This window comes from Gossypium arboreum, chromosome 12 (assembly GCF_025698485.1).
Source record: "Gossypium arboreum isolate Shixiya-1 chromosome 12, ASM2569848v2, whole genome shotgun sequence".
Lineage (NCBI taxonomy): Eukaryota > Viridiplantae > Streptophyta > Magnoliopsida > Malvales > Malvaceae > Gossypium > Gossypium arboreum.
Genome location: NC_069081.1, coordinates 114,508,349 through 114,652,527, shown reverse-complemented (window position 1 = coordinate 114,652,527; position 144,179 = coordinate 114,508,349). Strand labels below are relative to the sequence as shown.

At 31.2% G+C, this 144,179-nt stretch overlaps 8 protein-coding genes, 1 long non-coding RNA gene, 1 other non-coding gene and 1 pseudogene across 19 annotated transcripts in view; 5 read left to right on the top strand and 6 right to left on the bottom strand.

Annotated features, from left to right (window-relative positions):
- Nucleotides 1-1,322, bottom strand: part of LOC108479397 (uncharacterized) — a 5,449-nt gene extending 4,127 nt beyond the window's left edge. Inside the window, exon 1 of one of the 2 annotated variants that reach the window (XM_017781962.2) lies at nt 1-1,322. This exon is cut by the window's left edge and continues 672 nt beyond it. The gene's annotated coding sequence lies outside the window, so the exon portion shown is untranslated. The other variant, XM_017781964.2, reaches the window with a different exon arrangement.
- Nucleotides 1,323-6,794: 5,472 nt separating this feature from the next.
- On the bottom strand, nt 6,795-8,673 carry LOC108479396 (protein RGF1 INDUCIBLE TRANSCRIPTION FACTOR 1-like). The gene is made up of 5 exons (XM_017781961.2): nt 8,129-8,673; nt 7,833-8,009; nt 7,674-7,748; nt 7,458-7,598; nt 6,795-7,342 (listed from the first exon to the last, which is right to left on the bottom strand). The coding sequence occupies exons 1-5, from the start codon at nt 8,129-8,131 to the stop codon at nt 7,013-7,015; spliced, it is 726 nt and encodes a 241-aa protein (XP_017637450.1). The 5' UTR covers nt 8,132-8,673; the 3' UTR covers nt 6,795-7,012.
- Nucleotides 8,674-11,269: 2,596 nt separating this feature from the next.
- Nucleotides 11,270-12,306, top strand: LOC108477867 (L10-interacting MYB domain-containing protein-like). The gene is made up of 3 exons (XM_017780346.2): nt 11,270-11,447; nt 11,547-11,608; nt 11,698-12,306. The coding sequence occupies exons 1-3, from the start codon at nt 11,270-11,272 to the stop codon at nt 12,304-12,306; spliced, it is 849 nt and encodes a 282-aa protein (XP_017635835.2).
- Nucleotides 12,307-12,815: 509 nt separating this feature from the next.
- On the top strand, nt 12,816-14,044 carry LOC128285528 (uncharacterized). Its single transcript, XM_053022995.1, has 3 exons — nt 12,816-13,080; nt 13,209-13,430; nt 13,542-14,044. The coding sequence occupies exons 1-3, from the start codon at nt 12,816-12,818 to the stop codon at nt 14,042-14,044; spliced, it is 990 nt and encodes a 329-aa protein (XP_052878955.1).
- A 26,153-nt stretch (nt 14,045-40,197) lies between these two features.
- On the top strand, nt 40,198-44,913 carry LOC108476962 (probable trehalose-phosphate phosphatase F). The gene is made up of 13 exons (XM_017779349.2): nt 40,198-40,431; nt 42,084-42,180; nt 42,280-42,822; nt 42,919-43,059; nt 43,164-43,235; nt 43,364-43,489; nt 43,614-43,670; nt 43,757-43,858; nt 43,945-44,022; nt 44,172-44,241; nt 44,318-44,388; nt 44,484-44,576; nt 44,675-44,913. The coding sequence occupies exons 3-13, from the start codon at nt 42,523-42,525 to the stop codon at nt 44,726-44,728; spliced, it is 1,164 nt and encodes a 387-aa protein (XP_017634838.1). The 5' UTR covers nt 40,198-40,431; nt 42,084-42,180; nt 42,280-42,522; the 3' UTR covers nt 44,729-44,913.
- Nucleotides 44,914-51,761: 6,848 nt separating this feature from the next.
- On the top strand, nt 51,762-55,805 carry LOC108479892 (acid beta-fructofuranosidase-like). Of its 3 annotated transcripts, XM_017782735.2 has the most exons (7): nt 51,762-52,367; nt 52,832-52,840; nt 53,754-54,610; nt 54,696-54,857; nt 54,950-55,185; nt 55,260-55,347; nt 55,454-55,805. In XM_017782735.2, exons 1-7 carry the CDS (start codon nt 51,977-51,979, stop codon nt 55,658-55,660), a joined length of 1,950 nt encoding a protein of 649 aa, XP_017638224.1. In that variant the 5' UTR covers nt 51,762-51,976; the 3' UTR covers nt 55,661-55,805. The 3 variants fall into 3 exon arrangements, with proteins under 3 accessions (XP_017638224.1, XP_052879037.1, XP_052879038.1); XM_053023077.1 differs by lacking the exon at nt 52,832-52,840 and having other exon boundaries at nt 51,763-52,367; XM_053023078.1 differs by lacking the exons at nt 51,762-52,367; nt 52,832-52,840 and adding an exon at nt 53,501-53,627.
- A 10,175-nt stretch (nt 55,806-65,980) lies between these two features.
- Nucleotides 65,981-66,087, bottom strand: LOC128286286 (small nucleolar RNA R71). Its single transcript, XR_008276829.1, has one exon. It is a non-coding gene; the product is annotated as a small nucleolar RNA R71 (small nucleolar RNA).
- A 13,715-nt stretch (nt 66,088-79,802) lies between these two features.
- On the top strand, nt 79,803-86,518 carry LOC108477866 (monocopper oxidase-like protein SKU5; annotated as a pseudogene).
- A 9,578-nt stretch (nt 86,519-96,096) lies between these two features.
- On the bottom strand, nt 96,097-98,849 carry LOC108476967 (axial regulator YABBY 1-like). Of its 7 annotated transcripts, none has more exons than XM_017779355.2 (8): nt 98,509-98,849; nt 98,169-98,324; nt 97,961-98,078; nt 97,127-97,175; nt 96,940-97,015; nt 96,664-96,738; nt 96,498-96,569; nt 96,097-96,388 (listed from the first exon to the last, which is right to left on the bottom strand). In XM_017779355.2, the coding sequence occupies exons 1-7, from the start codon at nt 98,599-98,601 to the stop codon at nt 96,501-96,503; spliced, it is 636 nt and encodes a 211-aa protein (XP_017634844.1). In that variant the 5' UTR covers nt 98,602-98,849; the 3' UTR covers nt 96,097-96,388; nt 96,498-96,500. The 7 variants fall into 7 exon arrangements, with proteins under 7 accessions (XP_017634844.1, XP_017634845.1, XP_017634846.1 ...); XM_017779356.2 differs by having other exon boundaries at nt 96,097-96,383; XM_017779357.2 differs by having other exon boundaries at nt 96,676-96,738.
- Nucleotides 98,850-126,679: 27,830 nt separating this feature from the next.
- On the bottom strand, nt 126,680-127,736 carry LOC128285653 (uncharacterized). The gene is made up of 2 exons (XR_008276167.1): nt 127,342-127,736; nt 126,680-127,202 (listed from the first exon to the last, which is right to left on the bottom strand). It is a non-coding gene; the product is annotated as an uncharacterized LOC128285653 (long non-coding RNA).
- Nucleotides 127,737-138,423: 10,687 nt separating this feature from the next.
- LOC108478349 (NAC domain-containing protein 7-like) lies at nt 138,424-141,741 on the bottom strand. Its single transcript, XM_017780800.2, has 4 exons — nt 141,271-141,741; nt 139,830-140,008; nt 139,455-139,726; nt 138,424-139,353 (listed from the first exon to the last, which is right to left on the bottom strand). The coding sequence occupies exons 2-4, from the start codon at nt 139,987-139,989 to the stop codon at nt 138,733-138,735; spliced, it is 1,053 nt and encodes a 350-aa protein (XP_017636289.1). The 5' UTR covers nt 139,990-140,008; nt 141,271-141,741; the 3' UTR covers nt 138,424-138,732.
- Nucleotides 141,742-144,179: the final 2,438 nt, after the last annotated feature.

Sequence of the window (144,179 nt, the reverse complement as noted above, 5' to 3'; positions counted from 1 at the left end):
TAAAGAAGAAAACCAAAGTAGCCAATAGCAAGGACTCTGAAGAAATGGCGAAAATATCTATGTTATAAATGGAAGAATTACTGACTAACATCAGCATCATATATCAATGCATTTTCTTAGCTGTTTCCCACTGAAACAGTGCTATTTGTAGGATATTATGACACAATGGCATCCTTCAGAATTACAGATTTAATTCATATATAAACGTTGAAATAGCGTATTTCTAAAAGATAACTTAAAGGCTCAACTAAGCTTCATCCATAAGAAACTTTTCCCTATGATCCAACAATTACCAGCTGAGGAGAAAATTAGGTGGCTGAAACACACAGCGCCAGGAGAACATTGAAGTCATTTCTCACGATCACATACAACAATCTCATGAAACAAGCATGGACAAGTATGTGATTCAAAATAGATGCGGGTCTGTAGATATTTACCATAAAAAGGTCTTTTTTTTTTTTTTTGCTTCCATTCAGACATAACTAATGTAGTGACTAGTCCATTGTTGAAACATGCAGATGAATCTGGGTAAAATTTTAACCTATAAAACAAGCCATTGAAGCCACATTCTGCTTATATTTATACGCCTTTTAGAAAAAGAACAAGAAACTTGATTATGATTACCTCGAAACGGAATCTACCGAGAGGAACAGAACTTGATGTTAAATCCTAATAATTGGTGATTATATCAACGCTTAGTAAAACAAAAAGCCAACCTCATAAAAAGCAAAGACATGAAGCATTAAAGAAAGAAACAGAAAAACTAACAAGACATGAACACATAAACAATAAAGAGAAAAAAGCTTAAAATATGACCACGAAATCCCAGAAATATAGAGGGAGAAAGAACTCACCAGGAGACAAATAATCCACAAAAATAAATTTAAAAACATTCCGCCATGAGATAAAGAAAACCCTCTACTTTCCACTTTGGTTCTTCCCAGAAACAAGTGAACCAACTGTATTAACCAGATCACAATAAAGATGTTAAAAGAAAAAAAAAACAATTCCCAAGAATCTCAACTACTAAAAACTCAATGCAGTTAGACGAAAGAGATGATATGTTAAAAAAAAAAAAAATGAAAAGGAATCAGATCACGGGTTTGGGACCAAATAGAAAGAAACTAAAAGAGAAAGAAAGGAAAAGAAAATTGAAAGAGGGAGGAGAGAAGATAAAAAAAAATTCTCATTTTCTTTTTATATTTGTAAAGAGATTGTTGCAGCACATCATTGTTTCTTTTTATGCTGCTATTTATATTCACTTTCTGTCTCTCTCTCTCTCTCTCACATATTATATAATCTTTGGGACTCCACTGGGTTTCTTTTCTTTTTAGGGTTTTGACAATGTTTACTTTTTGTTTATCTTACAAAGATTAGTTCAAATTTTAATTAAACTCATTTTCTAATATTAAATACAAATTTAGTATTCAATTAGGAAAGGAAATGTAATACTAATTAAATATATTAAACTATACTTATAAACATTTGCTAGCTGCTACTAGTATTTTTATTTGTAAATAACACTATTACGAATATATGTTCAATAAATTATAATTTAAAATTCAATCAATAGATGAAAGCTCCGGGATGGTAAATTGTAATTAAATTGATTTTTATTTTATTTTACGTTTTATCCCTCCATTAATAGTTGCTTGTTTTAAAGTATAAACCATTTAATTTTGTAACCCCAGTTGGTCCACCGCCAGTGCCCATCCTTATTCCGAGATGCCCGATTTATATTATTCAGTTGAAATAGAAAACTTGGAAATTAATTCAGTCATTAATGTGGTAATTAAAGAATATTTATGACTTACCTTTTACTTGCATATGAACAAGTTGGTTAGACATGAATGCATACGATTTGTACGTGAAAGTGAGAGGTTAAGTGGGGACATTACATTATAATAATATTACGGTGGGACCATGCATTTCTTTACCCATCTTATTATAAAATTTAATAATTATTTTTTAATTTTAAATACAATCCATATATTAAAAATGATTGAAAACATTATTAATTTAAAATGTGCTCTTCATTTACTTTTAAATTAATCATTATTATTACCTTAAGTGAACACTCCGATTTCTACAAAAAAATTAATAAATTTATCTCAAATATTTATTTATTTTGTATTTATGTAAAAGTTTATCAGAATTCCATTTAAAAGTTAATCAGAATTAGAGGTATATAATAAGGAATAATACAAAATTTAATCATAAATTTTATTTGAGTGAAGGCTTTTTTGAGAAATGCGAAAACGGTCGGGGTGGAAGGATTTTTTTTTTTATTATATAACTATGAGGATAAACAGAAACCAACGATCAAATACAGCTAACGTACATCCATGCAGCAAGTTGCTTCAAATGGTAAGTCCAAACGCAGTAGCAGCGCGTATGATTACCCTTATTGACCCGACCCGGGTAGAATAGTGGAGCGAGGAGGTTTCCGGGTCAGAATGCAGTGTGATTGGGTTTGAAGGATTTGGGGGGAGGCAAAGTGATGAAAGTCTGAATTTTGGAGAAAGGGGAAATGGAAAAAGACAAGTCTTTTTCAATAACGAAAATAACGATACTCGCAACTATGATAATTTTTATAATATTATTATTTATTTAGGATAAACTATTAAAATAATTATTTTTATTTGTATCAAGTTATATTTTAGTAACACATATTTGAAGTATCATGTTTTTATTACTTATAATATTATTTTGTTACGAAATAGTTAGTCTATCTTTAAGATTTGTTACCTCTCAAATGACAATCTTACGCGACAGTTAAAATGACTTTTAAATGTCAACATAGATGTCTAAGCAAATAAATTAATTAATTTTTAATTAAATAAATTTAATTAATTAAATTTTCTAAATTAATTAAAGGAAAATGTTAATTTGATAATCAAAACTAATGCATCATATTATTCTTTGAAATAAAAAAAAAAAAACTTGGTCTCATTTTTTTTTAAATTTTTGTTTCCATTTTGAATTATTTGATTTTTTATTCAAAATGAAAGAATAAAGGATCGACTCAATAGAATGTTCAGTTATAAATAACAGTAGGTAATGAGTTTTTTTGTTCTTTACATGGGCTTTGAGTTCATATATTATGTATTTTTTTTTTGTAAAAAGGTGGTCCATCTTTTTATATTTTTCTATATATGTGACAGACAAAAAGGACACACTTCATATTTGTTTATTTGTGTATTGTGGGCAACCACAATAGTAATTAAGTATAGAGGTTGATGTGTCAATTTATTCATCTTCTTTGTCGTTTTGCTATTCTTTTCTCTAATTGTTACAAAAAGAATCCAATTGTTACTTCTTTTTAAATTGGAGAAAATTGAGTTTTAAGACTAAATTTTGTATTCTATTTCCATAAAAAAAAAATTAACTTTTCTCATCCCGACTGGACATCCATGTTGACATTTAAAATTAAATTTAATTGTCACATTGAACTGTCATTTGAGAAGTAACAGATCTTAAGGATAGAGTAACCATTTCATAACAAAACGATAACGCGGATAACTAGAACATAATATTTTAAATATAAATAATTAAAATATAACTTGAGCTAAATAAAAGTGACTATGTTAAAAATTTATGCTATTTATTTATGAAAATGAATAAAAATTGATGATAATATTTACGATTACGATGCTGTCCTTGTCTGGAGTAGACATTACAATGTCTACCGGGACTGCATTGCACTGCCGGAATTTCTTGGGAAAATGTTGAACCGTGTAAAATGTAATTTTCGTTTTCCTTTGGTTAAAACCAAAAATTCATTATGTAGGAATATTCCTGTACTTTATTTTTCTTTCTTCTATTTTTGGACATGAAGATGATCATGGTTTAGCTGTTAGTTTTTGGTTAACTTCAGATCAATGCCAAACAGAATATTTGGAGCATGGTTAAATAGCTTTTGCATAATAGTTAATATATAATTGTGTATTTTTAACCTTTTAAGTTCGAAGATGCAGCTGCTTCTCGGCGCTGGAGTTGGTAATTGATGGCTTGTTGTCACAGTGTTTTAAAACACAATGACGTGGTATTAAATGGTGGTGGGTTGGGATAAAGTACCGGAATCAAGTATCATTTACTTCATTTTATCCTTCAATCACAATATTGAAATTAGATTATCATTTTATGAGATTTGAGCATATTTCATAATTAATTGTTTATTTTATCAAATAGTGTTTATGGTAAACAAAATTAAATACTGTTACCTGCTATTAATACCCTAATTTTGGACAACAAAAAAATCAATTGCTGGTGTTTGCTACTTCGATAGGTGGAGTGTGGACAGATTTGGCAAGGATGGGAGGAAGTACATAACTTTGTTCATGCCAGACCAGAACACAATCAAAGCAGCTGTCAAATGAAAAAGAAGGCCAAAAATGATTACTCTTGTGCACCAGCCGAGAATCGAACCCGGGTCTGTACCGTGGTGCTGTCTGCTCACATTTTGATAAATGTAAATATATATTATTTTAATATTAAAGTTTCGGTCTCCATCATTGTTGCCTCTGATTTTGCAATCAGAATTCAAAAACGATATTTTATCTTTAAATATAATTGAATAAAAGTGTAATTAATAAAGTAATAATTATATTATTTTGTAATTATAAATAATTGTAATTTTTAGTCGTATTTAGCTGACAGAATATGATTTCTTCTGTCATGTTTGATAATGAAAATTATAATTATACAATTGCATAATTTATAATTTTAAAATAATTATTATTATAAAAAATATTATTAGTATGATAAAATAATTTTTAAACAAATAACAAAAATTAAAATCAAATAATCATATGTATTATGTTAATATAAAAAATAGTTGATAATAAGATTACTACTAAAAATAATAAGAAAATTACACATCGTATAAAATTTTATCTAATTGTTTTATTTCATATTTGTTGGGTTATTCATTCTTTAATATTTAATATTTCGGTTCAGCCCAAATAGTATGTAGAGTTAATTATACAAAATTGTATAAACTTAATTTGGAAAAAAATTTATGTTAGATTATATTTATTTTTATAATACGTAAATTAAATAAAAAATAATATATATTTTATAATCTATAACATTTATAAAAAATATAAATTATTCAATAACTTTCATAACATTTTTATAAATAATATAATTTTTCCATAACTTTAAAAATTATTTTTTGTAAAGGTAAACTACACCAAATACCATTAAACTTTGACTAATTTTTAATTTTACTACCTAACTTTTAAAAATTACAAAGATATCAATAACGTTATTGCGTTGTTACAAAAGATGCCATTCTGCCGTTTACTATTGTTACTTAAGTAGTGATGTCTGATGCGGCATGTTAAATGTACAACATATTTAAAAATTAATTCAATATTAATATTAAAAATAATTTTTTAAACACATGGCAGATTTAACATGCCATACGCTATTACTGAAGTAATAGCACTAAACATTCGAGTGGCATCTTTGTAATAACACAATAATGTTAGTGGCATAGTTTTAAAAGTTCAACGATAAAAATTAAAAAGTAACCAAAGTTCAGTGGTATTTGGTGTAATTTACCCTATTGTAAATAAGTTATGATTTCTTTTTTTTTTTTTATTAATAAGTATATTAGTTTTAAAATATACAGTAAGACACATAAATAAGTTACAATAAAATAATATAATTTTTATAATATGTAAATTATTTTTAAAATAAACTTTTAGCAAATAATTTTAATTTTTTAGGATTTAAATGATATAAAATTTTGTTATGATTTTATAAAATACATAAAGTATTTATAAAATATAATCTTTTAAGATTTATAATATGAGAAATTTTTTGTTATAATCAACTCAAATACTCATAAATATTCATATAATTACTTCAATTCTTACCCTACCGCTAAGAATTAGAAAATATAATTTAAGTGACTACTCTAATTACATCCAATTCGATGGAGCTAACTAACTTAAATAATTACACAAACATACAATTATTATATAATTAAAAATAATTAAATTAAAATCCAATTATTAAATCACTTTTCAAACACAAGCTTAATCATAATAAATTAACTAAGTGTAAGGAATGAACAGATGTAAAAAAAGAAAAAGGGGGTGGCAATTTGCACAAACAGCTAAAAAGTTAAATACTTTCCTCTTGTATTGTCATGTTTTATGCACAGTAAAAAGAAGGATGTGGAAAAGAGAGGAAAGAAACAAAATGTAATAAAAAAAAGGGTGTTGTGGGCTTTACCAATTCCATCTTTCCATGGTGTTATCTGTCTGCTGATCTTTTGTTGATTTTAGGGGCCCATTTTTCCAATCCAATCTCAGAGGCTTAAATAATGCCTTCAGATTTGACATTTTGCTATTCCCGTTTCCCAACTTGCCATAGATTAATGTTTTGATTGAATGGTTCCAAAAATTCAACTGCACTTTCAAACCCCTATCATACTACCTTTTTACTATTTACCAAAATTCAACCTCTGCTTTTTCTTAGTGTTCCATTATAACAACAATTTTGATTTCAATAGTTGATGATATTTAATAAATTTAAACGTCAAATCCCCAAGGTTTTTCTTTATATATATATAAACAGTAATAATATGGATAAGCTTGTTATGACTTGTTTAATCACCCAGCAAAAGGACACTATAGTTTATTTAAACACTATTTTGCAATGCGAGAGAAACCCACTTTTCCTTTTGTCACATTTAAACAAACCACCCTTTGAGATGGTCAATTGTCTGCGCCTTTCTAAACCATATAATTCACATCCTTCACATGACTTTTAAAAGTTAATTTGACTACAACAATGGCTTAGATTTAGAATCCCATCTGAATTACTACAAGTTTGACATAACGAATCATCTTTCTCTAATTCTTTTAACAGTGATCCAATTCTAATATGTATTCTTATGTCTAATAGGTTTAAAAACTATACAAAATTTGAGGAAGAGCAATTAATTGATTTTACAATGCACTCAAAACTTCCCCATTTCTTTGGAAACACAACCCATTTAATTCAAAGGTGATCTATGAGGCACACCTTTCCGGCGGCTATTACTCTCAGCCTGTGGGCATCTGTGGCGGTGGGGAACTCGAGGGGTTAGGATGCAGCTCCGTTTCTTCTTGTTTATCTTGAGAAACTCGGTTGTAGCTGTGCAAAGTAGTAAAGATGGCTTGCAGTTGGTTCCACTGTCACCATTGCTAGTGGCAGCTGTGTTTGCGGATCCTCCTGACCAACTTGATCTATGGGAGTCCAGGACTGAGTCAGGAGTCATTTGAGGATCCTCTTCCTGCTCTACCAACCAAAAATCATTTCTACTTTTGTACAACAAGTGCTTAACCTGCATGCATGTTGCGAAAAAAGGACATCAAATTTAGAGTTGAGAACAAAGAGAGAAACAACAACAGTGACATTGTAAGAAAGTCAATATTAGGGAGTGTGAATATAGGATGAACCTTGCAAGAGAGGGAGCAGAAGAGAAACGAGTCTTGAAGGCTGCGATCGCATTTGACGCACAAGTTACCAGAGCCTCTAAATGGGCGTGACATTGGCCTTTCATTCAAAAATATTACTTTGGCACTGTTTGTTGTGTAAGGCTGTGGAGTTATGAAACTGATCAGATGAATAGAATCCAAAAGAAAGAAAAAAAAATTCAATGATTATTTTCATACTTGAACGAGGGAACAATTGATCAGTTTCTGAGCATCACTCAATCGTATAACATCTTGATAAACATACCTTCTTATCTGTGTACAAGGAAAAACAGAGTGAATTTGATCTGCAATGGTGAATTTTAATATGATTCCTGGGGAAATTATAGATGAATGAACCTGTAAGCGACGATGATGACGGTGAAGAGGCAAGCAGTGAGGGCAAATTGTAATGCAACAATTCAAGCAGAAAATGTTCTTCTCATTCTTCTTTGCAGATTCATGAAGTATGCAAGGATCGAAGAACTTTTGTCCAAGAAGAACCCCAAGCCAATGAGGAATTGATCTTGGACCAACCTGTAAGAAATTGAAAAGAAAAAAAACACCCAACAAAGTTGAATCAACATCAAATGATTTCATGAACTGAAAAAAAAAATTAAGTTCCAGAAATTAAGGTATAATAAAGAGACATATACCATGTTCTGTTTTGCTGTTTGTAGAAGAAGCAGGAGTGGATGTCAGGAGTTTTATAACGAATAATTGGAGGAGGAAGAGAGGTGGGTGTTAAAAAAGTCATCAGCCATCAATGAAATGTCATTGAAAGAGAGATCTAAAAAGAGGACAAAGAGTTGGGTTGAGGGCCTTTGTGGATGTTAGTGGTGGGGAGAGATACGAAAAAATCAGGAAAAAAAGGGAACGGCGCCTCTCTCTCCAGTGGCAGTGCCAGCAGTAGTGGCAGCCAACAGCAGCGACTGTTTGCAGTGTTGTAGCGAAATGGGGCCTGGGCCTCATTTAAGGCATAGATGTGAAGGGGCTACCTACACTATACTAGTAGTTAGTTGTTGTGGTAAGTGTGTATGGTGTGCAGATTTTGAATGTCAAAAGCAAATCTTTTAGCAGATTTTAGACCTTAACCTATCATCTCTCTTCCCCCCTATAACCTTTTAAGTGTCTAAAACATTTATGCATACTGTGCATTGATTTTGTTCTTATCGTGTTCAACTCACCCTCTTGGAAATCCGGATGCAATCTTCAACTTTGCTTGAAGTATGGGGGTATTAATTCGTTTTTCAGCCAAAAAACAAAATTAGGCGTTTCCGAAGGAGTTATTATTATTTGAAACTAGGGTGTTAACTCTATTTTCTTTTCATGAACGAGAATACAATCTCGATGTCGTAATTAAAGAAAAAGATAAGGTACAAATTTTGATATTAAAATGTAATGATATTGGTGAAAAAGAGGCAAAGTGAGAGATGGAAAGGGACGCGTATGGGAATACATAATATAAACAGTAGTTATTTGTGGTCGCTACCAAACGGACCAAATTCGGCTAATGTTGACCATTGTTGCAGAGTGAGTGAAGAAGGAAACTATCATTAATGTTCTTTTCTTTTAAATCCTCCCTTAATTATGGAGCTCAAGCTTAGGTAGTTATATTAAATTTGAAACTTTTTTAATAAAATTTGAATTTTAAGTCTTACTAGTTAATCCATCAAATTTTAGCGTCCAACTCAACCTTAAGTTATTTACATTTGGATTAAGGCCCCATTCGGCACTACTTGTGTGATGGCTTTTGGCAAAAAAGTGATTTTTTTGTTAAAAGTAATAAAGAACAACCTTCATCTGTACCACTTTTTTCAACTTAAAGAAAGGACTTTTGCACAGATGAAAAGGAGAAATTTTTAGCTTTTATCAGCCAAAAGTACTTCTTGGCAGTATTTTACTATTTTAACCTCTGCTTTTTCTAGACGTTAGAGGATATTATTTTCCTCTTTTCTTGTCTGATTTGTTCTCTGGTTTGTTCTTCTCATCTTCACCTGCTGCTTTAAAAGATTTCTTGCAGAACCTATTTCCTCCATTTTAAGTAAAAAAAAGCAAAACCATAACCAAAACATGTCTCATCTGCTGTAATTCTTGCAGAAGTGTTTTGTTCCTCCATTTTAATTTTCAACAATATTTTCTTCTCTAGTTTGATCCTTTTCTCCACCACCGGTGAGTTTTTTCTTTTCCTTCTCATTCTTCTCTTTAATTTTTTCGTTCTCATCTTCTTCTCTTCTTCTCTCAGTTTGGGGCTTCGCTCACTCACTCTCTGCTTTATTGAAAGCTCACAAATCTTTCTTGCACTCACTCTCTTAAGCTCAAATCGCCCACAAATCTGGTACTTTTGATCTTGCTTTCCCATATATTTGATTCCAATCGATTGATCGTTATAGCAAAATCTTGCTCTCTTTTTTCCTGTTGAATTTTGTTGTTAAGTATGCTTCATACTATTTATTTCTGAAAAATGGTTCTTTTTGGGGTCTTCTTTTTTTTATTAAACTATTTTAGTTGTTTGTAGATTGAAAGAACTATGTCTATGCCTTTTATCTTTATAAAGATTTTGCTTCCAGTCATGGGTTAGTTTTGTTGATAATTTTTCGTTCAAGTTTGGGTAAGATTGTTGAAATTTGGTTTATTTGTAGAAAGAAGGAAAGTCAAAAGGTTATGTTGCTTCAGCCCAACAAAAAAATAGCAGAATGTTGCAAAATAATAGGCCACCATATTAGCTGTAGTCAAATAGAAGACAATATCTTGAATCTACCAAAGATAGTTCAAAAATTAATCTAAAATTTATTAAAGATGTATGCCCAGGTTTTAAAGCACCTAAACTAGGATGTAATAGGAAAGACATAAATAATATAAATTATGAGTCAAGATTATTCAGATATTAACAAAATAGATAACATTAAAAGAAGTAAAAATATCCTTATAAGAAATATAGATACAAAGATTTTAAGAGAAATAAAAGAAGATATTCTAAAAGAGAGAAATATATGAGGAAAAATAATTTCTCAAAATAATATAGATAATGATAAAAAATCTATAAAAGAATGTAAATGTTTTAGTTGTGGAAAAATAGGATATAGCTAAATAATGTAGGGAAAAAGATATGATTAATGAGATAAATATTAATAATGAAATATTTAAAGGAAGAATTTACGATAGTGATATTATATATTTATAGTATAGAATGACAGAGAAGTTCATACAGATAAAAAGATAGAGGATGTAGATAAATTTGTACAATTATTAGATTGTCAAGAACAATTTAATCAAGAATCTAAAATTAGAAGAATTATGTTTGATATGAATGAGCTAATTAAGTTTGTTGCTAAAGCTAACTTTGATTTATCACCTAAAACTATTTTATCTATGTTAATTATTTCGATACCAATTGTCGAGAAAATTCTCAACATGGCTCATTTGCTTGGTCGCTATCTTCTCCATATTTCTACTCCAACGTAAAGAAATTAATTCTATAAACACTTTTAACCAATGCAAAATATTTCGAGTTATTTTATTAATCATTAATAATTTCAGCGTTAAATGACCTCTCTATGTTTTATTAGTATGCTTGTTTTGTCATTGAAGTTGCATGGTTTAATTGTGTTTGATGTTATTATTAGTTGTGTTCTTTTTCTTGGTTATTATTCGGTCTTGGAAAGTTGATTTTGATTGAGAAAAAAATCTTAGGATCCTATCTTGATTTCGATACACATCTAAAAAATATACTTTTGTGACATTTGATTTTCTTAATTGCTTTCTTGGTGAAACGAATCGTTCAGTATACACAATAGATGAGTACGTCGGTGATTGAAGTTAGTGGTGAAAAAGTGAAAGCAATGTGGGATAAGAGATTGACAGAAATATTTTGTGATGTTTGTATTAAAGAGATATTGAAAGGCAATAGGCGTGGTACTCATTTCACAAAAGATGGATGGTTGAAAATAATGACTAACTTTGAGAAAGAAACAGGCAAGGGTTTTTCACAAAGACATCTTAAAAATAGGTGGGATGCCCTAAAAAAAGAATGAAAAGCTTGGAAGAAACTTAAAGGCGAAAATACTGGTCTAGGGTGGAATCCTATAAAAAGAACCGTTGATGCATCGGATGATTGGTGGGAGAGTAGGCTAAAGGTACATTAATAATTCCCTATATTTTTGTTTTTTTCTTATTTATGAGTTTATTGATAATTGCTGTTATTAAACTATCATTTGATATGTAGGTTGTGCCTGAAGCTCAAAAATTTAGAACATTGGGCATTGATCCTGAATTCGAAGGGAAGTTAGACCAAATGTTCATGGGGATAGTTGCAACAGGTGATAAAGCATGGGCACCTTCTTCTGGTACACTCCATAGTGATATTTTTGAAGATGTTAACAATGAAATACCTGAAGAGAATGAAGAAGAAAATGTGAGAAATGATGTTCACATTTTAAATGATGTTTACATTTCAAATGATGTTCAAATTGATGGAAACGGTCAAAAAAGGAAAAACCCTGAGATATCAAGTTCACATTTTAAAACTGGAAGAAAGAAATCCTCAAAGCAAATTGGAGGGGCTGCAAGATTGTCTAGTCAAATAGAAAAATTATGCAATGCAACTCACAATATGAGTCAAGCCACATCTAGTTTGACTCCTGTTATGGATCCATATGGTATTCCACAAACAGTCAAAGTGCTCGACAGCATGTCGGAAGAAGTTCCAGAAGCTAGTCTGCTATACTTTTTCGCACTTAGATTATTGCTCAATAAGGACAAGCGAATTATGTTTTTATCAATTAATCCCAAGATTAGAGCTTTGTGGCTTAAGACGGAAATGGAGGATAGCTAAAAATTTTCTAATCTTCTAGGGTTAGGAGATATCTATTATGTGACTAAACAAAAATCTTAAACTAGTTTTATCAATAGTTATTTATGTTTGGTTTTTGGATATTGAATTTATGTTCTACTTATCTATGTGTAATCTACTTTTATTAATAGTTGTTTATGTTTGGTCTTTGGTTATTGAATTTATGTTCTACTTATTTATACTAAATTAGTTTTATCAATAGTTGTTTATATATGATTTTGGATGTTCAAATTTTTTGGCAGGTGATGAGTATAGTTGAGAATTACAGCAGTGATGACAGTGATGATGAAAGGGAAAAGAAAGAGATTTTACGACGCATGGAATGTTTTAATCGATTATTTGTTGTTGCATCTTCTTCCATACAATTACATTACGAGAAGTATATATTAAAGCAGCCATGCATGAATTCAAAACAGTCAGGTGAAACATGGATTCGAGAGATCCTTGACGGTCACGAGTCACGTTGTATGATTAATTTTAGGATGTCTAAAATGGTATTCACAAGTTTGTTAAGAGTTCTGGAGACAAGAGACAACTTGCAAACTTCAAGAAACATATCTTCTAGTGAAATGTTGGGAATTTTTTTATACATCTTGGGTACCGGTGCAAAAGTTTCCCAATGTCGAGAAAGATTTCAAAGGTCTGGATCAACAATAAGTCAGTACTTTGCAATTGTGCTTGAAAAAGTTTCAAGGATGGCCACTGATCTAATTGCACCCGAAGATCCTTTTTTTAGCTCAATACTCGAACAAATACGTAATGATTCTAGATATATGCCGCATTTTAAGGTTAAAATTTAATTTTATCTTATTATATTTTTAATATTTTTGGTCGACTTAAAATATGCATGAGACTAATATGATTATTTGTTCAAGATTGCATAGGTGCAATTGATGGTACTCATATTGCCGCTATTCTTCCACCAAATGAACAAATTCCCTATATTGGAAGAAAAGGTATCCCTACTCAAAATGTCATGGCAGTATGTGATTTTAATATGTGTTTCACCTTTGTCATGGCTGGATGGGAAGGATCGGCACATGACACTAGAATATTTCTTGATGCAATTCGAGATCCAAAATACAAATTTCCGCACCCACCAAATGGTTAGATATTTTATTTATATGTGATTTTTTAAAAAATAAAGTATAAGTTCTTTAATTGATAATTTTATAAAAAATTCTTGAATTAATTGTTTGTTATATTATGACATGTAGGAAAATATTATCTTGTTAATTCTGGATATCCTCAAATGAAAGGTTATCTTGGACCATATAGAGGTCAGCGGTATCATTTACCTGACTTTCGTAGAGGTAGATCGGTATCTGGTAAAGAAGAGGTATTCAATCATTCACATTCATCATTACGTAGTGTGATTGAACGAACTTTTGGTGTTTTGAAAAAAAAATGGGCCATTTTAAGAGATATGCCAAGTTATAGTTTTGAAAAGCAAACGATGATCGTTGTTGCTGCAATGACGATACACAATTTTATCCGAAAACATGCCGGCCGAAATGATGCAGATTTTATGGAATACGAAGATATTAACTGGGCATATGAGAATAATATTGATTTAGAAATTGTGCATGGTCGAGAAAGTGATGATGACGACGATGACGACGATGATGGTGATGATGACGGTGAATCAAACAATTCAAGTGGTTTTGAAATGGAATTAACAAGAGATGCTATAGCTTTTAGTTTAATGAATTCACTTTAAATTGTAAATGCTATTGTAAAATTTTTAGTATTTATATTTGGTATATAAATATTATCCCTTTTGAAACTTTAATCCAAATATATGTAATATTTTAATTTGTTAGGTTTATATTTTCTATGTTATCTAATATGAGTTTTACAAATGTGTTAAAAGCATTAATTAAAAATAAAAATAATTTTTAAAAATAATACAATTGTGTCAATATCTAATTACAAATATTTAATTATTATATTTAAATATTTAAATATAGTTTATATATTCTAATTAAATTTAATAAATAATTAATATTAATTACTTAGAAATATTTAAAATTAATATTATATATTAAAATATTAACAATGAGTTATAATAAATTATTTTTATATTATTGCTAAAATATCATAATATTAACTAATTTAAAAATTATTCAAATACATATTTGTTACTTTATAATATCATGTCTAAAATAGACATTTTACTTCTTAAAAGTATTTTTGACAAAGAATACCAAACACTTAAAATTTTCAAAAGTACTTCTCAAAAGTACTTCTCAAAAGCATTATCAAATTGAGCCTAAAAAATAGCTAAACTAAAACATACGTGGCAATCTTTATAATTAATTTATAAAATTTATTATTAACATATCAAAGAAAAACCCAAACAAAGCTTCTTCTTCATTTTTTTTTTTTACTTTTGAAATTGCAAATGAAAAATAGATAACCATATATATTCCTATATATAAATTTTGGACTAATTTACCCTTCATTTTATTATTCCAATTAATTTTAGTTTTTTCTTAAATAAAGTTTAAAATTTATTAAAATAGTAAATGTCATAAATCAAAATTATAATTATTATATTTTATTTAAAATGTATTTATTAATATATTAATTATAAATTATAATTAGTGTTGCAATCACTTTTGATAAATTATTATAATTATGATTTATAAATTTATATAAATTATAATAAAAAGTAATAATTATCATAATTTTATGAAAACTGATATTAAAAGTATTAAAGGAACTAAACTTGTTTGAAAAGACAAATTCCATAATAATGAAAATTGAGAAAATGTGGTTCTATGTAATTTTACATTCTGTCAATAGTTTTTCAATTTTTAGGTTTTTGTTGATATTACAATCAAAATGTTGACGTCAAATTTTTAAGAACATTATTCTAAGAAAACATACAATATTATGACGAGTTTGTATGAGTGCTCTTTTAAGAGCATTATTATTTTTAATTTTAAAATATTAAACCAAAGAATTTAATAAATTTTGTTTTAACAATTGTAACAATTTAATTTTAATTTTAATTCTTAAAAGATCAGAGACTAAATTATTAAAAATAAAATATAAAACTAAGTCTCAAAGGTACAAAATATATGTAGACTTAGATCATATATTAACTTTTAAATATTTACTTTATAATTTCACACAAACAAATATTTAACTGAATTAAAAATTATACAATTTAAATAATTTAAAATATAATAAGAAGATTAAATGTTAAATTAATATGTAAGATATGATTGCATGGTATATATAAAGTCAAAACACAATCTATCATGTAAAGCCTGTCCTCTCATGCCCTACCGATGACATGATACAACACTTTATTTTTTTACGACTGACAAGTGACGGTGGAGCTAAGGCAATTCCATATCCAAATCTAATTCCAATTATGCATATTTTTTGGTTATGTTTAGCTGTTAGCCATTGGGTTTTTTGGTGGTTGTTGTACTGATTCCTAAGTTTTATATTTTTTGTACTGGGTGTTATTATTAGGATTATGATTTCCACATATAAATAATAATTTCGATTATTAAATTTAAAAGAAAAGTAAACGGCATCGGGGAATGGATGGGCAAACGGAATGGTAACAAATAAATTATTTTGCATTTGCCATTTTTTGAATTTAGTCCGTTGTGTATTTAATTGTTATGTTAAGATAAAAAAAGAGGTTGAATTGCTATCATATTTACGACCATAATGATCTATAGCTGTTCTATTAGGTCGGCGCGGACCAAAACTTCATTTATTCATTACCACTTCCATTTCTCATATAATGGATGTGTTGATTTACAAAAACAAAGGTCAGAATTTGCCATGGGATGCATCATTTTGATGATCTTCAAGATGTAATCAAATAACTCTCCAATTTTATTAAATAAAATTATACTTCTTATTCATTTAACTTTTTGGTTTTTTTAAGCATTTTAAATTTAGGTTTTTTTAAATCACCTTTGTTCACTTTACTAACGTAGTGTACACCACATGTTTGGAAATTAACCACCTAATTAGCTTTTAGTAGAATATTTGGGTAATCATTTTAATTGGTGGGTCTCATCAAATTGGATATAATTGAAGCACCCTAATTACAATTTCTAATTATTGAGGGGAAGGATGAGAATTGAAGTAATTACGTACATGATTATACCAAAATCAAATTTTTTTTTTAAATAATTTTATACAAGTTATAAAAATTATATTGTAGGTATGAACATTGCTGGATTAGCCATATATACCAAAAAAAAAGTTTATTGTCCAGATAGGCCTTTTTTTTTTTAAATTTAAGGAAATAAACCTATTTTAGAGAGAGAGTGTGTGAAAGTGCGTCCAGCTCATCGCACTTTCTACACAAGTGGCAAGAAAAAGCCCGCCTAACTTTAAATCATAATTTTTAAATTTTTTATTATAATTAGTTGTTATAGTCAGATGGTTAAATGTTAATGGTTGTCTTTGAGTGTCAGGTTCAATTCCTCATTTTCTAAACATATTTGTATTTTGTATTTCATATTGTTTCAAGCTTTTTTATAAATTAATAAATATATTATTTTCAAAATAAAATTATTTTAACTCATGTTTTTAATTAATATCTATTTTATTGATAAAATCAAATAATAAATATGTAATTATATAATAAATATATATTTTACATATATTATTATGTTAAAAATATTTGAAATTAATAACTCATTTATATATAATATAAACATCAACTAATTTTTGATATATTTTCTTTATAATATTTATATGTCAAACATTTATTTTCTCCTCGTATATTGTGAGTATGGTGATTTCTAATATTATAAGATGAAACAATTATTTCAAATATAATTATTATTTTTATATGTAAAATATTTTAAATATTATTGTTTTTCATCTACATTGTGGGTATGATATTTCAAATATTTTTATATGTAAAATATTTTAACTAATTATTTCAAATATCATTATGTTTATATGTGAAATATATTAAATACACATACACAAATATATAATACAAAAATTTATTACACTCATGATATGGATTGAAAATAAATATTACACATATAAAAATTATATTTACTAAAAATAATGATATTTGTAATAATTGTTTGATTTCATGAATAAAAGAGATATTAATTAAAAATATGAATTGAAAAATTGAAAAATATATTTATTAATTAAAAATAAAAATGCTTGAAACAACATGAAATAAAAATTACAAATGCGTTTAGAAGAAGGGAATTGAACCCGAGACTCCAAGATAAAATTATTATTATTTAACCATTTAATCAAGAGAGTTGATATGTTAAAAACATTAATTCAAAATAATAAAAAGCTTAAAACAACATGAAATTAAAAAAATAAAAAAACAAATGTGAGTAGGAGAGAAATCAAATACAAGACTTAATGACAAAATCACTAATATTTAACCAACTCACCAAAGATACTAGTTATATTAAAAAAGTAAAAAAAAAAGTGATTTAAAGGGAAAGTGTGTCCAGCTGAGCACGCTTTCCTACCACCTGTACAGAAAGTGTGTGCAGTTCTCTTCCTAAAATCGTCATATTTCCTTAAATTAAAAAAAACGATCTATTTAACCAATAGACTTTTTTTAGGGGGCATATATGGCTAATATAGTTTATGAACACATATGAACGTTTAGGATGGTTATGACAAAAAAAATTATATTATAAAAAATGTTTATTTTATAAAGTTATAACAATAATTTATTTGAAACTTAAAATTTTTAAAGTTATAGCCAAAAATTTTATGATAAAAATAATATACTTATTCATAAAAATGTTATATTTTTTTATTATCATAACTTATTTATAATAAATAATTTTCTAAAATTATAACAAAAATTATAGTATTTATAAGAAGTGTTATGAAAGTTTTAGACCATTTATAATCCTTTGATAAAATTTATATATTATAAATTTTATATTATTTTGATTTAATTTACATATTATAAGAAGGGTATAGTTTAACATAATTTTTCTCTAAATTAATGATAAATTATAAAAGTAACCTATTTTAATTTCATTATTAATGTGTTTTTGGATGATTGATTATGCAAATTAGTGAATTTGATGCTCCTAATTCTTTTAAATTCATGTTTCTATACTTAGAAAAGTATTTAGGAGTGAAAAAAGAGCCAAAATCGGACAAAAAAAGCTGTTTTCAAGATCCACCCGGGCTGGACACACACCCATGTGCCAGCTCTTGTCAATTTCATACCCTGCTTCCCAAATACACGGAAAAACCCAGTTTTTAGGCATTCTGAGCATTCTAAAGTCTATAAATACCTATTAGAATAAGACCTAAGAGGGAAATCAGAGAAGATCAAATAAGACACTCAAAGAACGCCATCGGAATCAACTTTAAAGCGGATTTCCCTTAAGATTGAAGATCTCCATTTAATTTCTTTCGAAATTTTATTCAGTTTCTTTATATCTTGTAGTTATCCTAACCTTGAGATGTTTCTATTCAGGATTATAAACTAAATTCCCTAGATACCTAGGGAGGATGAAACCTATGATGAATCTTATTATTTGATTTCTAATTTACATGACAATTATTTGATTCTCATTCTCAATTATGTATACTTATTTCTTATTTTAATATTTCCGGGATATTAATTCATGTTTAATGTGCTTATTTCAGTGGAGCAAAAGTCTCAATTTAAGAGTAGATCTAGTATAATTGAGTGGAGTCGCATGCAATCCTAGAAATATGACGACATAAATCTACTAGATTAGAGTCAAATCTAATAAGGGTATCCATAGATCGAGTTAATGCAACAATATGGGTTTGAATTAGAAAGAGATTTCAATTAATCAACCCAGAGTCAGTTGTTCTTACTTTCGAAAGAGATATTAATATAATTTAGGGATTTCTACGGATCAAGACACAAGTGAATAAATCGTTTAATTCACGTTCATAATAATAGGTGAAGTCTAGGTGGATTCTTTCAATAAGGGTATTGTCAATCTCATTGGTTATCTTCGATTATTTTCCTATTTCTTTCTCTGTTGCGTTCTTAGTTAGATTAGTTTAGTAATTTTAGATTAAAAACAATCACTCCAAATTATTGGCTAAATAATAAAAAAAAGGGTAATTACTAGTACTTTTAGTCATCATGGATATGATATTCCCTACTCACCATAGCTATACTATTGTTCGATAAGTGCGCTTGCCTTAGTCGTATTTTTAATTAGTTTAGTAACCATCAATTAAATTTATATAAGTTTTTATAATTAAAGTTATAGACTATTCGGGCTACGAGCCCAAATATAACAAGGTCAATGGTAATTATGCAAATAGAAAAAAATTTCTTGCATCATATTATGAGGTATGATACCATTTGATATAACGGTTCCAGACACAAACATCATAAACAATTCAAGAACTATTTAATTTAAGACATTCAACACTTCGAGATATGGTTAAGAAGATATTTGTTGCTCTAAAAAAGTATTTCTTATTAACAACATCACCCTAGTGTAGTATAAAAAAACAAGGTTGAATCGTACTAGCATGTTGTATATTTCATAACTTCAATCATAGGTGGAATTGAGATGATCCCTACTTAATAGAGTACATGGAAGAAGGAGATGTTGATAAATTTAATGATGCATATTCAAATTAAGATAATAATGAACTCGTTCAAGGAGCATATGTTAAATATTGAAGAGAGAATAACTTAACAAATATGCACTAGAAAATTTAGATAAAACTGCATATGATGTTTATTTTTCTTACTATTTTTATTAGTAATCATGCTATCAACTACTTTTTAATCGAACATAATAATATGATGATTTGAATTTGATTATTATTACTTGCTTATTAATATTTTTGTAAATTATAAATTATGTAACTGTGAAATTACAATTTGTAATACCAAACATGGCATAGGGAATTACGATATAATTACACTATTTCAACCAAACATGTATAAGGAATTACACTTCTTTATAATTACAAGAAAGTGTAATTACTACTTTAATAATTACACTTTCATTCTTGTCCAAACAAACCTATTGACTAGAAAGTTGTAAGCTTGTTACAAAGACTTTCTCATCAACAACCATCACCCATATTTTACCAATATTTCATATATTAGGACTTCCAAATAGCTTGGTACAATGTCTTCATCGTCAACAACTAGAGTACGAGATACTCTTCATTCATTTACTTCAAATATGGTACATAATAAAAATTTCCCAACTGGTTTCGAGAATGGTTGAATTGATATGGAACATATTCCTTTAATATCCTATTAGAAAAAATCCAAAACTTATGACCCAAAATTTTTAACAAATTTTAACTAAAGCCAAATTATAAACACAAATTCAAAACAATTCACTTCTTTTCAAAATTATGTATTTTTTTTGGATTGTTTCGTGGAATTATGGTTATGAATAGTACTAATATATGAGGATTCCAATGTTACCTCGAAATTTTAAAACAAAGTGGTGGAAAATATTCAATGACGAGAAATATAATTCTTAGTGCTTAGATGGATTTTTCAACAAATATTCAAGATTGTGCAAGTCCATTGCCTCAAACCAAACTGTTGTAAAGTTTATTGTTAGCGCATTGTTGGCTTAGGCCAAGACCAAAATAGAATATTGGAAGCTTATGGCTGAAATGTTTAGCTCAACATACTTCGATTCAAAAGACAATAAATCGTCAACATCTTAAATTAAAATAATAGATCTTGTAGATGATACTACAATAGTGACAATCACTAAAATCGATAAAAAATGATAAAAATGAGATAAATAGTGAGATTCCGTATAAAGTTTTTGAAATGTACATGCAAAAGTCTTCAAAATAAAAAAGAGGAATAGTAAGGTTCCTTGTAAAGTATTCAAATTTAGGGAATATATTCTAAAATGATTCAGAGAATAGTGAGATTCATTGCAGAGTTTCTGAAATGATTGAGGGAATATATTCTAAAACAAGATGAATAGTGTAGATTCCCTGCAAAAGTATCTAAAATTGTAATAATGTATGCAAAACTATTAAAATTTTAATGATGTGTGGAAATAGATTCCTCAATAATGTCGTTGTAAAAGAGGTAAGAGCCTTCTGTAAAAAACTCTTAATTAGGAGATAAAAGGCATGTCTCAATTTTCTCAAAATTCTTTTAAGCACAATTTTTCCATCTTCTCAAAAAACCCCTCCAACAAATTCTTTAAATTTTTTTTTTTAAAATTAAAATTCTAAGTTTTCATTTACATTCATCTTTAGATCCTTAAGCCTCATTGGTATCAGAGCCATAAATAAATATGTAATTTTAACTTTTAACTTTTAATTTTTTTTAATATTTTTGAGTTTTGGTTTAACTATATTTGTTAATATATTGTTATTATCCATTTTGGATTAGTCCAAATATGTGTCAAACCGTCAGTGTTGAAGCTATCAAAACTATCTTAATTTTTATTGTTTTAAGAGGCTGAAGACACATAGTGTGTAATGTCCTAAATTCAAGGTTATCGGAACAATGATTTCGTAACCATAGATCCGATTTAAAGAGAAATTTATTTCAATATTTTTGCTTGAAAATTTATATGATAGGAAAATCGTATGAAAATATTGATAGGAAAATTTTATCAATTTAGTGATTAGTTAGAAAAAGAAATTATTGAAGAAATTGGATAAAATAAGGTATCGGGACCTCTATTTCGTAAAACCGAGTCGAAAATAATTTTATAAATATTTATGAAATGTTATTAATGTGGTATTAAAATTTCGTTAGGAAATTTTAATGTTTGGGTAGTCAATTAAATGAAAAGGACTAAATTGTAATAGATGTAAAAGTTGCTAGAGTGATTAAGTAGCTTAAGAGTTTAATGAGAAAGGATTTAAAAGGCAATTAGACCCAAAATTTATTTGGGCTGGACAGCAAGGGTATGAAATCAGCAGAAAAATTGATAAATTAAGGGTAAAATTGGAATATTGTAAAATTAACTAAATAAAACTAGGACTAAATAGGAAATATCTAGATTTCTCTTCATTTCTCTTCAATTCCAGCAGCTAAAAACGCCATAGGACGGTTCTATAAGCTGGTATTTCATAATTTTTGCACCAAGTGAGTTAATCCTTGCCTTTTTCTTGTAATTTTTGTATTTCTAAGACTTTTACAACTAGGTCCTACTATTAAATTCATTAGTTTTTGATTTCATGGATGAAATTGAAAGTCACCATGGTTGAGTGCTGTAAGTTTATGATGAAATAGAATGAAATTAAAGTTTTAATTTGTTTATGAGATGATTTTATTAGGCAATTTCAATGGAAATTGATTTTTAGGACCTAATTGTGAAAATGTTTGGAATTAAAGTCTATTGCTAAAATTATGATTCCTAAAGGTTGTAAACTAGTTTAAAGGTGATATAATAAAATGTTAATTGAGAAAAATCAGCTCAATTGAGAGGCTAATTGAGTAGGGACGAAATTATCATTTATTAAAAGCTTAGGGGAAAAATGGTAATAAACAGCTTGCACTAAAACAGTTTGGACAGCAGCAGTAGACTAACTTTGAAAAATCACCAAAAATTGTAGGAATTGAATTAGAAGATGAAAAAAATATGGAATTAAAGCTTATTGAGTCTAGTTTCTCATAGAAGAAATATTGCAAGCAATGGATTTGTAAATTTTGAGATATAATAAATTTTGTGAGACAAGGTCAGAATGAATTCGGGTTCCCCTGTTCTGACTTTGAAAAATTATAAAAAATTGAATAAAAATAATTACAAACTTAAATTTATATGTATAGAATTCTGAATGAGTCTATTTTTAATAGAAACAAACGAGAACATCATTTGAATTCTGTATAAAGAGATAATTTATTTTTAGTGAAGAAGGGTCAGAACTGTTAGACAACAGAACAGGGGTGACTTTGAAGAATAAACTGTACTGATTGGCTAAACCAAAAATTCTGAAAATTTTATGGTAAAAATATATATGAGTCTAGTTTTAGGAAAAATTAACAGATCTTAATTTGGAGTTCCGTAGCTCAAGTTATAAATAATTTAGTGACTATGACTCAAGTAGACAGCTTTGAATGAACTATAAATAATAGTTGAATTATAGAGAATGTTGCATATGAACATGAAATGTATTAAATTGATAATTAAATTTATTTATTTAGATCCACAAGATTCAAATACGAAGCTAGATCGAGGAAAGGAAAAAGTTCGGGATTAGTAGACTTTACTGTTTACAAACAAGTATCAAGGTAAGTTCATGTAACTTGAATTATATTCTTAAATGCTTGAGATTGTATGTTATTGATGTGAATATGATTTGAGTGTTCATTGTATGAAAATTAATGAAACATTGATATATTTAATAAAATGGGAAGAAATCCCGGTTGAATGAAAGGAAAATTCGACGGATCTCTGAAAAGGAATCGACGGTAAAAAGGATCTAGCCCGGACGGGTGATCTTATCCTGATATAGCCCTCCCGAAGAATATGTGTAAAATGGATTTAGCCTGGACGGGTAATCCGAATTAGGGTCTGAATTTAGCTCGGACTGGTAATTGAGATCCAAGCTCATTAGAGTAATTGTCGTTGCAGGATTTAGCCTGGACTGATAATCCCGACAATACTCTATGAGTTTATATTGCAGGGGATTTAGCCTAGACTGGAAATCCCGCTGCAAGGTTGAGGTTCGCGGGAGTGTGCTCTCTGAAATGGATATGTGCGCACATGAATATGAATTGACGGACCCGGAATTGTACAATAAAAGTGTACCTCTGAAAATCCATCGAAATTCCGATAAATTCAACGGGATAAGTATAAAAAAATAACAAGGAAATGGAAATTATGATATTGATGAGCTCATCAATCATAGTATATATTATTGGTACATGGAAATTACTGTACTAACTTGAATGTTGAGTTTGTACATATTAGGGTAATAATGCATTGAATGGATATATGGATGTTTATTGTATTGTATTGAAAATATTAGGTAAGTATAATTCTTGTTACATGAGCTTACTAAGCACAAAGTGCTTACCTGCTTTCCTTTTTCCCTGTTTTGTAGTGTTAAGAGCTCGGAGGTCGGATTTGGTGGAGACACATCACATCATCAACCTCGGATTTCGGTATATAAAGAAACTTTATTTTGGAAATCAATGGCATGTATAAGCTAACAAAGTAAATGTTAACGTGAAATGAATGTAAAGTTAGCCATTAGTATGGTTAACAAACCTGGTTATAGATATGTGATGACGTTATCTTATATAAATGCATGAATCTATCATGAAAATATGTTGAATTGATTTGGTTGATGTGGATTGGTCTCGATTTAATATTACAGGGAATGTTAGATATTTATAAAAGGGCTATATTGAATAAAAAAAAATTTAATTTGTAAACTCCGGTAATGCCTCGTACCCTATTCCGGCAATGAATACGAGTAGGGGTATTACATAGTGTTTAATGATTCATTATTAGGAACAGTTGAAACAAATCTATGTACTAGCTCGATACATTTTAATTGCTTCCCAAATTTTATGGTTTCATTAATTGATAAAAAAACATTTCAAAATCCTTGACCCTTCAAGTTCATACTCGTACTTACAAGAAGCATCCTAGAATAGAGGTGCTAACATTAGTTTATTAGCTCCATTTTAAAGTCATGTACTTCGTAGTCAACACTACAACTTTAGTCCATAGCTCAAAAGAAGAAACTTTTTTAATAGAAACAAACACCTTACGATTCCACCGTATTCTAGTTCAGAAGTATCTGTTTCTGCTATCTACTTGTTTCATATGGTGAAAACACCTAGAAAAAAACGACTATCATTACTTGTAATAATTGATTGTTAACTTTAAAGGTAAAAAAAGGTTTTCGTAATTTTAATATTCAAAAGCTCAATTGAATGCAATATATATAGGGGCTTATTTGATCTTTTTGAAAAACTTTAGGGGCTTTTAAGACTCTTTAGCCTAAAATTTAAGAAAAATCAATATGAAGAAAGAAATTATGGTTAAATAGTGTGTAAAATAAATAGAATGTTGGTAATGACAATATATTGCAAAGAAAAGAGAAAAAAAAAACATAAAAACCATTGGCCGAGGAGAAGAAAGATCATTATGTCGAATTCGAATGATTACAAGAGGAGTAGACTATATCTATTTATAGGCTTGTAAAACCATATTCTAATAGAAGTGTAGTAAGATTGAAACACCTTATTCTAATCAATATCAAATAGATGGAGTTTAATAATGTTTAAAAACCTTATTCTAAATAAAATAAAAGAAGTGTAGTTCTATATGGATTTTACTTTTTATTTTATTTTATCACTATATTTTATTTAAAAAGGATTTGGGTCACTTAATTCTAATATAGTGAAATCTTAGTTTTGATTTATAAGTTTGATCATCGATACAAAGATAAAATTCATTATTCTTCAATAAATTAGTTATACTTGTTGACATCGCACCTAACAACCAATCTCTTCTTACCTCCCTCAATAATCAAGAGGAAGCTTGTTAACATTATTTATCTTATTAACTAATAACCTTATAATGAAGCGCCTAAAATTTAATTTATTAATAGCATAAAAAACTAGAAAGAACCAATTTTAGCAAACAAAAACATACAAATTAAGTTCTTTTAGACTCGATTACATATTCATGTAACAAAGAATTGCATAATTCATCATACAGAATCATGCTCTTATTAAGATAATTAAACAATTATAGATTTAAAATATTAATTGACAAGACAGATGTTATAAAATATCAAATATTCTAAACTAATAGCAAATGCCGTTGGGTATAGTTCTGATCTTAAAACTATGTATTTATATGGTAAATTCTGCATAAAGGAAAAAAAAAATGCCCTTAAGAACTAAACCAATTTTCTTGACATATTTCAAGTGCAAACTTACAAGCCATTATTGAGAATTTTGTTGATGTTTTTAGGCTTTTTTAAGTGTCAAAATAGTTTCGTTAGACCTTTTAATTCCTTTAAAAGAATTTGACAAATTATGGCAATACGAGTAACGCATCCATTGAAGTGGAAAAGTGAAGGCAGGCCATACAAGTGAGCAACTTGAGGTTTTGGGGCAGGCCTAGCTTCGGGTTCTGCATGGGGATGAAAGTGTAGAAAAGAAAAGAATATTATTATGAAGAGCAGCTGTCGAGCTCGTTCTTCTCAATCCAAAAGCTTGCCAATAATGGGTGTGTGCACTTGCATAATCTTCATCATCTCCAATTTGTTTGATCCAAATTCATTAAATTTTTGTTGTTAACCATGCTTTGCTAAAACTAAATGTTTTATGAGGATAAATGATATACAAAAAAACACCATATTCTAAGATGTTAGCAAGCTTATCTTTGATTGCAGGGATCCAGCATCCTTCTTGGACCTTTTGGCCCACAATTCTTCAAAGAAAACTGGTGCAGTGATATGAAACGAACATCGGTCAATTCCAAGAGCTTTGGACCAATGTTGAGCAGCCCACTCTTTAAGGGTTGGATTATCAAAATGAGGATCACAAGGATCTAAAATACGACATAACTGCGGTTGGTGCCTTGATCTTGACGGTCGAGTCTGGTTTTCAGGTAATATATTTATAATGTCTGCAACAAATACAGGACATTAACTTTGTTGAGCACCAAACCAACATTATCGTCAACAACACTTAGTTTATTTCCTCAAACGGCCCTGCCGCATCATGTGCATGTGCAATTATATGTTCTATCTCTTCACCATAATTTACTTGCCTCTATTTATTTATTACTACTTTGAGGATTTGTTTAATGATCACCAACTGAAAGGGAACAAACTTCTAGACATATTATACTAATCACACTTGTCTTAATAATTAATCAAACTGCGTTTTTCAGGTAACTGAGCAACATCAGTTTTTCTGGAAGTGGATTAGGTTCAGATCAGTTTTATTAATTCCACTTGATATTCTCTTCTTAATCTTTATCCAAAACCAAAACAATCATTTTAAAAGTACATTTAACAGATATTCAAATCCATATATGCCAATTACGCTGTTTCCACCGATTGAATCCTCCTAAATCTCCTCATTGGCTATATATGCGTGTAATTCACCATAGAATCCCAGGATTATATGTCACCATCTTCCTTTCTCTTTGTCGTGAATCTCTTGCATTAATCTCAAGGATTGTCTTTAATCATGACGAGTTGATGGGTGGATAGAGAACAGAAAAAGCCCTTTGAGAGTAGGCAAAGGACAGCAAAGTGAGTTCCAACTCATTAAAACCATAGAATATATTTGAAGGAATGAATCATAACGATGTCAATAATGTGCAGTGAAAACATCAACAGGTTCAACTTGGCTCTGAGCACAACACCTGAGCCAGGGAGTTATTGATTTTAAAAATTAACTTGGTGATCAATTGTTAGAATATCATTCTCAATAAATCTAAACCAGTCCAGACAGAGGCTGATATATGTTTTCCTTTAAATAAGTTATCCTTTTAGGCCCAATTGGTCACCTTCGTGTACATGATCACACCCAAAACAAAAGACACAGTCATTAAATGCTTGATAGAGGAGGTCCATGTCTTCCCTTTTATTAACTTATCCCTTCAAACCAAGTCTTGATCTTGACCTTTTTGCCTCTCTCAATCACGCACGCTTGATTATAATTATATTGCAAAGTTGGGTGGTGAAAAAGTATAGTATTTTTAGTGCTGACTAGGTAGTTTTCTCAAATTTTTCATGATTTGGAAGTGAACTAACAATCACAAAAGAAAAAACCCCATAGTTCTGAAAAGATTAGGACTTGCGAACTACTTTTTTAACATAATATGCTTCACATGATGAGTTTAAAAATTGGGGGTAATAAATAATAATAATAGACACTCAATGGTCAACATGAACAGAAATTGAGTATTTATTTTGGATAGCGATGGCCCTATAAGTTTATTTCTAGGATAGCCTGTTTGAGCAATCTTCCAGCTTGAAAAATGTCACCGCAAATAATTACACAATACTTTATGAAATGTGGTAGTTAATGGAATCTAATTAAACAATTAACCTATTGGATCTCATCTTATTATTCTTAATTTTTTTAAATCTCAACAAAATTTGCTCTATACCAAAATTGAATTTCTTATCTAATTAGATTAATAAATTTAAGTTAGAAATGATTGAAAGAATAATAATAAGCATAAAGATCGGAAAAAGAGTAAAAATAGGTGTGGGTATAGAAATTGTTTACCCAATTCTAAAGTATTTCTAGTCCTATTCAGTCTTATCAATTTGCAGGAAAATATGTGGTTTAAACGTATTTCACTCATCAAGTTAGAACCTTCACTTTTATATATCAATCTAAGATCACTTTATTCTACCAAAACTTCTACTTGAAAACATGATACTAACAACGAACAAAGAAGTGTTATTACTCAATAACTAAGTGAGGCTTCTTTAATTAGGTATTATAGGCTTACAACCTTTTAATCAATGAAAACGTATATTTCCTTGAAATGTGTTTGAATAAGTCTTATACATTGAAATCAAATCATTGGAGATCTTCAAGTGTTAGACTTTAGTAAAAATCAAATCTCTTCATTTATTGAAACACAATCACATGTAAAGTTTCCGTATAATCTTTTTGCGTGATACTCATCGTGGATCAATTCATATAATTACTACTCAAAATTCTTAAAGGATGTAAGAATTAAACCTAGATATTTCAATAAAAAAATTGTTAAATTGCATAATCGAACTGTTGCAAAGTGAGTTGCAACTGATAATAGAACATGCAACTAATGTAAATAAATTTATTACATTAAAATAAATAAAAAAAATCAAAATTACGAACTTGCTAGACATGTAATCACATGAAGCTAGTTAAATTTGAGATAAGTTTGTTACCAATTTAGAGATTTCTGGAATCTCCTATGACAATAAACGAAACAGGTTAGAGTGCATAGGAAAACTTGTAATTAAAAGCAATAGGTGACCGACAGCATGGTGTTCCATTAATTGACTGAAAATTTGTTTGATACCAAAGCTAGGAAGTAGCTGTCAGTTTGCTTATGTTGTCTTTCATGCAACTCCGCATTAAACTGATGCTGAAGAAAAATTGAAATGACAGAAAAGGGAAAAAGGCTTCTAGGGTTCAATTTCGAACTGTATCGATGCCGCATATATACGTCTAATTTATTTAGGCGGTAACTGATGGAAAGGGGACCCTTTGTTTCCCCTTGTCCTTTTGTTTTCTTTTGACAATGGTGTCCAAGAGTTTGGTCTGGGACAATAACCAGCTTTTGATGGACCACCTTTTGCATGAGACGCACCATGTCCCATGCTTTTGGTCCTATCGTACTCACTGCTTCATTACTGTGGAAACGTTTTCAAGAATACTGGCTCGATTTGATATTAGGTTTCTTTTTTCTTTACATTTAGATGCTGTTGAAATGTCTTTGTTACTGTAAAATTATTGACCATTTATTAAATAAAATAAACTTAATTATCACCTTTCCATTACAGCAAAAAGAAGATTGTGGAAAAGAAATGTTTGGATTTAAACCCACAAATTTACTACATTTCTTGTAAAATATTGACTGTTTTGAAAAATATTTAAAATCAATTTTGAATTTTCTAGTTAACATTATCAAAAGCAATTCTATTTGAATATTATTTCAATCCAAATAGAACTATATTCATACCATAAAACAGATAATAACATTTCTTATTTATACTCAAAAAGAAAATGTTAGCCTTTGAAATAAAAAAAATTAAATTAAAATATCTGTTTAAAAAAAAGTTAAATTAAAGTAAGAGAAATAGAGAGTGAGGGAATATGACATAGTTTCATTTATTAAAAGGAGTCAAAACTCCTATCTACCCTAACTAAATTCTAGCTATTCCCCATTTTATGTAGACGATATTACTGTAAAAAAACAAAAGGGTAGTGATGTGATGGGTAGAAAAATACAGAAGGAATGTAAACAGTATTAATCATAAAAATGTATAGCAAGTTGCGAGAGGGTAAATATTTGGGTTCAATAATGTGGCCGAAAGTTTGATAAAAAAACAAAGGAATTGCATGCCCATTTGAAAGATACCATTAGAAAAGAAGCCTTAAAATTCCCAAAGGTCGTATGTTGCCCTTGAAATTCCCTCTTTTCTTGTTGTTTTCTTTTCTTCATTAAAGCTTAAAAACGACCTTTCAGGCGCAGACAAAGGGAACCCAGTTTTCCCATTTTTCATTACGAGTCAATAATATTATACTCGGTCGTGTCAGCACCGAGTCAGGCTCTCTCTCTCCATTTCATCACCCTCGCGTCACCCAACCTAAAAAGTAATTTTGAAGTTTGTAATTTAGATAATGAAAGAAGTTTATATAATTTAAGAAAAACTTACCTTTTCGATGAAAAGTTTCAGCCATGTCAGCAGGAGATTGGTGTCAATGATTGGGCATTGTAGTGGGGATAGTGGGCCAGGGTTTGAGTTTTGTCTTTTACGGTGTGGGCAACCATTCACCCTCGTGTATTCGACGCCACCCTAACCGTACTTCCCATTTAGGATAAATTTCATTCAAAGTCCATAAACTATTACTAAATTTATGTTTTAGTTATTTAGTTTTAAAAAATTATAAAATGATTATTAAAATATTTAAAAAATTCTATTTAAATTATTGAATTATTAAAATTTTTTTAGTTAAATCATTAAGTAATTAGGGTTTTTTTAATCCAAGTAATGAATTTCAAGCAACAATTCGATCATTGTTGCGATGGATTCGTGCCTATTGATGAGTTGAATAACACACCTTAAATTCAAATTAATCTAATGGTCATTGTTCAATATCGAAAAAGAAAATTATTTGGATTTTGATTCACAAATTTGTAACCTTCAAAGTTATTTTATGAAAAACCTAAATTGCAAAAGAGAGAAAGAAGATCTTTCAATTGGTGTAGGTGGTGCAAACAAACAATGTCATACAACAATTTAACAACTTAATGATTTAACTGAAAACTTACGAATAGTTTAATGATTATTTTATAACTCTTTAAAATTGAGTGACTAAAACGTAAGTTTACTAATAATTTAGTATAGTTTACCCTTCCAATTTTTTATTTTCCATTTTGTTAGCTTAAGGTCTTAACTCAATTGGCATTGACATTATTTCTAATACAGGAGGATGTGAGTTTAAGTAAACTGCAGCACATTATCCTCCTCTCCTATTTAAAGGTTAAAGATAAATAGTTCTAAGTGTTATATAAAAATATATATATATATAAAATAATAATCTATAATTAGATTAATATTAATAAATAAATCACAACAACTTTAATAAGTTTATTAATGTTTCTCGACATATACCACCCAAGATATGCTTAAAATTACATTAACAATGTACAAAACATAATTGGCGTTTATATATAAGATCCCAAGTAATTATCCTTACTTACCAAAAAAAAAAAGTAATTATAGTTAATCAATTAATCTCCACTAACTTAGAAAATAGACGTATTTATTGGCGAAAGGTGGGAGGTTAACGCACTTCTTTTTTATGCAATATCCCTAATCCTACCACTCCCTTTCCTTATGTTTCTGGCACTTTAAAATATATAATACCATTTTCTGAACAATCTTGAATTGGATGAGGATTAAACTCATACCTTGAATAATAACATTCGTAAGTGCTACCTATGGGCAAGTTTTAGATCAACTTTGGATGGGCGATTTGGTATAGTACAATGTATTTAGTTTATTTTTTATCTTACAATATTATTACAGTATTTAATTTCATAGTTATCGTTATTTTTATATTAATTACAAGTAAATGTATCATTCATCTAAATTTATCCTTAATAAATGAGTGAAGTTAACATAATTGAACTAAACACGTGAGTAATGAAGCGCACTAAAACAGGTATAGTGGCGAGTGTATCACATCAGATTAAGATTTGAAGCCAATTCTTAAACCAAACTTGACCCAGAAAGAAGGTATGGAAGGGAGGGTAGCTAGGATTTTGTTTGGTATCCACCTGACCTGATTAATATTGTTTGGTTGGTTATTCTATGGTGGGGTTTCATCATTTGCCTAACTTTACCTACTTTCTTTTATTTGCTTTTCCTTCCTCACTATTACGTTTACTTTACCTAAACATTAGAGCTACACTCACAGTGTTGGACGATACACAGTTGGTGAATCGGTATGATCTATAATTATCGTATTCGATAAATTGAAGAATAAATTTACATGATCAATTGAATGATTGAATCTATCAAGGGAGTTAGTGATGAAGTTTAAACTACCCGTGCTGTTGAAGCTGTTCATTTGAGTCAGGTTTTTCTAGTTCGTAAGGTTGTTGAGGAATTAAATCTTGGAAGTTGCGTTCAAGGTTGTTCGCTTGGTAAGGGTTAGCTGTCGGGCTGCTCCTCCAGTTAATTTACTACTATGGAAGAATGAGGAGGTTTGAGGTTGTTCCTCGACTGTTAAAACCGACTTATCGATTAGAGAATAAAATCTATTTTTTGGGATCAGATTGAAACCAAAATCAAAATGGCGCTTGAGGCTAAAATTTTCATTTATTTGTTTTATTTAGATTTAATTTTGTTCTACTTATTTTTATTTCATTTTTATTTTTATTTAATTTCTATTATTTATTTAAGATTTATATTTAATCCTTTTTTTGTAATTTGAAGATTTATCTAATATTGGCCATAAGAAATATCAAAATTAATCAATCACGTCTTTGTAGGATCGGCCCTACTTTTTATACTACAAATTTAAATTTATTTCTTATTTAGGCGTAAGAATTTATTTTTGGTGGATTCAGCACCCACCAAAATTTGGTACCGTTGTCAAGCACTAACACTAACTAATTTTGTGTTTTCTTTATGATCAAATTTGGACGTATAAGCCACTCGAGCATGATCTAAAAATAGAGAAGATTTCTCATGTAAAAAAATAAATGATAAATTATTGAATGTGTTCTGCTATAGCTATGAATTATCAACTGTTTGGGTTTATATTTGATTACCCAATGAGATCACAAGGGGTAAATGTAGATTCCATGGAAAGTAAACTTGGGGATATTACTAATATTGTTCATCAAATTGGTACAGAAAATATGACGTCAATCACGGTGTATGGTATATTTATTGCACCCAACCTTGTGACAGGAGCGTGTTCTGTTTGGGAGGACGATTATTCGAGCAATTTAGTACTACTGGATATTTCCATGAACAATCTTAAGAATAATACGTCTCATTCATTACGACATACAGTTATGGGTGGAGAAACCATTCCAATATAGACTACGAAATGAGACCCCAATTCGATCCATTTTATCAACCTAGTCCACCAATGCAACAACCATAGTCCTTAGGTAAACTTTAGAAGACCTCGTAAATAACTTTGCCACTAACACTTTTAAATTTGATTCCAATAAGAAATAAGGGTAAGTAGAAAAGAATCGGAGAACATAATGAGTTGGTTTGCCATATAAAAGAGTGAATTGAACTCCTAAAAGGAGCTGTCAACCCAAATGAAACTTAACACGAGCCAAAACGTGAGCTGAATGACTCTAAAAAGCGGAACAGTTTTGAAATTTCCTTCATATTTTAAAATATTTTGAAATAATTTATGGATTTATTTATACTTACAATATGTATGTATAAATTGACTTTTAAATATTTATAATATGTATGTATAAATCGTGGATTTGTTTATACTTACTTTCTTTATTTTTATTAATAAAATATGCATATCTATGTTTGAAAATTTTTATCTTAAGTATTGTTTTTATAAGGAGAAAATTTTAAACTTAAAAAAATTATTTATACTTACAATAATCAAATATGATTTAAATTTCAAATATTATTATCTAGACTATTAATAAAATATCAAATGAATAATGTATCAATTTAGTTAAAAATGACTAATTTACTATTTTATTAATGGTTATTATTATTATTTTGATGGTTTTTTTTATTTTATCTTTTCATATTTTTATATCGTTTTAAATAAAAGAAATAAAACTAATATGTCATATGATTGAATCTATGCCTAATGAATTTATAAATAAATTCTTTACCACTACACCATTAACCATTTTAAGTAAATTTTAAAAAAATTAACTTTTAACATAAAATATTTTTTCACGAATTTATATATATAAATAATGTCACAAGTTAATTGAATATTTAATTAAAAATATTTTTAATACTGAATTTTCTTTTTAAAAATTAATCTACTTTAATATATGTTTATTATATATTATTTTTAAATACAATTTTATTAGTTTGTGTAATTATTTTTGACGTTGCCTGTAAATATTTTCCGAAGTTTGGTTTCAACTTTAATAATGTTTTAAAATTAAAATTTGAGTTTTAAAAATAACTTTTGTGTAAATATAATTAGAGTGAGAGTGAGTGGATCAAACCACTCAAATGATGAAGCCTAATCATAACATTGCATGACATATTAGGTGACATCATGTATTTTGTCGCTACATGTAATAGATGACATAGTAGTATCACATCACCCTGCCTTCATCTTTAATGGTTGTTTTAGAAATATGTTGGAATTACAAACACCTTAATTTCACAAGAAAATAAAAATAGAAAACGTTGAACATGCTTTTAATATCAAAATGCAGCACCACAATTTAACAATTATTGCTCATATACTTTTTTTTTCAATTGTGGTGAAGAATGAGGTTGCTTAAATTTACACTCTCATAAAAATAAGGTAAGATACTATTTAAGATTATTAAATTATTAGTCATTCAAACTTTAAAATATTATAAAAATGATTATTTATTTATTTAAAAAATTTTACTTAAGTCATTAGGCTATTAAAATCGTTGTTGTATAGTATTTTCTATTTATACCATTTACACTAATCGAAAGCTCTTCTTCCCATTCTCTTTTACAATTCATTTTTTTTATGGAGCAGTTTTGAATGTCACGAATTTACAAATTAAAATCCAAACAACTTTCTTCTTTAATCTTTGACACTGACTATTAGATAAACTTGGATTTAAAGTATGCTATTCTACTTGAATCATCACTTGAATCTCACCAATTAGACTTTTAAATAAACTTAATAGCCCAGTGAAGTAAATGAAAACTTTCGAATAATTCAATGGCTATTTTATAATTTTTTGACGTTAAGTTACTAAAACTCAAACTTATTAATAATTCAATAATTTTAAACATAATTTACACCTTTTTGAAAAAAAAAAGTCAATAATAATTATTGTTAAGCCTTTATTCTCCTCTTATAATTCATTAAGAAAAAAAACTAGATGTTTTTAGAGCCATAGATACAACCATACACACTATAAAGGTTAATCAAAGCAGAAATGGGAATAGAAAATTAACTAGTTTAATTCAAATTTGATTGATCTTAATCAAGAAAAGATGAATATTGGACATTAAAAGATAGTGAGAAAGAGGAATGAAAACTGTTACTTTTTTTTTTCCCAACTGGGTTTGAAAAACAACATTTTATTTTCCATATTCTACCAATCATTGATCTACTACGTGTTCATGAATTTGGTTAAGAAATTAGGAATAGATCCATCTTTAAGCTTAAAAAGTCTAAACCCACTTAAAAAGCAACCATAATCAACTCATTTTAAACACATAATGGAACTTTGTCGCCCACATTAATTCAATTGAAAAAAAATATTAAAATAATAATAAATAATAAATTTAATACTTTTATATAAATTTTTGAATAAAATTATTAAAATAAATAAATAGACCAAAATTCGATTTAAAATTTACTCTAAATTCAATTATATATGATGATTGTTATACACATGTTTGGTTTTACAATGTAAATAGTGGTCTATACTATGATATAGTGATATTAGATTTAAATCGCAGTATTTAAAGAATTGTTTATCCCTTTCATGGGACATTGTGTATAAATAAATAAAGTAATTTATTTTTGTAACGTATCTAATATAGGTAGGTTTTCAAGTAAACTTGATATATGTTTTTACTTCTAACCTACTTCTTTGCTTGACAAGTGTCATTTGGTTATTTTATGAGTCATGTACTAAAATAAATGTACTCTCCTTTAAATTTAAACCATAGTTAACCGTGATTGTGTAAAATACTAATTACATGATTTAATATTGCTTTACTGGTGCAGTAAAGAAGAAGAAAAATGATGAAAGGCTGTATTTGTGGTTCACAAAAATAGGTGAAATTAAATACCTGTGATGCAACTAGAATTTCCAAAACTGTGAACCAATAAGAACTTCCACGAAAATAAGGTTCATCTTTGCCATTTGGTCATGTTGGTAGTCAGAATTTTTCTTATAAAAACATGCTCTATAATTACTTCCAAAATAGTACTACATTTGGATTGTTCCATAATTTCAGTTCAGTTGAAATACTAACGATTTTGGTATTTTTTGGAATATCTTTTGCTTCTAACTTTGTCACTTGTGTTGTACTCAATTTTTTCGGATTTAATCGGTGATTAAATTTTTATTCTATTATATTTTGGTATTTTAATAGTAACATCGTTAAAATACGTTGTTGTGTTACTGAGGATTAATAGCATGATGACAAATGATAATTTCACATTTTGAAACGTGACAAAAATTCAAAAATTATAATATATAAAAATTATAATTTTTACAATATAGAATGAACCTGAACAAATAATTGTCCAGATACATTTGAACTTGGACAATCATTTATTTAAGTTTATTCTAGACATATTTTAGTAATTTTATATATTTTAATTTTTCATAAGTATCATTTTTAATAATATTATTAAATTAAAATTACATAAAATTTTAAGTTTTATACATTTAATATATTTTAATTTCATATTAATATTAAAAACTAATATTTTATTAAAGCTTAAAATATACAAAATTACTTTTAAAATGTATGAAATGAACTAGGTAAACTATTGTCCTAATTCAAATGTATTTAGACAAAAATTGTCCAAGTTTATTCTTTATGTATAAAACTTATAATTTTTTAATTTATATATATATTCATATTTAAAAATGTGGAACTATCACGTGTTATCATAATATTGCTAATCAATGCCACATCAACATATTTTAACAGTGTTACTATTGAAGTACGAATGTATGTGATGTAATTGAGTAACCATAACTTTAGTATTTCATAATAACCACTACAACCAAATAGTGTTTTTTAGCATTTTTTTAGCTTATAGTGGTGTTTATAAACGCCACTAAAAAGATAGTGGCAACCACAAAAAACCCAATAAAACTGATGCCACAAATATTTAGCAATGTTTGAGCAAGAGGTGCCACTATATTTTTATAAATAATATGATATTTTTAGATAATTTTTTTTAATTCTCAAAATATTTGGCAGTGGTTTCTAGAATAACGTCGTAATTTGATTCATTATTATGTTGTCAAACGTCACTAAGTTACATATACTTTGCAGCATTTTTTTAAAACACTTTTAAAACTTAACATTAGACATTTGTCATAACAAATACTATTAAAAGTAATATATAGTGGCATTTTCTTGACAAATGTCACTAGTTCCAAAAACTAGCAACATTTTATTTAAAAACACCACTATTTATGCTGTTATATTCATATTTTGTTGTAGTGAAATAAATAAATAAATATAAAAATATTTTTAACAAAATTTAAAATATCTAATGAGCATACTAATAAAATGAATTTCTTAAAATATATTTAATTAATTAAATCTATAAAAAACATATGCTTAAAAACTATTAAATTCCTTTCTCAACATGTGGTGGCCTTTGTTTTTTTTTTTAAAGTTTAAAATTAGTATAGATGATGTATTTATAAATAATTTTATATTTATTCTCGAATCAATTTTAAGATAGATATATATATAATATCATAGAAATATTTTTAAATTTTATTTAATTTACCTTTTATTTATAAGCTATATATTTTATTTTTAAATGGTATATGTAAAATGCTCAAAGTGTTTATACTTGAATTTAAGTAGTCGACTTATTAGAAAAATAATTATTATTTTTTACCAAAACACCATTCCGGTTAATTGTGTTGATTTAAAAAGAAAAGCCCTAAGACATGCAAATGCATCGTCTTGGAAAAAAAAAAAAACAAAGAAAAAGCCGTAACACATGCAGATGCACTAAATTGAATAAAAAAATCTTCAAAAAATAATTAAAAGAATAATTTTTAAAAAATATATATTTTAAATGTTTCTAGTAAACTGAGTACATATTTTAAAAATAAATTCAATTGTGAACATGTAGGTTGTTTTAAATATATCATTTAAAAATTATAAAAAAATAAAAATAGAATATGTAGTTTATATATAAAAAGTAAATTAAATAAAATTAAAAAATCAAGATGATTTGAATAGATGAAATAGTAAGATATGGTAAAAAAATTAAAATGAATTAATTAGTTGTCAATTTAATTATGGTGAAAACATAATTTTTAGGTAAAGGTGAATCTGATATTGTGGGGATTAAGAAACATGAAAGGGAAATAAGTGGTAAATATTAATTACATCAACATCGGTTGTCCCAAAGGAATTTAGATTCTTTTCATATTATGCAATGAAATAGTTGCCCACAAGTTATTTAGTCAAATTTCAAACATGGTTAAGGGAATTAGGATGTAGAGTTTGGAGGTTACGTGCACAAATAGCTTGTATGACTCATTTCCTATCTAAGTAAATTGTAATAACAAAAATATTTAGGTCTCTAGGTGGGAAGTAACTTACTCTTCAGTCCTACTTTATGGGAATCTCCTACTCATATTGTCTAATATATTTGTTTCTAAATCAATCATATTGCTTATGAAAGTTGGAATACAGATTAGCTACAGCTATCAAAATATGGGAAGAAACTAATTTACTTACTTGTTTAATTACCCCACCAAAATGCCAAACAACAATCATTTTAATTGATGTAAAATATAGAAATGTTGCCAAATATGTTCATGACATACGACCTCAATCCACCACTCTCTCCAGAAAACTACCTTCATTTGCTATTATAAAAAATTAATAAAATATTTTACACGTTAATACAGTAGAAAATCTGTCCTCATCCATGGAAATATGTTCTCCCTTAAATTTTCTTAATTTCTGCTCACATTTAAGTTTAGTATATTGTTTTTGACGTCAATTACTTTCCTGCCAATAATCATGTGATGCGATATTAAACTTTGGAATAAATAAATTACTTTCCTTTCATTGGTCATATTTCTGTTGCTTTAAAAATAGTATATTCTTCTTTCTTTTATAAGAAACATATAACGTAATTGTTAGTTGTTACAAATATTAAACGTCTTGACATAATATTATTATACCATGCATGTCCAACATTATATATATATATATATATATATATATTTGCATAATTGTGGTTTAACTCAGAACTGATATATGAAAATGTTTTCCGTTATTTTTTAATTCAATCGAACAATAGAAAGGCACTTTGGGCAGCTTAAATGGCGAAGCCACGTGAATTATCGCACGAGATTTGTGCTTCCTTTCATCAGTAAACTGTGAAAAAGGGGAAACTGTTTCTTTAGTTTTGTTTCTTCCACGTGACACAAAAAAAAAATAAAATCCAGAATTGAGTAAATTAGACAATAATAATCCGATTGGAAAATTATCATTTTTTATTTATCTTAAAAAGAAAAAAACAATTGCGGTCACCGACGACTGCCAGCAATGCAAGAAAGCGACGTCCGTGGACCCAAACTGACACGTGGCCACGTCACCTGATACTCTTACAGGTGGCATTGCTGTAATACGGTTCATATTTTCTTTTTCTTTTTTTCAAAAATAAAAACGAAAATTACAGCTTATGTTTCCTTAAAAAAAAAAAAAAAAAAAACCAACTTATCTTGATTAACACGTTCCCTTCCTCTTCAAACTCTATAAATAGGTAACCATTTTTGCCTCTAAATTCTCCTCCTCCTCTTTTTCTTCCTTCTTTTTTGCTTCTATTTTCATTTTTTCCCTGATATTTTTAATAGATTTTCCTTTCCACCTCCATAAAAACCTCTGTTTCTCTGTTCCATTACGTTATTTGCTTCTTCTTCTTTTTGTTCCGCCTTTGTCGAATCTCGTAAGAACTGCATTTTAGAGACCGGTTCTTCGTCTGGGTTTCACCTCGTTAGCCAGGTTCGTTACATTAAACGTTTTTTTTTTGTCTCTATATTTTTATTTGTTGGGTTCTCATTCTTTGATGCTTTTAAGGATTTAAGATCTCTTATTTCAATTCACATTAAGGTTTTTAACTCGTTTGGGTGATACATGCATGTCAAATGAAATGAAAACACGCAAACGTATAAACATATGATGTATCTATAACCCAGCTATATATTTCCAGCCTTTGGGGATGTTATACATTTGATTCTTCTTCTTCTGTGGGTCTGTTTTTATTTGTCTTCAGTTTTTAATCTTTTTCTTTGTTGTTTTTAAAAAATACATATATTTTAATTGTTTTTTAATGGTGTACGGGATCTTTCCTGTTTCGGTGGCTGTAGTGTATATAAGAGAAGAAAAATGATTTTGATTGTCGATTTCATTTGTTTGTTTATTTGATTTTGTAAAAGTTTCTATTTTGTCGGTTCCTACCTATGAAGAACTAGGTAATAAATTTATTGAAAAATTTAGAAACATGTCTTAATCTTTTTTCTATTCTCATGTTAACATTCAATAGGGAAAATATCAAATTACTGTCGATGATTCAATGCTATTATGTTTTCTTTAGGGTCGCCTAGTTTCAAATAAAAATTGTTTTTTAAAGATTTGATGTTTTGTTGTTTTAGTACAATTTTATTATTGATTAATTTTCTTTTATTTTGTCATTGGAATATCATTATATTGACGAAATTCGAATGATTTAACCTTTCACTTTTTTTTCTTTAACATTTCAAGAATATTAAAATGAAACCTTCTTTGCTGATTGTAACTATTCCATGAGATTATACCATGAATAGTCTTCCTTTTCTTTTAAAATATGAATGATGTTTTAATATGATAGCTTTGTATCTTTCACTTTTTTTTCTTATTTCAACTGTAATTATTTTATTTACAATTTTGGTGTGTGTGTGTGGGTGTTAAATATATATGATCGTTTTGGTAGTTGCAGTTTCTTGGAAAAAGAGTTAATACTATTAGTGACTTGTTTCTTTCTCTTTTATTATTGTGTGTTTTAATACTATAATACTTTGATGTTGATGTATGGATTTAGATCTGCAGTGTAATCACATGTATGATAATAATCTCATGACGTTTCAAGATCTTTTTAGTTTGATACAAATTGGTGAGTCATTTCATTTAGATTTTCAAGTATTACTTGATTGTAGATGTATGTATGAGCTGGACAAAGAAATGAAAATGAGGTGATACTTCCTACTATGGTGATCAAATAAGTGTATTTACTAAGTTTTTTTTCCCAACTTTTGTGTGTGTACATATATATTCGTCATTTTGAGTTTTTTTTTTTTTTTTTAATTTGTAAAATATTGCTGTTGTTTTTGCTTAATATCTGTAGGCTATGTATGAAAATTTTCTGACATCTATTATTTGTTTTGTTTTATATCCCTCCTTCAATTCATTTACCTTGTTTTGTTTATATATATGACTATATATGCTTTTCACTGTTTGCTGTGTCCTTTCGTTGGAAAAAATATTAGGACTTGTTTGTCATATTGGCAAAACTGAGTTATTATTTTTTCTTCTTATTGAATCACTAGTTATACATACGTTTATATATATATTTATTTATGGATGGATTATAATGGTTCTTTCTAATTTTTTACATGCAGATTTTAGCACATTCTGGTCAAATTCGGAAATCATATTACTAGGCAAATAATGTTCTGTTATCTGCCATAAATGTGGTGTAGCTTTGGAGATGAGAAGGTAGACACATGTTTTACTTGAGATAAAAGAACTTCAAATCTCAAATTTACAGCTTGCTGATATTTGGTATTTTGAATTTTTGCTTGTGATGTTCACCAGTTTCGAGGAAGCCCGCAATTGATGGACTGCTCACCCAGCAGTAGTGATAAGAAAACATTGAAGAGGTGGTTTTTCATTGACAAGAGGGTCGGATAAAAAGTTCTTGTAAGGATTGAAACTTCATAACTCTACTTGACAAAGCTGATTCTATCGTAAACAATCTAGTTTAACCTGTTATAAGTGTATTAAAAAGTGATCCGAAGTTATCATCAACGAAAAGGAAAAAGAAGTGGTCTGAATCTTATGGAGTTGAAGTCAAATCATTCATCTCCGGTTCTCACTGATCCTATTCCAGTCAACAATTCAAGACTAGGAATCCACTCGAATCTGCTCTCCTATCAGCAATCAGGTGGATCTTTATCCTCGGGCAAGTATATGACGATTCCTAGAAAGAAACCTGGAAAGCTTGAGGATGTTTGGTCCAATGGTTGGCTAGAGGCGATGAGATCATCATCGCCCCCTCGTAAGAGGTTAATAAAGGACAAGGACTTCACCATTGAGGCTGCTGCTGATGATTTTGATATTGCTTATTGCTCCTGGATGGTATGCCTAGATTTAATTGTTGCTGCATATAATTTTACTTGTAATATACGTTTCACTAGTTAAACTGGCTTGCTTGTTGTTATGCCAAATATGCAGATTAAATATCCATCTGCACTTAAATCTTTTGACCAAATCTTGAAAAATGCCAAGAACAAAAAGGTTGCAGTTTTCCTAGACTATGATGGTACCCTTTCCCCCATAGTAGATGACCCAGATCGGGCATTTATGTCTGATTCTGTAAGTATGATGATCCATTTTGATGCATGTTTATGGCATTGCTTCCGTTGTCTTCATCTTCCTTCGATTAAAATTTAAGAACAAAAATCTTGCCATATTTTCAGATGCGTTCTGCTGTCAGGGATGTTGCGAAGTATTTCCCAACAGCAATTATTAGTGGCAGAAGCCGTGATAAGGTAGATTGTAGGTCATTCACGAATGTTCTTATGTTTTTATTGCTTCTTTGTCCTTTGTTGCTATCATCCGAACCCGGGTAACAATATGGTCTCATTTACTGCATTTTTGTTTTGTTTCTTAATTTCAGGTTTATGAATTGGTAGGACTAACTGAACTTTATTATGCTGGTAGTCATGGAATGGACATTATGGGCCCTGTGAGTCATGCAGAGTCTGGTGACCATCCAAATTGTATTAGATCAACTGACCAACAGGTAAGGCTTGTAATACTTTAGACAGCTTCTCGAATATATTGTCTCTATAACGAGGTTATCAAATAGGTGTTTATATTGTGAACTTCATTCGCAATTTCAAGTTAATCATTAGCTTATGCAACAGGGCAAGGAGGTAAACCTTTTCCAGCCCGCTAGAGAATTCATCCCTATGATTGATGAGGTGCGTAAATGTTACCTTCAGCTCCTTTTGTTCTAGATCACTCTTTAATAACATCGAGAGGTGAACAGGCCTGGCTTGTTTTGCAGGTTTTAAAAACCCTTGTCGAGAATACTAAAGATATTAAAGGTGCAAATGTTGAGAATCACAAGTTTTGTACTTCTGTTCATTACCGTAATGTAGAGGAGAAGGTGAGAGATAAGGTTCCAACATCCAAGTGCAATTTTGTTTCTAGAAAGTAAAACATAGTTCCAACGATTTTGTTTCCTTTTCTCAGAACTGGCCGACCATCGCACAACGTGTTCATGATATTCTGAAAGACTATCCTCGTTTGAGATTGACTCACGGGCGGAAGGTATCGAAACAAGTCCTGTTTTTGTTATTTTATATGCAACTCAACCCCTTTTATATTCTTTAGAATTCGTTGGCATTATAGTTAACATTATAGGAAAACTCTTACCATTTTACCTCATGCTATATTTACTTATTTTCCTTGTTCTTCAGGTTTTAGAGATTCGTCCTGTGATTGACTGGAATAAAGGGAAAGCAGTCGAATTTCTGCTCGAATCCCTCGGTACTTCACTTCACTCCATGTTTCGATGTCAAGATAATTTCGGTTTCGGTATAATTTAATATGCAAATTGGTGCAGGATTAAGTGATAGAGATGATGTGCTTGCAATCTATATTGGCGATGACAAGACTGATGAGGATGCATTCAAGGCAAGTAAATATAACTCGAATTCCAGGTTTACTGTATGTGCAATTTAGGGAATTTTCAATCAGATTCTAAATACAAGTTTAAAACACTAAATCAGGTTTTTAGGGAAAGAAATCTGGGTTATGGGATACTGGTGTCTTCAGTGCCCAAAGAAAGCAATGCATTTTTCTCTGTCAGGGACCCATCAGAGGTAAAACAAAAGTCATGGTGAAGAAATGTTATTATTTCCATTGCTTTCAAAGCAAAGCTATGCTGTAACATATACAATAACATGGAATTATGGTGCAGGTGAAGAAATTTCTCAAGGCTTTGGTGACATGGAAGAAGTTTGAAAAAGCTTAAAGAAAAGCTTACAAGAGCACTTAATAATATAATAATTATATGTTTATTTTCCTTTTCCTTTTCAGTTTCTTTTATTAAGATTCTAAACCTATAATGAATCCGGTCGTTCAAATGCAATGGCCATATTATTTCAAATCTTTTGTCAGAATTTTGAAATATAATATATACAAATTATTTAAATAAAATATGTTCACCATGATATTGCAAAGCATTTTTCTCTGGTCCATGGGTGTTTTACATTTTCAGATTGCTTTCTTTTGTAAGAGTGCTCATACAATGTGAGCAAGCAAATTGAATATGATCCACAAGCTTAGCATCTTTTTCCTTCATTTTAGTGTACTTTGCCGACTGTCACTCTCTGACACGACAATATTGTTGTCTCTTTACAAGGAGAAAATATGTGATTAATAGTCGCATATCGCTTTTGACTGAATTATAGATGAGTTACTTGGCTTTTAGCAAGATCAACTGTGAGCATAAAGTAAATTAGATATGCAGCAACTGAACTTGAAGAAAAACTGCTGATTTGAACATTTTTGTTATACCAAATAATATGTTATTTAACTATGTTCTTTCGTTCAATTTGTATTATAGGAATCCATGTCCAAAGTTGCTTATATTCAAGAACACGAATGGGATTTTTAAAATTAAACTATTAAACAACTTTGGAATCAATGAATGTTGAGTAAGTGGTTGAAAAATTATAACTTTGACACATGCATTTGAAACTCTTACTATTTCAATTAAATTATTAACTTTTACAATTTTACATAAATATTAGAAATGTTGGTATTTATTTATATACTATTTCTAATATTTTATATGTTACCATTATTCTTCTTATTATTCCTCTTACAATATGAAGATGTAAAGAAATTTAAAAATTAAGCTTAACATAAAAATTGAAAAGACTTGAATAAAAATTAAGAAATCATGTAACTAATAATGATTTTTTGTATAAAATTATTTTGGATAGGTTGCATCCTGATTAGAATTGATTTAGTTAAATATCACTTGTAACCATAAAACAATATTATATAACGACCCTCGCAGTTAGTTCAACAATACATACTAAAAATTATTGTTGTTTGGGATAGTAGGTTTGTAGTGTAGGGTTTGGGTCATGGGTTTTAAGTTTGTACAAGTTATTGGTTTAACCTCAATATCAATGGGTATTGAGTTGAATGAATTGTTTGAAATTTATAATTGAGTTTAATATTTACTTGATCAAACTTTGAGATTTATAGGTGAAGAGGTCAACTTCTTTAACAGTTGGCTCATAAATACACTCAAACTCAACTCTTTCATTGAACCACGTTAATTCAAAACTTTACATCCTTAATCCTATTAACCTTAAACTCGAAAGTGAAACATCAAACTACCAAACTATTTTCCTCCTATTTATTTAAACTCTATAGTAATGGCAAATAAGATTTCTTTAGCTTTCGAATTTTTTTTGCCTGAGTCGAGGATTTTAAATCAATTCCAACTTCAACTAAAAGAAACCTCGGTTTTTTAATGTTCTGTGACCATATTCTTTCCCAAGTGTTGCAGCATTTCTTGGATAAGGAAAATCCTCTAAACTAATTGTAAATAGGATTTATTGTAAACCTTAAACCCTATTTAGGGTTAGTGCATATACATAGTTTGAGTCAAAAATTGACTTTGTAAATTTCAAGACAAATTTTATTTATCAACTTAAAAAAAAGTTATGATCTCTAGGCTTCTTATATACAAAGAAATTTCATTTTATTCTTCTCTTTTGTGAAACTTCGATTTAAAGGTAATTTAAACTTGATCTTAGAAGAATGTGATTTGCTTTAAGTGTTATGACAATTTGTTCTTAAAATATGTTTGGATCTCCTTTCTTCAGATGAACAAGATCGAACAATAACTTTATTCAAACACTTTTTGACCTCCTTATAGATGAAAAAACTTTCAGACCAATTGCAAAGCACCACATGTCAAGCCAATATTATTAGGTTTTAAAACGATGACATCACTTACTGTTTAGTTATTATTATTTTTTAATTAATTTAAATTAATTAAGAGATAAATGATTAAAATTTATATTATCATTAATTAAATTAATTTAAGTAAGTGATGATATTAAATGCTTATTTTATCTCTAATTTATTAAATTAATTCAAGATAAATAAATGAGTTCAAATATTTGTGGAACAATCAAATGAAAAGTTTTTATTCCACAAAAAGTCTCTTTCACTTCAAGGGCTCACTTTCAAGCTATTCTACACATCCACAAGTCTAGATATCTAGAAGTTAAGAAATCAAAACCTAGAGAGAAGATTTTGAATGCTAAAAACTATCTCCAAAATCCAGAGAAATCGAAGAATCCAAAAAGATTTCTAAAAAAAAAAATTGCTTGCCAATCTTGTTTAACCGACAAAAAAAAGATAGGCTAAATTTGTTTTTTAAATCTAAAGTCTAGAACGCCTTAAAATATAATCATCCATCCAAGATCAGGTCTACAAGACCCTTGGATCAAATCTTCATCACTCGTCTTTAAAATCAAATCTCAACAACCCTTTAAACGGATTACATTGATTCAAGATCGAGTCTCAAAGATCCTTAAGTCCAACACAAATTAAAATCTCAAGGAATCAAAACTCCTTAAGCCTCACTTCAAATTCAAATCTCAACAATTCTTGAACTGACCTACATCTATCCAAGATAATCAAAGAATTTATCTAAAGATTGTAACTCATAATTAATAAAGAAAATTATTTAATTTATTATTTTTCAAGCTTTATTTTTAACACGAAATTAGTGTGTAAACTTCTTTTTTCGATTGAATAAGATCAGATGACAACTTTCTTCAAAACCAATATGGTGTTCTTCAAGAATTTTTTTCAAGTTGTTTAAATTCTGTAGAAATTTCTTGAAATTTTGGAGAGAATTTAGAATTCTCAAAATTATTTTTTTGAAGATTTTTTGGTTTTCTGAACTTGTAAATATGTAGAATGGTTTAAAAGAGACCCTCTTTTGTAATATTAGTCATTTGGGTAAAAAAGAATTCTTGTAAAATATAAACTCTTCATTTGAGTAATCCACATGCATCTAAGTTAAACTCTTTTATTTATTTTTATCTCACATTAGTTTAATTAATTAGAGATAAGATAAATATTTAATATTATCACTTAATTTTTTTGTACTACTGTGATTTGAACTCAAGCTATTCTTGGAAAAAATAAACATTCCGCCAATAGGTCGCAACTTGGATAATTTATATTATTTGCCTCTTAATTAATTTAAATTAATTAGAGAAAAATAATTATGACACAGTATGTGATATTATCGTTTAGCTCGTCGTAATTTTAGCTTTGACATAAGGTGCTTTGCAGTTGATTCGAAAATATCTTTGCCTACAAAATATCTTTGCCTTTTGCCATTTTGTAGTTACTATTTTAAGGGTTTAGATTATAATTAGTCTTTAGTATGTTAGCAAGTTTTTAAAACGTCTATATATTGAGATACTTGTATAAGTTTTGTGTGAGAGTATAGATAACACTTTATTGTTCATAGAAGAATGTATTTTGTGAATGCAATAGAAAGTAAATAGTTTATGTTTACAACTTTAGAGGTGAATGTTCTAGTTTTTATGTACAAAAGTGAGATCTTTATACTTGGAGAGTGAGAAGCCTCAATTCACTTGTTATATTGTGAAATAAAAAATAGTGGAATTACTTGCCAAGCCTGGCTTCGTACACGTAGGAAAGTTGAGTTACGTAAATAATCCTTTGTGTTCATTGTTTACTTTGTTTTACTTGTTCATTGTAGTGGTTATCAAAGTGATCACGACAGTTAGACACTTCCATTTCAACATTTGGTTTCTAAGTGATTAGCAAATGTCTATGGCCCATCCCATTTTAATATAAGTTTATTGTTCATGTGATGTGAAGTGTTAACGGATCTTCTCATAATATAAATTAAGTCCCTAAGTTGAAAAAAATTGTGTCTTCACTTTCTTGACACTCGAATATAGTTATTTTGTCACCTCATAAAAAAATTAATACCATTAATGTTTGAGAAGGTAAAATTAAATTGAAAAAACTTATATACTAAGTTAAGAAAATAAAATTCAATTATATTATGCTTTTAACTTATTTCATATGCATAGAGATTTCAATCTTTTAATATATATTATTTTATTAGACAATTTGACATTCAATTTAGTTCATATAACGAAGTTGTTTTTTTTTTTTTAATCAATTGTTCAATTGAAGTTGTGACATGATAATTTTCGGGCGAATCAATAATAATCACTAAATTAAACCATAGGCATTTAAATCGGACATGTGTTGGTGGATGTATAGTGAAAAATAATTTTAAAGGCTTAAATCATATGATGGAGAAATATAACTGGAAATACCATGCGACCTTCATTTGCCTACCAATCAAAAGAGTTCATGTATTAATAGCCAAAATCCTCAGGAGCCCACCCCAGTCTCCACCTCAACCTTCACCAACCATATTCTGCATTATATGGTATAATTATTGTAGCAAAATCATGTACGTTTTGAACTATACACTGTTCCTGATTGGTCCACATTTCTCATTTTGACGACAAAAAATCGGTGATCTAAAATTTTTCAATTTAATTAAAAGTTTAAACAATAATTCCCCCCCCCCCCAAAAAAAAAAAATGCATGTGGAAACATGCAGGACAGGCAAGACATTAAAACAAAAGAGGAACATGCAATATGAGGTTACTTTTTTTTTTTTTTTGGGGGGGGGGGGGTGGGTAGGTATATTTGTATTGTTTGCTTTTGTTTTGAGTGTGTTTAGGACATTAATTGATATATATTTTTATAATAATTATAACAATTGATATTTTTTACGTGTCAAAAATTAGATGAGGATAATGATAATTACATGAATTTAACTTACAACTTTTAAAGGTACCCAAAAATGGACCACATAAATATATTACTATCGAAAATTAAAATTTTGTTTTGCCATTGGTGACACCAACTTTTAATTTCAATATATATATTTTAAATTTTATCTTGTTATTAATTTTAATCCTTATAATTGTGATTTGATTTTGTCCATATTTTTTTGTGAATTTTATTTTGTCAACTCTATTTTTTAAAAAGTATTTACAATTTTAATTTTAATTTTAGTCATGTTTTGACATATATATATGAGATTCATCAATATAATGATGTCACTAGATTTATTAAGAATTGTTCTCAAAGGACTTTATAATGATAAATCGTAGCAATGGTGACAAATCTGAGATAATGAGGAGGAGGATAAGCTATTTGAGACTTAACCTTTTATGCGTCATTATGCAATGAGTCTCTTAAGGCTTTTGTCATTTTTTTGTTGATTAATTGGTGTTTCTCGTTAGGTTGATTGATTTGATGATGACGAGGTTAGGTTGCAAATCAATGTCTTAATTAAATTGATACATCTTTGATTTGCTTAGAATTTATTCTAATATGTTGCAATTATTATTAGTTTGTCCTTTAAATTTTTTGAGTAGACATGACATTTATGCATTAATTTGTAATAATTTATTTATCGTAATATGTCTTTGTGTTATTATTATTCATAATTTCTAATAATAATAATAATAATATATTTAAAAAAAAAACATTAACAGCTGTTGTTTAAATTGTCGTGGGGAAGTAAGTTTTAAAATGTAGTTTAAGCTGTTCATTAATTTGAATGTAACATTGAAAATAGACAAAAGGGAGCAGAATAATCAATTATCTTTTGCATGTGGATAGGAGCTCCACATGATCCAATAATTTACGTGTTGCCATTAATTGGTTTTCTTTAAAAAGAAAAAAAAAAAAACTGGTGGCTGTGGATGGACCATTTCTTTTCAAATCCTAATCAGCACTTACTCATTCATCCTGGTTTTTAACTGAATAATTGCCGGACCTACGTGCACTCAAGTTTTTTCTTGTAATAAAAGCTAAACATATACCTAACAAATACTCACAGTCTTCTCCTTCAGTTGTATTCCTCTTTCTTTGACTGCCTATTCTTTACTGATATATCACTGCTAAAATTTAATTTCTTTTCGCAAGTTTTATAGAAATAAAATGAAGTGTTAAATGAGCCTTGCTGTCATTATTAAGTAGCCAGATAAAAAGTTCCATAAAAATCATTGTTTTCTACATAATTAATATACTTCCATAACTGCGAATAAGCAATTATTTGTATAAAGCCAATATTTTGTAATTTTCCCACCCCCACCAAACCCGCTGCTAATATACAACTAAAACTAAATGTATGGTCTGTGAAAGCAAATGATGCACCTCTTACCCTCTGAATACAACATACACGAGACTTGTCCAACTTCTGTCTTGTCTGCGGTTATTCAATGGATAACATGATTGAATCCCCTATGCTTTTTTTTTTTTTTTTTACTGTAATAACAGCTAATACATGTGGCAGTGGCAGTGGCACTTCCCTAGTTTACCACAAATCAAGTAGAATGTGTATGACAAATTATTTTGTTATGCTTTTAGATTTCATTGCAAGTGTTAGATCTAAAATTTCATTTCAAATAAACTAAGTTTAGTTTACTCTATGTATTAAATTTTATCGTCTCGAAGTCGTTAAAGCAATTTAAGAGACTTTTTTTGGTGACTTAAATTCTGTTTTAATTAAAAAATTCATCAGCTTTTAAAAAGGATAAAATATAGGAATATCTTAATATATCTCTCGAAAAAATAATTTAATTACAGATAGTCTTGTTAAATTGGTGTGAGATAACAAATCAGGTTTAAACCTATGAAAACTCTCCTTTAAAAAAGCTAGTTTCATTTAGTTTTATGAACTTTATTTTTTTAAAAAAATTCATATTAATTTTGTTTCTTTGCATATAAGAGGTAATTTTATAATATTTTAATTAAATTATTGTTTAATTTATTCATGATATTAACTTAATTAAAATTTTAATATAAATATAAATAAAATAATATTTTAATAATATCTCAACCCAGTTGTTCTCTAATTAACTTCCTGAAAAATAAAAATAAAAGGTATAATGTAAGTACAGATATAGATGAGGTAAAATTAGTGTTGGTTTTGGTCACTTTCTTTGCCCCCGTCAAATGTCAATCCTGGAAACCGCCCAACTTATTGGCCAAGCGAAGCATAGCCCTTATATAATAGTCAGACGCCAACTCTTCAAACATACTCAGCCATCGCTCATCTCTTTCTAACTCACATTTTTTCCATCTCCATTTTTTAACCAAGTTATCCACAATGGTGGATACAAGACCATTCCTTCCGGTTTCTAGCCATGCCGGCTCCGATCCAACGGGGCCTTCGGAAAATCGCCGGAAACCCATGAAATTGCAGCTTTCAATCTTTTTTGTGTTGTTGACGGTCGGATTTTTTGCGGCTTTGTTGACAAGTAACAATGGATCAGATAATGGTTTCGTCAAAGAAAACGAACATGGCTCATTGGCTTCGCCCTCCTCCGAGAAACAGTTGCGGCCGGTGTCACGTGGGCCGGCAGTCGGAGTGTCAGAGAAATCGAACAGGCTTTTTGCCAAAGATAACGAGAATCAGCTGGCGTATCCATGGAATAATAGCATGCTGTCATGGCAAAGAACAGCTTTTCACTTTCAACCTGAAAAGAATTGGATGAATGGTAAGAGAAAAAAGAGGTTCCTTTTTCCCACTTCCTTTGAAATTATTTAAAAAGTTCCCCTACTTTTTTAATATTATACTAGATAAAAAAGTTTATTAATAATTTCCACTGTAATTCAATCATATTATCAATGGTCGAAAGCTGAAAAGATGTGGGAGAAGAACATGAAATACATACTTAGTTGAATCTTAACAATTTTTTTTTTCTTTATAAAAACACCATGAAAATGAAGTAGCATATACTTGATGATTAATTTCGGGTGGATTCAAATTTCCAACAGTTCCTTATTTCATGGAAGAAAATGACGAGTGATTAGATCTGGGTTTTTCTTTTTCTTCTTACATATGTTGTTTTTTTATTATTGTTACATATCTCTGACATTTTGGGTTTTTTTTGTTTGTTTGGCTGGGTGCTTGTTCATACGTTATTGCTCTGACATGGGAATCTGGTTCGTTCTGCTTCAGATCCTAATGGTAAGGCCCTGTATAATTTTGTATACCCAAGCTTGTATAAAAGTGAAACCTTTACGACCTCTTATTTTTTTGAGGTTAAAAAGAAAGAGGGCTTTTTTTTTGGGCGGGGGGGGGGCAAGACGCAATCCACAAAACAACTTTTTGCCCCCCTTGATTAACTGCAGTATCTGATTGAATAGACAACTAATTGAAAACTAAATATTCCCTAATTAGAATTAGATTCCATAATATACTCAATAATTCCTAGTTTGTCAAAAAGTTGGAGCCCACCATTGCTATTAATTTTATATTTTTCATCTATTACATTCATTATTATTTAACCATACACTGTTATGAAAGTACATATCATTGAAATTTTGTTCAATTATTTTTAAAATAGAACTGATTAAATTAAATTAGACATTATTTTTTTTCCCTCTTTTAACGTAGACAGCTCGTGAAATGAGGAAAATTGATTGTTTTGGTATTTTCTTTCATTCATTTGTCAAATCCAACCTGAAATTTCTAGCATTATGAACTTGGGCTGTAAATCTGTAACGTGCACATGATTAACTGTTCAATTATAGCTTTTTTTTTTAAATAAAGAAAGAGCACGTGACTGACTGGCTTAAAAGTTGCTATTAAAATGATAGAAAAGTAAGAACTTGAATGTTTGTAAAAGCTCGATAGGCATAATTGGCAGGGCAGAAAACCGAGGTTGCTTGTCCACATATTACAGCATAGGCATAATTGGCTTTTGACAACTAAGATTCATGTATTTGAATGCATGAACAACGAAAATGTAATGGTAATTACTTCTATATGATTTGAAGTAATTTCATGGCATTCAGTTCCATAAAAAATGTCAGAATTCTTTTTTTAAACGACATGTTTTGTTTATGATTGGCTGAATTTGGGCTGTTAATCGTTACAGGTCCATTGTTCTACAAGGGATGGTATCATTTCTTCTACCAGTACAATCCCCATGCTGCTGTGTGGGGTGACATAGTTTGGGGTCATGCGGTATCCAAGGACTTGATCCATTGGCTTCACCTCCCACTGGCAATGGTTGCTGACCAGTGGTACGATAAAAATGGCGTCTGGACCGGTTCCGCCACGATCCTCCCTGACGGAAAAGTTGTTATGCTATATACAGGATCCACCACCGAGAATGTTCAAGTTCAAAACCTTGCTTATCCTGCTGACCACTCTGACCCTCTTCTTATCAACTGGGTCAAGTATTCTGGGAACCCTGTTTTAGTTCCTCCTCCGGGCATTCTTGACAAGGATTTCCGCGACCCTACTACCGCCTGGTTGACCTCCGAAGGGAAATGGCGCATTACCATAGGGTCCAAGATCAATAAAACCGGCGTAGCTTTGGTGTATGATACTAAGGACTTCATAAACTATGAGTTATTAGATGGGATACTTCATGCTGTGCCCGGAACTGGCATGTGGGAGTGTGTGGACTTCTTCCCTGTTTCAAAAACGGAGGAAAATGGCTTGGACACTTCGGTTAATGGACCGAGTGTGAAGCATGTCGTGAAGGCAAGCCTGGATGATGACAGACATGATTACTATTCAATTGGGACTTATCATGAGAAGAATGGTACATGGATTCCTGATGAACCTAAGATTGATGTTGGCATTGGACTAAGGTATGATTATGGTATATACTATGCTGCCAAGACTTTCTACGATCAGAACAAAAACAGAAGAGTTTTGTGGGGATGGATTGGAGAATCCGATAGCGAAGCTGCTGATATGCAGAAAGGATGGGCATCTGTTCAGGTATCCACCATAAGCATAAACTAGAAAACCGCATTTCTTCAGTTCCTTCAACCGTTTAACTTGTTTCTAATGTGCTGTCTTACAGAGCATCCCGAGGACGATTTTGTTTGACAAGAAGACTGGTACTCATTTGCTTCAGTGGCCAGTGGAAGAAATAGAAAGTTTGAGGTTGAAGAGTTACGAATTTAACCAGGTGAAAGTCCAGGCCGGATCTGTTGTTCCTCTAGATGTTGGTCCAGCCACACAGGTTCGTCTTTTTGTCATGTATTTATGTGTATAACCGATACTTTCTCGACCGAGATCCTGTTAGTTGACAAGAAGATTCTGGTCATGTTACAGTTGGATATCATAGCGGAGTTTGAGATAGATAACGAGGCGTTAGAGAAAACAACAGGGTCCAATGTAACATTCAGCTGCAGCAGCAGTGGTGGAACTGTAGAACGTGGGGCATTGGGACCATTTGGTCTGTTGGTGCTTGCGGATGACAGCCTCAGTGAACAGACACCTGTATACTTCTACATCGCCAAAGGATCCGATGGCAAACTCAAGACTTTCTTCTGCAATGATCAATCTCGGTATGCATAAACCCTAAGCTGTTCTTCACTTACCAGATGACTCGGCCTTGGACTTACCATGTTGCATTTTTCAGATCATCTGTAGCATCTGATGTTAATAAACAAATTTATGGGAACTTGGTTCCAGTACTGGAGGGCGAAAAATTATCCCTCAGAGTCTTGGTGAGTTTAAACTCGGTTCCATGCTCTCCTATTACTACATGTATAAAATGCATCACTATCTATGAGAATAATCAATAAAACATGAAAATGGTATTTTGGTTTGCAGGTGGATCATTCGATCGTTGAAAGCTTTGCTCAAGGTGGAAGGACAGTCATCACATCTCGGGTTTATCCGACGAAAGCAATCTATGGAGCTGCTAAGCTGTTCTTATTCAACAATGCTACTGAGGCCAGTGTCAGTGCCTCACTTAGGATCTGGCAAATGAACTCTGCTTTCATTCGACCTTATCCAAACGATAAGGAGTCCCAATAGGACCGAATAGAAGTTAATCCAGAAGTCACCATTGATTAATTAATTATTGTACCTCCTGCTATTCAAAGGAAAATGAAGTTTCTTGTTTTTTGTACTAGTTATTCTTTTCGGCTTTTTACTAGGCCAATAAAAATTTTATTAGAAATCGAAGAGTTAAACCGAATACTTCAGAGGAGCAAGAACCCCTTTAGTAGAGAAACAACTGCGAAAAGGGAGGATGGATAGAGCTGGGAGTCACCAAAGTCTATATTAAAAGATATATTTGCAATATGTCTTAACAAATTTGATCATGGCACAAACAAGATAAAAAAAATTAAATTAGGTATAAAATATGAAATAACATTTAAAAAAAAAAAAAAAAGAAGAAGAAGCACGAACAGGTCTAAATATATGTCCGATTTGTGTAGGGTGACCATACATACATGTCATGTAAGCCTAGCCTGCAAAGCATCCAAGTATATGGAGCCTTGATTGGGCTGAGAATTGAGAGCCATTTATGTGGGAGATCCAGCCCATGGCCTTATTCTGGGTCCATTTATAGCAGGTACTCACTCCCCTGGAAGATAATGTACCATTCTAAACATTGGTGGACGAAGTTGAGAAATGGCTCTCCAAACTTGAATGAATCCAATGCTAATTGGGAAGTCTAGCTTCGATACAATTTTAACAGCGCATATGCCAAAATCCCTCGGGTCACCATATTCGCTGGGAAATCTGGATCCAACGGTTTTTGGCAGATTCGAATAATATAAAGGCTAGTGTGGTTAAACACAATTTTATGCCCTCTCTGCACCGCCAAGGATAGTCCCTTTAACACCTATTTGGGGAAGAGACCAAGAACGGGTTCTATAAAACTCAATGCAGATTGATCATCTATGGGTAATTCGGACGAGCGGGAGCAGAGCAATCATTGAGGACCATGAAGTAAATTGGATCATCGGGTTATATACACACATTTCTAGTGTGATAAGCTGAACTTTGGACATTTTGAAATGGACTTGAATTTGTTCGTTGTTTACGTAATACCAACAACAATTGAATTTTCTCAGAGAAGCCATTGAACTAGCATAAAAAGCAAAAGTAAGTTCGTGCAGAAAACAAAGAAGAAAGGAATAGAAAAACATGTCTAGTTCTATTATTGATAGGGAGCAATCTTTTCCTTTCAACTCTAGTCAACTGATACTTCTTTTCTTATCGGACTGTTGTGGGGAGAAGATGCATCAAACTCTTAAATGATATCTACCAAGAAACTCCTGTTTTGAAAAATTATTAGCCTTCTTTTTTACAGGAAAAATATTGATCTAATGATGATGGAGTTAAAAGCTTCCATAAATAAGGATAAAGTACACTATCGTTTCTAGATAATATTGGAAAAATTAAAAATAAGCTAAATATACTCATATTATTTAGAGATATAGTAATAAAATGTCCCTGAATTTTGTAATTTTCTCAACATTAAAATATATAACCCATAATTGTTTAAACTAAATTAGCCAACACATTATTATAAAACAAGAGAAAATTGGTTGATTCACAAATTAGTATGAATGGAGATAAAAATTAATTGAAGCAATGATTAAATAAAGTTTTATCGTTTTATATATATTAATTTTAAATTTTAAGAAAATTTTAATAATTTATTTAATTAAAATCAGACCAAATGTTGGATTAAGAATAAGATTTGACTAGTTCGACCACTAATCCGATTTCAAAACTCATGATGTAATCTAAAAATGCAAGAAAAATTATAAAATTATAAAGATATTAGGTTAAAATATTTGGTTAGCCCTTGTACTTTGACAATATTTTTAGATTTAATCCTATACTAAAAATGTTAAAACTTAAGTCCTATTTTTATTTAAAATCTTAGTCTAGTCATTAAAATTGTAAGTATTTTCTATCAAAATTTATTAACTTGAATTTTTTATTAAGTTGTCCTTATACATTGCGGTATATGATTGACAAAAATAACATACTTAAATTAAAATAAAAATAAAACGAATTAATTTTTAAAATTTAAAGAATAAAACAATCTCAGATTCTATATAAAAAAAACTTATATATACTTAAATTAAAATAAACAAGGAAGTTAAAATTAAATAAAAAAAATGAAAAGTTAGTGAAATTACAATATTTGATTGGAAATGGGGTAATGCGTCAGAATACATTAAGCTTTAAAAGAACTAGAAAAGGGCGGGATTATCATCTCGGATTGCTTTATTTATATTTAAATCCAGATTAAATTATTAAGGAAATCATAGCATTGAATGTGATGGTCGGTCCATTTGGATGATAAAGTGGGAAAAGGGAAATGAATTGCTGCTGGAATTATGGAAGCTTGCTTTGTCACCACGAGACTTCTTCCTTGCATCTCACCCCATGTTTTCACAATAAATAAATCAATCGGACACCCAAACCTGTTCTTTTTCTTTCTTTGCTATTATTTTCTTCAATTTTGATTATATGATGTTACAGTACTCCAACCACAACAAGTTTCTTGTCCGTTTGAGATTATCCCAAGTTTATGGTATTAGATTTTGGGAGCACGAGTTAGGTGACCTCAACCATTTTCCATTTCTTTCTTTTATCTCATTATCTCACCTCTATTTTTCACAGATTTAAAATTTAATTTTGTATTTTTATTTTTAGGAGTTTAGTTCTTTTATTTTTAGATTTTTAATTTTAAGTTCAATGGTTAATCCTATTAATTTTTTGTTAGATGAAATAAAAAAAATACTCACTTAAAAAATTACATTGAGATGAACTTAAATTTAACAAAATAATTTTAATTGTAGTAACAATTACACTTAAGTTTTAAAATATGATAAGTAAAAGAGATTAAATTCCAAATATACAAAATTTGACTTTTGGAGTTGAGAATATTAAGAGTTAGTTTAATATAATATTCGGTACTTGAACTTGATATTTTTCTTAATTTGGTACCTAAATTTTTTTGTCCAATTTGGTACCCAAACTTGACAATTTTTCTTAATTTGGTACCTAAACTTGATATTTTTTTCTCAAGTTGGTACTTAAACTTTTGGGGGGTCTAAGTTGGTACCTGAACTTGACTATTTTTTCTAATTTGATACATTTTTCTTTGTTCGATTTGATACTTGTTAAACATTTACAAATTACTCCAATATACTAACAATGTTATTTTTTATTAGGTAGCAAAAATAATCAATGTATGATCGACATGTGACATATAATATAATTTTTTTGTATTTTATATGTTCAATTACTTTTAGTTTTATTTATTTTATTAATTGAATATAATGAATTTCTTTTAATTTGGGGTTTTAAAAAACTTTTTCAACATAAATTTCCTTTAATACTAACAATATTTTAGTAGCATAATACAAAAAATTAATCTGTAAGTGTTTTGCATAATTTGTATAACATATAATAAATTTAGTTATCAAATTGAACCTAAAAGCTTAGGTACCAAATTAGAAAAAAATGTCAAGTTCAGATATTAAATTGAACCAAAAAAGTTAGGTACCAAATTAAAAAATGTAAAGTTCAAATACCAAATATTATATTAAGAGTTCAACATAAATCCTTGATTATTTAGGTTTTCTTTTAAGTTACGAGTACAATTACAACTACAATAATAACTGTAAGTACTAATAATACATATATAAATATTTATACCTAAAACAACCATTATTATTAAGCATAATCAAACCTTCGAAAAAAAATCATACCCAAAATATATTTAAACTTACACCTCAAAATTCATAGATTCTCAATTTTATTATTAAGCAAAAGTTTCGTTGGCATATTTATGTATCTTATAAATTGCAAAACTATTTATTTTAGTGTTTATATTATTATTTAAGGTTTTAAACGAGTTCATGTTATATATGTTTATTTATTTTTATAATGAAAGAAGGTAACCAATTGCCATTAAATCAAATAACTCTTACACGTGAACCCTTAGCCTGTATCTATCGTTGAAATAGGGTTACGGAGCATTACCAAAAAATCGTAACTTAAAAACTTCTATTCTTAAACATTTCATATATCATAACATAATTCATTCAAACAAATGCATAACGTCCCTTATTTGAGCCCTCAGGGCCTTAGAATCACTTTAAAAACAATTCGAGACTAAATCAGAAACATTTATAATTTCATAGAAAAAGATAGAAATTTTCAAACTATAAGGTTCACACGGCCATGTGGCCAGGCCGTGTGACTCACACGACTGAGACACATACTTGTGTCTCAAGCCGTGTAACATTTGAAATAGGGACACATGGTCATGTCCGTGCCCGTGTAACTCACTGACTTGTGCCACACGGCCAAACCACACGCCTGTGTGCCAGGCCGTGTAACACTTGAAATGGCCTCACACGTCCGTGTGCTAGGCCGTGTAACTAGCTTACTTGAAACCTTTAGAAACTATAGGGGACACATGGTCGTGTCACATGGTTGTGTGTCACACACGATTAAGACACACGTCCGTGTCTTAGACCGTGTGGATAGGAAAATGACCACTTCCAAGCCATTTCTTTCACCCTTTCAAGCATAAACCTATAAGAAATTTGTACATGTATACAAGGTCTTTAAACATACTCAAATTATGCAAAGAATGACTAATCTCCATACCAAATGTTCATACAACCAATATGCCAAAAGACACCTCAATCATCAAGCATCAAACTTATATATATACATGAGCATATTTGTTCAAACCTTAACTATACATACCTAATTTATCTCAATACTATTTCCATACTATATCAAAAATAATCTCACCACATTTGACCAAATTTATACCATTTACCAACTGACTTGTTTCCATACCAATATATAACACAATTGACACATACCAACCTTGCTATATTAGGCATACCATATTTCAATCATCCACGTCTATTCAAGACTTTTCCAAAGCATACAATGTCTTGGCCATATTGAGATGATACAACACATACCAAATTTGGTTATTTCTAAACATACATGAAATTGACCATATTAACCATAACCAACATGATATCTGATAAACCATAAAACTAACATATTTTAAATGCTTGACATGTTTTTGGATGATTTGTTATGTGAATTAGTGAATTTGATGCTCCTAATCTTTTAAATTTATGTTTCTGTACTTAGGTGAGCATAGGGAAGTGAAATGAGCGAAAAATGAGCCAAAATCGGATAGAAAGAGCTGTTTTCAGGAGCCGCATGGCCTAGGCACTTCCACACAGGCTGGGCACACGTCCATGTGAGCCACACGCCTATGTGCCAGCCCGTGTCGATTTCAAACCCTGCTTCCATAGCTATACTATCATTCGATAGGTGCACTTGCCTTTGTCATGATTTTAGTTAGTTTAGTGACTCATCAAGTTTTTGGCTCCGTTGCCGAGGACTTAGATATTAGGAACACTAGATTTTTATTAATTTAGCCATTTTTAATTTTTATTGCATTTTATTTTTGTTTTCTAATTTTTCTTTTGTTTACTTCTGGCAGGTTCCTTTAGTATATATGTAACACCCCCTAACCCCAAGCCGTCACCGGAATAGGGCTACGAGGTATTACCGGACTTATACACTGACATTTATACAAAACCGAGTCATAAGCTTTACATTCTAGATCAATTCTTATCAAATTTCATCTTAAAGTCCTTAATATGGGCCTACAGGGCCCAATATAAGTTTTAGAAGTGATTCAGAACTAAACTGACAACTTTAGAAATTTTTCCTTGTAGATAGGGGCACATGCCCGTGTAGCCTGGGACACGCCCGTATGGCCTGGAACATGCCCGTGTGGCCTGCCCGTGGGCAGGTTCTGACTTATTCACACGGCCGTGGAACTAACCTATGGCCAATTCTGACTTTTTCACACGGCCTGGGCACATGTCCATGTGACTTGGCCGTGTGAAAACATAATTTTTGACCATTTTAAAGCTATTTTCACATACTAAACACACCCTATTCATGCCCAAAACATTTACTTATATATCTTGATCAAATAACATTCATCAAACCTTTCAAACTTAGCAAATTTTCATTCATTCATTTCATTACCTCTTTAGGATTATGCACCACATTTACATTCAAAATATAAAACATTTACAAGTGACAAACACCAAACCTAGTACATGCCACATTTCTAAAAGATAGATATATCACCAAAATTGAGTTGAGGTCGGGATTGACTTGGATGCTTGACTGAACTTCAATTTTACCTAACCTGCACACGGAAAACAACCGTACGCTAAATATTAAAAATACTCAGTGGTATTATCATAATTCAAATTATAACAACAATAAAATTTAATAACATATATAGATAATTAGCAACTCATACATACAAATCATACATATAAATTCATACCAAACTATCATATTTCCATTATATAATTTCCAATGATAGATCCAATAAATCATCAATGAGATTTCAAATAACTCATGAACCTTTGATTCATCTCTCAACCACTTATAATTATTCAATTCACATTTCAAATATGAACACTTCATGAACCTTTGGTTCATGCCTTCAATCTCTTTACAAATTTCATTTCACATTCCATCTTACAATATCACTTTCTCATTTTATTCGATAGCTCGATTAATCAAATTCATTTGATTTTATTATTTCACTTATTTTCCCCTATTAACATGACTCGGACTTTGGCGGATACACGGATCCAACCAAACACACCAGAATGACGACCAACGCCTCATTGGATAGTTCGAAGCAAATAAGTGACGACCAACGTCTCATCGGCTAAGTCGAAGCAAAGTGGCGACCAATGCCTCATCGAATCTATCCGAAGTAAATATGACACACTAAGTGTCTCATTGACTCGAAGTCAAAGAATCCCTAAACTCTTCCTATCCTATGGCATGCCAACTATATCCACCCTAGCGCGACTAGTTAATAGGGTATCAAAATCACATATTCATATCACTTTCACTTTCAGTTAATCCTAATCATTCGAATTCAAATCCATCACAATAACAATTCAATCACAATTTCAAATTCACCACAAATCAGTATACAATTCAATGTCACACATGTATACATTCATCAATCAAATCCAATTCTCGTTCAATTCAAATATCACTACTTACCTTACATTCAAATTCCATACACATATATTAAAATTAAACATTTAATAAGAAATAACTTGAATTATGATAATACAAACCGATATTTTTCTCGAGCTATTCCTCGATCACGTTTTCCTTTCCTTCTCATTCAACAGCGGTTCGGTTGCTTTCGTTAGCTACGAACAATTATACAATTAAAATTTATCAATACACTAATTCATAAATCACATTTTCACTTTCTATCAAACTTTTACAAAAATTCCAATTTCATCTTTTTCCATAACCAATCTTTTTATTTAACTTAATCTTCATATTTTCATTTAATCATCTCATTAATAAATTCTAGCTCACAAAATTCATCATAAAACATAACTTTTGAGCTCCTTTCAATTTAGTCCCTACTTAAACCTAACTTAAAATTCTTTTAACAATTCACTCATTTTCACTTTTAACTTAAATTTCTATCAAATTAACCTATAAATCCTCAAATTATTCATCTAAATAAACATCTAAAAATTCATTATTTTTCTTCATATTAACCTCATACATGTAGAACTTTGAATTAGAATTCCATACACATAAAAATCACAAGAAAAAGAACTAAATCAACTTACCAATCAAGCTTTAAGCCCTTAACCTTCAATTTTTCCTTTTTCTTTTCTTCTTTCTTTCTCTCTTTCACGTTTATTTCTCTGTAACTTTCTCTTTTTCTTTTGTTTCTTTATTTTATTTATTCTTTATTTCATTTTATTTACTTAATTAATATTTAATTATAAAATATCTATATAATAACAAATAAAATAATACATGTGTCTTTATACACACATGTACACATGTATTAATCCCACGATACATTTGTCATTATCTCATTTAATAGATAATAATAATAATAATAATAATAATAATAATAATAATAATAATAATAATAATAATAATAATAATAGTAATATCTTTTACTTAATAAATAAGTAAATATGTATAACATACATTTGTACTAATAATTTAAATACACATGTATTTATTCTCTATCTTTGATAAACCGTAAATTATACATATTTTTACCCCATGTTTAATGCATTTTATAGATGATTTCTCATTAGAATTGGTGAATTCGATGCTCCTAATGCTTTAATTTCATGTTTTGTACTCAGGAGAGCACCAAGAGTCAAAAGGAGCCAAAAACGAGCCAAAAAGGGACAAAACAGACCAAATCGAGAAGATGACACGGCCTAAGCCTTGCCACACGGGCAGCTTACACGCCCGTGTCTTTTGAGGGTGTCAACCAGGCTTTCACGATTCACATGGCCTAACCATTGACCTACACGGCCGTGTGCAATTTAACGGATCGAACACGGCCTGGCAATCAAGTCACACGGGCGTGTCCATGCTGAGCCTAAGTTAAGTCCAGTTAGGAAAAGGCCATTTTGGAGGGTTTCTAGGCATTCCAAAGCCTATAAATACGCACTAGAGGAGAAGAAAAAGGGAGACGGATAAGAGGGGTAAGGAATTACCCCAAAGAAGCCGATTGATCCATCTCAGAAGCCGGATTCATCATCAAAACTGAAGATCTCTCCTCAATTCCCCTTCAGGAGTTTTGGGTTTTCTTTATGTTTTCTATTCTTTATTCTTCTGAGATGTTTTCTTATTTAGTTATGAACTAAATCCCCTAAATACTTAAGGGGAATGAAACCTAAGACGAATCTTGTTATTATTTTCTGAATCATATGATAAATATTTAAATTTTTCTTAATTATGTGTTCTTAATTCTTGTTTTGATATCCCAGTATACTGATTCAAGACACACTTTTATTCAGAGGAGGAATGTCTAAGAGTACATTTGTCATAATTAAGCAGAGTTGATTGCGTGCCTAAAAATAGGGTGACAAGATTTTACCGGATTAGGGTGAAACCTAATAAGGGGATCAATAGATCGAGTTAATGCAACCCTAGAGTGTTAATTAGAGAAAAGTCTCAGTTATTCAATCTAGGGATTAGACGTTTTTAGTCTTGAATAGGGATAATAACATAACTTAGGGATCTCTATGGAACAAGTTGAATGAATAAATAGTCCGATTCGGAGCCAGAATAACAAGTAAAGTCTAGGTGGATTTTTCCTTAGGTATTGACTTAAGTCAATCGATTTTCCCAAAAGCAATTCCCCAATTCTTTTCTTTGTGCGTTCTTAGTTTAAATAATTAGTTAATTAAAAGAAACCCTTTTATTCTTAGGCTAGATAATAAAAAGATAGTTATTACTAGTACTTTTGGTTCCCTTGGGTACGATATCCCGGTCTTGCCATTACTATACTATTGTTCGATAGGTGCGCTTGCTTTTTCGTCGTGATAATAGTTAGTCTAGGTTTGATCTTTATTTTAAATATTTATTACTTGTTACGAATCACGCGATCGATCTTACATATGTCACTAATTTGGTTTAACTACTAATTTAGTCTCTTGTCGTCTTTCTTTATTTTAAAATTAATCTTTTACTCTCTATTCAATTTAGTCCTTTTTAATAATTACTTCTAATTAAACTAAATTCACCTAATCAAAATCTAATTCAACCCATAACTAACTTTATAAATATTTTTAATAAATATTTACGGACACGTTTTCTTAAGACGGAGGCCCTAAATTCACTTTTTTGGTGCTTGTGAAATATGGGTCATTATAATATCACTAGAAGAAACTCATCAAGACCTTTAGTATTCGATAGTGAAATTGAAAGCACAGCTCGTAGAAACCGTAGAAAACAAGGTAAAGTCAACAAAGTGCAATGGAAGAGCAAGAGGGCGTCATTAATATTACTGAGAGGATGACTAAAAATCAGAATAATCAGCTACCTCCTGTAGTTGTTGCAAATCCTGTTAATCCAAATCCTGCTTCTCGTACTATGTACGATTACGCCAAGCCCACTTTAATTGGGGTTGAATCGAGTATTGTGAGATTTGATATTGCTGCGAATAATTTCGAACTGAAGCTGAACACCATTCAGATGATTCAACAATTTGTTCAGTTCGATGGTTTGCAATATGAAGATCCAAATACTCATTTGGAAAACTTCCTTGAATTCTGTGACACTTTCAAGATTATTAGCGTTTCTGACGACGCTATTCGCCTATGGTTGTTTCCCTTCTCTTTGAGGAATAAGGCTAAACAGTGGTTGAACTCCCTACAACGAGGTTCTATTGCTACATGGGACCAAATGACCGAGAAATTTCTATTAAAGTATTTTTCACTGGCTAAGACAACCAAGCTGAGGAATGATATCTCTTCTTTCGTACAAATGGATTTAGAGACCCTATATGATGCATGGGAGAGGTATAAGAATCTATTGAGAAGGTGCCCACACCATGGGTTACCTCTATGGCTATAGGTTTAAACCTTCTACAATGGTTTAAACCCCTCAACTAGGCAGTTAATTGACGTTGCCACCGGTGGGACTCTGAATAATAAAACACTTGAAGCAACCTATGAGTTTATGGAAGAGATGTCATTGAATAATTATCAGTGGCAAGTCATGAGAACGAAGTCGATGAAAGCATGCGGTCACCATGTTATCGAATCAGGTAGAACTTTTGAATAAAAAGATTAATGGTTTTTATGGTTCTACGCAGGTACATTCGGCGACGCAGTGCGATACAAATGAAGGAGGGATGAACAATCCAGAATATCGATCTTACAACCCTAACACAGAGAACGAACAAATCAACTAAGTGGGTAAGAATTCTAAACCTTAGAATAATCCCTAGTAACACTTATAATCCAAGTCGGAGGAACTGTTCTAATTTCTCTTGGGGTGGTCAAGGAAATTAAAGACCACAACCCCCTCTAGGCTTTCAATCACCTTACCAACAAAAGAAGAAATTGAAAAATGCTGACGAAATTTATTTCGGTGTCATAAACTTGCTTTCAAAACACCAAAACAATACTTAAAAATCAATAAGCATTGATCTAAGGGCTCGAGAATCAAATAGGTTAGCTTGCTAAGCTGATTTCAGAAAGACCGCAAGGTAGCTTGTCTAGCAACACCAAAACTAACCCAAGAGAGCAGCTTCATGTGATTACTTTTTGAGATAAAGAAGGGTTAGTTGAATCTGAAACAGAACCAAGACAAGAAAGTGTGGTAAGTTCGAGATAAATGAGTATAAACCTCATATGCCATATCTAGATGTGACAAAGAAAGACCACACAAATGAACAATTTGGTAAATTTCTTAAACTTCTGAAGCTCTTTCGCAGATGCCCAATTCCATAAAAATTTAAAGGAGTCCAAGGCCGTGTGGCGACTGGGTTAAAAATTTGTAAACACACATGGGCTGAAAACACACACACGAGCATGTAATATGGCTGTGTGGCCCAACACGGGCCTCACAAGATCGTGTCCCCCTTTTTAACCCTAAACCCTTTTTTTTTTTACTTTTTCTCCTTCTCTAACCTTTTCCACCCTAACCGCCGCAGCTCCCTTCCTATCTACCTTTCGGCCACCACGACACAACCATTTCTCTCTCACTCTTCTTCCTTCAAGGCACCTTTTCCTTCCCTTTCCAAGCCTTCACCATCGTCACAGTTTACCCCAACCCGAAACCCCCTTTCTTTAACCTTTCTTTGCGTCGACTTGTACCACCACGCTCAACCTCGACCGGCCACCACTCCAAAACCCCATTTCCTTCCCTTTGCCTTTCCCCCCCAGCATACCTCAACCTCAGCCTTAGTTGCCCCCTTTCCCCTTACACGCACACCCCCTACACCTTCGAGTCACCACTCTATTCCTATGGTTCTTACTTCATAGGACACCTCAGAGTGGCTCACTCGCTTCGAGCAGTACTGCACTCAGAGGTTTGAGAGTTTTTGACGTAACATTACAGAGGATCTGTTAGCATTTTCATATCTCTTTTCCAGTGCTGACGGCTCGCGATAAAGATGTGTCAATAGTGAGGACCATTGAGTCCATTTATTTTATTTTATTTTTATTTTTAGTTTTATTTCTATTTTTATTTTTTAGACTTTTTTGTTTTTATATTTTGAACTATATTTTTATTTATTATGGTTGTTTCTAATCAAGTAACCCTTTAATCTTCTTCACCATTTGTGTTTATTTTCTTATTAGTTGCTCAGAATCATGCACTGTATTTAGATTTATCTCTAATTTCACTTTTCACTATTCTGGGGATTTCACCGATATTCAGGGCAGTTTCAATTCTCTCCCTCTTTTATGATATTTTGTTTCTACTGTGATTATTTTTGTTTGTACATTGAGGACAATGTACATCTTAAGTGTGGGGAGGTTATTTATATGATTATTAGAAAATCCTTGAATTATGTCTTGCGTTCAAGTGATTCTCTCATATTACTATTAGAATGAATTCTTATCGATTTATGATTATCATTGATATGTTTTAGATTAAATTTATAGATATTTGTGTATTGATTATTTAAACTTTAAGACATGAGAGAACCAAGCATGATAAGTATATTTTTAGAATTAAAATTTTAAGTTGTTTCCCTGAATTGAGGTATTACCTTAAAGTTTGAGATTTGCAAGATTGATATCAAAAACCATAATTTTTTGTGAGATTTTGAGCCTTTAGAGCATACACTTTTCTTGCTCATTTTATTATTGGTTATGAGTGTCATTATTGATTTGTTATTTTAGAACTTGCTTCGATTATGCATGTCGAGACCACACATTTGATTTGATATACTGAGATGATAAAGGCACTTAGGTTTTAACCCACTTATTCCACAAAAATCCTACCTTCATAATTAACCCTTAGTGAACCCCTTTGAGCCTAACACACCGTTTCTTGATTTACCCATTAATGATAACTCATAACTCAGTTTTTTTTCATTGAGAATTTTTCTCGTTTTATTGACTCCATTTTTATTGAGATATTGATTTGGTTAATTGCCTAATTAAGCCTTTTAACTAAGTTGCTGAATTATTTCTTCTTATTTACATTTTAAAAAAAATCATTAAAAAAATACATATATAGTTATTTAGTTCTTTGTTAATTGAGCTTGAACAGTTAAATTCATATGTTGAGAAGAAACTTGTGTTATTCTTGAGTCATTTCGATTTATGTAATTATTTGTAATTCAACATTTGTTATTTTTCTAATTTGGTAATTTATCAATTCGATCTCAATTCTAACCCTCTTTTTCAGGCTTTCTCCACACCCTTAACTAAACTCATTAAAACCTTTTAAATATCTTTTGATTTGTGTATCATCTCATTTTATAGTGGTGGAGATTTGATTTTCATGCAAGCCTATAGTAATGACTTTTCATATTTGACTTTTGAATGCTTAATTTTTAAACTTTAAACACTCTGAGTGATTTGAGTGAATCTCTAGCAAGGATATCGATTCTTGTCGATTTTGAATTAAAGATAATCACTTAAATAAGGGGAAATACCTATGTTTTCATGCTTTAAAATGTTTGACTTGGAATGTTTGAATCTTTAATGCTCTTTTAGTTGAAATCAATGTATGATTATTTGTGAATTATGACAAAACATTGTTGATGAGAATTATGAATTGAAAGAGTTTAATTTTAATTGTGAGTTGAGGATTTTACTTGAGGACAAGCAAATGCTTAAGTGTGAGGATATTTGATAAACCATAAAAGTAACAAATTTTAATCTCATGCTTGGCATGTTTTTGGATGATTTATTATGTGAATTAGTGAATTTGATGCTCCAAATCCTTTAAATTTATGTTTCTATACTTAGGTGAGCATAGGGAAGTGAAAGAAGTGAAAAGTGGGCCAAAATCGGACAAAAAGGGCTATTTTCAAGAGCCATACGGCCTAGGCACTTTCACACGGGCTGGCCATACGCCCATGTGCCAACTTGTGTTGATTTCGAACCCTGCTTCTCTTTTACACCAAAAAACACAATTTTTAGGGTTTCTTAGCATTCTAAGGTTTATAAATACATATTAGAAGAGGACTAAAGGGAGGACACGGAGTAGAATGAAGAAATTACTCAAAAAACGCCGTTGAAATCAACTCAGAAGCAGATCTCCTTCAAGATTGAAGATCTCCAATCAAATTTCCTTCGAAGTTTTATTGGGTTTCTTATGTCTTGTTGTTATTCTAATTTTGAGATGTTTTCCTCCAAGATTATGAACTAAATTCCCTAGATACCTTGGGAAGATAAAACTTATGATGGATCTTATTATTTAATTTTCTGAATTATATGATAAATACTTGATCCTTGTTCTCAATTATGTATGCTTATTTATTGCTTTAATATTTTCTGGATATTAATTCAAGTGTGATGTGCTTATTTCAGTGGAGCAGAAGTCCATGTTTAAGAGTAGATCTAACATAATTGAGTGGAGTTGCATGCAATCCTAGAAATCGGACAACATAAATCTACCGAATTAGAGTCAAATCTAATAGGGGAATCCATAGATCGAGTAAATGTGAAAATAAGGGTTTTAATTAGAAAGAGATTTCAATTAATCAACCTAGAGTCAAATGTTCTTACTCTCAAAAGAGATATTAACATAGTTTAGGGATTTCTATGGATCAAGGCACAAGTGAATAAATCGTCTAATTCAGATTCAGAATAATAAGTGAAGTCTAGGTGGATTCTTTCCTGGGTATTGTCTTTCTCTTTGGTTATGTTCAAGTATTTTCTCATTCTATTATATGTCGTGTTCTTAATAATTAGTTTAGTTAAATTTAGATTAAAACATCCCTTTTAATTTATAAGCTAAATAATAAAAAAGATAGTAATTACTAGTACTTTTAGTCCTCATGGATACGATATTCCCGACTCACCATAGTTATACTATTATTCGATAGGTACACTTGCCTTTGTCGTGATTTTAGCTAGTTTAGTGACTCATCAATATCAATAGTATCTTAAGCACCTCAAATCTAAGGCAATATTTCATTGTCATAATTATCAACCAAACTGACATATATATATCAAACTCATCATTTAAACATTAGACATAGTCCACCACCAATACATCAAAATCTACCAATATAATCGCTAAATAGTGTGATAGGTCTCCGATGAGGTTCCAACTCGATCGAGCTTCTAATAATCTGTAAAGTAAAGGATAAACATCTCTGTAAACAATGAATGCTTAGTAAGCTCGTGCAAACTTTAAATATAATATTCCAATTCAATAATAAACTTAAATAACAACATCAATTAACTAATTAATATATTTATTCATAACATAGGTAACTTCAACCATAACATGTAACACTCTTAACCCGTATCCGTCACCAGAATAGGGTTACGAGGCATTACCGGACTTATACACTAACATTTATACAAAACTGAATCATAAATTTTACATTCCAGATCAATTCTTTTCAAATTTAACTATAAAGTCCCTAATATGGGCCTACGGGGCCCAATACATGCTTTGGAAGTGGTTCGGGACTAAACAGGCAACTTTGAAAATTTTTCCTTAAAGATAGGGGCACATGCCAGTGTGGCCTGGGACATGGCCGTGTGGCCAGCCCGTAGGCAGATCTGACTTGCAAATTATTAGGCTTCAGAGGGGCACACGCCCATGTGACTAGGCCATGTGGTAATCTAATTTTTCACCATTTTTAGGCCATTTTCATATAATTTTGACACACGACCATGCTTAAAACCCGTGTCCTTCACACGGCCCAGGCACACGGCCGTGTCTTTTGCTCGTGTACTATCCTGACTTCACATTTAAGGATGCAGGGGACACAAGGCCTATCAACTTGCCCGTGTGCAAGCCGTGTGTCTCACACGGTCTGATCACACGCCCGTGTGCCAGGCGTGTGGACTCAAAATGAGCCTTTTGTCTCAAGTTTACCAACCTTGCATAACTTAAACTTCAAGCTAATAGTTTTCTCAACTTTAAATTCAACCAAAACTCGATTAAACACACTTAATACATGTCCAATTAAATATTAGACCATTTAAGCAATGCACCCTCATGGATACCACAATTCATATTGAAATTATACTACATTATCATAATAAACAAATTCATGTAAATTTAACTTCCAAAATATGTATATTTCATACCATGCTTCAACATCTTTCATGTTTATTCACTATTATGTACAAAATAACACCTTAACAACCTAGGTACATGCCATTTTACCAAAAGAAAAATATTCACCACTTTGAGTCCGGGATTGGCTTGGATGCTGAGTCCTTAGCTTTCTCTTGAACCTAATCCTGCGCACAGAAACAAGCTGTACGCTGAGTATGTACTCAGTGGTATTTCTATAAACAAATACTTAATTTATGCATTTATACTTAAACCTTAGATTTCAATAAATAAACACATCATGAACATTCAATTAATTGTCTTCATTTCATAATAACATTTATCATTGGAATCGAAATCAATAAGATATACAATTCAGTCAGTATCATTCAGTCTTCAGTGCAGTAATTTACCCTTATTAACATAACTCGGACCTAGACAAATACACAGATCCAACCCACACACCGGGATAATATACAGTGTTTCATCGACCAAAGCTAGAATACACCGTAACAGTAACAATAATAGTAACAGTAGCGGTACACAGAGTACGTCATCGGAACAAATCGGAACGATATGATATGATACTTGATAATGATGGCGACACTTATAGTGTCTCATTGACACAAAGTCAGAATATCCCTGAACACTTCCAATCCTATGGCATGCCAACTATATCCGACTAGCCCGACATTATTAATAGGGTTTTCATTTCACTTTCGATTCATCATCAAAAATCAATATACATTTCAATTCAAATATTCATAAATCAATACAATACCACAATATCAATACTTACCTTAATTTCAATAGCCATACATAATATCAATAATATGTATCAAAATAACTATTAAGTTTGGTTATAGAAATACAAACTGTAATTCTCGAGTTTATTCATTATCTTCGCTCACTTTCTCTTTTCCCTTCTTTGATGACATTTCCAGTGCTACGTTAGCTGCGAAAAAATTAACATTTAAAATCATCAATACATATCATTTAATAACACAATCTTCTATTTTTCATGTAATTTTACAAAAATTCTAATTTAGTCCTTCCACCATAATCATTCTTTTTCTTCAAATAAATCTCATATTTTTATTTAATACCTACTTTAAACAAGTTTCAGCTCTTCATATTCAATATAAAACATCAATTCTACAATTTAGACAATTTAGTCCCTACTATAACAAAACTTATATCTCTTTTTACAATTCAATCCTTCTCCCACTTCTAACTTGAATTTCTATCACTTTATATCATAATTCATCTATTTATTCAACTTATTTAACATCTAAAAATTCACTAACTTCCTAAATTTCAACATAAATTAAGTAGAGCTTTGTTCTAGGATTCCAAAAACATTAAAATTATAATAAAAAGGGACTAAATTGACTTACCAATTAAGCTTCAAACCTCAAAACCCTATTTTGCCTTTTCTTTTTCTTTCTTTCTTTCTTTCTTTCTTTCTTTCCTTCAATTTTCATTACTTCTCTGTTATGTTTCTTACTTTTTTTTCTTTATTTTGTTTCTTTATTCTTTTAATTATTTCTTTTATTTATTTTACTTTATATTATAATATTATATTTTTTTTAATTATAATTATTATTTCTTAAATAATAAGCAAATACATATATATACATACATTTGTACCAATTAAAATAATACATATGTAACACCCCTTACCCGTATTCGTCGGCGGAATAGGGTAGGAGGCATTACCGGAGTTTACCAAATTAATTTTCCATTAATACGAGTTAAATACTATTCATTTACTAAAACATGTCATGGCGTCCTTTAGATGGGCCTCCAAAGCCCAAAACATACTTCGAGACCAAACCAGAATTAAATCAAAACCATAGGGAATTTTTCGCAAAATCCCAAAGTTTTTTTTTCTTTTTTTTTTGCTCAATATAACCCCTTTATAAATATCTAACCTTTCCTGTAAATTTTAAAACCGAGACCAATCCAACCAACCAATTCATTTCAATCAATTTGATACCAAATTATACTACTATTATAATTATACTATTTAACATATTCATCATTCTTTACTTTAATGTATATTTCTTAAACAAGTCTTAATATTTATATAATCATCAAACCTTATACATGCCATATAAATCAAAAAGAAATTTACAAAAGCTACCGGAAATAATCTGGATAGCGTGATCCTCTGTGTTGATCCGATCCTCCGTATACTTCCACGTCAATCTACAAGAGACATTGATTACACTTATGTAAGCTTATAGAAGCTTAGTAAGTTCATAGGCATAAAACATAAATCTTACCAAATATTTATACACTTATACAATATACACAATTATTAAGTTCACCTGTCAACCACAGCCATTGGTGAGTTCCCTTGTATAAACTTACTACCACTTATCCATTTCCTTTACTTCTTTTGGGCCCATTTGTCACATATCATTCTTTAACCAAATTAGGGAATGGTTACGGAAAATTGAGTACTTCACTTTCACTTTGCCATAGTATAACTATGGTCTTGTGTATGATCACTTATCACCTTTTGAAGTCATAGTCCTGCCACGGTCTTACACTGATCACATTTATCACTTGTCACTGATCAGATAAGTGTAGCTAAAACTACCACTTATCACTTATCACTTGTCACTGATCAGATAAGTGTAGCTAAAGCTACCACTTATCACTTGTCGCTTGTCGCTTGTCGCTTGTCACTTGTCACTTATCACTGATCAGATAAGTGTAGCTGAGGCTACCACTTATCACTTGTCACTAATCAGAAGTACTCAAATCCGACATTCCGCTCAATTTAATCATTTATTCGATTTTCGTGTTGTTATTTTATTCTCTATTTATCAATAAATATATTTCATCATACATATTACATTATATAATTCATAAAATTAACATATAATCATTAAACTTCAACCATATGAACTTACCTGGGTTGATTTGCAAAATTTGTGAAAGTTCAGGGACTAATTAGCTACTTTTTCTTTTCCTCGACTTGTTTCGGGTTCTCGATCTGGGTCAATTTGCAAAATTTGTGAAAGTTTAGGGACTAATCAGCTACTTTTTCTTTTCCTCGACTTGCTTCGGGTTCTCGATTTGCAGTAAAAATATGAAAAACCAGCTTAGGGACTAATCCTTTCTATGGTGTTTTTGCTGATGAGAATGCAGAAAAACAATGAGAATTTTAGAAAATTCCACTTTAGTCCTAGTTTATTAAGTAAATTTTACAATATTCCAATTTTGCCCTTAATTCATCAATTTTCTTGCTGATTTCATGCACCTTGCCGTCCAGCCCAAATAGACCTTGGGTCTATTTCCCTTTTAAACCCTCTTTCTTTTATCATTTAAGTTATTTAATCATTTCCCATAATTTTACATTTGTTACAATTTAATCCTTTTTATTCAATTAACTATCGAAACTTTAAAATTTCTTATCGAAACTTTAATACTAACTTATTAACACTCCATAAATATTTATAAAAATATTTATGGCTCGTTTTAAAATTTTCAAACTCTCGATATCTCATTTCCGATACTAATTTTTAAAATTTTTATTTTTAGTACACTGTTCGCTATTTCAAAAATTTTCCTAACTTCACACTTAACTTATATTCACTAAATTATTAATATTTTCTACTCATTTTTCAAATTTAGTGATCTCAAATCACTATTCCGACACCACTGAAAATTTAGGCTATTACAACATATGTATTTATACTTATCACACACTTGTCACATAAGGCTTATTTGCTAATTTAGTCCCTTCAATTTTCTTTAGTCTATAATTAAACTTTTACCCTATATTCAATCTAGTCCTTTCACTAAATTAGCCTTAATTCAAGCTAATTCACTTAACCAAACTCTAATTAACTACACTACTGACTTAGTAAATATTTCTAATAAATATTTACGAATTCATTTTGAGGAAATAATGACCCAAAAATTTAAATTTTCGATACCCGTAAATTTTGGGTCGTTACATAACATACATAATTTCTCATAAATAAGTACATTATTCAACTGATCAATCCTTTTTTCATCATATCACATTTCAATTATGAACTTTAACTTTTCATTTGTATAATAACAGACATAAGCATATACATCAATCAAAATCTTAGGCTTGACATAGGCCTAATCACCATCATCAATACACAAGTTAATGCATTTATGTATATAACTCATTTGGGGTCAACCAGATGATAAACTATTTTATAAGAAATTACACCTTTTGAATCTTACCACCTTTTCATGAACATAAGCATATTTCTATTTAACCAATTACTATTTCAAGTATATCTAATATTAAACATGATATAATGCAACAAAAAACTTAGCACAAACCTAAGCATTATCCACAATCTCAACTGATGAATTCATTTATGTTCAGGTCAATATTCAATAAATAATAAATCTTTCAAATTCATTAAACAAATTACCTTACTGAGATTTTTCATACGAAGAACGGCTTACGGGTAAGAGTACATCGTCAACAGAATCTCATAAGAGTTGGTCCTCCCGAACACGCCAACAGAAGCTCAAAATAGCTGAACAGAAGCTCGTAAGAGTTGAACAGAAGCTCGTAAGGGCTGATCCACCCAAATCACGCCAAACAGAAAGTATAATGCGAGAGTTTGCAACTTACTTGGGTAATATGCCGATATCTCCCTCCAATACCATCTCCACTCCAAACCCCCATAATACACCAAAACACAAATGCGCTCTAATCTCGCATTCAATCCAAATCGAGAATCAAGATTAATAATATATAAAAATTTACTATTCATTATCCAAAATTAAAAATAAATATATAAATTGTTCAATGATAATCTACTCAATAATTCATTTTGATATTAAATTCTAAACTGTACGAACTTACCTGTCTAAATTGTAGAAATTTCAAAGTACAAGGCATTTTGATAATTTTTCATTCTCCTCGATTTTCCACTCGACCTTAATCTAAATTAATAATTTCATTCAATCTATTAATTTAGAAAATAAAACAATTTATTTTATGGAAATTAGTTTTTATATTTTTACAAAACTGCCCCTAATATTTTACTTTTATTCAATTTAGTCCCTAAGCCTAAAACATGCAAATTAACCATTTTTAACGCAAAGTCATGCTAGCCGAATATTCATGGAATTCATTACAGCCCATTTTTGCAATAATTTCACAACAATCCCTTGTATTTTTTTACTATTTCAACAATTTAGTCCCTAATAAAAAAATTCATCAAAAATCCCTTAACAAAATATTTTTAAATACCAACCAACATTTCAAATTCACAATTTAACATAAAAAATCACTAGATTCATTAATGGAAACATACAAAATCTTTAATAGTTTCAAAATCAAGGTACGGGTTAGCTAGACCTAGTTGCAACGATCTCAAAACATAAAAATTAAAAGAAACAGGAAAAATTTACTTACCAAATCATTAAACCAAAGTTGGCCAAATATTAAGCCCTAACTATAGTTTCATTCTTCATCAATTTCGGTGGAAAAAAAAAGGTTAAAGAAGATGCCACGTTTTATTTGTTTTACTTTTATTTTAATTATTAAATTATAAATTTAACCTTTGTTATGATATTAAAATCCACTCTTTTAATGTACAACTTTGTCCATTATTTTAATAATTTTCTAATTTCCAACTAAGTCCATTTTTCTTATTCAATAAACCATTTAGTCACTCAAATCAAATACTAATTAAATTTTACATCTTTTATGATTTAGTCCTTTTAATTAATTAACTATCGAAACGTTAAAAATTTTCAATGAAACTTTAATACCACCTTAATGACACTCTGTAAATATTCATAAAAATATTTACGGCTCGGTTTATAGAAATGAGGTCCCGATACCTCACTTTCTAAAACCATTTAATATTAAGGTCTTACCACTTGAACCTAATAAATCATTATAAAACATAAATTACCAAATCAAAAACTTTTTTAAAACTATATTTGACTTGTAAATATTAGATAATAATATTTACGAACTTACTTGCTGGATTTGGTGGTCTTAAAATCACTGTTTCCTACACCACTAAAAAATAGACTGTTATATGTGACGCCCTAAATTTATCTTCTAATAATAATTTCCTAATATGAAAGTCAGGAAACTCAAAAATAATAAGTTTAACATCATTAATCGAGCCTGATTTAAAAAACCAATATGCTACCATATAACCCTCTCTTGGAACAAATTGGAACTTAACTTAATGTAATCATCTACTAAGCTCATTAATCCTTCATACAAGGGTCATCGAAAGAGTATCCACAAAACTTTTCAGTATCATCTCAACAACATCCATGCAGTCACTTTCAACAAGAACCTTACTATAATTCCTTAATCGAGTCACTTTTAGTCCGCTTAAAATAGCCCATAACTCAGACTTAAGGGTAGAGCCCCTCTCAATACATTTCTTGAAACCTTCCATCTAGTTCCCCGCCGAGTCTTGCACCATTCCACCAACCATCAACCAATGTCCATTCACGTTTGAAGACCCATCAGCATTGATCTTAACCCTTTTAGGACTCATCGGACACCATCTTACCCTCACACCTTGAATCACTCCCAATGTCCTTGAATTCATTTTTGACTCGCGGATATTAGAAACAACGCAACCTACCCTACAAACAATCTCTTCAGGCCTATTTTCTATTTGCTGAAATATAAAATTATTCCTATTTTTCCACGACAACCAACACAAGACAACAAACATTTTCTCATAAGCATCATTACCACCAAAATCACCGGTGAAAATGATTACTACCCAATTCAAAAGATTTAAACTAAATAAGTGAGACAAAGAATTTGGGGTACCACTATTTCCCATACCTTAGCTGCAACAGTTTGTGTTATTTATTAACTAGACAATAACTTAATATTAGTATGAGGGTATTATCATCTATACAATGAAATTAAATCGAAAAAACCCACATGATAGAACTTAAGTGTAATTCAATATTGACCTATATTTTTATAAATATAATTTTTACATTAATTTTTCCACATATAATTGTAGGTCAGCTATAATTTAGTAACAATTATGCTAATAACTTTTTTTATATAGAAATCAGTGGCTGCTCCTTTATGTATTTTCTCAACTCTTTTGCATCACAAATCTATTTTTATATTTGTTGGGATGAAATTGAACCTAAACAACATTAAAGGTGTGTTTACTGTTATTTAAAAAAACATTTTTTAATTTATTTCAAATTTGTAGTATTAGATTTTTGAATTTGTAATATGATTAAGTATCTAAAATATAATTTCTACATTCAAATTACTTAAAAACATGTTTTATATATGAAAATATTAATATTGAGTTATAATAAATTATTTTATATTTTTATTGAAATATCATAATAATAATAAAATATAAATACATTTTTTACTTTATAACATAATATTTAAAATATGATATTATAAATTTTCTCTATATTGATAAATTTCCTAAATAATGACAAACAAATTTATTATTATTACTTTTTGGAGTTAGTTGGAGAAATGACAATGAAAATTTATCCTTTGCATGCAAAACCCTGACAATATCTATGATGTAGAATGGATACAAGAAACGACCAAAAAGTCTCATTGTCATCTTCTTAAATGATAATCCTCATCACATCTAAAAGAAGATCCTTCTATATTAAAAAAACAGCAAGTATTGATTTTTACTTGGGTAAATTATCTCTAAATATAAGATTTTATTATGGAGTTAATACCTATTTTAATCTTACTTTTTTAAAAATGTAATTGGTAAAAGAGAAAACAACAACAGTCAACTGTCAATCACTCTTTCTTAGTAACCAACTCTTCTTTTTCGTATTTGGCATCTCGAGGAGTAACTGTTAAATTATAATACCATTCTTTGGTCATCTTTTCTTTCAATTGGTTGCTTTGTTAATGAAAATTTATAAAAGTAACATTTGGCAATGCATGAGATTAAAATATTACTACAAGTATAAACCTAAAATTAGAATATTATCAAATTAGAGAAGGTAGCTTAGCAGCAGCAATAGCTGCTGCAATTTATAACCAAAAAGAAAGACAAAGGGCATTGATTTCATGGCGGGGGGGTCCACATGCGAGATCATGTGCTAGCAATCATGTGGACATTTTCACAGGATCCTAACGTTACAACTCTTCCCCCATGGTGTTGAGCATGATGCTTTGTACAAAACCAAACCCCTCTCCTCACACACATTGGTCACTTTTTGTGTATTTGTGAACTGCAACTGTCTGTCACCCTCTCTTTCTCTCTCCTACAGCAAAATTCTACATTTTTTTTCTCTCTCTCTTCCTCTTATGAATGATGACCGATGACTGGTGACTGACAATATGTATTGGCCTTTCACTGATTCATCATAATCCTTCATACTGTTGTTCTTTTCCCTACTAAACCAACATCTTATAGTTGTTTCTATCTTTAGAGAATCTAGACCTGCTTTCTTCTTCTTCTCTATCTTTTTCCTATCAGATCATGTAAAGCTTAGTAATTATAGCTGAGTTTTCCCTTTAAAAATTTTGTAATACAAACCAAAAAGATTCTTTTTTTTCTTTGAAAAATGGCTTTGAGTAAGTTCTTGGGTCTGTTTCATATCCACATTGCCCTGCTTTCCAGCTCCTATTTTCTTGCAGATCCGTTTGTCTTCTATGATTTTGAGGTCTCTTACATCACTGCTTCACCTTTGGGTGTCCCTTAACAGGTATGCTCTTTTTAGTACTTCTCTTTCTTCTGTTTGTACATTTATTGCTGCTATCAACTTCATCTTGTAACTATTTTCTCTACCTTTTTTTTTTTCATGTGGTTCTGCTGAACTTTCATGACTCAGAAAGTGATTGCTTTTATATTACTTAAAGTTTCAATTTTTAACTTCAGATCTACAATAAAATGTAGCTCTTTTTTACTTGCTCAGTGTTTGGGATTTAAGTGAGCTTTGGAGTAATGTTGTTTGAGCTATTTGAGTTCTATAATGGTTTCTGAATCTGCATTACTTTGTAGGTTTTTGCTAGAAATAACAAGTTTCCTAGCCCAACTATCAATTCAACTACTAACAACAACGTCGTCATCAATGTTCGAAAAAAATTGGACGAAAGTTTACTCCTACATTGGTGGGATCTTTACTTTGCCATAATCTTTGTTAAGTAAAACCAAAGTGCAAACATAGATAGAGTAACTGACTGTTTGGTTTTCAGGTTTGGGATTCAACAGAGGCGTAGTTCATGGCAAGATGGGTTACCAGGCACTAATTGTCCTATTCCTCCAAAGTGGAACTGGATTTACCAGTTTCAAGTTAATGACCAAATTGGGAGTTTCTTCTACTTCCCATCACTGTACTTCCAGCGTGCGGCTAGTGGTTTTGGAGGCTTTATCATAAACAATAGAGATATTATCCCTATTCCTTTTGGCTTCCCTAATGGAGACATTACAATTTTGATTGGTGATTGGTACACTCGCAACCACACGGTTAGAACTTTGTTGAGTTACAGGATTTATGGCCATGTTTTACTTTTCAGGGTAGTATATATAGTGTGTTCAATAATGAAACCTTCCTTTTGATTCTAGGCTTTGAGAAAGGCACTTGATGCTAGAAAAGATATAGAGACATTACAATTTTGATTGGTGATTGGTACACTCGCAACCACACGGTTAGAACTTTGTCGAGTTATTGGATTTATAGCCATGTTTTACTTTTCAGGGTAGTATATATCATGTGTTCAATAATGAAACCTTCCTTTTGATTCTAGGTTTTGAGAAAGGCACTTGATGCTGGAAAAGATCTTGGGATGCCGAATGGAGTTCTTATAAATGGCAAAGGCCCTTACCAATATAATGACACTCTTGTTGTAACACCCTAAACCCGGCCCAGACGTTATGGCCGAATCTGACATGCCACATTAGAGCTGAAACCCCATGTTCCGTTTTAGAGTTTTAAAAACCATATATTTTGTTGAGTTAACAAAGTGAATGGAAGTTGGGCACCAGGTAGGTATCCGAGACAGAGGAAGTGAGCCATGAAGGCTGCTTAAGTACCAAGCTCTTCGATTAGATCCAATCCTAGACATGCCCACGACCATTGCCACACTTTGTTATATCGAGTTTAAATTTGTTTCAGTGGACCTCTTTGATAAATCGAATAATTGTGGTGTTGTGATATTTTGAAATCAAGTATCGTTTTGAAATCACGTCCTAAGTCTAGCCTATTTGAATAATTATCAACCAATTTTAAAGTTATTAAAAATAAAATAATCCCGAAAAGAAGTAAAAGAAAAGTTAAAATGGCCTTATTACAACCCAAGAATAAATAATAATTAAAGGAAATTTAAAGAAAACCAATGCTTATTTAAAAGCCCAAAGCGATCACTGTAGCCACTCTGAATCCCTCCGGCTCCAAGTCCCCACATCAAGGCTCACTGCAAGGTTAAGGAAAGGGATGAGTTTGGAAACTCAGTGTGCAACAAGCCCCTTTCGAGCCCAAAATAATATCATCTGCTGGGCCTTAGCCCAAGTCCAATCTCAATATGTATATACTGGGCCGTAGCCTTTTCATAAATCATATAACTGGGCCGAAGCCTTTTACTGTAAACGGTATGGCTCATAGGCCCATTTCAATATCACATGTATCATCAATGGAAAAACAAATGAATGCAAGCCCATTTGGGGAGACTACTCGACCCACCATCCGCTACTCTCCACCCGTTCCAACCAACACACCATGTGGGGAATAACTCAACCCACCCAACCATAACTCTCCACTGGCAGCATAGCTGCTTTATCATATAACTGGAGGCCTAGCCTCTTTTAATAACTGGGGCATAAGCCCTTTTGATAACTGGGGCATAAGCCCTTTTTAATAACTGGGGCGTAAGCCCTTTTTAATAACTGGGGCATAAGCCCTTTTGCACTTCCTCCATCCGTATAAAAACCCAACCCAATGCATTTATGAAAACATCATGTGCATATCATACATATCATGTGCATATCATACATGTCATGTGCATATCATACATACCATGTTTATTAAAATCCCATGTATCAAAATTCATATTTAAACCCTAGGGGTATAATGGTCATTTTTACTTAGGGGTAAAACGGTCATTTTCATATTATAAGGGTAATATCGTAATTTTACCAAAAATTAGGGATTTTCCATGTTCATTATCAGTTACTAACTATTCATTTGTTTAAACAGCGATTCTGGCCCATTTTTAGCGAAACCGAGTTATTGGGCCAAAAACCCCTAATGGCCCTACTTAGCCGATTTTGTCATCTAGGCTCATTTAGCCTATATTCCATAACGGTTTTATCAGTCCAATGCGCAATAACAAGTTTTCATATTCTACCAATTTTACCCAAATGGGCCCGAAAGCCCATTAGGCCCTACTTCAACCTCTCGAGGCCCAACTTACCGAGAACGCCAAAAATCACGCTCTTACCTTTTCCAATGTTCCCGATCATCCTCTTAGTGAATCTAACTAACTAATAAGCGTTCGCTTGCTCATAAGTCCTCGAAATGCTAGAATTTCGGCATTTCGGCTTTTCAGCATTTATCGCTTTAAGCTATGAAAAAGGGTTCGTTACACACCTGTTTTGCGATATTCCTCGTCGAGATCTCCTATATGATTTCTCCTATAATCAACTGTTAATATATCAACTCACAATAATTGAACCAAATCAAGAACCATGCAATATTAACACTTACACATTTGGCCACCATCCATAATGGCCTTAGACACCTTACCTTTGTCGAGATTTATGACGAGATCTAGCCACTCCGGTGATCCAAGCTAATCCAAATCGACACTACGCCTTGCTGCTCCTCCACTATAGAAACCATAAAATATTAAAAGAAGAACCCCATAAAGCCTATACCCATATTCAGTCACCCCCCTAAACTAGAGGGGTTTCGACTTTTGGCCACTAGCTACTCCAGGAATCGTTTAGAGTTCGAGCACTTACCACAGTCTTTCTCCTCTTGAATCCGTTATGCCTAAAAGATGAGGGAATTAAACACCAACAAGTGAAAAGGAAATAGAGAGTTGCTGGTCAACAAAGATTCGGCACCCCCCTAGCTTCACTGATTTTGATTTTTGCGGTATTTCGGCAGAAGTAGAGATAAAAGAAAGGAACAATGGATGAATAGAGGGAAATAGTGGGCTGGTTTGAAAGAAGGAGAAGGAAGAAAAGGTGAATGGAGAGATAATAGATTCGGCTGCAAAAAGAAAAAGAGAGAAAAGACTAACCTAAAGGGAGAAAACGACACACAAGTACCTAAGTGCCGAAAATCTCTAACTAAACCCCTCTGCCGAAAATCCCCTTTCCAATATCCCTTATTCGGCCAACTCTATCTTCATATCAAATCCCTAAAATCTCTCCCCTTATCCCTCCTTAATCCATGCACTTGACTAATTCAAACTCCTCCAACAGAATCCACCTGGGTTCCAACACTTACCCTTCCTGCACAAAAAAAATAAATTACCCTTATTTGCCAACACAGGGAATCGATCCCATGTTTTCCCTTAAGCTCCACACGCCACCTTTTTAGGAGCTTAGTGGCGTCACCCTTGCCACTTTACCAAAGCTCTTTTTGTGATACATTTCTCCCACAACTTTACTTAAGGTCACCTAGCCAGAACCCCTAACTCTTAAGTCCAAATTTTGAAAATTCTACCGGGTTTTGGCCAACACATGGGCCTTCCATAAGCCCATTTACATACTCAAATTATAAATTCCATAATCACATACCAAATTTTAGAAACTTACTTAAAATATCAAGAATCGTGAAACCCAAAAAATCAGGATGTTACACTTGTACCTGATGGCATTGATTATGAAACGATTGACGTTCATCCAGGTGATTATTCATTCAATGCTAGGCATTGTTTGCTTATGATTTACTAATTGCTACTCATTTCTAAATATGTATGTTCAACTGCTTGTGTAATTATGGGTTTTTTTAGTGACTGAAAAATGGAATTAATTCTGAAGTGAAATGGCAGTTAAATACATATACATGTAACTAACTTGAATTAGTTGTTACCTGTATGCTTTTGGTGATCTTTTCAAGCTCCTTATAACATTAATTATAATGTTGGACAGGGAAGACTTACCGCTTTCGTGTGCACAATGTGGTTGAATTTCAGGATTTAGAGCCATAATTTGCTTCTTGCGAAAATCGATGGATCATATATGGTGCAGCAAAATTACACTAGCTTAGACATACACGTAGAGCAGTCGTATTCTTTTCTGCTAACCACAGATTAGAATACAAGTAGCGATTACTACATTATAGCAAGTGCAAGGTTTGTAAATAAATCACAGTGGAAACGTGTTACCGGTGTTGCCATTTTGCGTTATTCTAATTCCAAAGGAAAGGCAGCTGGTCCCCTCCCTGATCCACCGTAGGATGAATATGACAAAACCTTTTCAATGAACCAAGCAATGTCTATCAGGTTGGTTTTCATTGTGGTTCAAGTTCACAAGTACATTAATTCTCACCACGGTAATGGTCATTGAGACTTCAAACAATGTGATTAGTTTAGGACATTTGAATTACTAACCTTTGAGTTTTCTATTTAATAATCTCATCATCACTTAGCAATAAAGCATAAAACTTGTAAATCCGATGAGCTACTGTCAAAAATATTAGTTTTAGTATTATTTCAATTGTTGGTTAGCTTCAAATGTTGAAAAGTATGATATGAAATAGTTTAGTTGGTTATATGCCTCCTTACTTTCTATTATTGAATTATGCAAATGGAATGTATCTGCCAGCAGTGCTCGTCCTAACCGATAGGGATCATTTAGATATGGTTCAATCAATGTGGCTGAAATTTTTATGCTAAAAAATAAGCCACCGGTAACTATTGATGGGAAAAGACAAACAACTCTCAGTAGGATATCGTTTGTCAATCCTGCTACACTTATCCGACTTGCTGAAAGGTTAAGGGAGTATATAAGCTTGATTTTCCAAGTAGACCACTTACAGGGCCACCTAAAACGGAGATATCGGTAATTAATGGAACATTTAGGGGATTTATAGAAGTCATCCTACAGAACAATAACACTAAGGTGCAGACCTATCACCTGAGCGGATATGTATTTTTTGTTGTCGGGAAGGAATTTGTTTCCTCTACAAATCATGTATAAGCATACGGCTGTGTAGAATGATTTTAACACTAACTCTTCAATTAAATTGTTGCAAAATGGATTATGGTGAGTGGTCAAAAAATAGCAAGGGAACATATAACAAGTGGGATGGCATTGCCTGCTCTACAACACAGGTAGGCACATATAACTAGTCTTGGACTTGCCATCAACAATGCTTACTCAGATCATTTGTATGAAATGAAACTCACAAGATATGTGACTTGTCTGTCATGTAGGTTTATCCCGGGGAATGGATAGCAATCTTGATATCGGTTGACAATGTTGGAGTTTGGAACCTTAGGACAGAAAACCTAGATTCATGGTATCTTGGACAAGAGACATATATCAGGGTTGTGAATCCAAAGGTTTCAAAAAAAACTGAATTGCCTATGCCAGACAATGTCCTCTATTGTGGTGCCCGCAGCAAAAAGGCAGAAGTATGCAAAAAAGAGTTATTTTTTATGAAAATGGTTATCTTCGAAAGATAGCCGTAAAAATTAATAATGGCTTGTTCTAACTCGGTTTCTTTTTTAGGCCACAAGATATCTCTTTCGCAACATCAATCACAATCAGTAGCTCAAAACTGTTCCTCGCAGTGCTAATAGTTGCCTCTGCACTACTTTTTCATTAGGTTTTTTTTTCCTTTAGGGTGTCGGTGTAGATCATAGCTGCTTCCCACGTAAGATTTGGGGCTATGTATTAATTTAGGTATGCATATTAGTCTTGTTGATATGAATCTTGGGTGATTTTGACATTTTTTTTTTTTGTTCTACAAAGTTGATAATGCTCTCCAGGGTTCCTTGTTTAATGTTCAGTGGGGATTTTATTCTTTCAATACCTATAATTTATGTACTAATGACAATTCATCAAATTTCAATACAATTTAACTTCGTGTCTAAAATGCATTATGAATTTGTATATTTGATGGGCCTTTTTTTGAGGTCAACAATAGCAGAAGAACCTATGATAAAAAATATGTTGTACAAGAAAATAAATAATGACCGACCAGTGTAGTAGTGAAAGTAGCTACTCAGGGTTACAACGTGAGGGTGACACAAAAGTTAGAGAAGATAAATAAAGGTAAGTGCTGGTCCCCTTTTTTGGCCCATCTGTGGTAGAAGAAGATAACAAGTCATAGGAAGATAACAATTTTCTATAAAAATTGAAGCATTAAATCATACACAAGTCTTGGTATTGTGTTTTCCTTTTTACCAATTGATTTGGGAATGGGAAAGCAGGCATGGTTTGGCTTCCAAGATAGCTATAATCAATGCATGTATGGATGAGACTATTTTATTTTCACCAATAAAAATTCACACAAAAAGTTGCTCCATACCAGACAAGACCCTTATAGTTTTCATCAATTAATTATTTTGTCATAAAAGCAATGGTTATATGTTATGAACTCAGTAGCACAAATAAAGAAAAATAAAAGAGAAGAGATAATAGATTTAGAGAAATATCAGTCTTTTGTTCGTTTTTCCATAGATTTCTTGCTTACAAACAAAAATATTAATAGTAATCCTCTTAATCGCTTCAGTAGCAGACAAAATTCGTTAAGTTTGTTGGAGCTCTTCTTTCCATCACTCCTCTGTGTGGCTGCTTCTGTGCATTATCCTCCAGCTGTACATTCTCATGTTGCGTATGCATTATCCTCCAGCTGGGCATTCTCTTGCTGACTCACCTTTCGCTTAGGAGATCCTGTGTCCATTTGGTCAAAAGGTTCAAAAGGGTCTTACACCATGAAATTACCTCCCTCTGCAAGTAGAGAAAAATTGTGCACCTCTTAACTCATCGAACAGTTCCTCGGCCGTGGGAATGGGAAATTTATCCTTAATGGTGATTTCATTTAAGGCCCTGTAATCTATGCAAAACCTCCATGTCCCATCTTTTTTTTAACCAGCAACACAGGAGAAGAAAATGGACTCTGGCTCCTTCTGATGAACTATTGTTCCAGTAATTATTGTACTTGATGTTTCACATCTACCTTCTGGAAGCAAGGGTAACAGTATGGTTTCACGTTCACAGGCTTACTCAACTGTTCTAAGTGAATTGCATGATCAAATGCTCTCTCGGGCGGTAGCTCCTTGGGGGCTTGGAATATGTCCTGGAACTCTTCGATCAACTCGTGTATCTCCTCCTGCTCAATCGCTATAGTGGTGTGCTTGGCGCCCAACACTTGCAAACAGTAGCATTTAGCTACTTCATTGGTTTCAACTATCTGTCTCAAGGATTGAAAACAAACTGGTCGCAGTTCTACCCTCGTCTCCCCTTGCCATACGTGTTTCCCTTTACCTTGGTCAAATTTAAATTGGAACTTTAAAAAATCCATGGTGACCAATCCAATATGGCCATCCAAGCCACCCCCAACACCATTTTCGTTCCCTTCAGAAGTAGAACATAAAAATCCGTGGTTATCTCCGTTCCTTGCACCCTTACTGTCAAATTCTTTACGCACCCCTCATTCTGTATTGTCGCCCCATTGCCTACTAGAACTCTAAAATTGGAAGCAGTGGTGATGGGTAAACCCAAATATTTGGCCGTACGCGTCTGGACAAAATTGTGGGTGCTTCCCCTGTCGAGTAAGATGCGCACCTCTCGGCCCTTGATCATGCCCCTGACTCAGATCGTGTTTGAGGTTACACAGCCTGCCAATGTATTAAACGACATGAGCAGTTGTTCGTCTTTCGCACTCCCATTTCCCTCAGATTTAGTCTAACTCTTTTTACCATCTTCTCGATTTTCCTCTAGAGTTTCCTCGTCGAGAAGGAAGAATTACGGTTCTTTGCATCTGTGACCCTTGACATACTTCTCGTCATAATAATAGCACAGCCTTTTCTCGCGATGTGTTTGTGCCCTGTCGTCGTTAATCATTGCTATTGATTATTGTTTATCGTGAAACAAGGTAACTCAAATGGAGGAGGTCTCCTTGGTAAGGTTTTAGGTCTTGACATGAATTGGGGTGAAGTGGTCAACACAGCAGGTGTCTTGGGTCTAATACTTTTCGGCACTAACTTCTTTAGTTCACCCGCTTTAGCCTCATAGAAACAGGCCAAGGCTAACACCTCGGTCATAGATGTGGGCCTTTGACCCAATACCTCATATTTTATATCTGATTGGAGCCTAGAGATGAAACATTAAGTTAGAAATTCCTCTGAAAAAGACGCCGTTGTTCGCATGGCCATTTTTTCGAACCGAGACTGGCACTCTTCCACCGTGGATGACTGTGTAAGTTTCGTCAGTTGTCTCTTTGGCGATTCAATTTTTGTGATAAAAAATCGACGACGAATGGCCTCTATAAGATGGTTCCACCCCGATAACTGGCGCTGTCGTTGCATCCAGCAATACTATCGTTTCGTCGTTCCTTCCATCCGAAACAATGCCATGGTGACACGGTGATGGTCTTCGATCTGGTAGAACTCAAAAAAATCCTGAGCAGAAGCCAGTCACTCCTCCGGACCCACTCCAGTGAAGATGAGAAGTTTGACCTATGCTGGATGAGGAGCGAAAGAAAATGTATCTTTCAAATTCGATTGCATCTTTGCTTTACCACGATAGACTGTAGCGTCCCTCTCCTTTGACGATGAAGGTGAACTCCCTAAAAACGCCGTAATACTGGCTAACTATTTGGCCATGTCTTATAACGTTTTCTCAGTGACCTCATTCCATCGACTTTGATTTTCAACATGCTTCTGTTGGGATGCAATCGAGTCTTGCAAAATTTTGATTGCTTCTGTGTTATTAACCATGGTAAGCACTCTCAACGAAAGCACCAAAATGTTATGAACTCAGTAGCATAAATAAAGAAAAATAAAAGAGAAGAGATAATAGATTCAGAGAAATATCAGTCTTTTGTTCGTTTTTCCATAAATTTCTTGCTTACAAACGAAAATATTAATAGTAATCCTCCTAACCGCTTCAGTTGCAGACAAAATCCGTTAAGTTTGTTGGAGCCCTCCTTTCTCTCACTCCTCTGTGTGGCTGCTTCTGTGCGTTACCCTCCAACTGTGCATTCTCATGCTGCGTATGTGCATTATCCTCTAGCTGGGCATTCTCCTGCTAGCTTACCTCTTGCTTAGGAGATCCCGTATCCATTTGGTCAAAAGGTTCAAAAAGGTCTTGCACTATGACATTATGTCTTTCATAGCGAATCCATTATAAAATTCTTCATGAATGAGTTTCGTCTGGCATCAACATAATATTAATATGCTTCATGTTTGTTTAAGTTAAATTTTGATTCGATTCGAAATATGAGTTTAAAGCTTTATCCAATTCCATCCATATTTGTAAATAATTAACTCAAATCCATTTTAAGATTGCTTATATTATTTTTAAAAAGATTAAATACATATTTACATTATTTTTAAATTAATACTTAATAGTTTTTTTATGAAAGTTTTATATAGTGATTTTAACTTCTTTTTTAATGTTTACATTATATTAGTGTTAGATACTACTATAGGTTTAATTTTATGTATTATAGATGACATACTATACAAAAATAACATTATATAAAATATTACATACTTAAAAATACAGGTTGGGCCAAGCTCAAGTTTCAAATCTTCTAACCCCGAATCCAACCAATATTTTTAATAAACTTAATTTTTAGCCCAAACCTATTTTTCGAATCTAATATTTTTATTTAATCCCTATTAAATTTTGATAAACTTTCTGGCTTAAACGAATTACTCTACCGGTTATAATTCATAACTACTACCACCAATTTACCCTTAGCAATCGGGCTCTCCCTAAACCAAGAAAACACTGGTATAATTAAGGGTTTACAATCATTGTAGTATCAAACAACTTTGTCTTGATTAAAACAAGTAATTGTCACCTAGACTTGAGTTCAAAATTTGGATATTCTCCGGCCCATAAAAAAATAAATTATAGTTTTAGTCCTTCTAGTATGTTAGAATTTGAGTTTTCTTTTTATAAGCTCCAGTCAGTCACATCCAATGCAGAGTAGATGCTTTATGAAAAGCTGAAAATGGAAAGTAGTGACCTACATGGGGCTATGTTGGAAATGAAAAGGCTGCATTATTTCACGCATTTCATTTCTGCTTTTTGCATGGCAAGTGGGAAGAAGCAGCTTGAAACCAAATCTCTCTTTTTTTTTTTTACTAAGTAGACTTTGAGATTGGGGTGGTGATGGTGGACTTCACTTTCCATACCCTATTCTCCATTAACTGCATGCACACTGTTGTCATCATGTCTTAAGACGGAGGGGAGAAACTCCTCTTCTTCTTCCTCATAAGGACCGAATCCTATGCATTGTTTCAATATTTACTTTTTATTCAGTTTTCAGAACCATAAATGCCAAAATTTGGGTTGATTTTCTTCCTTGGATCCCCGCATCTTATGCTGTAAACAACTTCCAGTTTTGTCAACCATACAGCCTTATAATGTGTTTTTAGCTGACTCTTTCCATGGACAAAAATGTGCATTTTTTTTTTCTGTTTATGCTATTCAATCAAAATTTACGCTGACCCCACAAGATTTCTTTTTCTGGAGGAAATAATAACTCTGATATGGGGGGGTGGGGAGAAAATGGAATTATTTATCCCTCTTACACCCCCTTACAGTCTTTTACAGGTTTCATATCATAGACATCTCTTGGAACTTTATTTTACTGGATACCATACGTTTATTGCACCACCCAGTTATGTATTCTTTCAAGTCTTTTATGGAATAACCATGGATGGATTCAGAGTGGGCCTGCAAACATAAGTACAATCATGAATATTTGACACCACCCACACTATTTGTTAGTATGATTGTGTTCCACAGTATTGGACGAAGCAGATCATCCTCTTTGGATTGCTATGTTTTTTATATGGAACCCAAACATTCATACTTTTTATGTTGTGTTCATGGTTTCTTACTTTTATGCTAAACCAAATTTAAAGTATTATATATAATATATTATATATATTACATGTTAATAGTTTTTGAACATAGTTGAAACTCAACATATCTGGTATTGTGTTTTTGAACAACTGACATCACAGTCCACCCATTGAACCCCACTTAGCTGGACCAAGTTCATGGGTCAGTCGTTGTTGGATGTTAAACCCAAAAAGCCTAATCAAATTATCAATCATTCTCTGAGCCTCAAAAACTATATATTTGTTTATAAATCATTAAGTAAACAAATTTAGGATTTTCTAGATTATCGTAGATTCGGGTGAAAAAAAAGGTAAAAATATATTTATAAAAAATTTTAAAAATTAAATGTAACTTTAGTTTAAATGATAAAATATTAAAAATTTACATCAAACTCATTTTTTCTAGATTTTACATGATCTAAAAAATAAAAATATTCATTAACTGTTTATTAGTTTATAGAAAAAGGATTTTCGATAATTAGTCAATTAAATTAGAATCAGGTTGAAGGGTGACACAAATTCAATAAATCTCTTAAATATGATAACATAGATATTTGATACATTAATAATATATAAATGCATATACTAAATGTATGAGATGATAATTGTATCATAAAAATTATTTGTTTTAATAGTTCTTATCTAATTCACTAACGAAGTATAGAATTATATAATATCAGTGTAAAAATATTAAATTTTTAATTAAAATTTTGTTTATATATAAATAAAAACTTAAGAGATTTTATGCCATAAATTTTAATGTAATAAAATGATAAAATCTAGAGATTTATTATTAGTTTATTATAATTTTAAAATGTCAAGGCAGAAATTAGTTTACTCGACTTAAATTGCTAAAAAGAATTCATCATGTCGAATATCTATTTCAATTAGTAAATATTAATGATGTCATGAGGAATTTAATGAAGGATGGTTATTTAATATATTAGTGGTAATCTTTCACCTCCATAAAGGAGATCAAGATAATAGTTACATGAACCCATTAGTTTGAACAGAATTATTATAAGATTCACTATTAGTGGAATTAGAAAAATCCAAAAGAGAGAGAAAGTTTTCGTGTGTTTTCTAATTACTTAAAATATAATTTAAAGACTCATTTAATAAGTTTTAAAGATACATTGTTAAATAAAATTTTTCAATCACGTCGGTTATGAATCCCTCCAATCATATAAAATCATATAAGTCATGCAAAAAAATTGTCACAAAATTTTACCTTTTCATCGTATTTCTATTTTAATTGGTCGTCTTTTCTCCATCCTTCCTCTGCTTTCCTCGTGTCCCTAACAACACAATCTTTACAAGGATGGCTTCTATGCTTTCCCATACTTTAACTTTAAGCAACTCTTCATTTGGGTTTTCAACTTATAAATTAATTTTAATGAATATATATATATATATATATATATATATATATATATATATATGGTTGTTTTCCTTTTCTTTTAATTTTATTTTTAATTCATCGATCTTTTGTCAAGTGTGATTAGTCATTGATAAAATCATAATAATAATTAGATTTATATTTAAAAATCAAAATAAAATATGTTTAGGTTCAAGAGTTGATTATAACACCCTTGTAACATCCAAAATTTAATAATTTATTAATTACATATTGCCTCCAACTCTAAAAATATGAGTCCAGACTTTTAATGTTTAATTATCACCCCTTAAAATTAAAATAAATATTAACCCTCCCCACAATTTAAATCCAACCGTCACTATATAAAAAATTTTAATACAATTTACACACCACTAGTAAGGGCAAATCATTGGTAATTCCTGCGACTCAAACCTATAATGTTTGTACGAGAGTAAACACTACTGACCAATGGACCCAACACTAAATTTGCCAACTTTTTTAGTCAAAGTGAGAATAAAGTCAAACGCACAATACTCATATTTTCTTTATACAATATTAGATAATTAGTTTCGGGTGATAAGGACTTCAGTTGTTGTACCGACATTCAAGAACTACAATATTTCATTTCTCTCAATTATAAAGGCAATAATTGTACCTAAGTACTGCGGAGAAATAGAATGGGCTGATGGACGTGCAAACTCAGAATTTAAAACCGGTACACTTAGATTTGAGATTAAAATAAAGTCAATGTGATGTATTAATTAAAGAAATGATGTGGTTGATTAGCACATGCAAACTCTCAAGTTACTATTTTAGTGTTTGAATTCTAGCTATAGCAATTGAGTAATTCAAGGAAAGGTTACTTAATAGGTAGTAATTACATTCAAATTCTAATTCATTAAACGTGTTTCACTATTAATATGTCCTGTTAAATAATAAAAATTATAATTATACAACTATATAATTAAAATAATTTGAAATTAATCATAGCTAATTATTGTGCATAATTCCTTAGCGAATAAGAAATGAAACATATAAAACTACAAGTAATTACACCTAAATATGATAAAATAGTTTTGAAACCAAAAGTCTGTCTATGTTGATTTGAGCCCATAACGTTCTGAATTCGAGAAAGTTCAAGTCCAAGTCCATAGAAGATTCAAGCCCAAAGATAAATCCGACTCATAGCCCGACTTTATAACTGAACAACTATAATAGACATCAATAATTAATACAATTTTATGATATTAGTTAAAATATAAAATAAATAATAATTCTTTTTTTTTTTGGAAACGTATTCATAACCATTGCATATTATATTAAATTTTATTAATAAAAATAATTAATAATAATTTTTATGTTAAATTATAAAGTGACGTAAAATTTTTAAAAACATTAATTTAATATAAAATATTTTAATACTATAATTATATATTTATTATATGTGTATATAATTATTAATTATTAAAATCTATAAAATTAAACTTTAATGATAATATAATAATGTATTATATAACTATTACGAAATCAAAATTGACTACCTAACTTGATCTTAAATCGATATACTAGATTAGTATATTATTAATACATAAAATAATATTATAATATATAATTATTAATACATATATAACTATTATTATAATATATATTATAATAAAAGATATAGTATCACATGATATTAAAATGTTTTATCATTGATACACATATATAAAAACTGGTAATATATTATATACTATACGATATGATATAACATTATAGTAGGAGGTTAACTTTCAAATGTAAGAAAAGTATAGAGACTTGGAACATATTTCAACCAATATAATATTAAATAATAATATATGATAATAATTAATATATAATGTACTACTATTATATTATACAATATAATAAAAGGTATAGTATTACATGATATTATAATGTTTAATCATTGATGCATATATATAAACTATTAATATATTATATAGTATATAATATGATATGATATAACACTATATAACATAGTAAGAGGATTAACTTTAAAATACAGAAAAAGTATAGGGACTTAGAACATATTTCAACCAGTATAATAAACAATAATATATGATAATAATTAATATAATATGTATTACTCTATTATTATAGTATGTGATATAGTATTAATTGAATACTATATTTTATAAGTATTAATATCATTATATTATAGATTACAATAAAAGACATAGCATTAATAGTTATGTGTAATTTAGTATATATTGAAATACATGTTTATAATTATAACAAACAATACATAAAATACTATTAAAATTTCAATATCTTAATAAAATATTATTTTTAAATTAGATTTTGAATTCAACTTTCACTTTTAGAAATTTTATTTAGGTATTGGGTTTAATTTCCTTTTATTTTGGACTTAAGATTGGGGCTATAATTAATTTATTTTGACTTTGGGTAATAATAAATATATTATTTGAGTTTGAGCTTAGTAATATATATTTGAGTTTTGGAATACTATTTTAGAATATTAATATTAGGGTTATGAATTTAATAAGAAAGATACAAAGTTATTCAATTACCAATAAAATAAAAACAATAAAAGATATTTTCGTTAATTTATATAATATTATAAAATAATAAATTTTACATACAATAATCACTTTAATTATTTTATAAAAATAACTTTATAAAATATATATAATTTATACTTTTATAAAACAAATTTCAATTCATTATCATAGTATAAATATTAAATGAATTATTACATTTAAAATTAAAGTATTTATAATTTATAAAATTCAAAATTATCTAACTCTATGAAAACTCGCCAACTCAAGCCCAAAAAAGTTGAAGCTCATACCAGCTCGAAAAAAACCGAGACCCAAAGTAAACCCCATACGAACCCACGCGTTTGTCAGGTGTAACTACACCTAAATCTATGGAGAGCGGTGAAATGATAAATCAAAATTATGAAAGAGATAATAGAGCTTAAACTAATAATAGTTTATTAAAGGAGCAAGTTTTAGCTTTTCAAGTCCAAGGAGAAGGTAGACACAGGATATTATCTAAGACTAAAATTACATGCATTCTTAAATATTACTAGCTTGATATCCAACCATGAAAATATAAAAACCGGTTCAGCAGTAGCCAATGGGTTATAATAACTAATAATAACAACAGAGTAGCCAAACTTGAGGAGTTTTTCTCAGTTCTTAGCTCCCCATCAACTGCTAATCACAAGCTTTGCCTAATTGCTGCACTGAGAGAAAGAAAAGAAGAAGAAGAAGAAAAAGAGTAAGAGAGAGAGACTTAAAGGTGGAAACATGGAGAAAAAGACAATGAATGGAAGTCCCCATGGCTTAGCTCACTGATTAGTAAGGAGTGACGCCGACGTTAGCTGAAGCAAAAAACCCATCTTTCATGAGAACGTCCTCGCTTTCCTAGAGGGAAATGTATTGAACTTCGATTAGTAAATTAGGTCGTTATATAATTGTTTTGGTGGTGAGAGTGAGAAGAAAGAGGTGGAAAAGTGACTTGCTGGCGCACGTTAGTCCTCTTGGCAGGCTGATCAGGCATTAGGCCAAAGTGAATATGTGGGAAGTGAGCCCACTGTCAACACCAAAACAAAAAAGGATCAGACAAAGGATCCCATCAAAAGACTGTGTAGGAGAATAGAGAACCTCCAAAAGAAAAAAGATGAAAAATTAAATGAAACCCTAACTGTTGTTTTTCTCTGTCTAATAACAAAACCCTAACTTAATTTGGTAAAGAAAGCAAAAAATCATATTAGTCTGGGGTCTTGGATCTTACATTCTTTGCAGCTGCACTGAAGGCTTCTCTGTGAGTTATATCAGGGTTTCCTGCCTTGATGCGTTGGATCTCGTCCCTTCACCACGGATTCATTTCCCATTCAGCAAAAAAGATATGCACATGCATGTGTTCAAGGAAAAATACATTTGACATAAAAATGAAATTGCCTTAGTAAATGATTGCTTACTTGATGAATCGGTTGTACGCTGAGGGGACTCTCTGTCGTTTCTCCGGAGCTAAAACATGGACAAACACAAATATCAAAAATCATATCCTAACTTTTACTGGAAATTTTTTTCTGGACTGTCAATTTTTGTTTTTAATAAGATTCAATTTCTATGCTACGCCTATCTACATTTCCGAGGGATGAAAGAAAGGGTGCCCAAACTGTCAAGTGACGTTTTCGTAACTTCAAAACTTGGGGCTACCTTTTGTTACCAATTATAACAAGGGAACAAGGTTTTCAAGGTGAAAAAGAAATTTAGCAGTGCCAGGCTATGATGTCATGATTTTGGTTTTCTGGGTCATGGTGATATAAGGGAATGTGGGCAGGTTGGCAACTATTAAAGAAACCTTTTTTTCTTTTTGGACTGTCAAATTATAGTGAAATGATATTTTTTTTTTCTTGTCTAAATCAGGGGGGTCTGATATTGAAACAGAAGGCTGAAATGGCAGGCAATGAAAGGGTTTCTTTTCTTAACATATGGTGATAAAAAGAAGGGTTTCTTTTGCTTCGTTGTCTAACCCCTTGCGAAATGACATGAGCTCCAGGGTTGCAACAAACAGTAGAAATAAATCGGAAATGGCCTGATTTTCATTGCCTTCTTTTGCAAGTGCTATCATCATTTCCTGCCTCTCCATGTTTTTTTTTCTTCTTTATGACAGTAAAAACACAATGTATGTTAAACAGACATATGATGTGCAAGAATTTAGAATCTTAGAAAAAAAAATGCACAGTGGGTTTGACAAAAACAGTTTCATACACAACAATATAGAAAATATAAGGGTGCTAAAAACTCACGTCTGTTGATAACAGGAGGCCTTGGAAGCTCATCAACTACTCCACGAGTGGGTAAGGTGATGTCACTGGTGTTGCCTTGATTCAGCAAAATGTTGGGAGAAGGATTTGAGATCTCTTCCTGGAATAATAATAATAATAATAAAGGCGTCAAATTTGTCAGCAGCAATAAGAACCCAATACAGTCCTCTAATTGCTTAAAACATCATACCAGAAGATTATGGGAAGGAGTGAAAAAATTGTGAGGCAAATGAAACTGATTAGCCGAGGGCATAAGCAACCCACGCATGTTCACTGGCAAAAGATTGGTGCAGTGGCCACATCGAACCGTCACAGTCTTGAATAAACTTGTGCAAGGAACACTAACCTATATATTATATAATAACGAAAAACATCATCCTTATAGTAAAGGAGACACATAAAGTAAAGACCTAATTAGGAGAAAAAGATATTAACCCTAAGTGGGTGAGTGAGACGAAATTGGTAAAAGCAAAAGGCTAAAACCATGAAAAGTGAAAGGGAAGTTAAGGCAAAGAAATTGGTAAGAATACCGCAAGGACAGTGTCGCAGATGTTGCAATGAACGTAACAGAGCTGCTCGGAGGGAGGGAGGTGGTCCAAAGACAAGGTAGAAGAGGATGACATCTTCTTTGATTCCCCCTTTCCTTTCTCTTTTAAAATTGATTGATGATTGCTATCTCCTCGGTGGGATTGATTGATTGATAGAGTGACAGCTTAACCACCACCTTGGATCTGCTTTTCTTTTGATTATGAGTTGTGAGAGAAAAGAGTGAGAGAGAAACAGGAAAAAAAAAAAGAAAGAAAGATGGATGGATAGATAGATAGAAATAGAGAGAGAAGATGGATGATTTTCTTGGTTTATTAGATATAAAGACGGCAAAAACACAAAGGCTTTCATGACATGTATTGTGCAGTCAGACATGCATAGTATCATCATGTATACATAACATACATACATCATGGATATCATAAATCTATGATATGTGTGGTTGGCATTCCCAAGGCAGTGTGAGTGAGAGGGCTAAGGCGGCATATGTGGGGGAGAGGAGCAAGAAAGGGACGTGTGCATGGGGTGACATTGCCCTTTTCCTTTTTAGCTCCATAATAAATGATTCTGCTTCAATATATTATATATATGAGTAAAGTTTTGAACAGCTTTACCACACCTCAACTTTGGGTTTACTCACATTTTCAACAATCAGTTCCAATTGAAAGAGACCTTGTATAACCCAGAGTTTAAATTTTAAAAATAATATTATTAAATAAAATAATCACAAATTCCGAATATAAATTTATGAAAACTAGTAGAAACAAATCAATGAGCTTATGGCAACTAGTTTAATTGGTAGAAGTGATTCACACACTCACAGTTGCTGCTTTCAATGGTGAAAACGCCGAAGAAATCATCTCTTACTGCATAAGCAACATCATCCATCGCAGCATTTAAGAGGCTGTGTAGGAATAGTGGTTTTGCTTCTTTTTTGCTTATAAAACCCTTTTTTAAAATTTATATTTTTTTATTGCCTCAAATTCCGAAGCGACTCCCCAAAACCCTAACCCTCCTCCGTACCTCCCGGGTAATAAGTAACAAGGCACTCGCCTACAGCTGCCTGGTTCCGCCTCCTAAGGGCTCTCTTATTCCTATCCCCCCCCCCCCCCATCACCATCACCATCACCATCCATAACATGTATCATCAGTTCATCATGGCACAATCATCGAACGCCACATGCTTTTTATAATATCAAGTATAAAAAGAGTTAAAATAATTACCAGAATTTAACGTTATGTGTATTTTTTTATATTTAGAGCTGAAAGGTTACTTTTGCTGAAATGACCACTCAATCTCTCTCGTTTTACATGCAGACAGAAGCGTATTTATGTCAGTTGAAGCCCATTTGGCAGTGGTCACAGACTTTGCTCCCCCTGTTTCAACCTTTGTCCTTTCCTATATATCTCATCTTTGTTTATTTGGTTAGAATCCCTTTCATACTTCTTTTCTCCCCAAAACATCTCTAGGGTTTAATCTACACATCCTTACTTTGCTTATTCCATAACATTGTTCAATTATTTATTTTTAAAAACGTTTTAGTTTAATTTATTATTTTATTGAATGCAAGCGAAAGTACATATATATAATGTTCATTCTCATGGAGTTATTTTCTTTTTCTTTGTACCTTTACATCGGGATGGAACAATTAAAGGATGATTTAAATTCATTGAGTTAAGCGAATGTAGGGGGATTTGTTAACTCATACATATTCAACACATTGAATGCTACCTGTACAATTGAAACCAAGAAAAGAAATTGTGAAGTTTCATGGCCATTAAAAGAGATACTCAAAGTACCCATCTTTTTTAAGTGGAAAGAAGCAGCCTGATTAAATAAATTTTCAATTTCAAATTTTGTAGATGAATAAATACTTTTAAAAGAATATTTCTATTTAAGGTAGTAACAGGGTCAAAGTATAATTTTAGGATGGTAATTATATTCTCTTGTAATAACGAAATATTGTAATTTACTAAACGTATTTGGTTGATAGAGTGGAATTACATCATAATTTTTATCTCATATTTGGTAGTAAATATTGTACTTACACAATTATGCAATTCATTTCTAAATGAGTAACAAAAATTAAATCAAATCATCATATGTAATACGTTAATCCAATCAAGTAGTCAATAATATAATACTAATAAAAATAAAAAGAAAAATAAACATCATATGCAATTTCACCTAATTGCTCAAGCATTTTATATTTGTTGGGCTATTCCTTCTTTAACATTTAACATGTACTTTTTATTAACATCAATTGGTTGTTAACCAAGTTCTTTATCATCTCAATCTGAATAAGTATCATTAAAATTATCAATATCTCTTTTTTCCATGTACTCTTCAAAATATGGATCATTCCAATGTTACTTACGAATTAAGTTATGAAATATGAAACATGTTAGTACAATCTAATCTTGTTTTTTTCATGCTATATTGAGGTGATGTTCTTGATATGGAAATTGCTTTTTAGAACAAAAAATATCTTCTCAAACACATTTAGAAGCTTTGAATGTATCAAATTAAAGAGTTTATGAGCCATCTTTATTGTTTGTGTCTAGCTTTATTCTCTCAAATGGTATTATAGATACGGTGCAAGAAAATCTTTTATATTTGCATAACTAGCATCTACGAATTAATATTTGGATTTATAGTGTAAACAATCTATATATTTGATTGTAAAACTTATATAAACTTAATTTGGAAAAAGACTTCTATTAGGTTTTAATCCCTTTTATAACACGTAAAATAGGTTAAAATAATATAAAATTTATAACATATAACCTCTATAAAAAATTTATAAAGTGTCTAATAATTTTTATAACATTTTTATAAATAATAAAATTTTTTCATAGCTTTAGAAATTTATTTTTTTATAAATAAGTATATTATTTTTATAATATATAACATTGACATGTAAATAAGATATGTCCATACTTTTTGGCCATATTTTTTTTTTATAAATAAATATATTATAACACTTTTATAACACATACTTCAGAAATTTTTAGGATTTAATTAATATAATTTTGTTATAATTTTATACAATACACATAATTTATTTTTTATAATATAATGTTTTAGTATATATAATATAATTATTTTTTCCGTAATCATTATAAACACTCATACATGTTCATGCTTATAATATAATTTTATCACTTAAAATTGTATAAAAATAATTTTTAAAGTTAACTCATGTATGAATGTTTGAAAAAATTACAATGTAATTGGATTTGGTGTAATTACCCATGTAATTATTTTAATTCTCACCCTCCTTTTAAGAATTAAAAAGTGTAATTGAATGCTCTAATTACACATAATTTAGTGAGATCTACTAATTATGGTGGTTACGCCAAACATGCCATCCTATATAATTACAAACAACTACACTTAAATTCAATTATTAAATGATTTTTCAAATAATATCTTAAAATTTTAATACTATTTAATATTATAGAAAAATAGTTTTGATATATTAAAATATAATCAAAATTGAATGTAACAACAGAGAATTGAAATTCTCGAAGAGGACCATACACATATACATTAGCATGCTGAAAGGGAAGTGAGCCTGAAAATCTGACTCGCACACTTAAATGAGTGATGATCTTTTTGCTCAAAAGTCAAATTTGAAAAGAGAGACGAAAGGCTATTCGCCTGAGGCCATGGTAAAAAGTGCAACTAATAGAATTTCGTTTTTAGGTTCATAGCTTTGGTACGTACTTTTTCTTTTCTTTTCTTTTTTTGATGTAATGTTTATTTTCAAAAGAAAGATGTGTTTAAATACGATTGAATACATGTACTCTTAATAATTATGTCATTAATAATGAATATTGCTTTTAATAAGTAGTTAATAAAATATTAACAATAACTTTCCTTTAAAATTAAAAGTTTATCATTATCTCGCAATTTTTAGTTGATCTTTTTATTAATTCTGGATTATTCTTAGTCTTCTAATTTCACTAATAAAATGTTTCCCTGTTTTTTTTTTTTAATTCTCTTAGAAACTAAAAGAATTGTCTTGCCTGCATTGATGTAATTAAAATACATATAAATTTTACTTTTTTTTTTCTTTTACTATTTTCTGTTTACATTTGAATTCGTGACTCTTCTCTCCATCAAAACTATCTGTAAAGTGTAAGGTTCAAATGTGTGCTCTCTTTAAAAATGCAATATCGTGTCTTATCTTATTACTGGAGTCATCATTGTTAGAAGAATTTTACTTAAATACTATCACAATCTAAACAGAACTAGACTCAAACTGTAAAACGAACAATGATGCTTGATTTTTTTTTTTAAATCGATTTTTTAAACCCAAAAGGTATTTATTTTTATTTGGTTGGATGAAAGTTTAGCGGCTAGCAAAGGAACACTGTGAGGCGCATGCCTTATGACTAATTAAACCACTTTCCTTTGCTGGAAAAGTAACACAAATACACTGATCTTCCATTGTAAAAGGCTACACACAATGAATACAACAAAGAATATATATATATAAATAAATCTGAGCTGACTGATGCTGTGCTTGTTTAGACAGTGTGGAATTGGGAGTCTTACTATTTTCACAATCTCTGCTTTCCAGGCTCTCTATCTCTCTACCATCTCCAAGTTAAAAATTAACAAATCCCTCTTGTTGTTCTTGTTTAGTTAGTTCTATAGCTAGTGTGTAAATTTAGGTTTAACAGTATACTTTTATTAACTTTATGAAGATATGCTATTTGGATAAATATTAAAATTATATATGAAATTTGATTTTGTGTAATTTTATTCATGAAATTTTGATTAGGTTCAGTATTCACAAATTACTGATAAAATTATCAAAACTAGAACCCATTATACTTTGTTATATTGCATACATAAACAATCATATTAATCTAATATGAAAGTAATTTATTTATTCATTTTTTAACAATCTCATTATAAGTTCGATCATATCTGTTTTTTTGACACAATGCCTAGAACTACTCATAAATAGAAGGATAATACACTTCATGTATACATATGAACTATAATTCAATTTTGTGTGTATAAGTACAATAAATTAAAATTCATATATCAAATTACATATTAAATAAAAATTTATGGATGATTTATATAATGCTATTTAGTCCTTTATTATTTTTTACACCATTGTTTCTATTATTCATGTACCTTTTAAACCCTTAAATAGAAAGGCTAGTGTTTCTATTTGATTCTTTATTATTATTTATACAATTTTTGTTATTATTCATATGTCTTTCAAACCTTTAAGTCGAAAGACTAATATTTCTATTTGATCTTTTATTATTTATTATACCATTTTTATTATTATTCATATAGCTTTCAAACCCTTAAATACGTGGATTGGTGTTTAAGGACCAACACATGTAGAAAGAGTAGTGAGAGGATGGTATAGATCAAACCCTCGGCCTGGGAGCTTAAACGATCTCCATTCCCCTGACTAAATATATATATGTAGGTATATGCATCAGTATTTGTAGAGGGCAGTGTAGACCCAGGGTCTGACGCAACAGAACTGCTAACAATTAGCGCTCTTCATCTGCTCCGGCACCAGCCTCGAGCTCTTACTTTACTCCTCTACATTGTCCTACTTATCAAAAAATCTGGTTTAAGTAACCCCAATGTGATCCACTGTTGGCTGTTGCTAACTTTGGGGGAGGGGACTCAATCACATCAATCTTACCTTATCATCACCTTACAAATAATAAGATATCATTATGCGTGTCCTATCATCGAATGTTCTTTCGAAACACTTTTAAAGATAAGAATAGGGGACTCTCTACCACTTTTTCCCCTTCTATATTTTTCACGGAAAATCCCATCTTTGAGGGACTTACGGAAATCTCATCTCCTTCTCTAAGAAGCTAAGCTTCTTCTCTTTTTTACCACACTTTCGAAACATTTTGATCATACGGTTCCACACCTTCCAAAAATAAACTCTTCTTAAATTCATAAATCTTGTATCAACCGACTTACTAATTTGTTTTGGGTATGTGAAAAATAAAATAGAATAAAATAAATAAAAATAAAGAACACATAAATTTTACGTGAAACCCTTTCGGAAAAAAACCACGGCGGAGGAGAAGAAAATTCACTATGTCGAAAAATTTTACTCAAATACAAGAGGAATAGACTATGTCTATTTATAGGCTTGCAAAGCCATATTCTAGTAGGATTGAAACACCTTATCCTAATCAATATAAAATAGATGGAGTTTAATAAGGTTTAAAACCTTATTCTAAAATAAAATAAAAGAAGTCTAGTTCTATATGGATTTTACTTTTATTTTATTTTCCATCGTATTTTATTTAAATAAGAATTTGGGTCACTTAATTCTAACAATCTCCACCTTGACACAAATTCTCAATGAACAAGTTCTTCATCGCGAACTTTCAATAAACAAGTTCTTCACCTCTTCCAAAAACCCCTTAAGGGTTTAACTTCAACAATGAACACCAACCAAGTCTAAGCAATGCTCAAACTTGGTTATAGGAAGTGACTTAGTCATCATATCTGCAGGATTTTCATGAGTGCTAATTTTGCTCACAACAATATCACCACGAGCAATAATATCACGAACAAAATGATACCGAATATCAATGTGTTTTGTTCTCTCATGAAACATTTGATCTTTTGTAAGAAAGATGGCACTCATTGTCACAAAATCTTGTGCTGATTTGAAGGTCTTCATTGAGTTCACTAAATAGTCCCTTCAACCAAATAGCTTCTTTACAAGCCTCATGAATCGCCATGTACTCGCTTCAGTGGTAGACAAAGCGATCGTAGTTTGCAAAGTGGCTTTCCAACTAATTGCACAACCTCCGATTGTAAAGACGTAACTCGTGAGAGATCTTCTTCTATCAAGGTCTCCAAGAAAATCAGCATCAACATACCCTATAACTCCATCTTTAGTTCTTCCAAACGTAAGCAAACATTAGTAGTGCCTCGTAAGTATCTTAAAATCCATCGAATCGCTTTCCAGGTGTTCTTTACGAGGATTCGCCATGTATCGCTAATCTGACCGATCGCATATGATAAATCGGGCGTGAACAAACCATAGCATACATGAGAGATCCTCTCGCACTAGAGTATGGAACATGTGACATGTACTCAATCTCATTATCGATTGAGGAGATAAGGCCGATGAAAGTCCTAAATGGGTCGCTAAAGGAGTACTAACGAGCTTAGCACTCTGCATATTGAACTCCAAAGAACTTTCTCAATGTACCCTTCCGACTTAGGTACAATTTACTTGCTTTTCTATCTCCGAGAATCTCCATACCAAGTATCTTCTTTTTGGTCCTAAATCTTTCATCTCAAATTCTTCACTTAGTTGGGCTTTAACCTTTCTTATCTCTCTTTTATCTTTTCTCGCTATCAACATGTCATCAACATAAAGAAGTAGATACACAAAAGAACCATCACTTTTTTTCTTAAAGTAGACACAACTGTCAAAACTACTTCTTTTGAAATCATGAGAAGTCATAAAGGAATCAAACCTCTTGTACCACTTGTCTTGGTGATTGTTTCAAACCGTAAAGGGACTTTTTCAAAGAAGCAAACATAGTCCTCTTTTTCGAGACTATAAAACCCTCTGGTTGTTGCATGTAAATATCTTCCTCAAGTTCTCCATGCAAAAATGCGCTTTTACATCTAACTGCTCAAGCTCCAAATCATGCATGGCCACAATACCAAGCAAAGCTCGAATCGAACTATGCTTAACAACCGAGAGAACACATCTGTGAAGTCCACTCGGAATTTGATGTAACCCTTTGCAACAAGCCTTGCTTTATATCCGGGTTCTTCAACTCCTAGAGTCTCTTCTTTCTTTTAAACACCCATTTACAACGAATGACCTTTTTACCTTTAGGAAGTTTTACAATATCCCATGTTACATTTTTGTGGAGTGATTCCATCTCCTCTTGAATAGCAAACATCCACTTTTACGAGTCTTCACAACTAATCGCCTCGAAATAATTAAATGGCTCTTGATTCGCATCTATATCTTCACCACATTTAAAGCATAAGCAACTAGATCAACCTCGGCATACTTCTTTGGAGGTTTAATTTCTCTTCTTGTCCTGTTTTTGGCGATAGAGTATTGCGGTGAAGAAGCAACTCTATTCTCAATTTTGTATCGGCTTGAGGAGTTGATTCGTATTAATCGATGCTCCACCGCTTTTGGTTTTCTTTATTGGAAGAGTCTTTAAGAGATAAGTTAGGTAGCATAGCGTTTCATAAAAACAACATCTCTGCTAATCACAACTTTTCTATTTTCAGGACACCATAACTTATAGCCTTTTACACCAGCTTTATAACCAAGAAAAACGCATTTAATGGATCTTGGTTCCAATTTTCCATTATCAACATGAGCATACGCAGGACACCCAAAAATCTTTAAATCAGAATAATTAGCAGGATTACCAGACCATACCTCTTGTGGCGTCTTTTTCTCAATGGCAACGGATGGAGATCGGTTGATCAAAAACATGCGATGAGAGGTCGCTTCACCAAAATGACTTCGTAAGTTGGCATTTGACAACATACATCGAACCTTCTCCATGATCGTTCTGTTCATTCGTTCTGCAACGCCGTTTTGCTGTGGAGTATGACGAACTGTCAAGTGTCTCATGATCCCTTCTGACTTGCACAATCTATTAAACTCATCAGAACAGAACTCTAAGCCATTGTCTGTACGGAGGTATTTTATCTGTTTTCCCGTCTGTTTTTCAATCATAATTTTCCAAGACTTAAATGTGGAAAACACATCACTTTTCTGCTTCAGGAAGAACGCCCAAACTTTTCTGGAAAAATCATCAATAAAGGTTAGCATATAATTAGCTCCACCTCTCGAAGGCACTCTGGACGGCCTCCACAGATCAGAATGGATATACTCCAACGTTTCCTTCGTGTTATAGATTCCTCTAGTGAATCGAACTCTCTTTGCTTCCCAAAACACAGGTGCTCACAGAATTCGGTTTGCAAGTTCCTTGCCCATTAAGAAGTCCTCTTTGCTTAATTACGCCATGCCATTCTCACTCATATGCCCTAGGCGCATATGCCAAAGTTTAGTAATATCATCATCGACAAGGAAGAGGAAGCGACAATTGCATCACCGATATGATAGAACCACAGAAAACATATAACTTGGCAATCTTTCTTTGCCCTTTCATCACAACAAGGGCCCTTTGAAATCTTTAAAACCCCACTTTCATTGTGTATCTCGCACCTTTTGAATCAAGAGTACTCAACGAAATTAAATTTCTTTTCAATTCGGAACATGCCGCACGTCACTAAGTGTTCGACAACTCCATCAAACATCTTAACTTTAATTGTTCCAACACCGCGATTTTACATGAAGCATTATTTCCCATCAAAACAACACCTTCAGATCTTCGTTTCATAAGTTGTAAACCAATCCCGATTGGGACTCATGTGGAAGGTGCAGACTGAATCAAGTATCCACTCCTCGCTTACTTTAGAATCATTGATGAAGCAACTAGAAGTTCACCATCGTTGTAGTCTTCTACAACATCGACTTCACCGGAATTTTCAAGGTCTGTTTTCCTTTTGATTCGCACCTCCCTTTTAATCTTATTTTGTAGCTTATAGCACTTTCAGATTTAATGTGCCCTTTCTTCTTGCGAAGTTGCAAGTTTTACCTCTGTTTGAAGATTTCGATCTACCCTTAGATTTACCACGAGGATTCCGTTCTGTGTTCTACCACGATCATCATCAACATTCGGTCTTGTCTCCCACGAACAATGAGACCCTCTCCCCGAGAGTTGGGTTTAACCACAAGATGCTTCATCTTATCATACGAGGTTAAAGAATCATAAACCTCATCAACTGTGAGAGACTCGGCTATATAAAATCGTGTCTCTAAAGGTTGAATAAGACGGGGCAACGAACAAAGTAGAATCAACCCTAGATCTTCCTTATCATCTTGAACCTCCATGGCCTCCAAGTTTGAGAGAATTTCTTTAAACACTTTGTTAAGTGTTCGTGTACGACGCACCTTCCTCCAAACGATGAGCATAAAGACGCCGCTTCATATGCAACTTGCTTGTTAGAGTTTTCGACATACATATTTGTTCTAGCCTCTTCCATAATGCAATGCGTTTTCTCTTTCATCACATCCTGCAAAATTTCGTTGGACAAATGCGGATGTAATTGTGTTAATGCCTTTCGATCCTTACGCTTCTTCTCTTCATCTGTTAATGTCGAAGGCATCTTATCTATCCTAGCGGGGCATCCTCTAGATCCATCTGTGCAAGAAGCGCTTGCATCTTAATTTGCCACAACGCAAATCTGGTGTTGCGATCCAACAATGAATTTCATACTTCAAAGACGCCATTACCGTGATCGAGATGAATAACCCTAAGCTCGATACCAATTTGTGAAAAATAAAATAGGATAAAATAAATAAAATAAAGAACACATAAATTTTACGTGAAACCCTTTCGGAAAAAAACCACAGGCAGAGGAGAAGAAAATTCACTATGTCGAAAAATTTTTACTCAAATACAAGAGGAATAGACTATGTCTATTTATAGGCTTGTAAAGTCATATTCTAGTAGGATTGAAACACCTTATCTAATCAATATAAAATAGATGGAGTTTAATAAGGTTTAAAACCTTATTCTAAAATAAAATAAAAGAAGTCTAGTTCTATATGGATTTTACTTTTATTTTATTTTCCATCGTATTTTATTTAAATAAGAATTTGAGTCACTTAATTCTAACAGGGTAAATTATTTTGGTGGTTACTTAATTTTTCGATAGATTCTGTTTTGATCATCCAATTTAAAAAACTTTCAATTTAATCACCAACTGTTTCAAAATTTAAAATTTTAATCACTCACCACCATTAAATATTTAAGATAAAGCTGACATGGGACTTTTTTATTTGCCTAATAATAATTTTAGCCTTCAAGTTTACACGTCTTATTAATTTGATTCTAAATCTAAAAATTCAGCAAATTGAACCCTCAATACTTACAAAATTTTTATTTAATTCTAAATCCTAAAAAAAATTAATAAATTTAACCTTGAACATTTGCAAAAAAAATTCAATTTAATTCTAATTCTAAATGTTAAAAAATTTAAAATACTTAAAAATTAAATTTTAGGTAGCAAATTATAAAAATGATTTAAAAATATAAAAACATAAATAAAAAACCAAATCATTGAGTAAATTTATTTATGCTTTTTTAATTTTTGTAAACATAGTTAAACATGCTTACAAGCCACCAAAAAAGTTGTCATAGTTTAAGCATTCTTATTACCAGTAACAATCATAATCGTGGCACCAATTCCATATTCGATTAACATAATATTTCTAGTTGATCTTTGAATATCAACAATTTCATTGTTAACTCCAGCTTTTATGTGTATGACATTTCTTTTGCCACCACCAACTGTGGCAACTACCTCGGATATGGTCTTAAAGTTGCCGGAACTGTCTTGAGCCACCACGATGTCAGCGTTTAATGGTGCACCGATTTTCTGTAAGAGCTTCCGGTCGACACTGAAAGCCAAGCAGGGAATCCATGGGCAAGTAGTCGTCTATTACCAACTCGTTTAGCAATAACAGACTTATTTATGGCCAGGGAATTGCTAATCAACTTGGAAAATTTAGCTAACATGGGTGTTAAGGTTTGTAAATGAAAGACCAAGTTGAAGTTAGTGAAGCCATTTTGGCAAGTTTGATGGTTGGCAGTTGCAACACTTAACCAGGTTTAAGCATCTAATCAATTGTTAATGCTTTTTCATTGGTTAAAATGGACAATGGTGTCCTGGTAGAGCTCCAAGCAGTCGTTCCAAGCCAATTTGGCTCATTCATTCAAAGAAGTTAAGTCCATGGTAGAGCTTGAATTGCTTAGTTCAAGATGACCTGAATTGCAAGGTCACTGAAGGAGAACCCAAATAGTAAAAAAAACCAAAATATTTTAACTATTTGTTTTTACTTTTAGAATTATAATTAAAGTAACAAAAAAATTATTGATTCTGGAAATTATTATTTGTTTTATTCTATGGAGAATGGAATCGTGGCAACAGTTTTCATTTACAATATTCCGACTTCTACGCATTGGAAAGGCTTGTGGGCATTATTTGGATACCATGGAGATGTTGTTGATGCTTTCATCCCAACAAAAAGGTGTAGAAATGGTAAAAGGTCTGGTTTTATGAGATTCACTAATGAAAGGGATACGCAAAGGGCAATAATGAGGTTAAATGGATTCTTTTTATTGGAAAAGAGAATCGGGATGAAAATGGCTAGATATAATGGAAAAAGAAAGAATTAGAGGAATGCTTCAGGTCAAAAGGATCAGGAATGGAGTGTGGAAATAGTTCAAGAAGTAAAGAGTAAAGAAAGGCTCGAAAATAATACTGGAGGAGATATGAAATCTAAGAAAAGAATAGTGCAAGGTCATATTGAAGACGAACTGTTATGGAATCTACAGAAATGCCTGGTATGCGAATTGATTTCGGTATGTGATTTAAAAAGCCTTAATGATCGAATAGAAAAATTTGGTCTTAGGGAAATAATAGTAAGAAGGACTCAAGGAAGACATTTTTTGGTAGAAATACCAGATAAAGAACGGATGGATCTGTTAAGGCAAACTGAATGGTCCTATTTGAGAGATTTTTTCATTAAAATTGAGTCATGGTTGAAGAAATTGAAGATAAATGAGAGGGTGACATGGATCGAAGTATTAGAAGTTCCATTGCATTGTTGGAATTATGAAACTTTTAATCGAGTTGCTGGGTTATGGGGGAAGTTGGTGTTAGTAGGTGAGAATCTAACAAAAGTCCACAATTTCAAAAAAATTGAGCTACTGATCTCTTTAACTCAATTGAATATGGTAGATGAATTAGTTAGCATGGAAGTTGATGATGATCTCTTCCCGATCAGAGTAAGGGAAGGGGGACTGGTGGAGATGAAAGGTGTTAGTTTAAACAGTAAGGCTAGATGGAAGAAAAATGAAGAAGACAGCATTTTGGAGTCTGGATCGGTGGCAAGAACAAGGTTGGAGATCCTTTCGGAGGGAAGAGAAAGCGTCAAGTCAGGAGTATTAATGGATACCAATCTTGAAAATGGGAATACTATTAATGGTTGTCATAAAATGCTGGAGATGGAAATTGAAGTGACAGAGTCGAAGTATCTTTCCAAAGAAATTAAAATAGGAATAGCAGATGAAGCGGATAAAGGTATGGAAAGGGCTTTGAAAGATGTAAGGGATATGTGCCTGGATATTGTAGAGGATCCTATAGAAGATCCAAAAGATGGGGGAATTGATAATGGATTGAGCATGGATGTAGGCTGTAGGAAAGCAGGAAAATCTACCTTAGAAGAAAATATAAATCCAATGGAAGGCAATAATAATAGTCAAGAAAATGAAACAGTTAGAGGTGACTTTTAGGAGTCAAATCTGGAATTAGAAGAATAACTGAACCAAGTGCTTCTTCGCAGGAAAAAAAAAAGAATGGTTTGAACAAGAAGATACGGTCTATGTATGAAATTCAAAACAATATTTTAATGTTAAAAGAGAGAAAGAAGAGAGACAAAGCCCTGCATAAGGAAAAAGAAGAGAGTTTCGTAAGGAAGATGAGAGAGTTGTAAATTTATCCCTTTCAAATTCGGATTTAAGCAATAGAATAAGGGTGATTCTTAGGGAAGTAAATAACACTTGGGCAATCGGAAAGAAATTGGGGTTTAATGTTCGTCATGATGAAGAAGATATAATCGAAGAAATTATGAGAGCGGAGATTCAGTAACAAAGTTTTTGAAGTCATTATGAGAGAGGAGATCAGGTTTCAGAGGTAAATATCGAGAGAAAAAGAACTCGATTAGCATTTGGTGTAGGTGAAGGAAGGTGATTTAGGAGAAGTATGGGACTTTTAATGCAACAAAGGAGATTCAAGACTGTAAATTTTAAGAATTGTTGATAGTGTGGAGAGAATTCTTCGAAAATGTAATGGATGATTGAACAGCTATATGGAATGATTTAGAGCCATCGTGATGGGAGTTAGGGATCGATTTGTTAACGTTGTTTTGGGAAGTTTCATGGTGTGGTAATGTAACGGCCTAATTTTCAGTGGTGTCAGAAATGGTGATTTGAGATCACTAAATTCGACAAATAAGATTGAACAAGATAGTAATTTAATATTTATGAGTCAAGTAAGAATTTAGAAGAATTTGTGAAATGGTGAAATTAGTGAATTAAAAGAATTTATTAGGTCAAACGGGTCAAAAATGAGGTATCGAGACCTCAAAGTTGAAAATCGAGCTATAAATATTTTTATAAATATTTATGGAGTGTCATTGAGTTAGTATTAAAGTTCCGTTAGAAAATTTTAACGTTTGGATGGCTAATTAATTAAAAAGGACTAAATTGAAAATAGCTCAAAATTTGTTAAATTGTGAGTAAATAGCTTAAGTATTTAAAAAGATGGATTTAAAGAGCAATTAGACCCAAAGGTTAATGGCTGGACGGTTTGGGTATGAAATAAGCAAGAAAACAATGTGAACAAGGGGCAAAATTGGAAATAGCATAAAAGTTAATAGTTAAATAATGATGTAATTGAAAAATCTAGACATTTCTTCATATTTTCTAAGCTAAAACGCCATAGAAGGTCTGTAGAAAGCTGGTTTTTCATATTTTACATCATGTGAGTTTAATTCTTACTTTTCTTGATAATTTTATGTTTTTATGACTTTTACAATTAGGTCCACTTGTAGAATTCATTAGTTTTTGATTTTATGGGTGAAATTGGAAGTTACCCTGGATGGATAAGGAATTTTATGATGAATTATTATGAAATTTAAGTTCTAATTTTATATTAAGGTGGTTTTATTAAGTGATTTTGATAGGAAATGATATTTAGGACCTAATTGTGAAAAAGTTGTGAATTGAAGGTTTCTGTTGAAATTAAGAATACAAAAGGTTTTGAAATAGTTTATAATGATAAAATAAAGTGTTAATTGAGAAAAATTAGTTCAATTGATGGGTGAATTGAGAAGGACTAAATTGTGAAAATTGTAAATTTTGGGGTTAAAGTGCAATTTCGAAATTTGAACAGCATAAATTGTGAAGTGAAATAGAATTGAAATGGATGCTAATGAAGGAATGATTTTATAATTATAGATCAAGAAAACGAATCGAATCGTGGAAAGGAGAAAATTCAAGAATAGTCCACAATTTCTCGACTTTTACAAATTAGTCCAGGTAAGTTCATATGGCAAAGTTCAATGTTTTGTTATGAAAATCTTATGATTGTTAAAGTATTTTATTGTTAATGAATACTATCAATTTGCATTAACTAATAAATAATGTGTAACTAAAAGTACAAATTAGTAGGAACAATGGATTTGAGTGCTTCTATTCGTGACCTCGATGAATTGACGAAAAATATGTGATAAGTGCGCCCGTTTAAGACCATAGCTGGGTTATGGCATCGGTGCAATGTGATAATGTGACTCAGATAAGACCATAGCTGGGCTATGGCATCGGTATAATGTGATAATGTGATTCCGTATAAGACCATGTCTGGGATATGGCTTCGGTATGATATGTGAACCGTGTAAGACCATGGTAAGGCTATGGCTTCGGTGTGTGATGCGTATCAATGTGAAAGTCCATAGTTTACTATGGCAATGTGATAATGAAGCACTCAATTCCCTTATTGTTCCCTAATTTGACAATGAAGTAAATGAGAAATGGGCCTAAGGGAGTTAAATTGTGAGTTGTCATATGGAAATTATTCCAATGAGTTATTAATGAAATTGTGATTTTGAGGATGAAATAGTTAAACTAATAGATATATGATTGTGTACGATATTTGATATGATTTGTGTTTATATGCCTATGAGCTTACTAAGCTTCAATAAGCTTACTTGTGTGTGTTTAATATTTTTATGTAGATTGACTTGAAGTGAAGTGGGTAGATCGGATCAACACAACAGGGCACACTATTCAGATCAATTCTGGTAGTTTTTGTTTTATGTTTAAAGATTTATATGGCATGTATAGAGTTTGAATGAATTGAAGTAAAGATGTTATAAACTAGTTAACAATATTTGTACTAAAACAGTTTTCGGTAAGTAGCAGTAGTTTGACTTTGAAAATCACTAAAAATAGTAGAAATGGAATTAAATAATGAATAAATTATAGAATCGAATCTTGATGAGTTTATTTTCATATGGAAGAAGCAAAACAGGTATATGAGCTATATTTTATGAGATATTTAAATTTTTGTGAAACAGGGCCAGAGCGATTTCTGGATCCCCTGTTCTGACTTTTGAAATTCACCATAAATTTTACAAAGATAATTAGAAGTCATACTTTATATGTACAGATTCCTTATTGAGTCTAGTTTTATTAGAGACAAACGACATAGTCATTGAAGCTCTGTACAGAGAGATATCTGCTTCGTAATACACAAAGGTCAGAGTAGTAAAACCCTGAAACAGGGGAGATTTTAAATAATAAACTGTACTAATTGGCTTGACCAAAAATTCTAGAAAAAAATTGGTAAGTAGATATATGAGTATAAATTCAGATAAAATTTACGGATTTGGATTTTGAATTTTATAACTCGAGATATGAATTATTTAGCAACTATGACACAGTTGGACAGCTTGTCTGAAAAGTATTATATAAATTATCTAAATTTGGTTAAGTGCTCAAATAAGTTTAGTAGTGCCTTGTGCTCGACTCCGGCAACGGTCTCGGGTAAGGGGCGTTACATTTATTGGTATCAGAGCTTCGGTTTAGCCGATTCTCGAATATGTATGATGTGAAAAGTGTCTAGAATTACATGCCATATAAATCGTGATAGTGTCTTGTATGATCCGATCTAATCCTTGTTTTTATTATAGATTATCTTCGATTTGAAAAGATGTCAGATAGACCAAAACAAACTGAGCAAGAAGAAGTTAATAGCAGAGTACAAATCTCTGAACAAGGAACAAGTAGTGAAGCTCCGATTTCATTGATGCGAGAACAAGAACTCAAAAATATGATTTATGGATTCATGAATCAGTGGTATAATGAGAATGTGCGAGAAAGAAATCAGATTCCGCAACCTCCTCCCCCTATCTCAACATCTGTAGTACCCCCGGTTGCTCCTCCACCTCCTCCGACAACTGAATCTGGCAAACGTTCTCCATTTGAAAACCTTAGAAAACATGAATTTGAAGAATTTCGGGGAAGAACAGACGATGACCCCGTTAAAGCTGAATATTGGTTACAAAGTATAATGAGGGTTTTTAAGCAAATGGCGTGCTCACCAGATGATTACTTAATATGTGCCGTGTCATTATTGAAAGAAGAAGCTTATAACTGGTGGGAAACAATAGAAGTCATTGTCCTAATTTACCGAGAAGATCACTTGGGAATTTTTTCAAAATGAATTTAAGAAGAAATATGTCGGTAGAAGATATCTGGATAAGAAGAAAAGAGAATTTCTCGACTTGCGACAGGGAAACAAGTCAGTGGCTGAATATGAAAGAGAATTTGTTTATCTTAGCAAATATGCTCGAGATATAGTACCCACTGAAGAAGAAATGTGTATCAGATTTGAAGAAGGGCTTAATGATGAGATTAAAATGATGATAGGGGGCATTGAGATACGAGAATTTGTTGTTCTATCAGATCGTGCTCAGAAGATTGAAGAAGTATATAATAAAAAGATGCAACGAGATAGAAGAAGTAAAGAATCTTTCAAAAGAAGTGCATCTAAGTCATTTTCGGCTTTACCAGTGAAGAAATCTAAAGAGGAATTCAATGAGCCACTTCATTACCGAAAGATCAGCAAAAAGTAGGCCAAGACAATCTGATTACAAAGCATCCGCACAGACCACTGTTAGTGTGGGTAGTGTACAAAATACCCAAAGGCCCAAGTGTCAACATTGTGGAAGAAGTCACCCGGTGAATGTAGAAGTAAATTAGGGCTTGTTATAAATGTGGGGCCACCGATCACTTTATTCGTGATTGTCCCCAATTACAAGTAGAAGAAGTGGAACAGAGGAGAAACCGAAAATTCTTCCTCAAAAGGAAGACGCCTCGTCGAAAGCGAGGTTTCTGAGGGCTACTCGTTCGGGTATGAAAGATACTACTAGCCGATCGAAGTTAGGGCTCTCGCTCGTACTTATGCCATTCGAAAGAGAGAAGAAGCAATGACTCCGGATGTAATTGCTGGTACTTTCTATCTTTATGATGTTCTGTGTATGCTTTAATAGACCCAGGTCTACTCATTCATATATTTGCACTATGTTAGCATCTGAAAAGAACTTATTTGTTGAGCCTCACGATTATGATGTACAAGTTACAAATCCGTTAGGTCAAAGTGTGGTAGTTAATTTAATATGTCATAACCGCTTTGAAAGTTAAGGGTTTGTGATTTCCCGCTGATTTGATGCTGCTACCCTTTCGGGAATTTGATGTTATCTTGGGCATGGACTGGTTAATGAAACATGACGCAATAGTGAATTGTCGAGAAAAACGAATTAGCTTGAAATGTCAAACAGGAGACATTATTTTGGTTGAGTCTGGAAATTTGGATGACATGGTTAGAATGATTTCCTTTATGTCTGCTCAGAAATTGTTGCGTAAAGGAAATGAGGCTTATTTAGCCTATATTCTTGATACTCGAAGTTCTGAATCAAAGTTAGAGCAACTATCTATTGTAAATGAATTCATGGATGTATTTCCTGAAGAATTACCAGGGTTACCACCCGATAGAGAAGTTGAGTTCGTGATAGATGTGGTTCCGGGAACAGCTCCCATATCGGTGACACCATATAGAATGGCTCCAGCAGAATTAAGAGAGTTAAAAATGCAGTTGCAAGAGTCATTAGACAAAGGGTTTATCGACCGAGTATGTCGCCGTGGGTGCACTGTCTTATTTGTGAAAAAGAAGGATGGTTCATTGAGGTCGTGCATAGATTACGAGCGGTGAATAAGGTAACAATTAAAATAAATATCCTTTGCCTCGTATTGATGATTTATTCGATCGACTTAAGGATGCTACAAGAGTTTTCAAAAATAGATCTCGATCCGGGTATTATCGATTAAAGGTAAAGGAATGTGATGTACAAAAATGACTTTTAGAACTCGGTATGGTCATTATGAGTTCTTAGTTATGCCATTCGGTTTGACAAATGCTCCTCGCTGCTTTTATGAATTTAATGAATCGAATTTTCCATCTTACCTAGATAGATTTGTGGTTGTGTTTATTGACGATATCTTGATCTATTCAAAGACGTAATCCGAGCATGCTCAAGACTTGAGAATTGTACTACATATTAAGGAAAAATAGCTTATATGCAAAATTTAGTAAACGTGAATTTTGGCTTCATGAAGTGCGATTCTTGGGTCACATTGTGTCAGTTGATGGTATACGTGTAGATCCGAGTAAGGTGTCACGGTGATTAATTGGAAAACTCCAAAGAATGTTACTAAGTGCGAAGTTTCCTTAGATTAGTGGTTACTATCGTCGATTTGTGAAAGATTTTTCACCGATTGCTTCACCGATAACTAAATTATTACGAAAGAATGTTGAGTTTGTATGGTCGATGAGTGCCAACAAAGTTTTGATCAATTAAAGAAAATGTTGACAGAGGCTCGGTGTTAACTCACTGAATCAGTGTGCCATATGTAGTATATAGTGATGCGTCTCGAATGGTTTAGGTTGTGTATTGATGCGATCAGAAAAGTTGTAGCATATGCTTCTCGACAGCTTGAAACCACATGAGAGGAACTACCCTACACATGATCTTGAGTTAGCTGCCATAGTATTTGCTTTAAAAATTTGGAGACACTACCTATATGGAGAGAAATGTTATGTGTATACAGACCATAAAAGTTTGAAATATTTAATGTCTCAGAAAGAGCTGAATTTGAGACAGAGGCGATGGTTAGAGCTGTTGAAAGATTACGATCTTATCATTGATTATCATCCGGTAAGGCAAATGTAGTGGCGGATGCACTTAGTGAAATCATCATTATTTGCTCTTGAGCGTTAAATGCTCATTTGTCTCATTAATGAAAATGGTTCTATATTAGTTGAATTAAAGACAAAACTAGTATTCTTTCAACGAATTCGGAATTGCAAGATGAAGATCCGAAGTTGGTGTTGAAACGACAAATGGTTCGGGATAATTTGAACTTAGATTACTCTATTGATAATAGTGGTATGTTATACCATCGTAATAGAATTTGTGTCCCGAATAATCTAGAATTGAAGAAGGATATCTTATCGAGGCTCATAGTAGTATGTACTCGATTCATCCGGTAGTACGAAGATGTATTGTGATTTGAAAAAATGTATTGGTGGCCTGGTATGAAACGGAAATTTGTGAATTTGTGGCAAAATGTTTAATCATCAACAGTGAAAGTGAACATCAAGTGCCTCAGGTTTTGTTACAACCCGTAATGATTCCGAATGGAAGTGGGAACATGTGATGATGGATTTTGTATCTGGATTGCCGGTGACTCCATTTAAAAAAGATTCGATTTGGGTGATAGTAGATGATTAACTAAATCGGCGCATTTTATTCCTACGTAACAGATTTTTCACTTGATAAGTTAAGCGGAATTATATGTGTCGAAATTGTGAGATTACATGGGGTGCCGACATCAATTATTTCGATCGAGATCCGAGGTTTACTTGAGATTTTGGAATAAACTACGGAAGCTTTAGGTACTAAGTTAAAATTTAGTACGACTTTTCACCCTCGAACATGATGGACAATCGAGCGAGTGATTGATTTTGGAAGATATGTTAAGGTGTTGTATACTGAGTTCGATGGCGGTGGAAAGGTACTTACCTTTAATGAATTTGCTTATAATAACAGTTATCAAGCTAGTATCAAAATGGCACCGTTTGAAGCTCTGTATGGAAAGAAGTGCAGAACCCCGTTGTATTGGTCAGAATTAAGTGAATCGAAATTAGTCGGAGTGGATTTAATTCGGGAAACTAAAGAGAAAGTTCAGATTATTCGGGAAAGTTTGAAAGCTGCTTCCGATCGTCAAAAGTCGTATGCAGATTTGAAAAGAAGAGATATAGAGTTCAATGTGGGTGATCGTGTGTTCTTGAAAGTTTCTCCGTGGAAGAAAGTTTTACGGTTTGGTAGAAAAGGAAAGCTTAGTCCACGATTTATCGGACCATATGAAATCATTGAGAGGATCGGTCCGGTAGCTTATAGATTGGCCTTGCCTCCAGAACTTGAGAAGATCCATAATGTATTTCATGTATCTATGTTGAGACGATATAGATCAGACCCTTCACATGTGATTCCTCATACTGAGATAGAGCTACAATCAGATATGACTTATTCGGAGGAACCAGTGAAAGTATTAGCTCGGGAAGTTAAAGAACTACTAATAAACGAAAACCGTTAGTAAAAGTGTTATGGCATCGACATGGATTAGAGGAGGCAACCTGGGAAACAGATGAGTCAATGAAATCACAATATCCAAATCTGTTTTGTAACAAATTTCGAGGACGAAATTTTTAAAGGGGAGAGTTATAATTACCTAATTTTCAAAGGGTGTCGGAAATGGTGATTTGAGATCACTAAATTCGACAAATAAGATTGAACAAGATAGTAATTTAATATTTATGAGTCAAGTAAGAATTTAGAAGAATTTGTGAAATGGTAAAATTAGTGAATTAAAAGAATTTATTAGGTCAAACGGGTCAAAAATGAGGTATCGAGACCTCAAAGTTGAAAATCGAGCTATAAATATTTTTATAAATATTTATGGAGTGTCATTGAGTTAGTATTAAAGTTCCGTTAGAAAATTTTAACGTTTGGATGGCTAATTAATTAAAAGGACTAAATTGAAAATAGCGCAAAATTTGTTAAATTGTGAGTAAATAGCTTAAGTATTTAAAAGATGGATTTAAAGAGCAATTAGACCCAAAGGTTAATGGCTGGACGGTTTGGGTATGAAATAAGCAAGAAAACAATGTGAACAAGGGCAAAATTGGAAATAGCATAAAAGTTAATAGTTAAATAATGATGTAATTGAAAAATCTAGACATTTCTTCATATTTTCTCAGCTAAAACGCCATAGAAGGTCTGGAGAAAGCTGTTTTTCATATTTTACATCATGTGAGTTTAATTCTTACTTTTCTTGATAATTTTATGTTTTAATGACTTTTACAATTAGGTCCACTTGTAGAATTCATTAGTTTTTGATTTTATGGGTGAAATTGGAAGTTACCCTGGATGGATAAGGGAATTTTATGATGAATTATTATGAAATTTAAGTTCTAATTTTATATTAAGGTGGTTTTATTAAGTGATTTTGATAGGAAATGATATTTAGGACCTAATTGTGAAAAAGTTGTGAATTGAAGGTTTCTATTGAAATTAAGAATATAAAAGGTTTTGAAATAGTTTATAATGATAAAATAAAGTGTTAATTGAGAAAAATTAGTTCAATTGATGGGTGAATTGAGAAGGGACTAAATTGTGAAAATTGTAAATTTTGGGGTAAAAGTGCAATTTCGAAATTTGAACAGCATAAATTGTGAAGTGAAATAGAATTGAAATGGATGCTAATGAAGGAATGATTTTATAATTATAGATCAAGAAAACGAACGGAATCGTGGAAAGGAGAAAATTCAAGAATAGTCCCTGAATTTCTACGAATTTTACAAATTAGTCCAGGTAAGTTCATATGACAAAGTTCAATGTTTTGTTATGAAAATCTTATGATTGTTAAAGTATTTTATTGTTGATGAATACTATCAATTTGCATTAACTAATAAATAATGTGTAACTAAAAGTACAAATTAGTAGGAACAATGGATTTGAGTGCTTCTATTCTGTGACCCTGATGAATTGACGAAAAATATGTGATAAGTGCGCCCGTTTAAGACCATAGCTGGGTTATGGCATCGGTGCAATGTGATAATGTGACTCCGTATAAGACCATAGCTGGTCTATGGTATCGGTATAATGTGATAATGTGATTCCGTATAAGACCATGTCTGGGATATGGCTTCGGTATGATATGTGAACCGTGTAAGACCATGGCAAGGCTATGGCTTCGGTGTGTGATGCGTATCAATGTGAAAGTCCATAGTTTACTATGGCAATGTGATAATGAAGCACTCAATTCCTTATTGTTCCCTAATTTGACAATGAAGTAAATGAGAAATGGGCCTAAGGGAGTTAAATTGTGAGTTGCCATATGGAAATTATTCCAATGAGTTATTAATGAAATTGTGATTTGGAGGATGAAATAGTTAAACTAATAGATATATGATTGTGTACGATATTTGATATGATTTGTGTTTATATGCCTATGAGCTTACTAAGCTTCAATAAGCTTACTTGTGTGTGTTTAATATTTTTATGTAGATTGACTTGAAGTGAAGTGGGTAGATCGGATCAACACAACAGGGCACACTATTCAGATCAATTCCGGTAGTTTTTGTTTTATGTTTAAAGATTTATATGGCATGTATAGAGTTTGAATGAATTGAAGTAAAGATGTTATAAACTAGTTAACAATATTTGTACTAAAACAGTTTTCGGTAAGTAGCAGTAGTTTGACTTTGAAAAATCACTAAAAATAGTAGAATGGAATTAAATAATGAATAAATTATAGAATCGAATCTTGATGAGTTTATTTTCATATGGAAGAAGCAAAACAGGTATATGAGCTATATTTTATGAGATGTTTAAATTTTTGTGAAACAGGGCCAGAGCGATTTTTGGATCCCCTGTTCTGACTTTGGAAATTCACCATAAATTTTACAAAGATAATTAGAAGTCATACTTTATATGTACAGATTCCTTATTGAGTCTAGTTTTATTAGAGACAAACGGCATAGTCATTGAAGCTCTGTATAGAGAGATATCTGCTTCGTAATACACAAAGGTCAGAGTAGTCAAACCCTGAAACAGGGGAGATTTTAAATAATAAACTGTACTAATTGGCTTGACCAAAAATTCTAGAAAAAAATTGGTAAGTAGATATATGAGTATAAATTCAGAGAAAATTTACGGATTTGGATTTCGAGTTTTATAACTCGAGATATGAATTATTTAGCAACTATGACACAGTTGGATAGCTTGTCTGAAAAGTATTATATAAATTATCTAAATTTGGTTAAGTGCTCAAATAAGTTTAGTAGTGCCTTGTGCTCGACTCCGGCAACGGTCTCGGGTAAGGGGCGTTACAGGTAATCATTATCTAGGTGTTGGATTCATAAGGCTTTATTGTTTGGCAAAAAAAAAAAAAAGAGGTGCGTGAATATTTACAAGAAAAAGGGGGTTTAGTAAAGTAAAGTGGGATTGTTTACTGGTGATTTTTTTGGTGATTATGTCCGAACAGGAGTAGGATTGTTTCTATTAATTCAAAATTGATGCTTCATTTTGGTTGGCCTCCTCCTCATGAATGTTTTGTGTTCAATGTGTATGGGTTTACAAACGAGGTCTGAGGTTGATTGATTGGTGGAGTTGGCCGGTGATTTGTTATGTGGGTGGATGATCGATGAGGACTCGAGACTTAGTTTGGGATCTTTCTCCTTTGGGTTGGATTCAATTTAATGTAGCAGGGGTTGTTAGGAATGTGTTAAGTGGTTTGTGGAGGAGTGTTGTGGGACGATAAGAGGGGTGGCTTTGCCTTTATTTCTGGTTGATGTGTAGTGGAGGACTTGTAAAGGGCGGCTCTAATGGCAATTAAAGTGGCTACAGTGATGGTTATAGAGTTGATTAGGAAAGAGAAGGTCCTTTTAATTTTGGAATGTAATTTAATTACTATTTCGGATTGGTTGAAATATTGTCGTATTCGATCGTGATCATTTAGGAAGTTGTCCCTGAATTTTGATGGATGGTTTTGGCAAGTGGTTGAAGGTCAAATTGATGTCACATGTTAAGGTAAGAATGGAATGGCAGTAGCCTTGGCTAAAGCAGGTTTGTCAAGGAATACCTTGTTTTGAGTATATTGGTATCTTAGTTTGGGTTTTGTTGTTGTACTCTTTTTTGGCATTGTTTGAACTGATATGGATTGGGTGATCCCAATGACTTTTCTTGTAATCAATTAACTGAGCAAATATATATATATATATATATATATATATATATATATATATATATAAATGTTTAGGGTTAAATTTATTGATTTTTCTAGAATTAAACTAAATGACAAATTTTTTAGAATTAAATCTAAATTTGTTAAATTTTTAGATTTAGGATAAAATTGATAAAATATATAAATAATTATGGTTTAAATTTATTATTAGGTCATAAAAAAAGATCCACCTCAATTTTTCATTAAGTACTTAACCATGGATGACTAAAATTCTAAAATTTAAAAATATTAATGATAAAATTGAAAGTTTTAAAATTGAGTGATCAAAATAGAACCTACTCAAAAGTTGGATGACCATCCAAGAAGTTTACCCTTTTTAACGGTGCTCAATAATTTGATTTCAATGGTGTGGTAGTGTTTTTCCTTCGGTTATTTTTCTACACCTAAAAGAAACAAAAGGGAGGGTTTATATTAGATGTATTAAAGATGAGTAAAATTATATATTGTCTTTTTATATTAAGACATATTATCAATAATTGAGTGATTTAAATATATATATATAATAATTATATTTTGCATCGTGGTGTCAATTTATATTCTGTGGATGCATAAATATAAATTTATAAAAAAATTATAAATTGAAATCCAGTATTAAACATAAAATAATAATAATAATAATAAGATCAACTATTTACTTATTAAAAATATTTCGTTAAACTTTAGAGATCAAATATAACATAAATATCCTTAATAATAATATATTATTTAAAATAAATAATAAATATATATAATAAATCAGTTAAATTGTGAATAAAATAAATAAATAATATTAAACGCACTCAAATAGCTTAGTAATTTTAATTATTATGCCTGTAACAACTTGTTTGTATTAAAAAAAAACAACATTCGCAAATTTTTGTTAGTTTTAATTATTAGAAATAAAAACGCTCATAATAATATAATTTATTTAGAATATATAAGATTATTTTAATAATTTTTAATTAAATTAGTGTCGAGTTGACTCGTGACATTAATTTAGTCACACACTTAATTAATAGGATGATACAAATAATATGGGTGAAACAATTTACATAATAACATTAAGTTGCATAAATAAATTAAAATTAAGGTTTGTTTAAAGTGTTACATAAATTCAAATTTTAATATTTGTAAAATTATTTTAATAAAATCCACACTACAATTACATACACCTTAATTGAACCATTTCAGCTGCATTGATATATGAGACATACCAGACCAAGTTCAAGAGACATTGTTTTCACCACAGTGCAAGATATTGTGAACACCAAATTGATTGAGGTGATAATAAAATTATCTTTTAATTTGTTTTTTAATTAGTTTTCAATTAACATATGTCAAACTCGCAATTGAAAAAAATCAGAATATTCCCTTGAAAAATAGCCTTTTCTAATTAAATAAACGTATTAATAAATGAATATGTATTTTTTCCTCAAAATAATATTTATTGATAAATGTATGTGAGAAGTTACTGTATTATAGGGATTTGATTAAATTAGTCATTTTACTACTATTAAAAATATTTAAATAAGATAAAATTGGAATAAAATTAATATATACTTTATAACCAAGTTAATATTTTTAAAATTTTTATAATTCTATAAATGAAATACTTTGTTTAGAATTAAATTGTAATTGAAAATAAATAATTTTCAAAATATTTTTTATATAATAAATATTATTTATATTATAATTTAAATTTATTTAATTTTTGATGAAATTAATCTATTTAATAATAGATGAATCTTTAATACAACAACCTTCCATGTACTTTAGCCTATATTTATCCATTAATAAAACATGTAGCATAAAGCTAAGCATTACGAAACAAGGAAAGCAATACAGTATTCCCAAATTCAAAACAAACCCCAAATCTCTTCCTTTAACAAAAGCAAAAGAAGACAGTAGCAGTTCACAGCAAGGTGCAAAACAACCCAAACATGACACCAAACCCACGCGCTAAAATCAACCAAACCTATAATACCAACATTTTCCACCGCACCACCAAAATTAATTAAAAAGATAAATCTAATTATCCATTGTAATTTTATATTATTAAAACCTTCACCTTTAACAACTTTCATTTAATTCAACTAGTTAGAATTTATAGGTATTTGAGTTTCTAGGGGCAACATAAGCCTTTGTTTAGGACATCTCCCTTTAAATATAATGATGTGAGTAATGGTGAATACCAACACTTGTATAGAAAAAATTCATCTTAAAAAATTTATCCAGTAACAATTGATTGGTTCCGGTTTTCACTGGTATAAAAATATAACGAGAGTGGGATTCACACGTCGCAGCTACAAATAATGAGAATCGAACTTAAAATTTTAAAATGTCATATAAAAGTTAAAATATCTTCTAACTAGTATGTTAACTTAGAGCATATTTTAATTTATGAAAAAATATTGTGTGCGCTTCAATATTTGAAATCTTCATTATATCTCAAAATCTATGTGCTATAATTTATTAAAAGGAGAAATCCACTTACACTAAAATAAAACTTTAGTGATTTTACATCGAACCGTAACTTTTGATATTATTATTATTTCAATAATGTAACTATTAGATTTATCAATATATTTGTACTTATCATGCTTATAAATTCTTAATCAATTTGATGTCTCTATCACATAAATTTAGAATATTGTTTATATTAATATATATTTAATGGTTCAAAATTTTGTATAAATAAAGAAAATAGTTAATAAATTTTAATTTATGATAAATTTGACATGTATAATGTACATTAATTAACATTAAATATAATAAATTAATTGCTAAAATATTAATTCTTTAAAAATTAGGGAAAAATATAAAGCCACCTAAATTTTAAGTGAATTCCTCCGTTTATTCTTTATCAAAATTTATCTAAAAAATATGATACCACAAAATACATGAATACTTATTTAAATACATATTATCCATGTATGTGGGTCGGACACTTTTGACCCAAACTCAAAATTTAATTAACTCAATTAACCCGAATTTAAACCTATTTCTAACCTGATTTGTCACAAGAAGAAAGAAAAAGGTTTGAAGAACTGAATAAACCAGATTTGTCCAAATTGATAAAAAAGAAATTCACACTTACCAAAAATGACTGAACTAAGATGGTTTAACCTAAAAACCCAAACCACAAACTCATAAATCCATAAGTTAAAACAAGAAAAAAACCTAAAATAATCAGAGCTAAAAATTTAAAATTCAAAATTGGGTGTTGAGTTGAAGATGAAAAGGATTGAAAAGCAACAGGACCTCCTAATATCTAACTACATGTACCAAATATAGAAAAGCAAGTCTCCCTGTATAAAGCCTGCAGAAGCTATTTGTTGCTGTTTGTGTTTGTGGGGGGAATGACTATCTCCCCTTTCTCTCTCTTCCTTTCCTGCTAGTGCCTGTGTTGGGTAGAAATCGATAAAGTTGATATTGGATTTGGTGCGTCTGATATTTTCATGCCTTTCTCCCCCTATTCACCACCCTGCCTGTGCTCTCAAGCTAACGCACCAACGAGTTCAATCCACCAGCTCAGCTGATTATGTACCTATGTTTGCTTATGATTTGTGATCTTTTTTAAACAAAAAACATATAATATTATGCTTTGTATTGGACAAATATGAACTCAAAATCAACATTCATTCCAAGTGATCAGAAAAACATAGGTTATGTGATGGGTGGGACAAGAGTGGATACATTATTGTTACTACCTCCACATGCTTTTCCAGGTGCATGGGGCAATTGGAAATTCTTGTTGTTTCTGAGCCACACAATAAGCTGGCAGGCAGGCAGGTATGCAGCAGCACATCGACTTCAGAATTCAGATTCAGCCCCTCATTTCACTAAGTACCACTGGATCGGTTGGATTTGGAGGGAACCATTTAGCTGCTGTCAACCACACAACAGGTTTTTGTCCTCCTTTTTAATCTAACCATTCATTCAATATTTTTTTGTTCAACAGATAAAAGGAACCACCTTGCTTTTTCCTTCACGCCTCATCTCCTTTCACCTTTCCAACTTGTTTTTCCTACTTTCTTTTACGCATGAAAATTATGAAAACCATGCTTTTTTTCTTCTTTCCCTTTCACTCATTTTTGCGGGAGGACCATCATTATCTACTTCGCATTAGCTTATATAGATAGAATTAGAGATGATGTATGAAAAGGTCTATTTTTGTCAGTACTTCTTGTATGCTTTAAATTTTTTTAATATGGTATTGTTAACGGAGTTTTAATAATTTAATAATAAATTTTAATTCCATTGTATGAAATTTTAATAATTTAAAATTGTTGATATTAATAACCTAATAGATTTTTATTGATGCATGATAGTATATAATTTCATACACTATCAGTTCATCATAAGGCGCTACCAACAAGTATATATTAACGTAGTAGTAAGGTAAATTATATTTTTTGTGAAAATAAAAATAAAATAAAATAATAAAAACACACAAAGATTTTTACGTGAAAACCCTTTCGGGAAAAAATCACGGGCAAAGGAGAAGAAAATTTACTATGTCGAATTCAAATTTAATACAAGAGGAATAGACTATATCTATTTATAGGCTTGTAAAGCCATATTCTAGTAAGATTGAAATACCTTATTCTAATCACTATCAAATAGATAAAATTTAATAAGGTTTAAAAAATTTTATTCTAAAATAAAATAAAAGAAGTGCAATTTTATATGGATTCTTCTTTTATTTTATTTTACCACTGTATTTTACTTAAATAAGGATTCGAGTCACTTAAACAATCTCCACCTTGACACGAATTCTCAATGAACAAGTTCTTCATTGCGAACTCTCAACGAACAAGTTCTCCACCTCTTCCACAAAACCCCTTAAGGGTTTAACTTCAACAATGAACACCAACCAAGTCTAAGCAATGCTCAAACTTGGTTATAAGAAGTGACTTAGTCATCATATCTGCAGGATTTTCATGAGTACTAATTTTGCTCACAACAATATCACCACGAGCAATAATATCACGAACAAAATGATACCGAACATCAATGTGTTTTATTCTCTCATGAAACATTTGATCTTTTGTAAGAAAGATGGCACTCTGATTGTCACAGAATACTGTGCTGATTTGAAGGTTTTCATTGAGTTTACTAAAGAGTCCCTTCAACCAAATAGCTTCTTTATAAGCCTCAGTAATTGCCATGTACTCAGCTTCAGTGGTAAACAAAGCGACTGTAGTTTGCAAAGTGGTTTTCCAACTAATTGCACAACCTCCGATTGTAAAGACATAACCTGTGAGACATCTTCTTTTATCAAGGTCTCCAGCAAAATCAGCATCAACATACCCAATGACTCCATCTCTAGTTCTTCCAAACTGTAAGCAAACATTAGTAGTACCTCGTAAGTATCTTAGAATCCACGAACTGCTTTCCAGTGTTCTTTACCGGGATTAGTTATGTATCTACTAACTGCACTGACTGCATATGATAAATCTGGACGTGAACAAACCATAGCATACATGAGAGATCCCACTGCACTAGAGTATGGAACATGTGACATGTACTCAATCTCATCATCTGATTGTGGAAACAACCGATGAAAGTTTGAAATGGGCTGTTAAAGGAGTATTAACAGGCTTAGCACTCTGCATATTGAACCTGCAAAGGACTTTCTCAATGTACCCCTTCTGACTTAGGTACAATTTACTTATTTTTCTATTTCTGAGAATCTCCATTCCAAGTATCTTCTTTGCTGGTCCTAAATCTTTCATCTCAAATTCTTTACTTAGTTGGGTTTTGACCTTTCTTATCTCTCATTTATCTTTTGCTGCTATCAACATGTCATCAACATAAAGAACTAGATACACAAAAGAACCATCACTGTTTTTCTTAAAGTAAACACAACTGTCAAAACTACTTTTGAAATCATAAGAAGTCATAAAGGAATCAAACCTCTTGTACCACTGTCTTGGTAACTGTTCAAACCGTAAAGGGACTTTTTCAGCAAGCAAACATAATCCTCTTTTTCTGAGACTATAAAACCCTCTGGTTGTTGCATGTAAATATCCTCTTCAAGTTCTCCATGTAGAAATACAGTTTTTACATCTAACTGCTCAAGCTCCAAATCATGCATGGCCACAAAACCAAGCAAAGCTCGAATCGAACTATGCTTAACAACTGGGGAGAACACATCTGTGAAGTCCACTCTTGGAATTTGACTGTAACCTTTTGCAACAAGCCTTGCTTTATATCTAGATTCTTTAACTCCTGGAGTCCCTTCTTTCTTTTTAAACACCCATTTACAACGAACAACCTTTTTACCTTTAAGAAGTTTCAGAAGGTCCCATGTTCTATTTTTGTGGAGTGATTCCATCTCTTCTTGCATAGCAAACATCCACTTTTCTGAGTCTTCACAGCTAACCGCCTCAGAATAATTAGATGGCTCTTGATTCGCATCTATATCTTCAGCCACATTTTAAAGCATAAGCAACTAGATCAGCCTCGGCATACTTCTTTGGAGGTTTAATTTCTCTTCTAGTTCTATTTTTAGCGATAGAGTATTTTGGTGAAAAAGCAACTCTATTTTCAATTTTTATTCTAGCTTGAGGAGTTGACTCTGTATTAATCTAATACTCCACCTGCTTTTGATTTTCTTTATTGGAAGAGTCTTTAAGAGATAAGTTAGGTAGCATAGTAGTTTCATCAAAAACAACATCTCTGTTAATCACAACTTTTCTATTTTCAAGACACCATAACTTATACCCTTTTACACCAGCTTTATAACCAAGAAAAACGTATTTAATAGATCTCGGTTCCAATTTTCCATTATCAACATGATCATACGCAGGACACCTAAAGATCTTTAAATCAGAATAATTAGCAGGATTACCAGACCATACCTCTTGTAGATTCTTTTTTTCAATGGCAACGGATGGAGATCGGTTGATCAAAAAACATGCAGTAGAGGCTGCTTCTGCCCAAAATGACTTCGGTAAGTTGGTATTTGACAACATACATCGAACCTTCTCCATGATCATTCTGTTCATTCGTTCTACAACGTCGTTTTGCTGTGGAGGATGACGAACTATCAAGTGTCTCATGATCCCTTTTGACTTGCACAATCTACTAAACTTATCAGAACAAAACTCTAAGCCATTGTCTGTGCGGAGGTATTTTATCTGTTTTCCTGTCTATTTTTCAATAATAATTTTCCAAGACTTAAATACGGAAAACACATCGCTTTTCTGCTTTAGGGAGAATGCCCAAACTTTTCTGGAAAAATCCTCGATAAAAGTTAGCATAAAATTAGCTCCACCTCTCGAAGGCATTCTGGATGGCCCCCACATATCAGAATGAATATACTCTAACGTTCCCTTCGTGTTATGGATTCCTCTAGTGAATCGAACTCTCTTTTGCTTCTCAAAAACACAGTGCTCACAGAAATTCAGTTTGCATATTCCTTGCCTATTAAGAAGTCCTCTTTTGCTTAATTCTGCCATGCCATTCTCACTCATATGCCCTAGGCGCATATGCCAAAGCTTAGTAATATCATCATCTGACAAGGAAGAGAAAGTGGCAATTGCATCACCGATGTGATAGAAACCACAAAAACATATAACTTGGCAATCTTTCTACGCCTTTCATCACAACAAGGGACCCTTTAGAAATCTTTAAAACCCCACTTTCAGCTGTGTATCTGTACCCTTTTGAATCAAAAGTACTCAACGAAATTAAATTTCTTTTCAATTTTGGAACATGCCGTACGTCACTAAATATTCTGACAACTCCATCAAACATCTTAACTTTAATTGTTCCAACACCTGCGATTTTACACGAAGCATTATTTCCCATCAAAACAACACCTTCAGACACTGTTTCGTAAGTTGTAAACCAATCCCGATTGGGACTCATGTGGAAGGTGCAGCCTAAATCAAGTATCCACTCCTTGCTTATTTTAGAATCATTGACAGAAGCGACTAGAAGTTCACCATCGTTGTAGTCTTCTATAACATCAGCTTCACCGGAATTTTCTGGTTGTTTTCCTTTTTGATTCGCAACCTCTGTAATGATCCGAATTTTACCGTTATCGAAAAAGTATATTTTCAAGTCTCTGTTTCTGAAAAAGGGATTAGTAAATATTTATTAAAAATATTTACAAAGTTAATCGAGTGGTTTATTAGAGTTTAATTAAGTGAACTAGTTTAAATTAAGGATGATTGGATAAAATGATTAAATTGAATGAAGTGTGAAAGTTTAATTATAGAATAAAGAAAATTGAAAGGACTAAATAAATAAATAAGCCAAAAAGAATGCCAAGTATATGGCAAAAATAAAATACAAGTGTAATAAATATAATACACACATTTGTAATACATGTATGTATTTGCTTATTATTTAAGTAAATATTAGTGTATTTATTATTATTAAATTAATATTATACGATAAATAAATAAAAGGAAGACAAATGTGTGGTAATGATTGGATACAAGTGTATTAATAAAAAATACATACACTTGTAATGCTTGTATTTAAGTATTAATAGATATTAATCATTTATAAAAGGTATTTATTAATTAAATAATTATATTATAAGATTTTTATGTGAAAAATAAATAAAAAGTTGACAAGTGTATGGTATGTATAGTGACATGTGTAATATTAGTATATGTACATTTGTAAAATACATGTATATTTACTTATTATATAAGTATATTATTAAATTATATATTATTATTAAGTAAAAGATATTTATATAATAAATACATTAGTGAAAGACAACTGTGATATTATAAATGGATACAAATGTTAAAAGAATATTTGTTATTAAAGAGATTTTTATTATAGATAATTATTAAGTTATTATATTATATATATATATATAATGGTTTAATGAAATAAAGAAAGAAAAGAATAGAAATAGAAACAGAATAGGCAAAACGAAAAGCAGGGAAAGAAAGAAAGAAAGGAGAAAAGAAAGAAGAAAGAGAAAATTAAAGGTTTGATGCTTGGAGCTTAAATAGTCAATGTGGTACCAGAAATCTCGGCTAAGAAAAGACAAGACAAAGTCAACGGGAGTTAGCTCAGAAACTACGGTTTGTATTTCTATAATCCGAACTTAATACTTAAATTGTTGGATTTATTATTTAATATATATATGTAGTAGATGTTTTGAGATGATTATTTGAATTGGATTGAATATTGATTATATTGAATTGATTTATGAATATATATATACATATGAATGTTTGAATTGAAATGAATATTGATGTGGAAATTGAATAATAAATATTTGTTATATTGGAAAATATATGTAGTTGGAAGTGTGATAAAATTGATAGAAAATTGTGATTATTATGAAATTGAATATTTATTAGTAAAAGTGAATGGAATTATATTGAATTAAAATATATAGTTAATTAACTAAAATATGAATTAATTGAAAATTGAAAAGTGAATTAAATACCCTATTAACTAGTCGGGCTAGTCGGATATAGTTGGCATGCCATAGGATATAGAAAAGTACGGGTTTTGCTTGAAACATCGATCGAGCACTTATGTGCGAATCATTATCTTGATTCTTTATTACAATTCTCGTTATCGATTCGACACTTTGTGTGTCGGATATTGTTACTATTACCGTTCATTATTCTTTTTTGATTTGTTCGATGAGGTACTCGTGTACCGTAATGTTCTTTATTACTATTTGGATTTATTCCGATGAGGTGCTCTGTGTACCGTCTTCGCTATTATTATCTTTCTTCGTTAAAACTTGGTAGATGAGGCACTATGTGCCGTACTGGTGTGTTGGTTGAATCCGTGTATCCGTCTAAGTCCGAGTCATGTTAATAGGAGGAAATAAAGGTATAAAATAACTGATTATTTCTGAATAAATGACTGTTACCGAATAATTCCTGTTACTGGATAACCGATAAATTGATCGATACTGAATGACTGGTTATTATTGAATAATTTATTGTTACCGAATAACTAACTGTTACTGAATAGATAATTGTTCTGAGTGTTAATGGACATTACTGATTGATTAATTGCTATTGAAAAATAATAAATGATTTTGAATTTAAAGTAGACCAAAACATTGGTTGGAAAGTGAATGTTTGAATTCTCATTGATTTTGAATAGTTAAATATATATAAATTAATATGTTTTATAATTGTTTAAGTGTTCGATTATAGAAATACCATTGAGTGTATACTCGGCGTGCACGGTTTGTTTCCGTCATGCAGAGTTAAGTTATAGCTAGATCATTGAATCAACATCCCGGCCGATCCCGAATTCAATGAGGTAAAGTATGTTGAGTATTGGTAATGGCATGTACCTAGGATATTTTATGAGAGTCATTTAGGTTGTAGAAGTATTGATGAAATGAGTAAATTATGGTTGGCAATGGTATGTAGTATGAATTTTGAAATTTACTAAAAAATTCGTAGTGATTCTAAATTAGTCCCGAATGGAATTTACTGTTCATATTGGACCGTGGGAGCCAATTAAAGGGACGACATCTTAAAACTAGGATGTGTGTGAATATTTATTTTAATTAATGATCGGAATTGGACTGTACTGACTGGAAATGTCTCGTAACCCTATTTCAACGATGGTGTAGGGTTAGGGGATGTTACAGCCTCCCTTTTAATCTTATTTTGTAGCTTATAACACTTAGATTTAATGAGCCCTTTCTTCTTGCAAAAGTTACAAGTTTTACCTCTGTTTGAAGATTTTGATCTACCCTTAGATTTACCGTGAGGATTCCGTTCCTGTGTCCTTCCACGATCATCATCAGCATTCTGATCTTATCTCCCACGAACAATGAGACGCTCTCCCTGAGAGTCGGGTTTAACCACAATATGCTTCATCTTATCATACGAGGTCAAAGAATCATAAATCTCATCAATTGTGAGAGACTCGCGGCTATATAAAATCGTGTCTCTAAAGGTTGAATAAGATGGGGGCAACGAACAAAGTAGAATCAACCCTAGATCTTCCTTATCATACTGAACCTCCATGGCCTCCAAGTTTGAGAGAATTTCTATAAACAACATTAAGTGTTAGGTATCTGACGCACCTTCCTCCAAACGATGAGCATAAAGACGTTGCTTCATATGCAACTTGCTTGTTAGAGTTTTCGACATACATAATTGTTCTAGCCTCTTCCATAATGCAGCGGCGGTCTTCTCTTTCATCACATCCTGCAAAATTTCGTTGGACAAATGCAGATGTAATTGTGTAATGCCTTTCGATCCTTACGCTTCTTCTCTTCATCTGTTAATGTCGAAGGCATTTTATCTATCCCTATCAGGGCATCCTCCAGATCCATCTGTGCAAGAACTGTTTGCATCTTAATTTGCCAGAACACAAATCTGGTGTTGTGATCCAACAGCAGAATTTCATACTTTAAAGATGTCATTACCGTGATCGAGATGAACAACCTGGAAGCTCTGATACCACTTTGTGAAAATAAAAATAAAATAAAAAAATAAAAATACACAAAGATTTTTACGTGGAAACCCTTTCGGGAAAAATCACGGGCAGAGGAGAAGAAAATTCACTATGTCGAATCTAATAAGACTGAAACACCTTATTCTAATCAATATCAAATAGATAGAATTTAATAAGGTTTAAAAAACCTTATTCTAAAATAAAATAAAAGAAGTGTAATTCTATATGAATTCTTCTTTTATTTTATTTTACCACCGTATTTTACTTAAATAAGGATTTGAGTTACTTAATTCTAACATTTTTAATGATAGAATATATATTCAAATTGGAAGATAATATTGTTAAGAGGAACAATTACGAATTTCAAACATTAACCTTAAAACAAACAAAAAATATATAAAAAATCACAAAACCCCACTTGTTAAAAATAAAATAAGTATAATTATTTTGAAAAAAATTAAAATATTCATTAATTTGTTGATCATGTGTTTGAATATAATTCACTGACAGTGTGAATTTATACCGTATAAGTATATCAAATATAAACTTTGATTTAACAAAAATTATAAACTTTGTTATTAATTGGATTTTAAATCTTAAATTATTGGATAAATAGAAGGATTAAATTTAAAAATTTGAAATATAGAGGAGTAAGGTTACAGTTTTGACATGCATGAAAATATGTGTATCTGATTAATGTTTTATCAAAAGGTTATATTTTATTCTAAAAAATAATTGAGACAATTTTATAATACGACTCTTGCACTGCTGTAAATAAAGGTATCAGTGTAGAAAAAAAAGATTAAGCAGGTGATCTGATCAAGAGGTTAAAAAAAAGTATTTACAAAAATACTTTTAATTTTTAACCTCTAAAATAACTCCTCATCTACTCTTTTTTTTTTAAAATTCAACTTATATATATATTTAATAAATTTATATTACTTTTCACCTGGTGCCCAATTTCTAGTTAATATTTATATATACTTATGGAGCCCAAGTCCAAGTCCAGCTGAATTGGAAGGGATAAGTGGGAGATGTACGTTATTTTGTTTATTTTTAAATTCTGTGGGTGCATGTTTGTGTAATTGCCCAATAACTAGGCGACTTCACACTGCATCTCCAGATGTCAGTACGGGCCTACTTAAAAGCTCTACCTTTAGGCCCATTATGGCCCGCCATCAGGCCTCGAGATTTGAGGACTACACCCCAGCCACAACATATTATTTCCTTAATTACTAGTATTTTGTATTTTCTTCATTTATTGCTTTGCCTAGCCACTGCAATTTTTGTACGATTTTATAATATATTTAAAATAAAACTTTAATGCCAAAAAATTTAAACGACAGATGGTTGAAAAGAAGTTATCTACATTCAAAAAAAAAAAAAAAATTTGGAACAATTATTGCTGTCTAATATTCTGAAGGCAGTCATTTTACAGCTAATGGCTTGCTTGCTTGATCCAAGAGATAAATTAAAAAAATTGTAACTGCTTAGACCCTTTTAAACATTGTTTATTCTCATATTATATCAGCAATTCTGAATCGATAATGGCTAATTGAGACCAAAAAAACAAAAAGGGTATTAAAAGTACAAGATGGTCGGGAAGTGTGGAGGTCTAGGGATTGGGAAACTAATGAAATAGCACACTGATAATGATGCCTCACATGGAGGAGCTTTTGTTTTTCAAATGATGTTAATCTTAGTCTGCAAACAACATTTTTAATGAACCATAATTCTTCAGTCACACCCACTTGCATCAATGTGCGCATGGGGACTGCTTGCTATGGGGGCTAAATGAGGCTTGGTTCAGAGCTAATGGATATTATATGCTTACACCCTTCAGGTTTCTTTTACCGCAAGTGAACAAAACCAGAGAGGAAGCCATTTGTACAAAGACTAGTGTAAATAAAACCCTAAAACTTAACGTTAAACATGGTCAGCAAGAAGCCCTTTCAAAAGCTTTGGTGTTTTTTGTATTAATGATCAAGTTCAAGCACGGGTTTATTCAAGTTAGAATTTGTCTCATTAGGAGTCGATGAGAGCACGCTCAATGATTATGTCGCTTGGAAAATTATTTTTCATTGCTTTAAAGGGACACATTGTCATGCTTGGCTTCAACCCAAGTAAAAAGGATGTTCTCTCACCCAGTAACAACCACTGAACCATACTGCTTTTCTTGCCTGCTAATCCTATAATCTTCCATTATTACTGTAACTCCTGCACTTTGTTTCCCTTCCTCCTCTTATTTAAACCAAGCTGGCAAAATAAAAATATTTTCAAACCCATCTTCGCATTGTGAACTGCCGCCACCTCTCTCCCTCACTATTCTTTCTGCAGTGCTACCCCTACCCTCCTTCAAGGCCAGAGCAGCCTGCAGTTTAATGGTATTTCCAGTCTAAATTTGATAGTGCTGGAGCCTTCAGGATCTAACAGCCATCTTAATTCATCTTCTTCGGCAGGTATGTAGCTAAAGCATAGGTGCATATGTTCATTGAACAGGCAATGAGTGGTATATATTAGCAATATTTAGCATCTAAATTCTTTGTCCTGAGTTCTGGAACTAGTAAAAACATGTTCTCCCCCACTGAAATGCAAATAGTTTTAATGACATGCATTTTTCATGTCAAATATCTATATGCTTCGTACTTACTTACATTATGGCATGCACCAGTTTTATCTTATCTTCAACCACATGCACTGCCAGAGGAATATAATATTAAGGAATATAATATTAAGGGTAGTAAGATATATTATTCTTTTCATCTTTATTATATTTATGAGCTGCTGCCATTTACCTTATCTTCATTTGATAGTTCAGTGTTAAAGGAATATCACACTTAATTACAGTAAGGTTCCTTTAAGCTTGAGATGCAGAAGTACTCTTCTTAATGTAGCATTTATTTTATATCATATCTCCTACATGATTGGTCTAAAAGTACAAAGCATTTAAACTTTGAATGACCGGACTATATATATACATATATTAGAAATTTAGAATTCTATAGATCCAATAATTGTCATTTCTTCACAAAATGTTTGCCAGATTTCATATTGATGTTTTCCCTGGATCTTTGAACCCACACTGTAGTGAATATATCACGGATATAAGAATATGGCCTCCAAATGCATTATAAAAGCTTAAAATGTTTCTAACATTCACACCTAAATGCTTTCTTTCAATGTAAAATTTTCTCATGGTTGCATATGAGGATAAAGGTATTAGTATGAAGGTTTTTTGGACAAAAGGATTGAATTAATTCACTTTTACAGCATAATTATGAACTAAATTAAAGGATTTATAAATTTTTGAAAGGGAAAGATTAATTAGTTAAGGAAAAACATAAATGATCGAAGAAGGACAAAGATCACAATAAAGAAACCATCATATGTATTTCAAGCTGAAAATACATTCAATATTAGGCCGATTCAGTCCCAAAGAGCTGTCGGCCACAGTAAAAAGTACGTACTAATTTATTTGTACTTCGCATAATGTCAATTTAGCAATAACTACATGCCTGGTACAAATTAAGGGCACCAGGACTCCCATAGCTAATGCAGTACCATATATTATATATATATAGTTTTATTATGTACAGAAAACCTGGATTAAAAACATCTTTTTCTTATAAATTTTGCTTCCTATAATTAGTATATATATGCTCTAATTGCTTGAATATATTTCACTTCCACAGGTCAATTTGACAGCTCGAATTGGACGTAGAGGTATATTCTTGATGAGCAATTCCTGGCCTTTTGGATTCATCGCCTAGTAAATCCATTTGTTCACCCACATGAAAGCTAGCAGCTGCATTGGAATAGTTGTTTTCCTTGGAAGCTTCCTCATGGCTGAGCTGAGAGGCAACAAATTTGTCAAGAACTCGCCAATCAGTCACTTGGTCCACTGCTTGCTCACCGTTGTTGTAAAGCGAATTCAGATTTTGCTGATGATGCCCTTGCTGCATGTGTTCTTCCTGCGAGAGGCTCGAAGACTGCAAATTGCTTCCGTAAGGAACAACCGAGTTGCAGCTTACACTTGCGACTGATTGTGGAAGTCTGGGACTTTCCAACTGAGGGAGCTGAAGGAAAGGGTCATGGGGGAAACTGTGTTGCAATTGAAGCTCTTGCTTGCAGGGATACTGGTGAGGGTATGATGCATATGGCTGAGGAATTCGCCTTGGGGATTCAAAGTCCTGCATGAATGAGATCTGCTCGTCGTACCAACATGAAGAGTCATATTCACCCACTTTCTGCACTGTTGTCATTCGCTTCTTGAATACCCTACATACCACCCATCCTTCTTCCTGGTGTAATAACACATTCCGATATTGTGTAAATTAACCATTTCAATATTACGTCTCAAATAATAAAAATGGAAGATATATATACATATGTATACACTTACTTGAGGGGTTCCATTTTCATTAGTTTCTAGTCGATATTCATGCATGATCCAATCAGATTTTTGTCCATTGGGTGCTCGTCCTTTGTAAAAGACTAGGGTTTTTCTCATGCCAATAAGGCAATGCCTGCAGTAAATAGCCTTGTCTCTCCCCGTAGCTTTCCAAAACCCTGCTTTTGTTGCTCTATTAGTACGAGTACCTGTTGGATACTTCTTATCTTTGTGGCTAAAGAAGTACCATTCATTTTGTTCCTCAGCTCCTATTCTGCACAATTCTATGATCCCCCCCCCCCCCCACAAAACAAATTTTAATCATCAATGATTGATCAAAGTAATCTACAAATTTGCTTATGTAAGATAATGCAGTTATTGCTATACCTTGCAGATCCCATGGTTCAATTCTATAAAGATCAACATCTTTGATTACATCCAGATCTATCCTTTTTGAAGCAACTTTTTTTCTTAGGTAGTAATCAACGAGCTCTTCATCTGTGGGATGGAACCTAAAGCCTGGCGGAACGTTTGTAAAGTTATTCATATTCTTCGCCAATCAAAACCTGCATTAATATGTCGATGAGTTCATAAATTCCGATGAACAATTACACAACTTTGATAACAAAATAAAGACAAAATGCAATATAATTAATGTTAAATGAACCATGAAACAAAAGTTGATACATGGAGACAAACTAAACATTATTATGTCGTTTCAGTTTGAGAACTTGGCCAACAAAAGATAAGGTTAAATGTCTTCACATTTGAAGTAAATAAAAGCACTAACAATTGATGTCTAAAGCCTCTTTTCTTTGGCATATATGAAAACATTATCGAAAAATTGTTTTGATTCTTTAAAAATATAGATTGTTGGGATTCGGTTTATCCTAATGAAGTTTATTGATACCCAAATTAACAAAATATTTTATTTATTTTTTGGTTTCACCAGTTAACAAGAGAAAACACAACAAATGGAAATCATTCATTATATCTAATAATGATTAACTTGGATGTACTTCTAAGACAAGTTTTCTCAGATGGAAAGAAGTAAAATTTCTGATGCTTAACCTTGCTATTACACAACTGTGTAGTATGTTTTAGGCTTTTATACCTCCATATCTAGAAGTTGGCTACAAATTCCTCATGCTTTAGATTTAAAATTTAGGGTGTTGAATATTTTGATAAATATATTAGATCGGAGTAGAAATAAACTCAAAAGGAATAAAGAAAAATTAGGGATACAACTGACGGTAAGTTGATAACAATAAATTTAAAACACAGCCATTTCCAAAACTAAAAAGAAAAGAAAAGAAAAGAAAAATGAACATGTGATCTATATATAAACAAGATTAATCCCTCTAGCTAGTTGTGATCCGCACGAAAAAAATTATAATTCAGAAAGAAAAGAGAAAACAAAATATAATGTAGCTAGAAAACATGAAAAACCTAATAAATGCAATGAAGCCAAAACAAACAAACACCTTACACCCTTGCATAAAGTGTCAACAGGAGACTGATTGGAATCCATTGAAACAAGTATAGATATTGAGAAATAAGGCATATCCCAAATCAAGTTGAAGCCATCTTTAAGCTCAAAAAAAAAAGAAAAAAGAAAAAAAAAAGAAAGAGCAAAATCTAAGCACTGATGAAACAGTTAAAGACATTGTATATCATATCTTTTATATAGTTCCATAATTTCATTGCTTAGCGTATACCAAAAGCATGCCTCACTTCGTCTTTGTGACCTTCGGGAAATGATCACTCCCAACAAAATATTCAACAAAAAAAAAATGCACAAAGGAAACAACAAGGAAGAGAAGCTCACGATAACACCAGGCTTGAAAATGATGTGTAGAGACCCAACACTGTGTCCAACTCAAAACTGGTTAAACCTCAGATATCTGAGTCAAAACCAGACACATATATATCTGTTGCACCAAATCAACTTAAAAAAGCTATAACTTTTTGTTCACTCTCTCGTTTTCTTTAAACTTTTTATTGAACCAGACAAAGAACACAGAAAGAAAAGCAAAGAGAACTAAAATTAATGTGGGTATGTAATGAAAAAGTTGTAAACCTCGGGAATTGAAGTGAAACCCCTCGACCCCCCCTCCCCAACTCTTTTTTGTAGAGTCAAGAACTTTGTCCACTAGTTGTCGGAAAGGGGAAGAGGGAGACCAGAAGGAAAAGAGAGAAAAAAAAAAACAATAAAAGGACAATGAAGAGAATAGGAAAAGAGGGAGGAGATAGGGTTAAATAAGAAGAAGCACACACATGACCTAATAATCTATCCTTCTCAAATATTCTCTTTCTCCATCATATATATATATATATAAAGTGGGATTAGAGCTTGATTACTGGAAAAGCTTTGCGGGAAAAAAGGGAGGCGGATAATAGTTCAAGGAAGATTGAGAGCGAGAGCCATTGACAGAGATGTAATATTACAATTACAAAGAGAAAGAGAGAGAGAGAGAGAGAAAGAGAGAGACGGTAACCTTCAATGCCACCCACCAGCTACTGATTAAGACCACAAGAGTGTTTTATTTGTTTTATTTTCTTCTCTCTCTTTTTTTTTTTTTCATACAAAAGAGAAGGAAATTGCATAAGATTATAATCTGACGGCAAATATTAGATGGGCAGCTCAAAAAAGCTTTCAAGGGCCAATAAGAGGAAAAAAAAAGGCCTTTTGTTTTTCTTTTAATTGAGATATATGATCATTAGCAACCTTTACATTATTTTTTATAGTTAAGTTTAATGATTTCCCTCCTCAATATGCTAATGCTATTGATATAGATTCACCTGTAATTTTTCTCAAATTAATGCTTAAACTTTTTTTTTTTTTTTTGGATCACATTGGTCTGTAAGGTTGGTACTCGTTACACAAATCAGTTCTTATGGTTAACACCATTAATTTTTTAAGGCTTAATATATAGATTGGCTCTTGAACTTGACAACTTTTTTCAAATTGACTCCTAAATGTGTTTATCAACTTGGATTACATGCCCAATGTTTATCAACAATTTTTTTAAAAAAAAAGTGTTAATGTGGAGATCAATCTATATAAAAGATGCCAATCTAAAGGACCAATATGATCTAGAAAAAATTTAAATGCCAATTTAAGAAAAATATTAAATTTAGGGTTAATTTATATATTGAACTTTTTTATAATTTTAAAGAGAAAAACATATAAAAATAAATTTTGTAATAATTAATTGATTTTTATTCAATGCACTGGTAATATTTAATTTTATACTATATTAATGAATTAAATGAAAACATAACACCAAAACATTTGAATTACGGATAAAATAAAGATATGAAAAATAATATTATGTCAGAAATTTTCTTTTCCTTTTCTATTTTCCCTTTCTATTGATAATTTCTTTTATATTCTTTTTGTTAACAGCGTGATGTACACTACCAAAGTTCATAAATCATAGTAATAATAACCGGAATATTATCCCTTCTAGAATATTTGTAGATTAACACGCTCATTTGTTGGGTTTTCCTTTTTCTCATTGCTTACCTATCTTTTTTTTCTAGTTTCGGTAAAGTTTTGTCTTCGGATTTCGTCACAGTACTTTAAGAGGTAACTTCTTAAAATACTTTTAACTTTTAACAAAGTCAAAAAATAATTATCATTTAAAACAATATCAATAATATTAAAAATTAATCAATTCCTACCAAAATAACACTTTAAAATTCATCTCAAAAGAATAAAAATTCCTATAATTATTTTTGGGTGATTAATATGTTCAACGTTGCACAAAGTATATCACATACAATAATATTACTTAAAAGTAATCAAGTATAAAAAGCTTTTACATGTACTACACACAAAATTACTTTTAAACTTATATATTAAACGAAGAATACCATCTTCAATTTTCTACATTAAAAAAATAAAGAGAAAAAAAAAAAAAAAGGCAAACCTTTGAATGCTGTTGGAGATAGAGGAATGTGTTAGCCCATATTTTATCACCCTAGATTTTCAGACACAATATTAACTATTTTTTCTAAAGTTCAGTGTTGTTGTCTGAATTCGTCAATTAAAATAAAAAAAAAATACCGAGAAATATAAGTCATTACTTTACGCTTTGATTATAAATTCTAAAAGGACCAAAAGCACAAACTAATATAATTAAAAAGGAAAACTGAGAAAAGTGCAAATATTTTAATGACATGAAATTTATAGAAATGAGAAAAGCCTTTTTTAAGGTTCGCAAATAAAAAATAGTGTGAAAAAGTAGTCACAGTCACACACCAGCCATTGCACGCGACGCGGTGCGAGCCTCCCCCGTTTGGTTGGTCAGCAGTTATTCATTTATTTAGTTCATCTCATAACGTTAATAATTAATTATATTTCAATGACTTGACCCCACCAACCGACCCTATACGACACTTCTCCAAATTAATATTTTAAAATAATATCCAAACTTCTTTTACAATTACTAACTTCACTCGGCTAATCTCCCAACTCCAAGCCAATGAGCCGAGATGAAAGTAGAATATAGGGTCCTTATTATTGCATATAAAAATAGAATTAATTAATAAGCATTCAATTCATAATTCATACATAATTATCTTTTCAAAATCCTAAAAAATCTTCCAATTTTACCAACAAAATTTCGACCCAAGATCTCATGTGGTGCTAAATTTTATATTTTAATTTCATCAATACAGTCATTTTAGTCATAAAATAAAGTATTTCATTTTGTCTATATGATTTAAAAT

Excerpts from the sequence above, each read along its gene's own strand:
- LOC108479396 (XM_017781961.2), bottom strand. Across the intron at positions 7,749-7,832 it reads GTCATCATCGTCGCTTACAG|ATAAGAAGGTATGTTTATCA; the intron begins GTTCATTCATCT and ends CCTTGTACACAG. Across the intron at positions 7,343-7,457 it reads TCTGCTCCCTCTCTTGCAAG|GTTAAGCACTTGTTGTACAA; the intron begins GTTCATCCTATA and ends ACATGCATGCAG.
- LOC108477867 (XM_017780346.2), top strand. The coding sequence starts at position 11,270 with ATGAGTACGTCGGTGATTGAAGTTAGTGGTGAAAAAGTGAAAGCAATG. Across the intron at positions 11,448-11,546 it reads TAACTTTGAGAAAGAAACAG|GGTGGAATCCTATAAAAAGA; the intron begins GCAAGGGTTTTT and ends ATACTGGTCTAG. Across the intron at positions 11,609-11,697 it reads GGTGGGAGAGTAGGCTAAAG|GTTGTGCCTGAAGCTCAAAA; the intron begins GTACATTAATAA and ends TTTGATATGTAG.
- LOC128285528 (XM_053022995.1), top strand. The coding sequence starts at position 12,816 with ATGGTATTCACAAGTTTGTTAAGAGTTCTGGAGACAAGAGACAACTTG. Across the intron at positions 13,081-13,208 it reads CTCAATACTCGAACAAATAC|GTGCAATTGATGGTACTCAT; the intron begins GTAATGATTCTA and ends AAGATTGCATAG. Across the intron at positions 13,431-13,541 it reads ATTTCCGCACCCACCAAATG|GAAAATATTATCTTGTTAAT; the intron begins GTTAGATATTTT and ends TATGACATGTAG.
- LOC108476962 (XM_017779349.2), top strand. The coding sequence starts at position 42,523 with ATGGAGTTGAAGTCAAATCATTCATCTCCGGTTCTCACTGATCCTATT. Across the intron at positions 43,060-43,163 it reads GGGCATTTATGTCTGATTCT|ATGCGTTCTGCTGTCAGGGA; the intron begins GTAAGTATGATG and ends CCATATTTTCAG. Across the intron at positions 43,490-43,613 it reads TTAGATCAACTGACCAACAG|GGCAAGGAGGTAAACCTTTT; the intron begins GTAAGGCTTGTA and ends CTTATGCAACAG.
- LOC108479892 (XM_017782735.2), top strand. The coding sequence starts at position 51,977 with ATGGTGGATACAAGACCATTCCTTCCGGTTTCTAGCCATGCCGGCTCC. Across the intron at positions 54,858-54,949 it reads ATGTTGGTCCAGCCACACAG|TTGGATATCATAGCGGAGTT; the intron begins GTTCGTCTTTTT and ends GTCATGTTACAG. Across the intron at positions 55,348-55,453 it reads AATTATCCCTCAGAGTCTTG|GTGGATCATTCGATCGTTGA; the intron begins GTGAGTTTAAAC and ends TTTGGTTTGCAG.
- LOC108476967 (XM_017779355.2), bottom strand. The coding sequence starts at position 98,601 with ATGTCATCCTCTTCTACCTTGTCTTTGGACCACCTCCCTCCCTCCGAG. Across the intron at positions 98,079-98,168 it reads CTCCTTCCCATAATCTTCTG|GAAGAGATCTCAAATCCTTC; the intron begins GTATGATGTTTT and ends TTATTATTCCAG. Across the intron at positions 96,739-96,939 it reads TCAGTGCAGCTGCAAAGAAT|TGGGCTCACTTCCCACATAT; the intron begins GTAAGATCCAAG and ends TGGTGTTGACAG.
- LOC108478349 (XM_017780800.2), bottom strand. The coding sequence starts at position 139,989 with ATGAATAACTTTACAAACGTTCCGCCAGGCTTTAGGTTCCATCCCACA. Across the intron at positions 139,727-139,829 it reads TGAACCATGGGATCTGCAAG|AATTGTGCAGAATAGGAGCT; the intron begins GTATAGCAATAA and ends GGGGGATCATAG. Across the intron at positions 139,354-139,454 it reads ATGAAAATGGAACCCCTCAA|GAAGAAGGATGGGTGGTATG; the intron begins GTAAGTGTATAC and ends TTATTACACCAG.